The 144,179-nt window shown below is 44.4% G+C and overlaps 1 long non-coding RNA gene across 1 annotated transcript; it reads right to left on the reverse strand.

Moving 5' to 3' along the window:
* Positions 1-29,007: 29,007 nt before the first annotated feature.
* LOC146348577 (uncharacterized) lies at positions 29,008-103,464 on the reverse strand. Its single transcript, XR_014789931.1, has 4 exons — positions 103,234-103,464; positions 53,555-53,666; positions 52,046-52,142; positions 29,008-29,356 (listed from the first exon to the last, which is right to left on the reverse strand). It is a non-coding gene; the product is annotated as an uncharacterized LOC146348577 (long non-coding RNA).
* Between the last annotated feature and the right edge of the window lie 40,715 nt (positions 103,465-144,179).

The following is a 144,179-nucleotide window of genomic DNA, read 5'->3' on the forward strand; positions in this document are numbered from 1 at the left end:
TAGCTGTCTGTTATCTGCTTCTTGCTCCTGATTGCTTTCAACTGTAAGTCAGTTGCCCCATTACTCTGCCTGGTTAGAACAGGACACATTTATTGATGTGTCTCTGTGTATGTCATGACATGGAACCCTTGATGCTCTATGTTAGATTTCACAGTGAGCAAGGGTATCTTATGTTGCCTTGCCACATCTATCTGTTGCATCCATTTGTTCCTTTGTAATAACGTATGATTGTCTATTTTATTTATTTATTTATTTATTTATTAAATTTATTAATCGCCCATCTGACTGGTCACCCAGCCACTCTGGGCGATGTACAACCCACCATAAAACAATTTAAAACAATAAAATTTTACCATATTTTTTTTTTAAATACCCTAACCCACCCCAAATGCCTGCCTGAACAACCACGTTTTTAATGCACGACGGAAGCTCATTAAAGAGGGGGCATGACGGAGTTCCCTAGGGAGGGAGTTCCACAGAGTGGGGGCCACCACAGAGAAGGCCCTCTCCCTCGTCCCCACCAGTCTAGCTGTCCTGGCTGATGGGACAGAGAGAAGGCCATCTGAGGCTGATCTTGTTAAGCGGCCTGTCTGGTGCTGCTGGAGGCGCTCCTTAAGATAGGCTGGGCCGGAACCATATAGGGTTTTAAAGGTCAAAACCAACATCTTGAATTTGGCCCAGAAAACAACTGGTAACCAGTGCAACTCCTTCAGCACTGGAGTGATGTGATCTTGCCGGCGGCTGCCTTTAATCAGGCGAGCCGCCGCGTTCTGTACCAGCTGCAGCTTCCGAACTGTCTTCAAGGGTAACCCCACGTAGAGCGCATTACAGTAGTCTAAACGAGAGGAGACCAGGGCATGTACTACCGATGGGAGCAGATGGTCGGGAAGGAAGGGGCGCAGCCGCCGTATCAGATGGAGTTGATACAGCGCTGTCCGGCTCACAGCTGACACCTGAGCCTCCATGGACAGCTGGGAGTCCAAAATGACCCCCAGGCTGCGGACCTGGTCTTTCAAGGGTAGCCGTACCCCATTCAACACCAGGTCAACATCCCCCAGCCTCCTCTTGTCTCCCACCAAAAGTATCTCGGTCTTGTCAGGGTTCAGCTTCAGCTTATTCCTCCCCATCCAGCCACTCACCATCTCCAGACATTTGGACAGGGATTCTACGGCCAACTTTGGTGAAGATTTGAATGAGAGGTAGAGCTGCGTGTCATCCGCATATTGATGACACTGCACCCCAAACCTCCTGATGATAGCCCCCAGTGGCTTCACATAGATGTTAAATAGCATCGGGGAGAGGATGGAACCCTGTGACACCCCACAAGTAAGTGGCCACGGGTCCGAAACCTCCTCTCCCAGTGCTACCCTCTGGTACCTGCCGGAGAGGAAGGACCGGAACCACCGCAATACAGTGTCTCCAATGCCCAACCCCTCCAGGCGGTCCAGGAGGATACCGTGGTCAACGGTATCAAAAGCCGCTGAGAGGTCGAGGAGAACAAGGAAGGAGCATTCACCCCTATCCAGAGCCCTCCTCATATCATCCACCAAGGCGACCAAGGCCGTTTCTGTCCCATGCCCAGGCCTGAAGCCCGACTGAAATGGGTCTAGATAATCAGTTTCTTCCAAGTGTGCCTTCAACTGCACCACCACCACCCGCTCAATCACCTTGCCCCAAAATGGCAGATTTGAGACTGGGCGAAAGTTGTTCAGAACTTGAGGATCCAAGGAGGGCTTCTTTAAGAGCGGTCTTATCACTGCCTCCTTGAGGGCTGATGGCATCACTCCCTCCTCAAGGGAGGCGTTCACCAGTGATAAGGTAGTATGTCTAGTGATAAGGTAGTATGATCAGAATGACAGATACTGCAATAAAGAGGAGAGGATGCTATGTAAAACATGACAACCTTTCCTGCCAGAACTCCATTTACTTCAGCATGTAATTATTGACTTAAAGGTCCTGGACTATCACTATAAAGAAATTATATGTGGCCCTTAACTTTCATCACTCCAGTGATGGGAACTCCCATATTTGCTCTTCCAAGTGACAGTAACTCTTGATAGCCGTTTCTCAAAGCAGAAACAAACAGCTCTATAGCAATGTTCTTTCCACAAGGGATGAGCTGCCAGGCACATGAGATGACAAATTCAAAACTGATTTACAACAATCCTACAAGTTCCTCTTGGAGTCATCCTTCAGTATGATGTCTTAGAAAGCCTTGATTACCACAGACTGAATTCTGTAGTCTTTGAATCTTGCACATGTATAGTTGGCGGAATCTACACATAGCAGTTATACCATTATCATACCATTATCATAACTATTGGTGCCATTGGTGTCATGTGTACCAATAGTTATGATAATGGTATGATAATGGTATAACTGCTGTGTGTAGATTCAGCCATCTTCTCTTATGAATTTCTGGGACAAATTTCATATTCTGTAAAGGCAATACATGCAGCAAGGTGATGATCAGGTGGTTGGCACATTTTATGGAAGTTTATATCATAATATTGACTCCTAGATACCCTGTGTTGATCTGATTTCACAATACACAAAACGATGTTATATGTACTTTGGATTTCCTTCTATATATGATCCATACAATTTAAAACCATGTCTGATTTTCAGGTTCATGCTTCTGTTTGTGCAGTTTTTCATTGTGTTGATTACATCCTATATTCTGGGCTTTTTGCTCATTCCTGTACTTCACACCTGTTGTCTGCATGAACTGAGTTACCCTGTGGCTGGCAACTGGACTATTCCTAAGTAGCCTGGTTGTTGCTGGTCTTGAGGCACATGCTTCACCTCTGAGTCATGGCCTGTGCCTCCATCTTCTGGCACTGGTGTGCTCTAGGGCCAGGGAGATGCTCAACCTACTCCTCTGACTATGGGGAAGGTAAGGTCCTCAGAGGCTCTATCTAGGGTTTCGTCAGAGTCCACCATTGTTGGAGGACTCAGTGTAGCTTCTCCACTGATGCTAGAAGTACCTGGTCTTTAGACACCATGGTATCAGAGTCTTCACCTGAAGAGTCATCCTGGCCTGGCTCTGGGTCAAGCATGACACAAGATGGTATTGTGTTCCCAGTAACCAGCCCCAGTGAACAGTCTGGCTACAGCATTCTTAACCAGCTGAAGTTTCCAAACACCTTTTCAAAGGCATCCCCACATCCAAGCAGGATGTAAGCAAGGCATGCATGACCATGACCAGATCAGACATTGCTATAAATGGGAGCAGTTTGCACACTAACCTCAGCTGATAGATGTACCCCTGGCCACCGCCAAAACCTGGGCATCCAGGTTCAGGCCTGAATCCAGGAGTACACTTAAACTGAGAAACTGAGTCTTTGGGGGGAGTGTACCCCCATCTAGTACAGGATGAATCTCTATTCTGTGATGTGCCTTGACTAAACAGGAAGCACCTCTGCCTTGTCTGGGTTAAGCTTCAATTTGTTCACTCTCATCCAGTCTATTACCAGCAACATATACCAATTCAGAACTAGAACAGCTTCCTTGGATCTAGATGAAAAGGAGAGAGAGAGAGAGAGAGAGAGAGAGAGTTGGTTGGCATCAGCATACTGGTGGCACCAAACCCCAAAACTCTAGACAACCTCTCCCAATGGTTTCATGTATATGATAAATAGCATTGGTGACAAGATGGGACTCTGAGGAATATCACAGGCCAATGACCATTGTATCAAACAGCAATCCCTCAACACCACCTTCTGAGATCACCCCTCCAAAAGAACTGGAGCCACTGTAAAACAATGCATCCCATCCCAGACAGATGCCTCAGAAGGATACTATGCTGATGGTATCAAATGCCACCAAGAGGTAGGAATGGCAGATATATCTGCAACAGATTCTAATGAGTTTAGATTTCTATTAATGTGACTTGAGTACTGGCAGTCGCATACGTACTACAGACTTGTGGACTGTTTTTTACCCTGGGGGGGGGATTTGCATGAGAAATTTATGAGAATTTTGTTCCTGTTTGCACTAGCACAAATGCACATTTGTGCACATGCACAATTGCACAAGTGCAAACAGGAACAAAATTCTCATACATCCCTAAAAAAAAAAAAGTCTGAATTAATGATTCCATTAATGAGCAGAATGAAAGATGCCTGACAACCCACAAAACACAGATGGAATGGATTTAACAAAATCTGTACAACCCTATTAAGAGGTGCAGCAGAACAAACAAGGACACACTTCCTCTGTCCAGTTTCCAGCATTAATCATACACCAAGGAAGGATGTCTCTCGCAGTGAAATCCAACCCTTTGGGGGCTTGACAGACTCGTGATTAGCACCTGAGTCAGCTCACACTTGTGGGCCAAGCTGTGCAGCTTTTTCTGAAATCTGGGAACTTCTCCGCTTTTTTAAAAAAATGGATAAAAAGAAATTTGCACAAATTGGAGCTGCAATTTGCACAAATTTATTTTTATGCAAATAATATACAATGGAAAATCCACAAACTGACCTGACTCAATGCAGATCGAGTGGGGTCAGCTCATGGGGAAATGAGCGAAAGTCTGGGGGGCCCAGTTGATGAAAGCTTAGCGAGCTCCACCCGCTGGATGGATTCCTTCAACATCCCTACCACCAAGGTGACAGCCTCTATCATAAAGAGTCCTGAAGCCAGGTTTAAAAGGATGTAGATAATTCACCTAATCTAGAAACGACTGGAACTGAATAGTCACCACATGATCCAGCACCTTGCCCAAGAATGGAATATTGGAGACTGGCAGAAATTATCCAATACAATGGGATTCAGGGAGGGTTTTTTGAGGAAAGATTTACCACCACATTCTTTAGACAAACAGAATCACATCCTGCTGTAAAGAGGCATTCACCACTCCCCCCCCCCCGATGCTTTTATACGCCAGGAAAGGCAAGGGTCCAGCACACACACGGTAGGGGTCACTTCTCTAAGAATCCTGTCCACATCCTTAGGCTGTACAAAACTGAAAAATATCCATTGTTACTGGACAACCAGAGGCCAAAGCTACATACATCAGATCTGTATCAACTATGGCATCCAAGTCAAGACAGATACAATTAATTTTATCTGTAAAGTATTGTACAAATTAGTCACAACAGGCCACCAAGTGCTCCACATTATCTTCTTGTTGTGAGCCAGAATGTAGTAGACCTTTATCCTCCCAAACAAGCTCCATGAGGTGACTCTGTATATATACAGTGGTGGCAGAGAACAATTTGTTTGCCACCCTCACTGCCCTGGAGAAGGCTTTCAAGTGAGCTATATACCCCATGTTCCATTCAAATTTTCCACCAACATTGCTCTAGTCACCATCCCACTCATTTCATTGCCCCCAGACTAGTTCCCTGAAAAAACAGGGAGCTCAAAGATGTTCAAGAGTGATTATGTCATCCACCCATGCTCCCTAGCTTCTCATTGGCTGAAAGCCCCTATTTTAATTACCCAAGATCCCCAGAGTGAGGGCAGGAAGCACTGCCCACTCTCTGATTGGCTTCAGGATGCTGCTGCATCATATTCCCCAACAACTCAGGCTGTGAATGTTTTATAAAGACAGAAAGCATAAAGGAAAGAATAGAAGGCTATTTTTTTTTCTAACAACACTGAGTGGCTAATATTGCAGTTAATAATAATATTCAATGAAGTGCATAACGCTTATGTTTATATTACCATTAAATTAGCTTCTTTTAAATTAGCATTCTTCTGGTGTTCTGGAGGATGTGGCAGAGTAAGGAACAGACTAAGGAACATATATTACATTCAAAGCACACTAACTGTATAAGCACTCCAAGGCCTGATGCTTCTAAGAGGTAAGGCCTCCTAAGGTCTTCAAGACAAGGTATGGTGATGCTTATTGGAAATGGATTTTAGATTTGTAGTCCAGTTCTGATTCACCATCACCAGCAGCACCTTTCTGATTAAGAATCTGGTCTTTCCCATACTGCAAATCTTACTGTAACTACTTTGTCCTAATATAATCACCCATTTTTCAAGTGTTTACCTATAAATCTGTCATGTTTAAATGTCAGTTCTACATTTCAGCTTCTGTAGGTAGAGAGTGCTGAGAAGAGAGGACTTTTCAAGAGAAGAGTCTTTTGTCATGCCCAATTACTATGGCAAAAAATAAAACAAATAGTGCACTTTTAGGGAAAGGTTGGGTGTGGTAGTTTACTTTCCAAATATCTAACACCGAATACCATTGCCACCTCATGGCTCATTCTCTGCAAGTTAGCTCAATGTGAAGAATGTCTAACTTGGCATGATTTCCACAGAGGTAAGAACTGAGAGCACTCTTTTTGACCCTGGCCCTTTGTAGAGTAGATATAGAAGGAATACTGACTAGGCCATGGGCAGGTGTAAGGCTTTGTTATTGGTGTATAAAGCCCTAAATAACAAGGATCTCTGAGAGAGCTCCTTCTCCTTTACCAACCTGCCCAGTCACTGAGGCCATCTAATGAGATAGTCCTGGTGGTTCTACATGGACCTGGGGCCTGTTTGGAGTCCACTCAGAGAAGAGCCTCCAGTGTATTGGCTCCTTCTCTGTGGAGTTCCTTGGCTTCTGATGTGAAGCAAGCATCTACATTTTTTTGCTTTCAGTGCCCATTGAAAACATTTTCATTTAAACAAGCCTTTCCTGACTGTCCAGCCATGGTTTTATTGGCATAATTTTATTTTAAATATTTTTATTCTATATATTCATTCTTTTTTCCCATTTGTATTATTCACCACTCAGGAACCTTGTTAAATATAGAGCCATATATAAATTCTGTAAAATAAATAAATAACATTTAAAAATGGGCAGCAGTCTATGATGAGTCAGGAGCCACGGACAAAGCCAGTCGTTAGGATAAAATAAATAGTGTTTTGACAAAGCCAGTCGTTAGGATAAAACAAACAGGACCAAAGAGCAAGTCAGGACCGAAGAGCAAACTAGGAGGTAGGACTATGAAGCGAGTCTGGTGTCAGGGCCAAAGGATATAGGAATGCACCAGAGCTCAGGAATTTTATTATGATTCATTATTATTGTAAGCCACCTTGAGAGCCATTTTTCTTGATAGAAAGGTGGGGTGCACATCAAATATTTATTTGTTATATTTTTAATCTGCCCAATAACTAATGTTCTCTGAGCAGATTACAAACAGTTAAAAGACTAAAATGCCACACAAACAGATTAAAATACAGAATACAATACAACACGAGCACAGAAATCAATACAATGTTTGTTTATTATATTAGTAATAAAATAGTGCTTGATTAACAAGGAAGGCTTTGTTGCTCAAGCAACAACTGGAACAGGAAGCCTTCTTATGCTCCTTCGTGTCCAGGAGGATCCAGTCAGGGCTGGCCAACCCATGAAGCAGGGTGAAGTGCCTGCATGAGGTGGCAGAGAGGCAAATTGCACTGCTCCCCTGCCCCTGTCCCCAACCAGAGCCCCAGCCTGGACAGCCCACCACCACCACCACTGGGTGCTCTAGAGAGCCCCGCCAGCCACTTTCTTGCTGTGGCATTTGCTGCAGGAAGAAAGCAGCCAGCGGGGCTGCCTGGAGAAACTGACGGCCCTCCGTTGCTGTGGGGCTCCAGGGCTCTTATGAGATCTTAGCACTGGCTGACACCTCCCAAGATCTTGGCTGTATCCTGTGACATCTTGTGAGATTTTGGCCATGTGCCAAGATCTTTCAAGAGCTTCAGAACCACCATGGTCTTGCAAGAGTCCCTGCCTGGCAGCAAAAGAAAGGTGGTGGGCTCTCTGGGCTGAGTCTGGTGGCTGGCAGTGGCAGCTGGTGGAAGCAGGGAGGGAGGGAGGCAGGGACGGTTGTGCAGCGGCAGTGGTGTGAGTTCTGCTTCTGCTTTAGGTGGCAGGAGAGCTCATGCCGGGCCTGATTCCAGTGGCCAGCCTGGATGGGCAGAGACAGTGTAGGGCCTAAGAAGGTGACACCATTTGGTGGTTCACCACATGGACCTGGTGTATACAAATCCCAGCAGTTCTTGGGAGGGAGAGGTAGCATGGTGAACTTTTCTTGTTATCTACTTTCACCCTTTTTACAAAAATTAGCAATAAATGCTATAAAATAAATAGCATTTGGCCTGTAGGCATGCTATATTCAGGTTTATGATCATGCCAATTGTCAAATTAATGATGATAATAAAAAAGAGGGCCAGCAGCACTTGTATCTAATCTGAGGTGCCTAAGGGGTGGACAGCTCACCTATGATGTTACACATTAATCTAAATAAATGTGATATTCAGGCTTAAGAATGGTAGTCAAATGAAGATGGATCTGACTGAGATCATTTCCCAGTTTAGTTGGGAACAGCTAGACGTTGAATAAGAATGAAGTGGATTAAAATAGCTTTGTTCAGACAATATGTAATTATTATTATTATTTTGCCCCAAAGTTTGTTCCTTTTGATTTGTTCAGTAAGACTAATGAAGCATAGATGAAGGAGCAAATTTGTTTTCTGTTGCTCTAGAAGGTAGAGCTGAAACCAATGGGTTCAAATTACAAGGAAAAGGATTTAGACTAAATATAAGAAGAACTTCCTGATGGTACAAGTTGTTTGACAGTGGCACAGACTGCCTCGGAAGATGATGGACTCTCCTTCATTAGAGGTTTTTAAGCAGAGGTTAGTTAGATGGCTGTCTTTTGAAGGCATTGTAGTAGTGGATTGCCTGTATCAGCAGGAGCTTAGATTAGATGACCTTTTATGTCCCTTCCAACTCTATTATACTAAGTAGATTTTTTTTAAGTGAGTTTATAAAGAAACTAATTCTTCATGATAAAGAAACAAAACTTCCATTCATTAGATTCCTACAACTCCTCACTATTTCTTGCTACTCACAAGAACCAACCTATTCTCAACTACAATAAAACCTGAATTGTAATAATTTTGAATTCTATTTAAACAAAATATGAATTCCTCTTATTTTAAAGTCCCATGAAAACAGTTCTTTATTATGTACATGGAAATACCATAACTTTTCCTTGTAAGAAATGTTTTCAGACTATCCTAAGCCCTGTAAAATCCAAGATACTCAACTGGCACTTGATAGCAATGTTGGCTCAAGTCCATGCTGTGCTGTGCCCTAATTTTGACTTTCAAATGACCTGATTCTCACTGCATTGAGAATCTTTGTCTTTGTAGACTTGCATTGACTTTGCTTTGTCTTTGCTCATATCAAAAGTCTTCTTTTGACATAGCCAAGACATCTCAGTGATGTCATGTCACTGCTGCCATATTGCTTGGTTTATAATGTCAACACAGTCTATCGAAATAAATGACTTCATTATTCTAACAGTTGCTGCTACAAACTATTTAAATTAAACCCAGCAGAAACCAGACTTAAAAAACAAAGACACTTTACTTAAACACCGAGTAACTCTTACATAAAAGTAATAATGGCTGCTGCTCTGGACTTTATATTCTTGTAAAATGTCCCCCCAACCTGCTTCCCTCTCAGCAACATGGACTGAACATTTTGGTTCCTATTAGAAATGATAACTATAACTAACCAGGCTAGGAAACTGGTTCAGTACATACACACTCACTGCTTGTCATCATTTTCCCTATAAATCTCCACAGAAGTACAGTACCTCCATAGATGTATAACAAGTGTGAAGGTCATTTCCAGTCAGGGAACGAACCTGGTTTTCCCCTCACTGGGCCAAGACTGATTTCTATTCTTACCAAGGGCAGGTGGCGTAGGCTGATGATACCCCTGGCACTGAAGCTTTAAAGAAGAGAGGAACCAGCTGACCCCCACCCGCCCTCCATGGGCCAAATGACACTAAATGGCCACTCATTCGGTCCCCAGCTGACATGCCGGGTGGATGATCCATCCAGCACATTAGCCAGAAGCTGGCTTCACTGCATGTGGGCTGCCCCCTTTGGAGAAGGCCTGAGCACACTGAGGCCACCCTCCCTAATTTGGGTAGTAAGCTGCACATGAAGGGAAAGGACTCAGCCGATGCTTTCATGAGCTCCTGCAAGCACTGGCCAAGTGCTCAGCCCAGCTTCACTTGTTCTTCACCTTCCTCACAGAAGAAACATTCAAAGAAAGTCCCGGTTCACATATTTACACATACAAGTTAATAACTTGACAACTGCAACATTAAGTGATCACTGGAATAAGTTAATTAGTCATCCCAGATCTAACATTACTGTCAGAATGCTCATGCCACCTCAAACACAATACTTTTCAATAGAGCCACTATAGACATTCCACTACTATGTGATGAGAAATCAAGTGATGTACATGCTTGTATGAACCACCCAAAGAGAAATGCTGAAAGCATGATGATGATGATGATGATGATAGACAAGGAGAATGGAAAAGTATCTAGGGGTGCTTCAGACATGCACAATCATCTCCCAGTGTTTCCGAAAAGGGTTATTTCTCTTGCTTCCTTTCCTCCCTCTTGCAGCAGGAACAGGATTTCCCCAACATATTTCAAATAGAAATCCTTCTTCAGGGACTGTCCTAGGCACAACCAGCTTAAGCCTTTGGTCTCCAGCTCTGTTGCAAAAAGAAGGATTTCTATTCAAAATATGCTTTGCTTCTGAAAATTTCCTGCCTCATTTCCCTGTGTTTTGTGCCTTCCTGTTTTTCTTTTTCTGTTTAAGAACATGCTTTGCAACAATTCTTCTGTTTTTCCTGTCCTTTTCTGGGGTTGTATATCAGATATTCAAGATGGAGCAGTTTTTCATGGCTGTGTCTTTATGTGAGAAGAATCCAATGGCCTTAGGAATAGGTCCTGCTGCTGTGAGAAGCATTTCACCTATATATCTATGCCTATGTATATAAAAATTACACACATGACTTCAGCAAGGAATTTGCCATTCTTAATGCCATTTTCCAAATGTCAGACAGACAGTGTGGTAGTGAGGTCAACAGAGGGCACAGGAAAAGAAAACAGCCTGATACCATTTCATTAAAGACACTGTCTTGCTTTTCTCATGTGAGTGGCTGCTTCTTCACCTCAGGAAGGTGCAGAATTTCTAACCGACAGCAGTGTAATGGCACTAATACCTCAGAGGCTCCGGCAAGCAGACTAGGCAGTTACAATATACTGTCCTAAAGAGATATCCTATTGAGGGCAACAGAAGTTTAATCTCATCCACAGATAGGTTTAATTGGTTATCACGGAACATCTAGAATTCTCTTGACCTTGGTCCGAATCATGGGAAGGACTGCAAGGCTGACACTTTACAAAGGCAGGATGGATTGGTTTGTTACCAGTCCCAGTTGTTATCTCTATGTCTGTTGCCACAAAGACTTAGTTTATTCCCTCTTCTGTTCTTTGCACAACCTTTGTCAGGGGAGTAAAATAGGCTGCCAGTCATCAGGACTGGGGGACGTGATACAAAGCAATCTCCAGACAGAAACATCATTTATCCAAGGGAGAAAAACTAGCCTGGATACCAGCTGCTATCGTCCCTGGCCAACCAATTTTATTCCATTGGGGAGCGGGGGGGCAGTGAGAGAAAGGGACTGCACTTCATCGGATGCTTCAAAGAGATAAGAAGTCCATTTAAGCCTAGCTCTTGCATGGAGGAAAAAGGTCCCTCCATTTCAGGGCTTAGTTTTCTCACCAGGGTGTATCAGAGGTCAGCCCCAGAACCTGGGCAAAATTCTCTTTACATGTAATTGGATCAGCTTGGGAGCAGCCCCAAAGGTAGAACCATTTGCACAACTGTGTATGTAAAGGGAGGGAGGGTCTTAAACTGCAACTTCAGTAATGGTTTCAGGCAAGAAAAAGATGCTTTGGAGGTTATGTAGGAATATCTTTCCCTTCCCTTTTGGAGAAAAGACTAAATTGTTCTCATAAGATTTTTTGTTTTGTTTTGTCCCCAGTATCCAGTACATTCTGAGAATAAGCTGTCAGCAAGTGACATTTCCAGAGCCCATCTTGTAATTCTTTGTACATTTTCTGCTGACATGTAGGACATCTAAAATCTCCTCTTGTCAAGGGATGTAACTTCAAAAGTCCACAACTCCTCATAGATTTGGAGTGGGGGAGGGGGGAGATAATCCCGCACTACAATATCACTTAAATGTGTAGGAGGGAGACACATATGGCAATTATAATTGGAAGGAAGGGGCCTGGTGATTTGGGGCTCTTTCGTCACAATATCGATTCTGGCCTGCTTTGGACATAACCATGGTTTGTTTAGCTTAACTCTGATTTGTTTGTATATCCAAACTTGCCCAGACTAATTAAGCATGATTTGCTTAGGGCCAACAATAGGGCTGTAAACCATAGTTTGAAGTCTGTTTGTGAATCTCAGATTGCACTAACTGTGATCTGATGTTATGTCAGTATCCTGGTTTAAACCTAGTTTGCGGCAGTGCTCCACCCACACTGTTCACCTGGCTGCAGAGACACCAGGGAAGAACAGCTAAAAATGCAAGCCGCTCAAGGGGCCAAAAGACTCCTGCTGGCATTTTCTTAGACCTCCCCATCCCTCCTCACTCTGTCTGGCAATAGTTTCTTTCCACATCCACCTTCTTTCTAATAAGGTCTCCCCCTCCAGTGTGGCTGTCCAGCTCACAGCAGCCTTGTTGGATGGGTGAGGAGATTTAACGAGACCACAGACACTTTTACCCATGTCTGTAGTAATGGCTCAGCACATGCAGTTGCACAGTTTGATCCAAAAGCCCACCTCCCCTCACTTCCCACTAAATTTTGTTTCTGCAACAACCTGTCCACCCTCTTTTATATCTTAAAGCCCTAAGTTATTGCTAACACCTGTTCTTTTAGTAATCCGGGGGAAAAAATCATGTGCCTTTGAGCTTTTCTATACACGGCATTTATTGTGCACTTGTCACTCCTTACTCATGGTTGTTTATGTGTTCTTTAGATGACATTGTGACCTTCCACTTTCATTTCTTAGATGGGGAAAATGGAGCATTATTTCTGAAAGCAAAAGAAAATGTATTTTCCTACCTGTGCAATTACATTATTCCGCTATAGCACAGTGCCACCTAGAGGTTATATAGTGGAAAAAGAGGAAAGGAAAAGCTGTGTGCATAGAGCTCGGATCTCAATTCTGCAACAAAACTGAAAGTAGATACAGCAGATTAACAGCCTCATGTAGAAAAGCTCAGAATGGCTACAGGTGGAGATAGAAGGTACTGGGTGTGGACAAAGTCTGGGGTTGGGTGCTGACTTCAGTTCTGTTCAGGTGTGCTGGAAGAAGTTGATGTCTGTGAGGAAGAGATCACATGGAATGTCATGTGGGGAGAGGGTTCATTTTGCATGCCTCTTATTTGGGAAATTGGGTGGTCATTTGCAGCTCAAAGGTGGCTTCCTGTGACAGTTAGAAGTGAAGAGGCATTTGGGATGTAGCGTGATCTGTTGGGAATACATGGGCAAGCTCCCCTTGTGTGCTTTAGGGGAGAGCTGGATCACTGAAGCTGGAGATCTTTTTGAGCTGGTGCTGGAAAGTAGTGTGCAGCCGCAAAGTTTCAGTTAGCCTTTCACTGTTGATCAGTCAAGGTTTGTGCTAGCAAAAAGCTACTTTGGGTTGCAGCCTGCAAGCAAATTGCATAAAAAGCCTGGGGGTGTGCAGTAAGAAGGACTTTTGTTGGAATGAAAAGTTAACAAAAAGACTGGCAAGCCTTCATGGGGAGCAGGTAGGAATGGAGGAAGGGAGGGAGGCTCAGGGACACACCAAGAACTGCTGAAGATCTCCAAACAGAAGAGCATTCATACTCCTCATGCACTTTCTGCAGCCAGCCAATGATAAGACAGCTGGTGATATGGTGATATCTTCCCAGTCCTTGGGCACCACAGTATAGCAGCTGGGTATTATTTGCAGAGGAGGGGAAGACACCACAAGCCAACAGTAGGTGAAACAAGTAATAATCAGTTGTTTGAACATCTGTGAGCTGAATCCTGACTTATTCAACAAACTATGGCTTAGCATCACATATGAATCAAACCGAAGTCATTAAAAGCCATAGAAAAGACAGTTCACATTTATGTGCTATATTTCCAATCTGTATATCGGGAAGTATGTCTTAAGTTTTCAGCCATGGAATCTGAAATATCATTTGTTCAATAGCATTTAAACCAGGCCAAGGTAGACAATGCATATTCCATTGGCCATATCTGACTTGCCAAGATGGCTGTCTCCAAGTGGTGAACTGTGGCAAGCCATTTCTGTGCAGTGGCTTGACACTGGAATTGAAGTATTTTCTTTACATCAGCCTTAACATTTCTAAGCATTGCACTAGCATGCAGAACTGCTTCACATAAATGGCTTGCTCTGTGGAGGGAATGATGTGGCCTGGCTACCACTTGGTAGCCGTTTTGATTGTTTGTGTAGACTGGCTCATAGTCTGCAACCTTGAACTCGCTGCTTTCAGACAATCTGAATATAGCTGCTGAAGGATCCCCTGTGGAGCATCCTCTTCTAAAATAATACATATGAATCTCTCCCTCCTTATAAACCTATCCCTGCAAGACCTTTCTCCCTTTATGCAGGGCTGGCCCCACCATTAGGTAGCGTGAGGAAGTCAGCTCAGGCAGCAGATTTTGGGTGTCACAAAAGGGCAGCAAATGGTTAGTTATTTATTTTGTTATTATTGTCCTTTTACTGCCAGGGATTGGGAGAGGCGCTTGTGGGATTTTCTGCCTCACATGCCAAAATAACTTGACAGGCTTTGGATACTGTGGCCTTTGGCTTGGGTGCATGGGTGGGAGCAGCCATTGCTGTTCTACCTCAGGCAGTAAAATGTCTTGGGCCTGCTCTGCTTTTGTGTGTTAAATTAGTTTAATTTTCCTTTCATGTAGTTTTCTGCTGGACTGGCTAGCACTGCCATTGGATGTAGCTGCCTAGTGTTGTGTGTTGGCCTTCGAAAGAATCCTGTGTCTCAAAACAGCTGAGTCTCCTCCTACAATAAATTGAGTTTGGGTGGGGAGTGTCCTCACCCTCCTCATACAGTTGCATTCTTGTATCTGCACCTTATCCTGGTGCTCTGCTTTTCTCAGAGAGAAGGAAGGAAACTCGTGGAAGTTCTAAACTTACTATCCTTAGTTTGTTCTCTCTCTCTCTCTCCCCCCCCCCTCGTGTGTCCCATGACCCTTGCAGTTCTGAGACAAAGTGTGTGTGTGTGTGTTCTGTGATTTTATTTCATAGAAAGGAGAAGGCAAAACTTTCTCAGGAACATGAAAGCAAACTAATGCAATGAAAATCCCACGGGGCTTTCTGGCTGTAAAACAAGGCCTCTCTAAAGGACCAGGTCTGTGTCTGCTGGCTTTTGCAGAGCATGGCCTACCTTGATAGGATACTGTAGGCATAATAGGATGGCCATCCTGGGACTTGCCCTCATTAATTATATTATTAGTGCTTGTTTGAGACAAATGAAGCCAGAAACATATTGGCAGGGCATGTATTGAACGTTAAAATTTGTGTATGTTTTCCTCTTTTAAGTTGCTAGTTACACTCTTCTACAGCATCTCGACTTGATTTTTTTTTTCTCTTTTAAAAAATTTCTTCCTCATCTCCTTCTTTGCTAGTCCTCGGCTGATCAATTATTTAGCACATTTATCCTGGTTTGGAGCTCTTGAAAATGAGTTGTTTTAAATTAAATACATTTCTCTTTGAATCAAACTCAAATCCCTGGGAGCTTTTATTTATTTATTTATTTATTCATTCATTCATTCATTTCATACCTCTGCAATGAGCTTATGTTTGAAATGTTCACAGCATACCTGTAACTCCTGCATGTGTGGGGGTGAGTTTTTTGTCTCCCCTTTTGCTTTGCATATTTCAAGGCTTGTTCAAGCTGCTTTGTTTAGGGTTCCGCCTTTCCTCCTGCAGTGCAGCAGTGCCCTCTGCAACAACTTATCTGAATAATTGCAAAGAGAATGTATTATACAGACCAACATGACATTTCCTAAGAGAATTGATGTGGGTTAACTGCCTGTGCCATATCACACTGGCTTGTTTGGAAGCTTTTTGACAACCTTATATTACAGTTATAAGGCTGAATGATGGCCACACTTAGATGGAAACAAAAAAATAAGAAAAGCAGTTTATATGAAAGGCTGAGCTGGGGATTTTAATGCAGAGTTGGCTGAGAGTTGTGTAGCCAGCCGAGACAGAAAAATGTATTTCTCTTTAAACAGCATTTGTATTATTTCATGCTGACCACAACATCTCCCCAAAATGCATTTTCCAGGAGTAAAAGAACATATGTACATCATGGAGATGAGTTGGCTTTCTAATATGTTACAGTTTGATTCATCTTTTTGTACACAGAAAGGGATGAGGGGAGGGGAGATGCAAATATAATCCTGGGGCAGAATAGCCCTCAGGGAATTATCTGTGTTTGTTTGTTTGTTTTTTTTCGGGGATGGAGGGTGGAAACTGGATGGCATTCAGCTGGATGTTAATGATTCTCTGGGTCCCTAGATGTAAATATCACAGGGGTAATGCCCTAACGAATAAACACACCAGTCCTGGTACACTGGGATGTGTGACTGTTTGAGTGTGTACATGCTGGGTGATGTGCACGAGCATTGCTCCTCTTTGCCGAAAAGGGCTGGAGGCTCCACCATGATGTGTTCAGGGCAGGATTTTGGTGCAGAAGTCTGGGGCCCATTCTGCCTCCAAAGGCAGGAAGGCATTTGAAGTAAGTGAAGTAATTCTAGGGATGTATGTGAATCTCATTCCTGTTCACAAATCATGCAAACAGGTCCCATTCGCAACCCTGAACACAAACGTGATCAGGAATGTAATTTTGGGGGAATTTTTGCAATTTCCCAAACTTTCATCGTGTTCAAAAGTGCACACTTGCACAAATGTGCATTTCTCCCACATTTTCACACTTTAGCCCTATGGGGGGAAAGTGTGTATTTTGGGTACACACATTTTAAAATGCACATTTTTCCATATTGAAAATGCACATTTTTTTCTGATCAAAAAGAAAAAAAGACACTTGCATGTCTGATCAAAAAATGACACTTGCATGACACTTGCAGGATGCGAACGAGGTGAACTGAGCTTTGAGGAGGAATTTGGAGAGCCTCAACAAGCCTGAATATCACATGTTCACCCATAATACACATCACTATTTAAAGACTGCCCCCCCCACTGCAAAAGCAAGGAGGAGGAGCGGTGAGGGCTTTTGGTGGTACCATGCCCAAGGCCACTCAGAACTGTGGCACCATGCCTGAGGACAGAGTCTAAAATTACCTAACTGCACCACTGAAGTTCCAGAGTATTCCCTTCCCCTTATCTCACATGGAAGTACGGTTGCTATCAACCCTCCAGATGCAGGGTTGTGGGGAGGGAACTTGCCTAGGTGGATTTGTTTGTTTTTGGGTTTTTTTTGCTTGGGGACTAGTTGCTGGAAAACCAAGGAACAAATTCATTCTCTCATTATGGATAGACTCAAATGAGCTCTCTCCTTGGTAGTCACACGAAATTCAGAGTCCTTTTGGCCACAATAAACACCAGTTGGCTCTTACTTACATCAGAACTCATCTGCCATTTTGTTGCCTGTTCAACTTGTTTGGAGATCCAGGTGCACACCTCCAGACTTCACTGTATTCTCCACATGGTCACGCTCAGTGCATTAAGTGTGAAGCAGCCCTCAGTGTGACAGGAAAAAACAAAAGTGGACTGAATGAGTGGGTAGGAGAGGAATTTGACTGGTCATCTCCTGAGGCCAAACTAGATATGATGGTGGCAGGGCCATGAGATGCAGAGCCATCAACACAGAACTGTTCTAATCATGTAGAAAGAGGGAAGGTGTGTGGTGTGTGGGCAAAGCCGGCAGAATCCTTACCTTCCCACAGCTTCTTTCCCTAACCACTGTTCTCCTCAACTGGGTTCTGAGACTGAAAGTGACCTTGGCTGAACAAAAAGTCCTTACGGAGAGAAACTGTGAGGAGGTAAGCAATGGGTGCAGGAGGGTTCAATGCCTCTCATATGTGTGTGTTTAAAAAAAAAACAAAAAACCAAGAAGCCCCACTCTTCCCCTTTTCTACATGATTAGAGCATCCTGCCTGTAAATGTAGAACTGCTGCAACCACATCCAGTTGGACCCATGGCCATATTAATATTTTTTTTAAAAAAGTCAACCTATACTTAATTTCATATCCCAGTTAAATCAAAGTAGTTGGATTTAAATTAATTACTTATTGGTTACATTTACATCCTGCCTTTCCTGCAAGGTGGCATATATGGTTCCTTCCCCAACTTTATCCTCACAACAACCCTGCAATGTAGGTTAGGTGGAGAAATGGTAACTATCACAAGGCCACTCAGTGAGCTTTATGGCCAAATGGGGATTTCAGCCTACATAAGAAGAGCCATGCTGGATCAAACCAAAGGTCTATCTAGTCCAGCATTCTGTTTCCACAGTGGCCAACCAGATGCCTATGAGAAGCCCATGAGAAAGATATGGTTGAAATAGCACTCTCTTACTCATGTTCCACCCAATATACTGCCCCTGATCCTGGAGGTGGTATATGCCCATCATATTGAGTAGCCATTGATAGCCTTATTCTCCATGCATTTGACTAACCACCTCTTACAGCCATCCTAGTTGGTGGCCATTACTATGGCTTGTTGTTTCCCCAGTCCTTGTCCAACATTCTACCTCTGCTACTCAGACAGCTTTGGCTAGTGGGCATTTTAAAAGTAAATAAATAAATAAAACCTCTTCACTATGTTTAGTAGAAATGCCCCACTGTGTTGCTAAATGCTGGTGCTGTCCTAAATCAATGGAAATAAATGTAAAATGCAAGGTCTCCCTGAATACTAGGTTTTGTGGATAAACAGCAGGGGAGTGCCACTGCATTCATGCCCTTCTTTCTTGTTAGCTTCTCAGAGGCTTTTAGGCACTTGTTGGAAATGGGATCGGATGGATCCTTGGCCTGACCTAGCAGGGCTCTTCTTATGAAACTAACTTGCAAATCAATATATTTGGTACCAGGAAGCTAGCCTCATTTGCTGTTCTTTGCCTTGATGGGTATGTGCGTTGGGCTGTATATCTAGCAACAGCTTGTGCAATGAATATATTTCACGTTGCTATGAACCCTAGGTCAGGTCAGGGCATATTAGTTTCAGTCCCCTCTGCTTTGTGTAGCTGCACATGGAATGATTAAAGGCAGCCGCCGGCGAGATCACATCACTCCAGTGCTGAAGGAGTTGCATTGGTTACCAGTTGTTTTCCGGGCCAAATTCAAGGTGTTGGTTTTGACCTTTAAAACCCTATATGGTTCCGGCCCAGCCTATCTTAAGGAGCGCCTGCAGCAGCACCAGACAGGCCGCTTAACAAGATCAGCCTCGGATGGCCTTCTCTCTGTCCCATCAGCCAGGACAGCTAGACTGGTGGGGACGAGGGAGAGGGCCTTTTCTGTGGTGGCCCCCACTCTGTGGAACGCCCTCCCTAAGGAACTCTGTCATCCCCCCTCTTTAATGAGCTTCCGTCATGCATTAAAAACATGGTTGTTCAGGCAGGCATTTGGGGTGGGTTGGATATTTTAGAAAATGTTTTTATTGTAGAAGTTTATTGTTTTAAACTGTTTTATTGTATGCTGTACATCGCCCAGAGTGGCTGGGTGACCAGCCAGATGGGCGATTAATAAATTTAACAATAAATAAATAAATAAGAGAGATGTGATTTTATTAGCTATTTGACTGCCACTAATAGAAACTGTAAAGTATAATGGACATAAATAAGTTCAATAAAATGATGTAATGGATAAATTACTATGCAATCTCATTAAAAGTAAATTTTACTGAGTTTTACCATTCAAGTCATGAATATTCCCTCCATGGCCTGACAGAAAAGATATTTTTTTTACAATGGAAAAGAAGAGAAATGAGCCTAAATTCAAGGTGATTAAACACATGCAGTGCAGATCAGTTGATTGGAGATGTGTCACCAACTTTCATACTGTAGAAGACATGAGTACTAAATTCCCCATTTTACTACCTGACTTCTACCAATTTGCTGCCACAAGATTTGGTAATGATGTCTAATGGCTTAGATAGTTTTAACAGGGGATTGCTGGAACAGTGGCAACCCCTCTCCCCCCCCCCCCCGCTGGTGCTGCAGCAGTGGGGAAGCAAGGGGGGATTGGCCCCCAGATCCCCAGAAACTGCCTACCTCTGATGTAGATGAAAGGATGGGATTATGCCGATAAAAGCAGGCTGTGTTGTTAGTGGCGGCCATTGAGTTCTATAGGACAAAATACACAAGCTTTTATGACACAATTGGGAGGGGATTGACCCACTCTAGACAGTTTGGTCATCAGGGGAAGAAAGTAGGTTTAGCCTCCACTACAGTGATGTCCCAAAGTACATACCTGTATTTTCTTCCAAACACTGCAACATCTCAGTATTCTTCAACTGAAACACCACTGCATCATCACTATGGCAGGGCCAGCCTCCCAAACATGCACTGGCATCCCCTGGTCTGCTACAGAGAAGATGGCCACACTAGCTTCTATTTTCCTGCATAGGGTTTATGGATGACAGCAATTCAGGGTCCAGGCAAGGGTTTGGGTCCAGGAGGCAGAGGGTATGAGACAGTCTCTGAGTGCAATGACTGGGGCAAAGAGGAGGCAGCGTATGGCTGGGCAATTTACATGCCAATTCTGAATTCTCCCTGCCAGGGATAGGGCAGGAGGTGGCTGGAAATAACAGTGAGAGCTGATTCACATTGTAAGGAAATAATAGCACCCCAACTTGGTGTGTACCCAGGAATTGGCCCCCAAACACTAAGCCAACGTGATTTTAAGATCCCTTACAACTGAATATAAAAATGCAGAGGCAGGAATGGAATCCTGTTCCTCACATCCAGCTATTAAGAAAATAATAATCTCCACAGTTATGTAAACAATCTTTCCAGCCCAGACAAAATGGGAGTTTGGCAAACCAGTCCTGTGCATCAACCTCCACTGAAAACACACACACAGTTCATTGCAAGCATGACATTGTTTTGATCTCATGGCAGGTTGATGTGTGTACCTTGTCAGTCATATCCATATTCAATCTGTGCAGGAAAAACATCTTCACAGGTTGAAAAATAAGCCCTTACAGGGCTTGCCATTTGGTCTGTTCTGTTCACATTGAATTTGGGAAGTCATTAAATTGGTTCAACCATGAGGCTTCTTCAGTAGCATGGCCCAGGGCAATTACTGTCATAAGGCAGATGCCAGGATAATGCTTCTTTAGCATTAGGAAGAAGTACCTTCTTAACCGGATAGTTTGCAATCCCAGAGAACTAGAGTGTGTCCAGAGGTCATGACCTGTCTTCAAAGTACAATGTGGCCCTTTCAAAAAAAAAAAAAAGGTTCTTCAAAAGACAAGGTTAAAAAAAAATGATAGCATTTATCATTTAATTATCATAACATTAACATGATGCTATTGAAACAAGATATTGTAATTTATCTCCAGATCCTGCTGCTTTATAATGCTAATGCACAGGGCTTCAAAAACTTGCAGGCTCTTGGGCACTTTCTATCTTTTGATCCAAATTTGATTGCATTATATTTTCACCCAAGGTATTGCTGCATCCCTGGCCTTTTAAAATCCTTCTCATATTTCTATCAAACGTGCATTTCTACTAAACAAAACAAAAGCCAGCATTAAACAGATGACAATTGTCTAGAGCTTTCAGGAAGAATGTAGAAAATGGACTCTTAAAAGAGGTGCAGCAAACATACTTGGAAAACTAGTCCAGGATAATTTTGAAAATCCTAGCTGTAGATGAGATGACTATTAGCTATCCCTCTGACACTCTGTAAGGCTAATTCACACATGCATATTTCATCACTAGATACTAGTCATTATTCAATGGCTTCCAGTTCAATTTGTGAACTGGCTCCATTAAGTATTGCACTGCCCTCACTTAAGCACCATATTATGGGAGATACATGGCTGCTACCAACCCACATCTTTCCCACCTCTTCACAGTAATGTTTAGTTAAACAAGATGGGTGGTATGACATGCATTCAGCATTTTCCTGCCACTGCTCTGCTTCATGGCTGCCTTTTGCTGATGGGGCAGGTGGAATGCTGTGTGTGATGATGACATCATATACTATGTCTTCTTTATCTAACTATTACCTGGGAAACAATGGAGAGTTTCGTAGTGGAGGAGAAGGGCATGTATGCCTTAAAATGTCTACCTATGTTCAGCTGGTCCATGTTTGAGAATAATGTGTTTTGTTTGTTTCATCAATGCAAAGTTTTGTTATTCACTAATACTGTTTGAGCAATACATATATATTTTGTGGTACTACTTTGTGGTATCTGGCTTGAGGGGTGTGTATAGAACCTGGGTCTTGCGACGGGGCCCTGTACACTAGGGCAAACCCACCCCCATCCCCAAATGTGGAAGATAACCCCTCACCATTCGGTAATCCCTCCCTTCACTTAATGGCTACCACCATTAAACTACAGCTCTTTTTAAACATACACCTCCTTTCCCCCTAGAGTATCTGGTCACTAGGCATGAGGCAAAACAGATCAGAGGTGCCAGAAAAGTAAACAAAGATATATAGTATTTTATTAAAAAGAAAACAAGAAAGCTTATTATTTTAAGAATATTGTCCCTACTTTTAAACAGGGTTTCTTTCTATACAGTTACTTTTACCACCAATCAGGTGTTGGAAACCCCAGTTCCTATTCCTAACCAAACCTTCAAATAGCAGTCTTCTCTCTGGTCAAGGCTTAAATAGCAGGCTTCTCTCTGGTCAGCTTTGACTTCTACCTGGAACCTTCAACTCTGTTCCCCAGGCTTCTCCTGAAGTCTTCAGTTGGATCCAGCAGCTGCTCAGTTTTCAGACTACTGCCACCAACTATTACTCAAGCTTCAGCTCTTTCCGCCGGAGGCTGCTCCAGGAATTTTCCTCTCCCCTCTTGGAGGCCTTCTTTAGCTTCTGTGTCACATGCTCTGATGCTCAGCCTCCTGGCTGATGTCTTCTTCAGGCTCCTTGGGCTCTAATGAAGACACCTCCTTAGGCAACTCTCCAGTCCGACTCCTCCTGACAGACACAGACTCAGATTCCCCCTTGCCAGACTCTCTACAGCTCCTTATATTCATTCTAGTCAGAACCCTCCAGCCAATCAGGTTTGGGGTAGCCACCATTCCATCATCTCTCTGTAAACTTCCAACCAATGGGCATCTTTAGAATGTTCAGTTTATTCCCCAGTCAGATGATACCCATTTCAGTCCTACCATTCCTTCTAAATAGAGAGAAACTGGCTTCATTTTCACCTCCTAGTGCTAACAGTAACTGCCAATTTGCCAGCACACCATATTTACAATTTAAATATTGTAACATTTAATTAGGCACAAGCTTCAAGCACAAACCATGCATTTTTCTTTTACTGTTAACCAATCCAGACCGAAGTGGTTGAAACAAAACACAGCACTTAAACTTTTACCTCAGTTTTACCTCAGTTTCTTCACAGGGTGCTTGAGGGACCACAATCCATACATTCATTCTTGAAGTGCAGAACACTCAGCTGGGATTTATAAATTTGTTGCTGAATGGGTTCTACCCATACAGCCTTTGTTTTCTCCATTGGTCAGGTAAATCACAGACACACCTCTTCAGGTAAGAGAAACATGCTAGTCAGATGGAGCAGGAATACAGTGGAGGCTGGTGGCTCTGATATCAGTGAGGCTATGAATCTGCTCCAGGTTTCAGTCAGAACCAGTCAGAACTCTAAAGGAGTTATCCAAGGTGTGTCATACCTTGGATAGTTCCTCTAGAGTTCTGACTGGTTCTGACTGAAACCTGGAATGGATTCACTGCCCTATTGACACTAGAGCCAGCAGCCTCCCCTGTGGGAATGTTTTACCCATCTCAGTTCTCTATAAATGATATATAAATACTCAGATTACTATTACTAATAGAACTACTGCTAGAGACTTAGTGCAGGGGAAGATAACAGGCATATTTGAATTGGTCAGGGTTGGAGAAGCTCTCAGTGGCTGCATCCCAGTGGTGGGTGGGGCCAAAGGCAAAAGGGGTGGTGCCAAAATACCCCAAATGCCAGCATATTTTAGCTTAAAGATCTTAGTGCCAGGAACTAAGCCTTAGGAGAGGCATCTCAACTGTTTAGAATGGGGAACATACCATGCAAAATCCAGGAAACCACCAAATGACAGGTGGTCCACAGAAAGGGTGTGTGGCCAGGAAAAGGGGGCACAGCCATCTGGGAAACTCTGGAGGGCCAGGTTTGGCCCATGTGCCTGAGGTTTCCCAGACCTGGCATAAGAGCTTTAGGGCCAAACTACATTTGACATTGGAGCTCCATATTTGGAGCCCCTGCTGTAATTTTCTTTTTTATATAAATTAGAGCTATGCACAGATGGCCTCTCAAAATTCTCCACCTTATACACATACATAAATTTGGGAGATAATTTCACGGAATTTCTTCAGGGGAAGGAGAAATCCTCAACGGTTTCTCACAGGTAGGGCTCCCCATTGGCAGGGCTTTTAGCATAGCTTCTTTCATTTTTAGTAAAGGGCTTTTGGATTATTCGTGCTGCAACAGCATCAACTGTGTTGGTAGCCTGGCCCCTATTTTGCATCTGCTGCAATGCAGGGGTGTGTGGGTGCAGGGGAGGGTAGTGTTGTGTCAAGTTCCAGGGATGAGGTGGAGTTAGTGCTTTGCCAAAATCTACCCTCCAATTTCCAGAAAGTTTTCTTCCCCTCATGAAAGGGGCTTCCATTATTCTGCCTCATTCTCAGGACAGTCTATAATTTATGCTGAATTTCTTTTGGTGGTATTTTTGCGCTTACCTAATCACAGCTAGCCACCCAGGCTGCCTGCAGTTCCTGATCTGAAAAAGCCCTAAGGGGGGAATTAGCTCATGATGCCTTCCACTAGGCTTCAGTTGAAGTGTAGGGAGCTGAGGAGACTACAGGCTGCCACAGAGAGGACTGTACAATGAAGAACAGGACACTTGTGCTCATTCCTCAGCCACCTCCTAAGTAAGGTAAGACCAAGAAACCCAAACCCAGCCCATGAGAATTTCTCCAAAATTTCTTCAGTATTGAATTTATTTTAGAAAGCAACTTCTCATCTATCAAATTGAATAAGAATGGTAGAAAAAAATGTGGGAGAAATTTTTGGCACAGCACTAGTATAAATGGCTCATTTTGGTCAGTGCTGTAGTATGGGGCTCTTTTCCTACCCACAGTGGTCTTGATATAGTTCTCCCCACCCCTGATGTAGGGATGTGCGAACTCATCCCTGTCTGGGTTCTCCAGATACCTGCCCAGCCCCTGCCCCTGCTCACCAGTCCCTGGACCATGCTTGAGCCCCTCCCATTCTTGCTGAGCAGCCAGCACTCACCCCAGTAGCCTCGTTGAGCTCTGCGGTCACCTTTTTTCTTTTTCTTTTTAAATGGCAATTGCAAAAATGCAAATGTTTTTGTATTCACGAAAATGCATGTTTTTGTGAATGTGCATATTCGCTTGCATGAAAGTGCGCCTTTTGCATATGTGCATATTTGTGTGTACAAAATGCACATTTTTACACAAACATGCATTTTAGTGCACATGCAAATAGGCACATTTGCAAAATGCACATTTTTGCATAAGCGAATGTGCGCATTTGCAAAACTTGCATTTCGTGCATGCACAAATATGTGTATTTTTGTGAGCAACATTTTATTTTTTTAAAAAATGGTGACCGCAGAGCTTGACAAGGCCATTGGAGTGAGTGCAGGCTATTCGCTGAGTGCAGGCAGGGGGCGGGCAGGGGCAAGGGCCTGGTGGGTGGGGCGTGGGGTTGCAGGCAGGGCGGTTCTGCAGATTCCCAGACTGAATTGGGCACCCACACCACTCCTACCCTGATGCTACTACTAGCCATAAAAGGGAAAGCCATCCAAATGTAAGCCTATAGGTTTTCTACACCATGGCTATTGCTAAGCCTGGGCAGTGAACTAAGTCTGGGCAGGGGGTGAGGATGACCTGTATTGTGCCAAAGTTGTCCTCATTCTTTTGCACAGTTCATTGACTGTACTCATAGTTGTGTGTCTGTATTTTAAAGAGATTCTCTTTGAAACGACTGCGACTTCTTGTATAAATCCTCTCCACTTGTGTCAAATTAACAGGACTGTTAAAAGATTTTTTTGGGAATTGCAAGTTTTCGCACTCTTGCAGAAGCTGACAGCCATCAGCACCAGCACAGAGAACTAATTAACAGGTGCTGCTATCCAACTATGAAAGTGATCTTTTACAGAACAAACTTTTTCTCTCACTTGGGGGACCCTAAATTAATTTCTAAACCAAAGCATTTGGCCAGTGTTTATTTCAGCACTTGTTAACCATGCATGATCAAAGTGATAATTTAAATGTCATAAAATAAAAACTTTTGGTTTTCTTCCTGTTGTTTTTTCAAATTTCAGATCATCTACAAAGACTGAAAATGTTTTCATCTTGAAATGAACGTTGAGGTTTATACCAATGTAAACCGGTGATTTCTGGGGTGGGTGGGGCAGGGCGGGAGAAGGCTCCAAATATTGTGAGCATAGGAGGGGGGAAACATGCATCGGCAGTGAATTTTCAAAGACCTGAAGTAGGGAGGAATTCATGTATATACGGAACTATCATACCCAAGGCTATCTCACCAACATTGCACTAAATGACAAAGGTAGTTCTGTTGTTTAGCAAGAGACTTACCCAGTTTTGCTCCAATGACTTAGGGTGGCAATGTATAGAGGACAAATCCTCTATTTGAAGTTGTCCTCTACTTGAAGTGCTGTCTAGCCCAGGTCTAGTTTCAACATAAAGAACCATAAGAACAGAGAGCACGGCCTTGAACTTACCCATCAACATTAGCACTTGGACAGCTGACTTAGTAGGCATACAGGTCACCTGGTCACAGTCTTCCTCACTAAGCAGATATGTATTGCATTTCTATTTATATTACAGTAATTATTTCTAAATGTGTATCTATACCTATAAGTTAGCATATGCAAATTTTACAAATCTGTGCCCTCTTATGTACTCTGTTTTGGTAATGCCTTTTCTCTGTGTTGATGATGCATATGTGGGCACCTTAGAATGACTAAGGCCACCTAGATGCCTTTCACATGTGCAATCCCTTGGACATTCAGAGATGGAGCAGAATCAATGAAGAATACTCTGTTGTGAAAAGGGGGGTCATTAGGGCCTGGCAGTGATCCTTGGGATAAATCCACATCTTGCTGTAGTCATGCCACATTCCTTCAATGCCACACAAAAGAAATGCTGAGATCTTGTCAGATTTTTCTCCATGTGACATTCTGAGCCTGCTGTTAATATTGGTTCCTGATGAGAATCCATGGGAAAGCAAGCTGAGGGAATAAGAGCAGCAGCATGGAGGAAGGAGCAGAGGGAGATGCCATCAGCTTCCAGGGAGGAGAAATAAAGTGAGTATAATTCCCCTTCCCTCTCAGCTAAGGCTACCTTAGGGAGTGCCTTCTCCCCTACATCCCAGTCGGCCACCTAAGGTCCTCTGAGGGCTATCTGCTGTGGCTGCCTAATGCGAGATTGGCAGCCACATGCAAGAGGACCTTTTCCTTTGCCACCACTCAGTTGTGGAATGACCTGCTGGTTGAAATGCGCCTGCTGTAGGGATGTCAGAGAATTTCTCCACGAATCTCCGGGAGGCCGAATGCCAACGCATTCGCCCCCCCGAAATTGGTGGAGAAACGGTCCGCCCCCCCGCCCCCCGGGATGGGACTTACCTTGAGCGAATATCCCTGGCGGCGGCGGCTCCCAGTGGCGGTTCGGCGGTGGTTTGGCGGCGGCCGGTCTTCCGACTAGCTGCCGCCATCGCCATTTCCAAGTTAAAAAAACAAAAAAAACCCAAACGTGATAGGCTACATAAAGATTTACGTAGCCTATCACGGCTAGATTTTCAAAAAACACCATGATAGGCTACGTAAATGTTTACGTAGCCTATCACGGCTGACTTTGGGTAAAAAAAAGCGCGTACGCAAATGGCGGCGCCCATGGGTGCTGCCATTTGCGTATGTGCTTTTTTTTTTTCCAAAGTCAGCCATGATAGGCTACGTAAACATTTATGTAGCCTATCACGGCTGACTGCAGGCCAGGGACACAAACGGCGGCGGCTACGGCCGCCGCCGTTTGCGTCCCAGCAGGAGAAGGGGTTTCGCGGTCGGAGAGATGGGGCGCTCCCCCCCGGCCAGAATTTCGGCGGGGAGGGATGGGGCACCTTCCCCCCGGCCAGAATTTCGGCGGGGAGGGACGGGGCGCCTCCCCCCCCCAGAATTTCAGGGGGAGGGACAGAGCGCCTCCCCCACACTGCGAAGCAAGCTTCGGGATCAGGTAAGTGACTTTCGTCCATCCCTAGCCTGCTGACCACGTTAAAGGCTTTTAAGCAGGCATTAAAGATGCTGTTATTCCGGCAGGCTTTCCCTTTTTAGAACTTTTGTTGCTTTTGCTGACTTTTGTAAATTATTTTTAAGCAGTGTTATTTTAAGCTGTGTTTATTGTTGGATTTTTTAAACAAATTGTTTTTAGTTCAAAGTTGTTTTTAGTTATATGTTGTTTGTCTGTATATTTTATGTACATGTTTTTTTAAACTTTGTATATTGTATTTTAATGTTTTAACTTTTGTAAACCACCCAGAGAGCTTCAGCTATGGGGTGGTATAGAAATATAATAAATAATAAAAGCAATAATAATGGGCCTAATCCCCACATTTGTGGGAGGTTTTTTTCTGTATTCATTGGGTTTCTGTGCTGAGCTGCATGTGGAAAAGACGGATTCTTGGATCAAACCTTTTATTCATAAAAAGCAGGATCATGGGGTGTATGTGCTTGTGGAAAGCTGTTCAGCTTGCTCACACCACATATAGTAGATCTCTCTGTGTGTGCACATGTGTGTGTAGGCTGTATACTCCAGATGGTTAGCTTTCAATGCCATATTTTATGCTTTCTCTGTAATACTTCCCTTCCACATAACCCCCCCCCCCCAACAATCCCAGAATAAAACACTGAGAGTAGCTAGAATTATATTATATATATATGTTTGATTAACAGGAACCACCTACTTCTGGCCATTGTATGAGAGAGTCTCCCGTGTTTAATATTTCTTTTATGCATGTATTTCCTTCTCTCCTACTTCCACTGCTGCAGAAATGTGACAAAGCCTCTTAAATTCAGAAATGTTATTTGAACAAAGCCAAGTAGTTCTGCTGTCTAAACAGCAAATTCTGATAATGAGCTGGGAAATGAACTGGCTTAAAATGAACAACTCTCAAATTATCCTGTTGCAGAGAAATGAGCCTTTTAGAAGTTTGCTGTTGTAAAGGTCAGCATTGCTTCTGAGAATGTATTTCCCTGAGATGCTGGAGTCCTGCAAAACATAAAAACAGATGTAATTTTTAGGCCTTTGTTTTGATATCAGTAAATGCTCCTCACCCTTTATCCATTGGTTAATACAAAGAGGAGCAACAGCAGTTCATGTTGTACTGCTTATTAGACTGGATGTTTTTAAAGCATTCATTGAGACTTACACTTTACTATGGACCTATAAACTGGTCATGTCTAGAAGAAAATTGTCCAGATTTTTACTGTCACTGAATTCCATGGAAAACACACACAGTGCTATTTTTCGTGCTGAAATAATAATTGTCCTGGTCAGGAATTATCATGAAGTATTGGTGGCGTCATACCATTATAGATCTATCTATCTATCTATCTTTTTTAGTTTCGGTAGTAGTTTTTGGTACTAAATATTTCAGTTGACTCTTCTTTAAAATGCTGTGTGCCCTTGTTTTCAATAAATTCATTCAATCTGTGGTTTTATTTAAATTACTTCAGGCCAAAGGTTGCAATTGTTTCCCTTTTTTGCTATTATTAGGTGCTATTATTTCCAGCATGAGTTTGTTTTTTTATTTTTAAGTGGGATAGTACTTTCTGTTCTCACTCTGAATGGAACAATGATGCAGCCAATCAGATTTGACTATGTGAAAATATCCCAAAACTAATTTAGAGGGAGGGTGCTGCTTCCTGCCCTCACACTGAATGGGCAGACACGTTTGCCCTATTTCTGTCCTTGCGGGGTGAGGGCACTTTTTGCAACTAACAAAGTCTTAGACAAAACATGCCCTCTTTCAAATTGGTACTAGTCCAATATTGAATAGGTAAATCATTCCCAGTGCCACTTTTCATGCTCCTCTATATCTTTGAACCGCCAGTTTCCTTGCCACAACTCCATATATTGATGCTGTGCACCCACTTTTATGCTGTTAGGATATCACATTGCCTCCCCCTCAATTTGTGAGTATTATGAAAACTCTTTTATATAATGTTTTCATGTGAACAAACATCTTGTGGCCCATTTGCAGGTTATTGCCTCCAGCCCCCTGATGTGTGATAGATGATGAGAAAAGTGCTCTCTGTCCAAGAATTTCAATGTGAGCTTCTCCAACCGAGCCTGCTCAGTGTAGCCGCACACCACAGTTTAGTGGGAATAATGAAAAGAGATGCTCAGTTTTATTACTCTAATATGTGAATTCTCTGCAGCCCATTGCAGGCTTATTGCTGTGTCTTTTAAGGACTCTGGAGGCAGCTGACAGTTTATAAAGTGTATAAGCTTAAATTTTGCCAATGTAGTTGCATTCTGTATGTACTCAATCACATAGGGCAGCATTTCCCAACCTGGTAACCCCCAGACATTTTGGATCACAACCCCTAGCATTCCTGATCATTGGCGAAGTTGGCTGTGGCTGATGGGAGTTGAAGTTCAAAACACCAGGAGAGCACCAGGTTGGGAAAAGCTATCATTTGTTGTTGTTCAGTTGTTCAGTTGTGTCTGACTCTTCGTGACCCCATGGACCATAGCACGCCAGGCCTTCCTCTCCTGCGCTCTTTCCCGGAGTGTGCTCAAGTCCATATTCATTGCATCGGTGATGCTATCTAGCCATCTCATCCTCTGCCGTCCCCTTCTCCTTTTGCCTTCAATCTTTCCCAGCATCAGGGTCTTTTCCAGGGAGTTTTCTCTTCGCATTAGGTGGCCAAAATTTTTGAGCTTCAGCTTCAGTATCTGTCCTTCCAATAAGCAGTCAGGGTTGATTTCCTTTAGGATGGACTGATTGGACCTCCTTGCAGTCCAGGGGACTCGTAAGAGTCTTCTCCAGCACCACAGTTTGAAAGCATCGATTCTTCGGTGCTCAGCCTTCCTTATAGTCCAGCTCTCACAGCCATACGTTGCTACTGGGAAAACCATAGCTTTGATTATACGGACCTTGGTCGGCAAGGTGATATCTCTGCTTCTTACTATGCTGTCTAGATTTGCCATAGCTTTCCTCCCAAGGAGCAAGTGTCTTTTAATTTCATGGCTACATTTGCCATCCAGTGCAGACTGGTGGCACCGATTTTGGTTGGACTGTAAATCCATTCTGAGTTTTAGTTAAAACCAGTCAGAATGCTAAAGGAGCTATCTAAGGTGCAGAATCCTATCCCCAAAAATAGGTTCAGCACCTTGGTTAACTGGTTACGAAAGGATCTGGCTGGTTCTGAATGGATGCACAGCCTCACCAAAATTGGTGCCACCAGCCTCCACTGTAGGCACCTATAGTCTCATATCTGGGCCTTTGGTCATGCATGCCTATAATATCTTCTCTGGTTGCTGCTTCCCTCAATTCCCTTAGGTCTCTTCTCCGGGCCAATGTCTTTAAGAATACCTTTTCTGGACTGTCTCTACACTTACTTTACCTTACCTACTGTCCAGCTGCTATTTGATTATCCACCCTAACACAATCCTTTGACCTCTCCTACTATCCCTGTCTTAGCCAACAAACCTGGATTATAAGGTCCTCTGCATAGGGACCACATTACTTCTAATTTTTGCATTGACCGCACAGCCGGTGCAGTGTAACTAAACCAGGGCTTAGTGTACTGCGTAATGAAACCACCAGCCAGAAAAAAATTATTCATAGAATTAACTCAAATTGTGCACCAAACAGTGAATTCTATGTCTCTATATACTACCAAATGTTTGCTTATTTGTCGTTATTTATTCTGCTACTCTAGGTGAGGCAAAGAGCTATGTAGGACACTGAAATACTACCCTCTGCCACTGCAAATCCTCCTCAGCCCTCAGCCCATCTCAGAGGTTTGAGTCTCAAAGATTTCCCTACTTTGAAGGGAAAAGATCTAGAAATGTGTATGTGTGTGTGTTTTAAATAAAAACACAGCTTCTTCAGCTGCTCAGTTTTGCACCCAATATCAAATTCTGTGCTTCCATGGCTTGCAGAATTCACAAATCCCGTGTTTAATGGATAATGAGGTACGTTAGCCGTTGCAGTAGCTGCAACAGGTAATGTGAGATGGTGGTGAGGGAAATGCCCTCTTGTTTATTATTTTGCCTGTGTGCAGTTGCCTGGTCTCACCACACTTTATTGCTGTCCACCTCCCTAACAGCAGACTCCCAAGGAGCTAGCCATCTTATTTATTTATTTGCCAGTCACTCATGAATGCAGGAAATGCCTTTGAAGCTCTCTTATTTATCAGTGTGGCTGATGAAGGAATATTGCACGTCTTTGTACTTTATTCTGTTTGATCTTACTACAGTGACGCCGACTCTCCCTGCCAAGCTACTTGCTTAGGTCTCCATCTTTGATGTGCGTTAACAATACTTTCCTAGGATCCCTTTTGATGCTTCCTGTAAGATTTCTCTTACATTTTTCGTCATGGCAGAGCAAATGCTTTCTGATGCAGAAGCTAGGCTGGCTGATCTGCCACTAACAATATCTGTGCTGGCGACTTCACACAAAGCTCACCGTCTCCTCTTTTATTGATGTTCAATTACTGACCCCAGTTAGAGATTCCATTAGTGCAAACTGAAGCGGTTAATGTTATCATCGAATTACTTATTTTTACACACATCAGAATGACACTGATAAAGGGAGAGAGCATGGAATGAATCGCATTATGACTGGGAGGTTACAAATTTGGTAGGAAAACCAGAATTGAATCCAGTGCATCTGACCAAGGCTGATTACACTAGAAGTGGCTTGTAGGAAGCACTCATCTCCAAAATGTTGGCTTGAGCAAACATCTCTCATTTTACAAACACAAGGCTGACAGCCCTCTCCTCCCGCACTTGAAGATTGACAGTTATTCATGTTCTTACTCTAGCAGAATGCGGTAGAGTTTCTACCCCTCTAGAACAGCCCAGGGAATGCTCAGGAATTAAAAATTAGTCTTTAGGATATTACTGTGGCAACCAACTTGGAAAACACATCATCAAAAATTCTCTTAATGAATATTAACAGTGGTGACTCAGAGGAATCTACATATCTGTTTCTGGTTAGCTCCCATAAGACCTGTTATAGCAGTTCTTGTACAGCATAATCTGGTACTCATGTCTGCATTTCCTTACTATCTACTAAAGCTAAACTTTCTAACCTAGGAATTTTAGGGCTCATAACGATGACATTATGCATTATATTCCACTCAGTGACAGCTGGTGGAGTGAAGGGCAGTAGGCAGAGGCAGAGGTAGGTGGAGTCAGGGATAATGAGCAAAGCCCAGGGTAATTACAGGCAGAGCTAATGGTAGGAGGAGCCAACTGATTCTCCTTTTGTCCTCCTTGCAGGACAGTTAGCCAATGCAGTAAAATTACCTGGTATCTAACTGAATTGAAGAATAGTATCCTACTTTAGTTCAGAGAAGTTACATACTGTCAAACATGGCTCTGTGCTGGGGGAAAAGATGTGTGTCCAGCAATCAAAATCCTTTAGTTAGGGCACCCTTGGACAAGAAGTTTGGCTCCAGCCCTTTGAAACATAGCTTGTCGGCAAAACTCAGCTTTGAAAAATTTGGTATCTGGTAGGGCTATGCACCGCTTTGGCCTGAGCCCTGAGTCTAAGCGGGTTGCTTTGGGTCACTTTGAGCCCCTTCTGAGGCGAAGTGGAGGGGCATGAAGTGACCCGGAGTGGGTCAACGGCTCCCCAAAGCAATTGGTGTGCTTTGGAGCTTCGGCATCCCTGGTCCAGCTGCTCCAGGTCCTTACCTTACCTGATCCTCCGCCACCGCCTCCGTCGCCGCCATTGCCATCCTCACCACCATTGCCATCCTTGCTGTCACCCTCGCTGCCGTCCTCGGCCGCCGTCCTCACCGTCTTCTCTGCCGCCGTCCTCGCCGCCGCCAACTCCTGAGGCCTGAATGCGCGCGCCAACTCTTATTGCAGGGACTCGGTGAAGACAGCAGCGATGATGGTGGCGACAATGGCGACAGCAGTGATGGCGATGACGGCAGCAGCAGCAATGGTGATGACTGCAGCAGAGAAGGTGGTGGCGGCGGCAAGGTAAGGGGTTTTGCATAGGGATGTATGAAACACTTACCTGGCTCTGTGCTGGGGCATCTGTGGTCGGGGGGAGGTGCTCCGTACCTTTCCCCGGAATCCTCCCTGGCCAGCTCTGCTCCGCAGTGGCTCTGCAGAGCTGCTGGCCAGGGCCAGTTACAGCCAGAGTTCCGGCCGCAGCTGGACTGCTGTGGCCACAAATGACAGCCGTCGTAGCGGCCGCCATTTGCGTCCTTGCAGGCCATTGTGATAGTCTATGTAAGTATTTACATAGCCTATCACGGCAAAGAGCAGGGACGCAAATGGCGGCCGCTATGCCATTTGCGTGGCTGCTTTTACCGTTTGCGTCCCTGCTGTTTGCCGTGATAGGCTACGTAAATACTTACATAGCCTATCACAGCGGCCTGCAAGGATGCAAATGGCGGCTGCTACGACGGCCACCATTTGCGGCCACAGCAGCCCAGCAGCGGCCAGCTAGGAGACCAGCCGGAGCCACTGCTGCTGCCGGAGCCACCACCGGAGCCACCACCGCCGCATCTACCCCAGGTAAGCTCCGTCCCGGGGGGATTCCGCAGGGTGGCGGGGGGCAGGAAGCCATTCTGCCACGGATTCCGGGGAGCCGGATTCTTTAGAATCCGGCCTCACTGGAGTCTGTGGCAGAATTCTCTGCCATCCCTAGTTTTGCATGGGGGGTGGTGGTCAGGAGGGACCCAAAGCAGAGTTCGACATCTGAAGACTGCTTTGGGTTCAGGGCCGAGTCGGGTTGCCCCCCCCCCGAATCAGCCTGAGCCAAATTGGGCCCACCTCCGAAGCCATGAAGTGGCTTCCGAATCGGATCGGGGGGTCTCTGCAGTCTGCACAGCCCTAGTACTTGGAGCAGTTCCTCCTCTTTTCATGTTCTGAATAGAAAGCTAGTCTGATGCTTTTTCTGTCTTTCAAAGAGTTCAGTTGTCCTGTTATTGAAATTTCCTTAATCATCTCTTTCTCCATGGGCAGCATTTCCAAGATTCTGAGCCTGTTTTCTGAGATGGTGTTCTGCAAGGAAGTATTTATCCTCTTCAGAGCTGAGAAGGTCCACTCTGCTTCTGCTATTATCATTGAAGTGATGATCAGGATTCCTAGCAATGTCACTGTTTGCTCCAAAGTTGCCTCCAGATTGTTCTTCAAAAAGATGTGCAGGAGTGCTGAAATATCCCACAAGTAGAATGATTCCCTCTTGTACAAGATGGAAAGCTCGGTCTTCAGTCTATCCTTCTGCAGTATTGGATAGGTCTCTATAGCTTATCAAGTACTTGGTGTAGGAATCTTCGATGATGTGCTGGAACCAAACTCCCCTGTAGCACTGTTTCACTTGCTAGATGATGTGTAAATGCAAAACTTTATTTTGCATATGCAATGATGATGTTGCAGACTTCTGTTGCAATGCGATCCAGGGTCTCCTTCATTTTGCACTGGCCAGCTAAGATTGCTAAGGTAACTCAGAAAACAAGCTTCCAGTGGAATCTTTTATTGAATAGATGGTGTTCATAACGTCTGTGGTAGCTTTCCAGACTGCTACAGAATCAGTGGCTGTTCTCTGAATTTGATGCTAGTGCTGTGCCGAAAATTTCTCCCACATTTTTTTTTACCATGCTCATTCCATTTGATAAAAAAGAAATTGCTTTCAAAAAGAAATTGAGTGGTGAAGAAATTTCAGAGAAATTCTCATGGGTTAGGTTTGAGGTTCTGGTGCCTACCTTACTTAGGAGGTAGCCAAGGAATTTGTGTGAATGCCCTCATCTCCCTGGTAGCATGTAGTCTCCTCAGCTTCCTACACTTCAATTAAAGCCCAGGGGAAGAGATCCTGAAGAAATTCTTCCCATAGAATCTTTTTAGCTCTGGAAGTGCAGGCAGCCTGAGAGGTTAGCAATGATTAGGTAAGCTCAAAAATGAATTATAAATCACCCTGAGAATGAGGTAGAACAATGGAAGCCTCTTTCATGGGGGAAGAAAACTTTAAGGAGCTAGACACAACACTGCCCCCGTCACACCTGTATTGTGGAGGATGCAAAATGGGAGCCAGCGTACCAACACAATTGATGTTGTTTCACCAACAAACAAACAAACAAACAAACAACCCTGTTACAGAAAAAGAAAGAAACTGTGCAACAACCCCTGTCAATTGTGAGCCCTGCCTGTGAGGAACTGTGGAGAATTTCTTCTCCCCCGGAGAAACTTCATGAATTTGTTTCCTCAGTTTCTCTAACCACAAATAGGGTGGAGAATTTTGACAGGCCACTTCTGCACAGCTCTAATATATACATGGGGGGAATCAGATACAGGAACCTACCATCTTTGTCCAGCATTTGAGGGAATGCCCTGGCCTCATGGACTGTGCTGTTATGAAATATCTGATATTATTTGAGGAGCCTTTTTCTCACAACTGCTTCCTTCAGCGTTCATCTAGAACTTTCATCTAGAGACCATTTTTTAAAGTTGTTTTATTCTTTCTCAAGGTTATGTGCATGGGGGTGGGGGTGAGCTATAGAACCATGGTAAGCAAGTGAGTATGAGGAGAGACTACTTAAGTTGTGTACTGGTTCAGGGAATGGGAGAGAGACAGTTACAGATGCTGGGGATACTGGATTGGGCGGGGGGGGGCTCTGGTTGGTGGGAGTGTGCTTTCTTCCCACCCTTGCTAACAATCCTCCCCTGATTCAACTTAAGAACTATAACAATATTATCCACACAGGATAAACAGGTTCTGAAGCTGAGCCCTGACTAAAATTAAGGATTGGAAAATCTGTTCACCCATTTTGTGAGAAAAGATTTTGAATCCCTTTTCATAGTGACTGAAGGTGTTGTGATGATCTGCAACTTTTCACATTGTAGTATTTTATTATGGAAACTAAATCCACCAACAATATTGTGCATCCCTTTGAGAACTGTGACATCTTCCATTGATTAGGCTGACACCATTCCCTGCCTTTTATGCCATAGCGGCCAGCCCATTCCAATAATCTGCTTCTTCCACTGCCCTTTCATTTGTTTTGCAGGTCCCATGGAAGAACAATTCTTTACTGCTGTTTCCTTCCAGCAGGCCTGCCAAATGGCAATTCCTGCTAGCTGGAGACCAATAAATGAGCTTGCCCTAAAAGTATATAATAGGCTTCAGAATTTTGAACCCTGCCCCCTGTTGTTGATTAAAAACTTGTAGGCTGTAGGCATCAGGTTTTTCAGAGTCCTACTTTCTCTCAGGAATTCAGATGCAGCCAGCTTCCTTCATCTGAGCACTTCCTATAGGCCTGTGTCCTATTCGCAATGGCCAAGGCTGGCTCGACACTGCTGTGCTTTTCATATGTAGATGGCAATTTATCACTTGAATATCACATTTCATGTTGGCTATCACTGGTCATGCCTTGTAACCATGTCCAAGTAATGCCCAATGGTTTGGAGAGGCACTTTACACATGGGCTGATGAACTTTGTATAAATCCTTCCTTAGACAGGGGCCCCATCTACATGAGCCTTTTACTCCAGGGTGGCTGTGAGTCAAGGTCCCTGCGAGACTGTGAGACAATGTAGTCACCACTTTGCAGCCATCTGTGGTTTTCTCCAGGAAAATGCAGATTTGCAAGAAGGTGTTTTGCTGCGATGTTTTTCGTTTGCTATGGGTTTCCCTGTACTTGTGAGCCATCTGTCCCTTCCCCAAACTGACTTTGCATTTTGCAGTGGGCATATTATAAGTGTTCATAGTGCTTGCGTCAGTCTGTGATACCCCTTCCACCGTCCCTTCGCAGCTGTGCAGTTACAGAGGCACAGAGAGGCATTTTCATTTATTTAATCACCCTTAAGCACATTTTTGCAGCTTCATATTTTCGCAATGGTTGCCTTTGGACTCAGTGCCGAAGGGCTGGGGGGAGGTGTCTTGGGGGAGGACCAACTTTGCTCCAGCCATCATTTGGGAGTGATGGCTAGGCATGTACCACTCACACTTGTGAGTGTGAACCATCGCGAGAGTCTCAGGCTGGGGAACTGACAAATAAATGGCATGGAAATGACAAGCACACCCACTTTTTACCTAAGAAGGGACAGAAAGACACAACAGAACCCCTAAAATACAAAACAGCCACTGAAATGTTGCACCCCCACACTCGCGGGACTGCACAGCTGCGCATTAAAGTATAATGGCAAAAAAAGAGGGCATGGCAGAGTCTGTTAAGGAAGCCCGCAGTAAATTGCGAGTGTATCCCAGCAGAAGCTAATTCTAAGCTGAAATGCTGTGCAGTTGTGACAGAGTGAAGGGTGAAAGCAGTGCAATGTAGATGGGGCCAGGGCTATCTTCAGGATAGGAATAGTATATTCATACATTGAATTGTGAGATGTTGATCTGTCAAACTCCTGGATAGTTCGTGTGCCTTCTCACCTCCCTCAAGTGTCTTAAGGCTGGACTATAGCTAATAACAATAACAGCAGCAGCAGCAGCAACAGCAATCCTAAAATTTATGGAGAAAGAGGAGATTTAACCACAGTTCAGCTGAATGCAAGATGTGGGGAAGTCTGGCAGGCCTCCCTGGAAACTCTGTTCCAAAGGGTGAGTACCACAGCAGAAAATGCTCTTCTGCATGAACTAGCAGATTTTACTTTACTTAAACAGAGCTCATCAAGAACGACTTCAATTCATCTCAAAGAACAGGGATGCACATAGAAGAGGAGACGTTCATTAAAGTGTTTGAACTCAGGCTATTTAGGCTTTATAAGTAATAACCAGCACTTTGATCTGAACCTAGAAATGAATTGGCAGCCAGTGCAGTGGGGCTGTGTCAGAAGAGGAGAAAGGTGCTTTCTCTGAGATCCATCCAAATTAACTGAAGGGCAGCAGTGTTCTGCACTAGCTGAAGCTTCCAAGGCAGCCCCGAGTAATCCAACTAGTAGTTATCAAAGCCCCCTTCATGGATCACTGCCTTGTTGTGGCGAAGGGGCTTGCGTAACTCAGTGAAGCCATAAGCTATGCCGTGCAGGGCCACCCAAGACAGACAGGTCATGGCAGAGAGTTCTGACAAAATGTGGTCCACTGGAGAAGGAAATGGCAACCCACTCCAGTATTCTTGCCAAGAAAACACCATGGAACGTATCACAAGGCTAAAAGAGATGACACCGGAAGATGAGCCCCTCAGGTCGGAAGGTGTCCAATATGCTACTGGGGAAGAGCAGAGGGAATTTCCAAGTAGCGCCAGAAAGAGTGAAGCGGCTAGGCCAAACCCGAAAGGACACTCAGCTGTGGATGTGTCTGGCGGTGAAAAGAAAATCCGATGCTGTAAAGAACAATATTGTTTAGGAACCTGGAATGTCAGATCAATGAATCAAGGTAAGCTGGAGGTGGTCAAACATAAGATGGCAAGATTGAACATCGACATCTTGGGAATCAGCGAACTAAAATGGACAGGCATGGGCGAATTTAATTCAGGTGACCATCATATCTACTATTGTGGGCAAGAATCCCTTAGAAGAAATGGAGTAGCACTCATAGTCAACAAAAGGGTGGGAAAAGCAGTACTGGGGTACAATCTTAAAAATGATAGAATGATCTCAGTACGAATCCAAGGCAAACCATTCAACATCACAGTAATTCAAGTCTATGCCCCAACCACTGAGGCCGAAGAAGCTGAGGTGGATCGGTTCTATGAAGACCTACAACACCTTCTAGAACTAACACCAAAAAAAGATGTCCTCTTCATCATAGGGGATTGGAATGCTAAAGTAGGAAGTCAAGAAATCACCGGGATAACAGGCAGGCATGGCCTTGGTGTACAAAATGAAGCAGGACAAAAGCTAATAGAGTTTTGCCAAGAGAACATGCTGATCATAGCAAACACTCTTTTCCAACAGCACAAGAGGCGACTCTACACATGGACGTCACCAGATGGTCAATATCGAAATCAGATTGATTATGTCCTTTGCAGCCAAAGATGGAGAAGCTCCATACAGTCAGTAAAAACAAGACCTGGAGCTGACTGTGGCTCAGATCATGAGCTGCTTCTTGCAAAATTTCGGCTTAAATTGAAGAACGTTCAGTCGTTAAGTCGTGTCCGACTCTTCGTGACCCCATGGACCATAGCACGCCAGGCCTTCCTGTCCTCCGCTGTCTCCCGGGGTGTGCTCAAGTTCATATTCATTGCATCTGTGATGCTATCTAGCCATCTCATCCTCTGCCGTCCCCTTCTCCTTTTGCCTTCAATCTTTCCCAGCATCAGGGTCTTTTCCAGGGAGTTTTCTCTTCGCATTAGGTGGCCAAAATATCTGAGCTTCAGCTTCAGTATCTGTCCTTCCAATGAGCACTCAGGGTTGATTTCCTTTAGGATGGACTGATTTGACCTCCTTGCAGTCCAGGGGACTCGTAAGAGTCTTCTCCAGCACCACAGTTCGAAAGCATCAATTCTTCGGCGCTCAGCCTTCCTTATAGTCCAGCTCTCACAGCCACATGTTACTAGAATCCCACCTGGGACGAAGCTTACCTGGGGCATATGTTCCGGCAGCGGTGGCTCCGGTGGTGGCTGGTCTTTTGACTGGCTGCCGCGGCCGCCATTGTCATCCTGCTCTTTGCCGTGATAGGCTACGTAAGTATTTACGTAGCCTATCACAGCAAGCAAGCAAGCAACAACAAAAAAACTGTACGCAAATGGTGGCGGCTATAGTGGCCGCCATTTGCATTCCCTATTTTTCGCCGTTTAATCCTACGTAAATATTTACATAGACTATTACGGCAAAAAAAAAGGGGAACACAAAGAGCGTTGTGGGCGCTATTTGCGTTCCCCTTTTTTTCCCACCATAATAGCCTACGTAAATGTTTACGTAAGATAAAACGGTGAAAAATAGGGAATGCAAAAGGTGGCCCCTGTAGCCGCCGCCATTTGCGTATGCTGGTTTTTTTGTTTTTTTTTTGCTTGCTGTGATAGGCTACGTAAATACTTACGTAGCCTATCACGGCAGCCTGGCTGGATGCAAATGGCGGCCGCTATGGCGGCCGCCATTTGTGTCCACAGCAGCCCGTCTGCGGCTGGAACTCCGGCTGAGGACGGCCCTGGCCAGCTGCTCCGTGGAGCTGGCTGGGCAGGATTCCGGGGGGGAGGACCAGATCGCCTCCCCCCATCGAGGATTCCAGGGGGAGGGACGGCGCGCCTCCCCCCCACATGAATCACATCCACAAAGAGTTAAGTGACTTTCATACATCCCTAATCAAAACTACTTCAAAGCAATGTCACCAATGTCCTCCAGAAAGGATTTGGTGATCCATCATATCAAATGCTGCTGGTATGTCAAAATGTACCAGCAGGTTCACACTCTCCTGTCTGGTCTTTACGTGGGCTCTAGACTGTCTACTAGGACCACATTCCAAACCCTGATCTAAACCTTGATTGGTATTGATGTAAACTGGTGCCATCCAATAATGCTTGGAACTGCCTAAGCACCACACACTCAATTACCTTGCCCAAGAATGATATATGGGAGATGGGCCTATAATTCTCCAAATCCATAAGAGCCAGGAATGTCTTTGTCAGAATAGGATGAATGATAGTCTTCATCAATATGGGAGGCATAAGAGTCTTTGCTGCATGCATTAACTAGCTCTTTTCAATAACACATGCAAAACTAGATCTTATGCAAATGTCAGTGCAAATATGTGACTACCAATGTTCATGGTACATACTGTTCAACATGTCTTGAAGAGGTTCATGAAACCTATAAACACGTTAAGAAAATAGGTGCAGTCAAGGTATGAAATTCACTGGACCAGAATGGCCAGTCAGCCATTTTTGCATAAATATGTGGATCTTTGATTACAAAGTAATTCGACTTTTTCTTTGGAGGAACTTGCTTCCTAAATACAAATGGCTGCTCATAAAACAGATGCATTTTGGGGAGTTGTGGCCACTTACTCCATGGGAAAATTTGGCCCAGGACAATTTCTCCTGGTTTACCTGAGACTAGAAATACAGCTCTCTTCCCTTCCACATCCATGAATCAGGTTGACATCAGCTGGTTCTACTCTCAGTCTCAGTAATTATTAGTGCCCTGTCCTTGATAACTCATGGGCCATGAGATGAATAACAAAACTGTGGCAGTGTTTCAGGGGCCTGCAAAAGAGCAAGTCAGCAAACACTAATCCTGCCTTGTGAAACACTTTCTTATCCTTCCATGTGTCCCATGACTCTTGCAGTTCTGAGACAAAGTGTGTGTGTGTGTAATGTGCCCTCCTGAAAACAAGGAGCCTACAATCATATTATCTTTGACCTCAGCTGTGTTTGAACGTCATCGTCTTGAGAGCATAAGCTAGAAGTATGTATTATTAACTATATGATAGTTAATGGCAAGCTAATTTTCTCACCCTTTCTGTGCAATACAATGCAGTCCCAAACATGTCTGTGCAGAAGTAAGCTCCAGTGAACTAAACTAAATGGGGTTACTCCTCAGATAGCAACTTTAGGATTTCAGCTGTAAATACCTATGGTAGCTGTGAATGACTGCCCCCCCGCCCCAGGTGTGCATCCTCATGAGCATCTACTTGTCTGAATTTTTCACCTGCCTATGCAAATTATTTATTTGTATATTTTAAAACATTTCTATCCTGCCTTACCTCCCAGAGTTCTAGGCAGTTCACAACAAGTAAATAATTTAACAATTAAAATTAAATTAAAAGCTTGCCTTGCTTAATTCATTTCCCACAATTCCTTAAAGACAAAAATCTAGGTTCCACTTCTCTTGTGAGAAGAATTCTCATTTTGGTTCAATTTTTGTTACCGTTCAGATTTTGCACCCAAAACTTAGTATTTTTAGCACAATATAAGGGTGCCATATCAGGTTTTAGGGGCAAGTGGCAGGTGAGGAAAGGTATTTAACCTTTTCTCACTAGGCCATTCTTGTGATCAACCTTTTCCCTTCTTGCTACTTTCTCACAACAGAAAAGATGCACATATTACTCCCCTGTGGATGGGAAAGCAGCTGGAGGAGTTGATTGATTTGGGAAGGGGCCATAGCTCAGTGTTAGATCACATGTTTTGCATGCAGAAGGTCTCAGGTTAAATTCCCAGCATCTACAGATATAGTGGGAAAGATTCCTGTCTGAAACCCTGGAGAGCTGCCACCAGTCAGTGTAGACAATGCCAAGCTAGATGGACCAATGCTCTGATGTCTGAACATCGGAAGATGTATGATAAGACATCTTCCTATGTCCCTATCACAAGCATTGTCCATTATGAAATAGCTAAGCACCCCTCTCCCCATGCTACTCCTCCAATCAAATTCACAGCTCCCCACAGCTCCATTTTAGTAATATACAGAGGGACTAATCCCTGGTCTCTGATATCATGTGTAAAGTTTGGCAGATTAGATTCCTCTTCATATAATGTCTTGCATTTTTGATTTTGCGTTACGGTATAATATGTTTTGAGCACGCTCCGGGAGAGGGTGCGGGACAGGAAGGCCTGGCGTGCTATGGTCCATGGGGTCACAAAGAGTCGGACACGACTGAATGACTGAAAAACAACAAATAATATGTTTCACATGTATTCTTCCATAATGGAAAAAACATTATGCGGGAAGGAATCAGCCCATTGTGAGACCAACATTTTGCCTATTCATATCCTGTCAAGTGCTTTAAGTGATAGCAGACAGGACTCTATTAAAGGTAGGGTAGTACTTAAAATCTCCTTCATGGATCACTGCCTTGTTGTGGCGAAGGGGCTTGCGTAACTCAGTGAAGCCATAAGCTATGCCGTGAAGGGCCACCCAAGATGGACAGGTCATGGCAGAGAGTTCTGACAAAATGTGGTCCACTGGAGAAGGAAATGGCAACCCACTCCAGTATTCTTGCCAAGAAAACCCCATGGAACATATCACAAGGCTAAACGATATGACGCCGGAAGATGAGCCCCTCAGGTTGGAAGGTGTCCAATATACTACTGGGGAAGAGCAGAGGGAATTTCCAAGTAGCACCAGAAAGAGTGAAGCAGCTGGGCCAAAGCCGAAAGGACATTCAGCTGTGGATGTGTCTGGTGGTGAAAAGAAAGTCCGATGCTGTAAAGAACAATATTGTTTAGGAACCTGGAATGTAAGATCAATGAATCAAGGTAAGCTGGAGGTGGTCAAACATGAGATGGCAAGATTGAACACCGACATCTTCGGAATCAGTGAACTAAAATGGACAGGCATGGGTGAATTTAATTCAGGTGCCCATTATATCTACTACTGTGGGCAAGAATCCCTTAGAAGAAATGGAATAGCACTCATAGTCAACGGAAGGGTGGGAAAAGCAGTACTGGGGTACAATCTCAAAAACGATAGAATGATCTCAGTATGAATCCAAGGCAAACCATTCAACATCACAGTAATTCAAGTCTATGCCCCAACCACTAAGGCTGAAGAAGCTGAGGTTGATCAGTTCTATGAAGACTTACAACACCTTCTAGAACTAACACCAAAAAAAGATGTCCTTTTCATCATAGGGGATTGGAATGCTAAAATAGGAAGTCAAGAAATCACTGGGATAACAGGCAAGCATGGCCTTGGTGTGCAAAATGAAGCAGGACAAAGGCTAATAGAGTTTTGCGAAGAAAACACGCTGATCATAGCAAACACTCTTTTCCAACAGCACAAGAGGCGACTCTACACATGGCCATCACCAGATGGTCAATATCGAAATCAGATTGATTATGTCCTTTGCAGCCAAAGATGGAGAAGCTCTATACAGTCAGTCAAAACAAGACCTGGAGCTGACTGTGGCTCAGATCATGAGCTTCTTGTTGCAAAATTTCGGCTTACATTGAAGAACGTAGGGAAAACTGCTAAACCATTCAGGTATGACCTAAATCATATCCCTTATGAATATACAGTAGAGGTGACAAATAGATTTAAGGGATTAAACCTGATAGACAGAGTGCCTGAGGAACTATGGATGGAGGTCCGTAACATTGTTCAGGAGGCAGCAACTCAATCCATCCCAAAGAAAAAGAAATGCAAGTAAGCCAAGTGGCTGTCTGATGAGGCTTTACAAGTAGCTGAGGAAAGAAGGGAAGCGAAAAGCAAGGGAGAAAGGGGAAGATATATGCAACTGAATGCAGAGTTCCAGAGAATAGCAAGGAGAGATAAGAAGGCCTTCTTAAATGAACAATACAAAGAAATTGAGGAAAACAATAGAATGGGAAAGATTAGAGATCTTTTCAAGAAAATTGGAGATCTCAAGGGAACGTTTTGTGCAAAGATGGGCATGATAAAGGACAAAGAATTAGGAATGGCGGAGAATTCCGCCATGGATTCCAGTGAGGCCGGATTCTAAAGATACTTTAGAATCCAGCCCGCCGGAATCCATGGCAGAACAGCCTCCTGCCCCTCCCCACGGAATCCCCCCGGGACAGCACTTACCTGGGGTGGATTCGGTGGCGGCGGGTTTGGCGGCGGCGGCTGCTCCGGCAGTAGGGATGTACAAAAGTCACTTACCTGTTCGCAGATTATGTTGATGGTGGAGGGGAGGCGTTCTGTCCCCCCCTGGAATCCTGGCCGGCCGGCTCCGCTCCGCAGGGATTCTGCGGAGCCGCCGGCCAACTCCGCCAGCAGCCGGACATCTGGCCGCTGGCTAGCAGGGACGCAAATGGTGACGGCCGTAGCCGCCGCCGTTTGCATCCCTGCAGTCAGCCATGATAGGCTACGTAAATGTTTACATAGCCTATCACGTCTGACTTAAAAAAAACAACAACGTGCATACGCAAATGGCGGCGGCTATGGCCGCCGCCATTTGCATTCCTTATTTTGACATGTCTTAGTCTACATGAAGATTTACGTAGACTAAGACGGCGAAAATAAGGGGAACGCAAATAGCGTAGCTATTTGCGTTCCCCTTATTTTCGCCGTCTTAGTCTACGTAAATCTTGATGTAGACTAAGACGTGCCAAAATAAGGAATGCAAATGGCGGCGGCCATGGCCGCCGCCATTTGCGTATGCGCGTTGTTGTTGTTTTTTTAAAGTCAGACGTGATAGGCTATGTAAACATTTACGTAGCCTATCACGTTTTTTTTAAAAAAAACCTAGTCATGATAGGCTACGTAAATCTTTACGTAGCCTATCACGTCTTTTTTTTTTTTTAAACTGGAAATGGCGGCAGCGGCGGAATTCTCTGACATCCCTATCCGCCGGCGGCTCCGGCGGCAGTGGCTGGTCTCCTGGCTAGCTGCAGCAGGGCTGCTGCCGCTGCCATTGCCATCCTTGGATTGTGATAGGCTACGTAAGAATTTACGTAGCCTATCACGGCTAACGTCAAACCCCCACAAACAGATGCAGCATACGCAAATGGCGGCGGCTACTGCGGCTGCCATTTGCATTCCCTATTTTTCGCTGACTTATCTTACGTAAATATTTACGTAAGATAAAACGGCGAAAAAAAAGGGGAACGCAAATAGCGTCATGGACACTATTTGCATTCCTTTATTTTTCGCCGTTTTAGCCTACGTAAATATTTACGTAGGCCAGAATGGCAAAAAATAAAGGATAAAATTAATAAAATTAAGATAAGTCGGCAAAAAATAGGGAACGCAAATGGCGGCTGCCGTAGCCACCGCCATTTGCGTATGCTGCGTTGTTTGGTGTTCTTTTTTGATATTAGCCATCATACGCTACGTAAATTCTTACGTAGCCTATCATGGCTGTCTACCTGGACGCAAATGGCGGCTGCTACGGCGGCCACCATTTGCTTCTGCACCAGGCCGTCTGCGGCCGGAAATCCAGCTGCGGCCAGCCCTGGCTGGCTGCTCCGTGGCCTGGCCACAGAGCAGAGCCAGCCGTCGAGGATTCCGGGGGGGAGGACCGGATTGCCTCCCCCCATCGAGGATTCCACGGGGAGGGACGGAGCAAAGGTAAGTGAGTTTCATACATCCCTACAAAGACGGCAAGGACCAAATGGGAAAGACTAGAGATCTCTTCAAGAAAATCAGAGATTTCAAGGGAACGTTTTGTGCAAAGATGGGCATGATAAAGGACAAAGAAGGCAGGGACCTAACCGAAGCAGATGAGATTAAGAAAAGGTGGAAAGAATATGCAGAAGAACTATACAGGAAAGATCTTAATGTCCCTGATAGCCATGATAGTGCGGTCACTGAACTTGAGCTGGACATCCTCGAGAGTGAAGTCAAGCGGGCCTTAGGAAGCATTACTAACAACAAAGCTAGCGGAGATGACAGTCTTCCAGCTGAGCTATTTAAAATCCTAAAAGATGATGCTGTTAAAGTGCTGCACTCAATATGCCAACAAATTTGGAACACTCAACAGTGGCCACAAGACTGGAAAAGGTCAGTTTACATTCCAATTCCAAAGAAGGGCAATGCCAAAGAGTGTTCAAACTACTATACAATTGCGCTCATTTCACATGCCAGCAAGGTTATGCTCAAAATCCTACAAGCTAGGCTTCAGCAGTATGTGAACTGAGAACTACCGGAAGTACAAGCCGGGTTTCGAAGAGGCAGAGGAACTAGAGATCAAATCGCCAACTTTCGCTGGATCATGGTGAAAGCAAGAGAATTCCAGAAAAACGTCTATTTCTGCTTCATTGACTACGCTAAAGCCTTTGATTGTGTGGATCATAACAAACTGTGGCAAATTCTTAAAGAGATGGGAGTACCAGACCACCTTACCTGTCTTCTGAGAAACCTGTACGAGGGTTAAGAAGCTACAGTAAGAACCAGACATGGAACCGATTGGTTCAAAATTGGGAAAGGAGTATGACAAGGCTGTATATTGTCGCCCTGCTTATTTAACTTATATGCAGAGTACATCATGAGAAACGCCGGGTTGGATGAATCACAGGTCGGAATTAAGATTGCCAGGAGAATTATCAATTATGAATCAATTGATAATCAATTATCAGATAGGCAGACGATACCACCCTAATGGCAGAAAGCAAAGAGGATCTAAAGAGCCTCTTGTTGAGGGTGAAAGTGGAGAGTGCAAAAGCTGGTTTGAAACTAAAAAAACTAAGCTCATGGCATCTGGCCCCATCACTTCCTGGCATATAGAAGGGGAAGAAATGGAAGCGGTGACAGATTTTATTTTCTTGGGCTCCAAGATCACCGCAGACAATGACAGTAGCCATGAAATTAAAAGATGCTTGCTCCTTGGGAGGAAAGCTATGGCAAACCTAGACAGCATAGTAAGAAGCAGAGACATAACTTTGCCGACAAAGGTTCGTATAATCAAAGCCATGGTTTTCCCAGTAGTAATGTATGGCTGTGAGAGCTGGACTATAAGGAAGGCTGAGCGCTGAAGAATGGATGCTTTCGAACTGTGGTGCTGGAGAAGACTCTTATGAGTCCCCTGGACTGCAAGGAGTTCCAATCAGTCCATCCTAAAGGAAATCAACCCTGACTGCTCATTGGAAGGACAGATACTGAAGCTGAAGCTCAAATATTTTGGCCACCTAATGCGAAGAGAAAACTCCCTGGAAAAGACCCTGATGCTGGGAAAGATTGAAGGCAAAAGGAGAAGGGGATGGCAGAGGATGAGATGGCTAGATAGCATCACCGATGTGATGAATATGAACTTGAGGCCTTGAGCCCACTCCGGGAGAGGGTGGAGGACAGGAAGGCCAGGCGTGCTATGGTCCATGGGGTCACGAAGAGTCGGACACAACTGAACGACTGAGCAACAACAACAAGCATATACCAAAATGAAAGGCCTTAAGAAACACTAAAGATACTGTCTGAGACTTGAGAGACACATTTCTGCATTATGGGGTTTTGATGAAGTTAAGAGAAAGCACATCTGCTTGTTTAAAAAGTACTTATATCAGATTCTTCAACATATAGTGCCTGAGAACTACAAAGGATATGGCAGATTGTATTATCTACCAGCTGTATTTCCAAGAGGTGAATCAATCTGCTAAGTGATATTTTAAATGTAGTTATTATCTTTTGGTTCTTTCAGTGTCCTTTTCCTGCTGCTGTCTTGCTGTCTATTTTAATCGAATCACCTTTCTATAGTGGCAATAAACCATTATCTTGCACAAATGAGCCAAAAGCCTTCTGTAAGCTATTAGCATTGGTATTTCCTTTTCCTCTTAGAATCTGCTGTTTGTCAATTGCCACCTGTTCCTGTGGCATAGCTCTGTGAACAAGAATATATCTGAGGATGAAGGGTTATGTTTCCAAAATGCATCTATCAGGTGACTCAAATCTGGAGGGAAGCTTTTCAAATGCACTAAACTGCAACCCCAAATGGAAAACCAGGTAGGCAAACAAAAGAGTAAGAAACAAGGAATGTATTTATGGAGAAGCGAAATTACAGAAGTGTTTGCAGAGTGAAAGGCAGCCAGGAGGCCAGCCTGAAGCTGGGTGTTGCATACACATAGCTGGGAATAGGGAGACAGGTTGTGACTCATTTATGCTATATTGGTTTGCTCTAAATGAGCCTAGAAAAGGTGTTGTTAGGCCTTTTCTTGGTGAGTCTCCTAGGTCACCACAAAACAAAACCCTGTTCAAGGGTGCAATCCTATGTATGTTTAGACAGAAATAAGTACGACAACTCCCAGCATCCCCTAGCCAACCAGGCTGTCTGGGGCATGCTGGGAGTTATAGGTTTTCTTTTTCTCTAAAGATGCATAAATTGTGCCCCAAGTCTCCATGTTGAACACATAGGACTGTGTGTGATGTCTGTGAAACTTTGTTGATTGAATAAGGTTCCACACAGGTGTTGGCAACTTAGGCTGCAGTTCTATGTACACTTTTCTAGGGCTAAGCCCCACAGTAATCAATGATACTTACCTCTGAGTAGACATGCCTAGGACTGCCCTGTTAACCGATTTACTACAAGGTTATATACATCTCCTTGCCAAGCATGACATATTACATGCTAAATATGGCACTAGCAAACAAACCATATATTAAGTATGTCCTGTGAGTGAGGGCCAACCATTTTTTGTCAAGACTGCATTCCACAGGCAAGAAGGATGTAACTGCCACTGTCTAATCGGAACTTTTGTTCTGGGCTAATAAATGGTGGGGGTGGATTTTTAGCAGGACCATGTCAGTGGGAGGAAAGTCCTCCCTGTGTGCTATGGTCATGAAAATCAGGACTGCCCACACTTGCTATCAATTTTTAAGGAAAAAGCATAGATGTGGTTGCTAATAACATATTGAGCACCACATCTAGTTTGGACCTTGGTCAAAGGGGAAGACAGGGAGAAGGGGTATTCTGCAGGTTGGGTTATCCTTAAGGGCATCTATTCACTAAAAAAAATCAGATTTTTTTAAAAAATCTGTTATTTAAATACCAGAACTTTCAGAAAATGCAGGTGGCAACCACTACCTGGAAGGAAACAGTAACTCAGTGATAAAGCACATGCTTTGCATACCAAAGGTCCCAGATGCAATCCTTGGCATCTTCAGTTGAAGAAAGATCAAACAGGCGATGTGAAAGACTTCTGCCTGAGATGCTGAAGAGCCACCAGACTAGATGGACAAAACAGCATGACCTGCTATAAGGCAGCTTCCTAAAAGAGGTGTCCCCCTTCTCTCACACACAAGAGTAAATATTGTCTCTTGCAATTATGTCTGCTACAGCACAGATGTGCATCATCTAATGACTGAATAAGTAGGGCTGTGCACCACTTTGGTCTGAAGCCCAAATAACATGTCAAAGTGGGCTGCTTTGGAGGTGCCTCCGCATGATATGAGGCTGAGCAGAATAGCAACGAAGTGCCCCAAAGTGAAGTGGCTTGTACACAAAGCACCTCATCCAACTCTCTGATTCGTGAGCAACCCAGACAGTCTGGAGCCAAAAGTATCAACTTGAGAAATTTCAGCGAAGGGTTGAGAAGGAGGGAGGGAGGGAGGGAGCTTTGGCGAATGAAAACTCCAGTTGCCAAATCGGGGCTGAACGTAACCCAGCAATCGCCAATCAGTGACAGTGGAGGAGGAGGTGGTAAGACTGAATAACTGGAGAAAAACAGCTGCATTTCAGAGACTGAGATCATTCTGGTGGTGTTACATAGTGATGTGAGAACCCACCCCTGTCTGGGTTCTCTGGATGCCCCCTCCAGCCCCTGCTCCACTTGCCAGTCCCTCCGCCTCCACCACAATCACCATGATTTTAAAAAACATGGCAATTGGAAGTCTATGTGCACATAGACTTGTACACAAAAAGTGCTGTGAATCTTAAGTATATGGGTGATTCACAGCACTTTTTGCATATAAATCTATGTGCACACATAGACTTATATGCAAAAAGTGCTGTGAATCATACAGGCAGGAGGAGGAGATGCAGCGCATGTCCCCGCTGCTCACTAGCTGTATCCCCCTCATGAGCAGGAGATGGCTAGTGGTGGTGGTGGGGGGGTGCGACACACCTCCTCCTTCTCCCTGGTCAGCTGCCAAGGACAGCCAACCAGCAGGATGGTGCATGCCCCCGCCACATGCTAGCTGCCTCCTCCTTGCGAGCAGGAGACAGCTAGCAGCGGGGGATGTGCTCCACACACCTCCTACTTCTACTACCTGGTCAGTTGTCAAGGACAGATTATAGGACTGGGTAAAACAAGGATCCATAAAATCAAAAAGGGATCCTCATGATTTCATATGATTTTTAAATAGGGATGTCAGAGAATTCCGCCACGGATCTCAGTGAGGCCGAATGCCAGTGCATTCAGCCCCCTGAACTCCGTGGCTTAATGGCCTGCCCCCCCTGCCCCCCCCCACGGATCCCCCCTTGGATGAGACTTACCTGGGGTGGATCTTCCGGGTGGCGGCGTGTCTGGTGGCAGCTGCGGCGGCAGCGGCTGCTGGTCTTCCGATCGGCTGCCACCGCCGCCATTTGCAGTCTTGTAAAAAAAACAACAACACACACGACGTGATAGGCTACGTAAAGATTTACGTAGCCTATCATGGCTGGGTTAAAAAACAACAACGACATGATAGGCTACGTAAAGATTTACATAGCCTATCATGGCTGGGTGGGTTTAAAAAACGGATCCGCCACTTGTGGGTGCAGCCACAGTGCGAAAACAGGGATCAGAGGCAGGGATCCTGAGGGATCCTCGTGATTTTTACAAGAAACATACCCTAAACCACCATCATATCACTGAGCACATCTGCCTCCATGGACTGAACCAGAAAAATCACGTATCTGCCACTTGTGGGCACAACCACGACACAAAAATAGGGATCCAAGGGAGGGATCCTGTTGATTTCATATGATTTTTACAGAGCAAATCCCCCAAATTACCTTCATATCACAGAGCACATCTGCCGCCACAGACTGAACCAGAAAAATCATGGTTCCGCCACTCGTGGGTGCAGCCATGGTGGAAAAACTTGGATTCAAGGCAGGGATCCTCAGGGGTCCTCATGATTTTTACAAGAAAGATATCCCAAAACACTATCGTCTCACAGAGCACTTTTGCCTCCCTGGACTGAGCCAGAAAAATTGCAGATCTGCCACTGGAGGGCATAGGCATGGCACAAAAACATGGATCAGAATTTTATGTGGGATCCACATGAAACCATGGTCAAATCATAGATCACATGGATGCCCACACACTGAACCAAAGCCATGTTTTTATGCCATGGTGGTTCCATGAAACATGGGAGTGTCATTGTTATGGATTCATGTTTTTACATCACACTTGCATCATGAAATACAGTATCAATAATCTTAACACTTTTCTTTGTGGCCATGGATGTAATCTGTGATGTAATGGTGCATTTGTGGGGACACTATATTAAAATCCAGAAGACCCATAAGGAACTGCATTTTGAATCCATTTTTTTTCTTGCCATCCTGGATCTGATAAATATAGGATCCATGTCACTGGCACGGACTTGCTTTGAGATTCAGCTATGATTTTTGATGCACTATAAATCCAAATGATCTATCGGGATCCATGATGCCTCTCATGAATGGTTCACACCATTTGAGGTGAAGCAGAAGATCTGGGATCTGCTGGGATTCTTAGTGTGCATACTTGGACAAAGATGAGTTCTGTGCTTTGATGGGGGTGGTTGGGCAGGGTAAAAATTCAGAGGATGCATATTGAATCGGCCATCTTATCCATGGCTTTATAACATGACGCTGCTATGAAGCCCCAAATCTGTTTTTTGTAGGGATGTCAGAGAATTCCGCCACGGATCTCAGTGAAGCCAAATGCCAGTGCATTTGGCCCCCCGAAATCTGTGGCGGAACGGCCTGCCACCCCCCCGGCCCCCCACGGATCCCCCCCGGGATGAGACTTACCTGGGGCGGATCTTCCAGGCAGCGGCGGCTCTGGTGGTGGCGGCGGCTCCGGCGGTGGTTCCGGTGGCGGGCGGTCTTCCGACCAGCTGCCGCCGCCGCCATTTCCAGGCTTCTGAAAAAAAAAAAAAGACGTGATAGGCTACGTAAAGATTTACATAGCCTATCATGGCTAGGTTTAAAAAAAAAGAAAAAAAGACGTGATAGGCTACGTAAATCTTTATGTAGCCTATCATGGTTGGGGGTGGGTTTAAAAAAAAAACGCATATGCAAATGGCGGCGGCTACGGCTGCCACCATTTGCATTCCCTCTTTTTACCGTCTTAATCTACGTAAATATTTACGTAGACTATGACGGCGAAAATCAAGGGGAACGCAAATAGCGTAGCGGGCGCTATTTGCGTCCTCTTTTGTTTCACCGCTTTAGCCTACGTAAAGATTTACGTAGGCTAAAACGGTGGATGAAAAAGGGACGCAAATAGTGCCCGCTACGCTATTTGCGTTTCCCTTGATTTTCGCCGTCATAGTCTACGTAAATATTTACGTAGATTAAGGTGGCCAAAAAGAAAGAACACAAATGGCGGCGGCCATAGCCGCCACCATTTGCGTACGCGGTTGTTGTTTTTGTTGTTGTTTTACCCAGAGCCCTCCGCGGCCAGAAATCCGGCTGCGGACGGCTCTGGCCTGGCCTGGCCGGCTGCTCCGCAGAACTGCCGCGGAGCACAGCCAGCCGTTTGAGGATTTCGGGGGGAGGAACGGAGCGCCTCCCCGCCCGGCCAGGATTCCGGGGGGAGGGACGGAATGCCTCCCCCCCCCCATCAACATAATCTGCGAAAGGTAAGTCACTTTCGTACATCCCTAGTTTTTTGTCACTCAATCCATGGGTATAGATGTGCTCTGTGATATGACAGTGTTTGCGGGTATCTTTCTTGTAAAAATAATGAGGATCCCTGCCTCAGATCCCTGTTTTTGCACCGTGGCTGCACCCATGAGTGGCAGATCCGTAATTTTTCTGGTTTAGTCCTAATAGTCCCTGGAGGCAGATGTGCTTTGTGTCATGATGGTGTTTAGGGGTATGTTTCTTGTAAAAATCATGAGGATCCCTGGAGATCCCTGCCTCAGATCCCTGCCTTGAATCCCTGCTTTTGCACTTTTGCAGCCATGAGTGGCACATCTGTGATTTTTCTGGTTTAGTCCATGGAGGCAGATGTGCTCTGTGATTGGATGGTGGTTTGGGGGGTCTCCCCTTCCAGCAGTGCGGCACATGCCCCCACCACTTGCTAGCTGTCTCCTGCTCATGAGCAGGAGATGGCTAGCAGTCCTTGATGGCTGAGCAGGCAGGACAAGGAGGCGCGCGGGGCTGAGAATTATAGCTTTTTGCTTTGAGAGTTTTTGTGGAAAACAATCAAATTCAGCTGCACCTAGCACAAAAAGTACTGGGCTAAACTGTCTGAAATTTGGCAGGTGGTTTCCCCTCTGCTTCAGCAGAGAGGCCTCTAAGTTTCATGAATTTATCATGAAAACTTAAAAAGTTATGGCCGTATGTGTTTCCCATGCAAGTCAATGGGAAAATGCCCAAACCAAGTGATCTGGATATCCAAATCTCGCTTCGGATCCAGAACCGGGTCAAAGCAGAGGGGGCCCAAATGGGTCCAAGTCTAAGTGGGGCTGAATCAGAGCATCCAAAGCAGCATCCAAAGCAAAGAGGGGGGTCCGTGCACAGCCCTATGAAAAAGCATATTTTTGCTGATTTTACTCATATGAAAATGAACACCATTTGATTGAGACTGCAATCCTGTACATGCTTACCTGAGAGTAAGCCCTACTGAACCTAGTGGAACATGCATACTGTAAAACTCATGCAACATTTAGGCTTGTCCCTGATTGGTTCTGGCTCAGTCTATATGTGGAATTGTAGCATGCTCTTACTTGTGACTAGGCTGGCATTTTATGCTGAAACGTTTCATATTTAAAAAATTGGTTTATAATTTTAAAAAATCTATAAATTTATAAACTGGATGTGCTATCATTGGTCATTTGTTTTCTTTTGGAGTGCTGTGTCATGTGCATCACATCGCCTACATATTGGTTTACAACGATTTGACTAAGATTCCTTTGATCAGGTGATAACCCTACATATTACTGCTTAGAACAGCCCAAACCTACCTTTAGCAGTGTACAATTTGAAGGCCTGAAGTTACTCACATATCAAGGTCAAGTGGTTTGATATTCCTTCTGCCATGAATGCTTAGCAAAAACAATGTTCTATGGTCATTTGGATTATTTGCTTTTATGCATCACTTGTCCATGTGTATTTCAACACCTGTTTTATGCTTTCCTGGGACTCATGGGGTGGAACATTTTGTCAGGTCCAACCCTGGCCCTAAGGGCAAGTTCTCCCATAAATCCCCCCCTTCCCCTCCCCTCCCCTTCCAGTCCATCTATCATCACCATTCTACTGTCTAAACAACAGTAATGAGCACAGTGTTCAAATTATGAGGAGAAACATGGGGCATATCCTAATGAAATCCACAGGCCCACCCTCTGACTCCCCCCAAATGTTAGCCAAATTATGCCCCCATTGCCTTCTAAAACCAGAAGCTATGAAAGCCAGAACAAAAAGTAAGGGGGCTGAGCCTCCTCTCTCCTCACTTGGTAATTTGTGAACTGGATGACTATCTCCAGCAGACATCTTTTCACATCAGACTAAAGGTATACAAAACTACAACACCGATGATGCAATATGGATGGTAGTCCGTTAGGACTCCAGACACAAAGACCGTTTAAGTAATGCCTTTCCAACAGTGTCACAAGCCAGCATGCTAAGGATTTCGGAGGTTAGTATGCATTAGAAAGATTGATTCTGATTTAAGGGCCGCAAAGCTAGGTGGAGACCAGCGATCAACAGTAATTGACTGACAGAAAAAAGTTGGTCATGGTTGAACAAACATCGTCTTAGAAACTGTCCCCATATTCTACATCAGCTGCAAGAGCAGGATTCACCATCTCATGTTCATCCTGTGATGAGATGAAGAGCAAACTCTGAGCTTAGCCTGTCGGCCTTCTGAGGATGTGATAGCTGCAGTTTTCAGTCAACCTGTTCTGACATCCAGCCACACTACACGTTGCATACTGACAGCAGCACACATTGACATCAACATGGGCTTCCTCAAAGAATATGAGAATAGGCCCTCGGAGTTGATTTGCTATGGAATGGGCATAATGGCACAATGTTTTAAAAATCCCTCTGCTGGAGTCCTGTAATGAACCCACCATTTTAACTGACCTGGAGTGCTGCTCCGAACACTTAATAATTTTTACGAGATGTTTTCTGTCTGCACATTGGGAGATTTCTGGTGATTTAGGTGATGGGACCCCAAGGAGGAGGCTTGTTAAAAGAGAGAGAGAGAGAGAGAGAGAGAAGCCACACATGCTGTGTTTTATTTGCAACATTATGTTAATAGCCTGTGGCCTTATTTTGTTGCTCTATAAATTACCTATTCATAAGTAAAACACTTAATCCTGTAAGAATGCACTGTGCTTAATTAGTACTGACAAATCAGGCTGCAGCTGGGTAGCGTTAGAGGCTGAGAAAACCCATGAAGGCTTCCTGGCAAAGAGCCAGGATACACTTAGAGGTTTTTATTTCTTTCACTGTAGAAAACAGCAGAATACTTCCAGATAAACATAGGCCCAGAACAATAGGCAATGCTATGCTACAGTACCACAGAATGCTACATCCCACCCACCAAGGCACAGTGTTAATGAACAGGTCACTGTTAAAACAAACCTAGATTTTAGAATATGCTAGTCAGCACCATACATGTATGCATGTATTTTAAGAATGTATAAACCACACCTTCACTCCCAAAATGGATTTCACAGCAGTATACATAACAATTTGAAATCAATACAATACGATAAAACATTAACAAGAATAGAATAAAATTGAGACAGATTCCAGAAAACTAGATTCCAACACTTTTACAGACGAAAACAGGGACACTCCTGTCCCTGAGTACCTGGTTTGCACTATGGGCATAGCCAAGAGGTCAGTGGTGGTGGGGAGGGAGGACTGGGGGTGGGGTGAGGCAGCCCATACACACACAGGCATAAGAGACAGGAAACATTCACTCATCTGTCACTTGGACAGCCGATTTGATGGGGTAGATAAAGAACATTATGGGGTAACTATTCCACATTAGGGCACAATCCTATTGCAATGACACACCTCTGAACTTGGAGGCTTACAGTCATCGTATGCAGGGCGGGAGGAGCCATGGAGGCGGTCTTCACATCCCCGTCCTCCTGCCCTGTATTTTTGCTAGACAAGCTTTTTTGCTCGTCTAGCAAAAGTGTCTCGGGGGTGGGGAAGGAGGCTGGAGAGGCCTCAGGACAGCTTGTATCCTGGCCTCTCCAGTCTCCTCCCCTCCTTGCCCACTAAAACACCCCCTTTTCCTCCTCTCCAAGGTTGTGTTCCCAACCTCAGAGAGGCAGCCAGCATGGTTCTTTCCACGTCAGCTGTCAAAGGAAAGGGGGGGGGGTCAGAGCGCCACTTCCCACCTCAGAGCCTGGAGCACTGTCTCTGACCTTGGATTTGGGAATCTGAACTATCCTGTGGCCCCTCAGACAGTGTCTAGGGGCCATAGCATAGGATGGTTCTCTCCATGATCTTGAATAGATAGCCTGTGTGAAACTGCACCTGTGTTCCAGATTACCTCATATTCCTGTTCATTAAATCTCAGCCTTGCAGGATGACTGGTAATGAGGAGAAAATCACTGTAAAGATTGCAAAATACATTGTGTATCATTACAGCATGTTTTGTTTGTGTCACAAATTCCGAGCGATGAAAAATTCCTGAGCTCCACACTGATTCTGAGCTATGCAAAATTCCTCACTGCTTGAAGCAGATCCTGATGAACAGGTCTGTGAGAAGTCTGCCGGCTGCTGCATTTATAAAAGTTGGTCCAGTGAAAAGTGGCCCCCTATATTCTGTTTAAAAACTATGGGGAAAAACTTCCTATGTTCACCAATAAGAAATAAAATAAACATGTGCTCAGTAAGTGTGCAAAAAAACAATAATCCTCGGCTGTTAAAAAAACCAAAAACCAAACACCTCGGCTGTTAAGTTCCACAAATACAAACATTTTGCTATACTGAACATTAAACACAAGTGATTTCATAATACAGAAAGATTACTGCTGCATATTATACTGTTTCACATAGATATTTTTAGTGGCTAGCTAGGATAGATCTAGGATTGTGGGGGAAAGACTGAAATTGTTCTACATACATGCCTAAAACTAGATTAGATTCTAGGCAATGAAACTAAAAGCGTGTGCGCGCGTGTGTGTGTGTGCATGTGTGCGTGCGTGGGCAGATGGATAGTAGAGGTGTACTGACCACAAGATTCAACTCAGACCCTGATTCAGTGCATCAGAAAATGGCCTGATTCTGCTTGAATGATTTGGAAATTGTCCACTTTAACTCAGGTTCCAAAGCCAAGCTGAAATTCGGAAATCTGAGGTTTCATGCCTCCCACTGCCTACTACAGGAAGTTAAAAAATGGCTTTATTTTGTGTCTGTTGGTCAGAAGTGGATGAAATATGCAGGCATAGTAGCCCCTATGGGGACAATTATGCCTGACAAATATTTTTTTTTAAAGGGATGGTACTTTTTGGTGCTACACACCCTTATATTGTGATTTTTTTTAAAGGAACTGCTTATCCCCCTATGTTATTTGTGGACCATTCTTCTGAAAATGACAAACAGCCTAAAGGTGCCCCTAAGAAAGAAACCTGCATAATTTCAGAAGTTCAGTGGCTCATGTGGAAGGAGAGTCCTCAAATTTGGAGGTGGAGGGAGTAGTGATTTACTTCCCTTTTTCTCTCCCTGCAGTTTTTTGGACAATTCGTATGAAAATGGCACACATCATAGAGGTGTCTCTATGTTTCAGAAGGCTATGTGCAGAGGTTAGGGAGTTATGGTGGCTGAGCATTGGTTTAAGGCTTTTTTCATAGTGAAGCATGGTGGTGTTGGAAGAATGGCCATCTCATGGTCCCACATTTGCCCTTCCCCAAAGCACAGTGAGTGAAGATCCCCTGGTAAACCGTGCCCTGTGATTAGAAAGTAGATCTTTCAATCACTCCACCCCTTTCCCCCCCATCAGTGTTAGAGAAACAAAAAGCCAAACACACTATTTTTGGAGACACACCTATTATGTGTGTCTACCTATTATGGGATGTTAGCTTCAGTGAATGCATCAGTCTTTTTGTTCCATGTTAGCTGAATTGATATGGATCTGTTTAATGTTCCTTGTTTCTTCTTTCTTACCTTATGCTCTTTTACATACTTTTCAGATAATAATAAGATCTATTCAACTTTCAACATTTCCTCACATTAAATAACCTGGCATATATCCCTGAAGATGCATAATATACCATCAGTTTTTTTAAAATGTTATTTAAACTCCAATTGGCTCACTGGCATTCTACAGCTTGTTTATGTGATTGATTATCCTAAAGTAGTTAATTGCCCTTTAATGCATTTTAAATGTCTGACCTGTTTATGAGATGAAGTTGTTAATGATTAAATTAGTTGGGAACCTATGTTTCCCCTGGATAATTAGGTTCCCTCGTCTCGCCTCTCAGGATAACGGTCAATTCAATCTTTCTGGAACCGATGTGAACATATATTACTAGTTTTACTCTTATCCAAACTCTTTTGCCTTTACTAAAAGCGTCTCAGGTTTTTCACCTGAACAGGAGCCTCTACATTTGCTTGGTCTGACTCACTTGCTCCAAGTCAATCATGTGGCGGTGAGTTGGCATGCCTGTACCTTATATGATGCTGCGCATAGAGAGGAGCAGAGGAACTGCTTCAGTCATATGAAGAAAGATGTGGAAGAAGGTGGGCAGCCAGCAAGAGGCGGGGGGGGGGGAGTCACACTGGCTGTCTGGTAGGCTTGCTCCACTCACATGCTCAAGTTCGACACTTCTACCAGCACTATCCGAGGTGACCTCACCAGCTGCCAGCCCAAGCATGACTGCCTGGTGTCCCCTTGTGGATGAGCAGTGGCGAGCAGCAGTGGAGGAATGCTGCTTCGACTCAGCAGAAAGGCAAGCAAGTGGAGCAGTGGCAGGAGACACGTTTGGGGGAGGGGAGCAGCCAAGGATCACTGGCTTCAGTCTGTGTTATCTAAGTTTCATTGGGGGGGGGGTGTCTACACATGTGACTGTGTGATAAGAGACTGAGTGAAATAACACATTTGTGTTTCCTATATGCTTCACTCCTTGACCATATAATTCACATGTCTGACCGAAGTCTGTGACTTGGCTCCCTATGTGCTCCCCATGTATTTTGGGTCCTCTGCCAGAGATTCTCTGTCTTAGCCTCAATGTTCCCTGCTGTAAAATGGAAACATTTCTACCTGATTAATTTTTTGACCACGTATTGGTTAAGGACCAGGTGATCCGTAGTCCATAGCTTTGCTCATTTGAGTTACCTGATTTTCTGCATGTAGGTTATTTCCAGCTTTGCTATTGTGGCACAGTTGCATTCTAGTTGGTGCTGTGATATTTGGGGACCAGATATGTGTGGCTGGTGTTGCTTGGTGACAGGGGATTTGTAAGCACACGCAATAACTGTTCACCTTCAATCGTCAGAACATTCTCTGTGTCTCCACACCCTAGGGTCACATGGTTCTGCCCCCCTCCCCCAGCCTGAGCTAAACCAGATGCTAGATTGTTTTAGTTTGAGGATTGACAACACTAGGATTCAGAGTAGTTGCAACCAGATATTGATGATAATTATACAACTATTGAAAAAACTGGTAACTCTGCAAATATATATACATTCTCCTACAAAGCCTTGTAGATCGTTTTCCGGTGTAAGGAGGGGAAAATGAAGTATTTGGAATAAAATCGGGGCCACATTTATTGAAATTCTTTGATCTGTGAAGGGGGAACTAAGCGGGCACCTTCTCAAAGCCAGCGTAGCCTGGCGTAGTATTGGGCAATTTTGGGTTGGGAGGCCTTCCCCTGTCACCTCCCCTTGAGCCACTCATACTGGATGAGAGGAGTTGGCCTCAAAGGTAATCCCTATTTCCCAACTGGGGCCACAAAACCCTTAGCTGGAAGCCTCAGGCCTTACCAGTCACCTGAAATGGTGCCTCCGAATGCTCACCAACCCTAAAACCCACCAAGGTGCCCACACATACCTGCCACAGGAAGGCGGCAAGCGTCTGCTTAGCCATTCTCCCCTCACCTGTGCTGAAGCCATTCAAGCAAACCACTTCACAGATCAGCCAAAAACAAATCATTGCCCTCGTCAGATAAGTGGGCTCCATCTTGCCTATATAGCTCCCTCCATGTGTAAGAAATATCGGGATGCCTAACTATCCCATCCCCTTGACTGAATAAAGCATAGGGATGTCAGAGAATTCCGCCATGGATCTCAATGAGGCCGAATGCCAGTGCATTCGACCCCCCAAAATCCATGGCAGAACGAAGCCCCCCGCCCCACCACCCCGCGAAAGCTGCGTGAAATGGAGCACTTACCTGGTGCCGTTTGCGCTGCTTTGCGAATGGCGGCCACGTCCGCGGCCGCCATTCGCTTCCCAATTTAGGCCATGATAGCAAAAAAAAAGGGAACGCAAATGGCAGCCGCCATAGCCGCCGCCATTTGCGTTCCTGTTTTTTTGCTGTGATAGGCTTAGGGGTGGACGAAAGTCACTTACCTGTCGTTGAAGGACGTTCGCGGTGGGGGGGAGGCGCTTCGCTGCTCCCCCCGCGAAGTTCAGGCCGGGGGGGGAGGCTTCCCGCCTCGCCCTAGCCAAAATTCAGGCCGGGGGGGAGGCTTCCCGCCTCGCCCCGGCCGAAATTCAGGCCGGGGAGGAGGCTTCCCGCCTCGCCCGGCCGCGAACGTGAAAGTTTTTTTTAAAAAAAAAAAACGCCCCCTGATAGGCTACGTGACGATTCACGTAGCCTATCATGGCTAGATCTGCAAAGGCAGCCGTGATAGGCTATGTCAATCGTCACGTAGCCTATCACGGGTGACTTTAAAAAAAAAAAAAGCGCGTACGGATAATGGCGGCCCCCATAGGGAGCCGCCATTCGCGTTCCTTATTTAGTCGCTGTAGTCTACGTAAATGTTTACGCAGACTACGGAGAAAATAAGGGCAACGCAAATAGCGTTGCCCTTATTTTTGCCGTAGTCTACGTAAATCTTTACGTAGACTACAGCGACCAAATAAGGAACGCGAATGGCGGCTCCCTATGGGGGCCGCCATTATCCGTACGCGCTTTTTTTTTTTTAAGTCACCCGTGATAGGCTACGTGACGATTGACGTAGCCTATGATGGCTGACTTTGCAAATCTAGCCGTGATAGGCTACGTTAATCGTCACGTAGCCTATCAGGGGGCGTTGTTTTTTCTTTTTCTTTTATTGCAATGGCGGCGGCGGCAGCCGGTCAAAAGCCCGGCTGCCGCTCCCGCCCCGCTCGAACACCCGCCGAACCGCTGGCCGGACTCGCCGCCGGGAGGGACATTCGGCGAAGGTAAGTCCCGTCCCGGGGGGGGGGTGCGGGGGGGGTTTGGAGGATTTCTCCCCAAAACTTGTTCGGGGGGCCGAACACGTTGGCGCTCGGCCCCCCGAAGTTTCGGGGAGAAATTCTCCGCCATCCCTAGATAGGCTATGTAAATATTTATGTAGCCTATCAAGGTAAAAAAACGGGCACAAATGGAGTAGCAGCCGCCATTTGCACCCCTGTCTTTCACCATGATAGGCTACGTAAATATTTACATAGTCTATCATGGCAAAAAACATGAACGCAAATGGCGGCCGCCGTAGCCGCCATTTATATCCTCAGGCTCCACATGCCTGTGAATGCACCCAGCTGGCGGCTCCGCAAAGTTGCTGTGGAGTGGAGCCAGCCGGGTTAGGATTTCGGGGGGAGGTGCAAAGTGCCTCCCCCCCACCGAGAATCACCCCTGCAGTCAGGGTGGAGACTGAGCTCATAGAGCCCCAGAGCAGTTCTGATTCTGAGGAAGAACAGCAATCCGTGGGAGAGGAGCTCGCTCATCTTTCACAAGCACAGCAACTGGCAGAGATTCCTCCTGCCAGCATTCCTGGGATAGATAATGTCCCTGGCAGTGAGAGAGCATTGGAGGGAGGCTTGCTGGATGCTTGGCGCAGACGCAGGGAGCGACAACAGATGGAGGGCGCTGAAAGGAGGCGCTCTGCTCGTTTGCCACGCAAACAACGGTCGCGTCCTGAGGACCCAAGGGAAAGAGGGAGGTAAGTAACTTTCATACATCCCTAATAAGGCATTACCTATCCCCCTATTCACCTTCCTGCGGGCCTTATCCAGGACCCGAGGATCCAAATTGTCATGCCATTCCAGTCTGGGCAATAAACATGACCACAGAATGGAAACTCCCAGCCAACGATGCCGGATAACTTGAAAGTCGGCCAAAGCCTGCAAAATGAGGGCCTTGCCTTCCAGCAAGCCTAAATTGTTCCCCCCGAGGTGTAACAGCACAACCTGCGGGGAAACACAAATCAGACCGTGCTGGAACAATGTAGGCAGGAGGCACTCCCAACGCATGCCACGTCCGCCCAACCACTGAGTGTTGGCATACTGGCTGAGTCTGAGCTGGGATCCACAGCTTGACCGGGAGGCCCACCGTCTGGCCTAGAAGACCATGCTATGCCCACAAATAAGCACACGCACTGGCCTTTGAGCATTCCAGCGATCTAGGAAACAAAAGTGAACATGTGAGAACAACAACAAAGAACTAGAGCCCAGGTAGTGGCCTCACATAGGCTCTATAGGGCTTGGATTGCCACCTACCCACCGACTGCACCCTGTCCATTGTGAAGCCAATCACTGCAGCAGTTGAAGCAGCCCCAATATGGAAAGCATGTGAATGGAAAAAACGGAATGCACCTAAACCAAGACCCTTCAAGGCCAGCTTCATGACAGTCCAGAATTGGTATTTGGTCAAGGGGGCAGAGTCGCTATGACTGAAAAGGGGGCTGTGCCAGTCTCCTTGAACATTGAGGAATGCCCCTAGAGCCTCCGCTGGGCCTAAGTCTTCCTGAGCGGCAGGGAAAAGCGACACCTGCACTGCTCTCCCACACTGATCAGTCTTAGACCTCCGCAAACGGACGCACACAACTGATCGTGAAAATTGAATATCCTTAAATTGTAACGCTCGCCTGGACGGATTGCCCTTGGCTAGGGATGTCAGAGTATTTTGCCACGAATCTCGGGGAGGCCGAATGCCAGCGCATTCAGCCCCCCGAAATCGGTGGTGGAACGGTCTGCCCCCCCCGGGATGGGACTCACCTTCGGCGAATCTTCCTGGTAGCGGCGGCTCTGGCAGCAGTTTGGCGGCGGTTCGGCAGCGGCGGCTGTGGCGGCTGGTCTTCCGACCGGCTGCCGCCACCACCATTTCCAGTTTAAAAACAACAACAAAAGTGATAGGCTACGTAAAGATTTATGTAGCCTATCATGGCTAGATTTTTAAAAAACACCGTGATAGGCTACGTAAAAGTTTACGTAGCCTATCACGGCTGATTTAAAAGAAAAGAAAAAACTGCGCTTATGCAAATGGCGGTGCCCATGGGCGCCGCCATTTGCGTTCCTTATTTTGGCACGTCTTAGTCTACGTAAACATTTATGTAGACTAAGATGGCGAAAATAAGGGGAACGCAAATAGCGTAGCGTCTACGCTATTTACGTTCCCCTTGTTTTCGCCGTCTTAGTCTACGTAAATGTTTACGTAGACTAAGACGTGCCAAAATAAGGAATGCAAATGGCGGCGCCCATGGGCGCCGCCATTTGCGTACGCGCGTTTTTCTTTTCTTTTAAATCAGCCATGATAGGCTACGTAAACATTTATGTAGCCTATCACAGCTGACTGCAGGGACGCAAACGGCGGTGGCTATGGCCGCCGCCATTTGCGGAGCCGGCCGGCCAGGATTGGGGGGGGGAGGGACGGAGTGCCTCCCCCCCACCGCAAATGTCACCCTTCGAAAAGGTAAGTGACTTTCGTACATCCCTACCCTTGGCAGCCACAACCAATTCTGAAATCCGAAATGCTCCGAAAAATGCCGTCAAAGCTGCAGCACGGAAACGGGTAGCCTCGTATGGAGAGTGACATGAAGATGTCCACTGTCCCTTCAGTCCCAGCAATATATCCGGCATCAAAGGAAGCCGAGTGTCAGGTATCGCAGGAGACGTCCGTGCCTAACCCTGAAGATCTCACCTCACCCTAAAGTCAACAGTGTTATTGGGCACCCCTTTCAGCTTGGACCAAAAGGCAAGAGCAGAAAGTTTTCCAATGGCCCAAGCCAAAAGGCCTCTGTACCGGGCGTGAACACAGGGTTGCAACAGGTGCTCTAGCGGAATGGGTGAAACCTGCAGCAACTGCAAGGAATCCCTGAAAACAAAGAACTCCCTACTTGCCTTGAAGTAAGAAGCCCTCGTGCTAGGTGCTATAGACTGCAGTATGGCCCGCTTGGCCTCATCCCGCCAATCTCCCAAAGCTCGGCTGGCATGGTCTCCGGCAGTTCCTGCACCCAGGGAGCAAGCTCCCCAAACCTCTGCACCTGGTAACATGATAAAGCATCAGCATTATCCAAGCCAGGGATATGTCAGGCCCGGAACAAGATAGTAAACTGGAGGCATTGCAAAGTAAATCCCCTAACCAAAACCATTACTCTAGGATGGCAGGGAATTAATCACCTGAACCGTGGCCTGGTTGTCGCACCAAAAGTGCACAGCAGAGTTGGACAGTTGCTCGGCCCACAGGTGTGAAGCCACAAAAATGGGAAAGAATGCTAAAAAGGTGAGATGCCTACCTACACCAGCAGCTAACCAGTCCTCTAGCCATTGCCCAGCACACCATCGATCCTGGAAAATGACTCCGAAACCAAAGGCACCCAACGCATCAGAGTGTATCTGAAGTTCGGCTTCCAATAAAAGCTCTCTCCTCCAGAAAGAAATGCCGTTAAATTCATCCAGGAAGTGCAGCCATACCTGCAGGTCTGTCTTCATAGCAGCAGACACTCTGACATGGTGGTGAGGAAACCATAGACCCTGCATAGCACCACACAGGCGCCGCAGGAACGCCCTACCAGGTGCTACCACCCAGCAAGCGAAATTTAGATGTCCAACAACTTCCTGTAAGGTATGAAGTGTCACCTTCTTAGCTCTCAACACCGCAAAGATCCTTTCTCACAAGGCCGAAAGCTTATTGTTGGGGAGCCTACAAGATTGAGCTGCGGAATATAACTCATTCCCAAGAAACATAATGACAGCTAAGGGGCCCTCAGTTTTCTCTGTAGCCAAAGGAATGCCCAGTTCCTCTGCCAAGGCAGAAAGCTCCTGCATTAAATAGGCACACTGGGTAGAATCCCAGGGGCCGGCAAATAAAAAATCATCGAGGTAATGTACCGTATTTTGCAATCCCATTCTATCTCTAAGGGCCCATTCCAAAAATGAACTGAATTTCTCAAACATAGCACAGGAAATAGAGCATCCCATAGGGAGAGCTCTATCAACGTAAAACTGGCCTTGAAAACAGAACCCTAAAATATCAAAATCATCTGCAGTCCGTAGCTTTGCTCATTTGATTGAGTTACCTGATTTTCTGCATGTAGGTTATTTCCAGCTTTGCTATTGTGGCAAAGTTGCATTCTAGTTGGTGCTGTGATATTTGGGGACCAGATATGTGTGGCCGGTGTTGCTTGGTGACAGGGGATTTGTAAGCACACGCAATAACTGTTCACCTTCAATCGTCAGAACATTCTCTGTGTCTCCACACCCTAGGGTCACATGGTTCTGCCCCCCTAAGCCTGAGCTAAACCAGATGCTAGATTGTTTCAGTTCGAGGATTGACACTAGGATTCAGAGTAGTTGCAACCAGATAATGATGGTGATTATACAACTATTGGAAAAATTGGTAACTCTGCAAAGATATACACAGTCTCCTATGAAGCCTTGTAGATTATTAATCCAGCAAATTCTCTGATCATTCAAATGCACAATAGAAAAAAAACCTTAACGTAAACCTTCCACAATCAGCACATCCATTATAGGTTAAAAGCAGTTTTTCATTGTCTTGCCATTGATATATGTATAACTATCGCATAGTATTGGCTTTGCCTGCTGTTTTCTTACTGGGCAATTGGAGCACCATCCCAACCCGCCAGGGAAGATCAAGCTGTCCTTGAATGGATTTAAAAGCTTCTTAAAAACTCACGTCTTCATTTGAGCAGGGTGAAATTCATCTTCCTCCACTTTCTTCTCCCTTGACTTCATTGCCCTTAGGTGCCTAACCTTTCTATAATAAGCATAAGGCTAGAGCCGGCCTCATGATGCTGATTTACATACAGTTCCTAGTAACTGTAGGTGCCTTAGAAATAACAAATATATTTGATTAGTTTAGACTTTACCACAAACATCTCCCAAGGTCTTGAACAAACACAACTTGGATTAGAACTATTGCCTCCCCACATAATATGTCAATACATTTGTAATCCTTTCCCTTTTTTTACCAGCAGTCAAATAACTTAGAACTCTTCCATTCAGGGAGAGCACATCCATGGCTTCCAGGATTAACAAACTGCATGAATATTCTGCTAGGAAGAACCCACCCACATCCATTCTCTAGCTTTGCATTTTGGCTTCTCTTACTGCCTTCTCTCAGAAAAATGGAAGTTGCGTTTGTCATCCCCATCTCTTTACTCTCTCCCTGTACCTGAAAACTAGCAATTCTGAGCTTGCCTCACATACTGAAAGCTTGTCTTGTTAACCTGCATCCACAAGTCCCACTGGCAGTCAACCTGAGTCTTGGCCTCCTCATCAGCTGGCTCTCTGCTCAAGAAAGGTGTTAACAGAGACCTGCTGACCCAAGTGGCCAAGGGAGCAAAAGCCGATGACTGTTCATTAGGAAATGCTTCACAGATTCTCTTCTACAGATATGCTGCTGGCACTGCAAAATGACAGCTGAGACTCTGTTATTCCCACACAACCTGCTCCAGTCAGGAGCTTCTCCATACTACAAATATTTCCACATGCCCCAATCCCACTCCGATGGCCACTACCCTTTTAGCAGCATGGACTTTATTTTATTTTTAATTTATATCCCACTTCTCCTTCACAAGATAACTTAATGTAGTTGCTTTTAAAAATGTATTTCCATTTTTTTTTTTTAAATTACCATGGCTATCCTTCTCATTCCTTCAGGGCCATTTGTTATGTCATGGCAGCCAGTGGCATTTCCTATTGTGCATGTGTGGATGGTGTCATATCATTTAATTGCTAGGTGGCACTTGACATAGTTGTACCTGGGTGGAGTCATGCATTTCCTGTTACTGTCCTGTTCTTGTTGAGAGACAATAAAGTTCTTATCTAGCTTCCTGACTGGTGTGTTCACTACGTCTTCCATGACAGTGCATCTCCAAATCCACTTCCTATTTTATGAAGACTTAGAGCTTTTCTACACAAAGCGTTTATTGTGCACTTGCCATTCCCCACTCACAATTGTTTATGGCTTCTTTAGATGATGTTGTGACCCTCCAGTTTTGCTTCTGTTTTTAAAGAGCGGTTTTGCTGAGTTTTTTTCAGAACAGGGAAAATGCAGTATTATTTATGAAAGTGAAAGAAAACACTTTTTCCACCTGTGTACTTACATTATTCTGCTACACCACAGTGCTACCTAGAGGTTATTAGCAGAAAAGCAGGAAAGGAATGTCCTTCGGGTCATACTTGGATCTCAATTCTGCTACAAAACTGAAAGTAGATACAGATGATCTTTGTGTAGAAAAGTCTTTATACATCAAAATTGGCCTTTAGCAAATATACTGTGCTAAATTTTGAGCATGGGTTTAATTTGAATTGAATGTATCCCTTTAATGCAAAGAGCAGGTGGTTATAATGGGCTCCCGAGAAGGTACTGCTCTAAGGTTGCCCTGGGACTGGAGGGCAAAAGGGAAGCACACTCTTAGGGCAGCCACCTATGCATCTCCATAAAAAAGGAAATTCATCACCCCTCAAGAGGACACAGATGTGCATAAAATTTGCTATAGTGATTTATATGTATAGCTGCACATTTAGAAATAATTACTATAATTTAAATAGAAATATAATACATCTAACTATAATGGAAAAGACTGTGACCAGGTGACCTGGGTGCCTGCTCAGTCTGCTGTCTGGGTGGTAACTACTGATGGGCAAAAAGAGGTCTGTAAAATAGGAGACATGGGCATTCTACACACTCTGGCTTCTGCCATCTCCCAGGGGACCAAGAGCCATCAGGAGCCTTCATCCCTGCCTCCAGGAATAACATCAAGAAAAGGGGGAGGAAAACCTGGCCCCATCACTGGCCAAGAAGGAGGGCTGCTCAGGTCCAACTGCATGTTGCCCTGGAACTCCAGAAGCACAGGGAAAAAGCATGATGGCACCATCCATCGGCCAAAGGAACAACAGCCACTGAATGCTATTTAAGCAAGAAAAAAGCAGTAAAAGACGATCAGACCAAAGGAGATATAAATGACCATTTATAGCTCACCACTTTGTTCTGGCCTTGAACAACCTCCCTCCTCTACCTTTTCCCTCCACTCCCCTTCACTTGTGTGTCTTGTCTTTTTCCAGTTTGTCAGCGTGATGATCACTTTTTCTTAGTGATACAAACCAATAACTGTCTATAAAGCAGGATAACAATACATCTATGGGGGTCTCACCTACCTTTGTTTGCTTGTTTGTTTTTAAGAACGTTTGTATCCTGCCTTTCTGTCACAAGAAACAAACCCCAGGGTGGCTAACAATCAAAATATTTAAAAAACAAACACCATGACATTATACAAAAAAAAAAAAAAACCCTATTAGGAAATATAAAAGAAGCACAGGAGTAGTAGAAAGAGCAGGCAAAGGAAACCAGCTTATTCTGCTCATGCCAAGAGCACAAGGAAATCTCTGTAAGAAAAATCATCTTGTCCCCAGCCTTTTACACTTTGAAAATGATTGTGTGGGCTCCTTAATATGTTCATTTGTTATGATTACAACGTTTTATCCCAATGTGTATGCCATAGATCCACTTGGCAATTTAAACCCAAATAAAGAAGCATGGATGTACTGCATTAACAGATTTTGCCAATGTGTATTTGCCCTGTATTGAAACAATTCAGCACTCAGTGCAACAAAAGTGGGACTACAGATTTTGCAGAGAAAACAGAGCAAAAGTAATTCACAGCTACAGCCAGAGGCTTTTACATGGCTGTTTATCACACTATTAGCTCTAGCTGACTAAAGTTAGATTAAAAATTCAGCATGGCCTAAAACGTGAACAAGTGTGTATGCACCTGAACAGAAACGATGCTTTACCAGTGCTTTAGTAAGATTTTGGACAGAATGAAGTAACAATTTTAGGAGGGAAAAAAAGCTAGCTGCACTAATAGGTTTTGAGAGTTCTCCGATGATCCTTAGCTAATGTCAGCAGCTGTATAATCCACCAAGACCATATGCCCCACTGAAATGAATGGGAGTTTTGCAATTTCCCACAACGCCCATTTCGTTCAATGAAGTTTGCATGAGTGTAGTTCCCACTGCAGTGTGTCTAATATTTCTAGTGCTTCAGCATTTTTATGCTCTATCATTAATTCGACATAACTAAGATTATCTGGTACACAAAGGTACAAGACAGAAATCTATACTGGGTTAACACAAGTGTCCTTTTGGACCTCATAGGCACATTCACATGGTGATTCTAATTTTGGGATTCTCCTGAAATTGCGTGATAGGAATGGTGCTGCTGGGGACATGTATGCCATCATTCCAGGGAAATGAAATTACCTGAAATCACTGATGCTTTTCCAGAAGCAATCAGCTATCAAAGAGGTAGAAGTGTGATGGCAGGGACAGGAGGAGGAGGGGAAGAAAGGAGTGAGCATCTGTCCACCCTTAAACCTTGGTAGCTAACAACTTATTGCACCATGCATGTTAGAAAATAGCTGTTCATCTTTTAATTTCAAATGATGGTTCAGTGCTTAAGATACAGGCAAGTGTGAAAAGCATTGGGAGCGAATAGTATACTTAAGTTTTCTCTGGGGCACCTCTGGATTAATGTATGTTTCCACCAAGAGACCTGAAACATCTGGGGTCGGTCAAGCCTCAAATTTTAATTTGCAAGATCAAGAACACAAAAATGGGAGTCTTGAAGCAATGCTGTAACACAGAATATTGCCATTGTATTATTATGAGGTACTGCCTGGGAGCCTTAGAAATAACAAGCAGTAAGGTTTGGTATTTAAGTGTCCAGTGCTGACCAGAGAATTCACTGTCTCAACTCACACACACATGCACGCGCGCGCGCGCACACACACACACACACACAATCTGAACCACTCTAATTCTTCTCCCCAGGTTCAAGGTGCCCTCTTTTTCAGTCTAGTATAAAACCTAGCATGGGCTAGCATGCAATTACTGAAATGTACTGCCCAGAATCAGGGAATGGATATATCTTAAACCCTACATTCCTCCTCTTGGAAGAAATGATTCCTGTTCCTCTTGATAACTTTGTAGAAGAGGATGTTTTGGAAGATTCAGCTTGATGTGCATAGGTGGGGAAAGCTGCACCTGCTGAAATTTTTATGTATGTATGCATTTATTTATTTATTAGATTTGTACACCGCCCAACTGGCAAATGCCCTTGAGCAGTTTACAATAATCAAACCAAACCAAATCAAACCCAGCTGTAAAATTAATTATCAGGGCAACATATTAAAGATTAAATGCCTGCCAGAAGTGGAAAGTCTTAGCCTGACATCTCAGTGTATCTATTGAAGATGCCCAGCAGATCCCCCTGGGAATGGCATTCCACAGATGTGGGGAGAAGGTTCTTTCCATGGTAGCCATCCATTGCATCATTATGGGCAGTGGCACCCAGAAAAAGTCTCCAAAGACAATCTTAGGAATTGGGCAGGAACATGTGGGAGAAGGTGCTCCTTCAGGTAAATGGGTCCTAAGCCACCCCCCCCCATCTACACTGTTATTAAAGGTAAAGGAGCCCTGTCATCCTTTGCATCTGGCTACACTAGCTGCTCTTTCTCCAAAACATGAAAACACAAACAAAAAGTCATGAACTTTTAAGCACTACAGTTATTGTGACTATCATTTACATAACATTTTAATATGCATCATGCTTCACTGTCATTCATATATGAGCCATCACAGAATCTCTCTAGGCTAGGTCTGTGTGAGCCCCAGTTTAAAGATGAGATGCCAGACTTGAGACATAATGACGAGACGGTGAGGCCATGGCTCAGATGAGGTTACAGCTCTGGTCTCTTAGGTCACTTAATGAAACAATTTTACGTGGCTTTTCTAGCAGCCCTACCTAAAGATATTTTGTCCACAGTTTCACGCTTACTGAAAAGCAAATGTTGTTATTCTATTCATTTTTACCATTAAAAGCCCCTTTATTCATTATTCATTTGCTAACATATCCATTCCATTATTGTTAAAATTACTTCATGGCAAGCAACTCTAACAAGAAAAGGAGTCCAAGATGGGTGGGAGCTTTTAAAAAAGGAAATTCTCAAGGCACAATTACAAACAATTCCAACAAGAAGAAAAGGTGGAAGACAACAGAAGAAGCCAATGTGGCTTCACAAAAAGCTTAGAGATGACCTGAAAACAAAAAAAAGGACACATATAGGAAGTGAAAAGAAGGCCAAGCAACAAAGGAAGAGTACAGGCAGGTAGCACAGAATTGCAGGGATGGAGTCAGGAAGACTAAAGCTGAGAATGAGCTGAGGTTAGTGAGGGATGCTAAAAGCAACAAAAAGGCTTTCTTCAGCTATGTGCATAGTAAAAGACAGAGAAAAGAAATGGTGGTTCAGCTATTAAATAAGGATGGCAAAATGATAACAGATGACAAAGAAAAGGCAGAGGTGCTCAATTCCTACTTTGACTCAGTCTTCTCCCGAAAGAGGGTCTATGACTCCACTGGCAAAGGCAAAGTACAGGCTGAAGGGGCATGATTGCAGCTTGAGATCGATAGGCATATGCTCAAGGAACACCTAATTACTTTGAATGAGTTCAAATCTCCAGGGCCAGATGAACTGCATCCTAGAGTAATAAAGGAACTGGCAGAAGAACTCTCAGAACCACTGTCTATTCTCTTTGAGAAATTATGGAGGACAGGTAAAGTGCCAGATGACTGGAGGAGGGCTAAAGTTGTCCCTATCTTCAAAAAGGGTAAAAAGGAGGAACCTGGGAACTACAGACCAGTCAGTCTGACATCAATCCCTGGGAAAATTCTGGAGCAGATGATAAAGCAATCCCTCTGGAAGCACCTTGAAAACAATGCAGTGATGACTCGAAGCCAACATGGATTTGTCAAGAACAAATCCTGCCGGACGAATCTGATCTCATTTTTTGATCAAGTAACCTCCCTTGTGGAGTGTGGGAATGCTGTAGACATCATATACCTCAACCTCAGCAAAGCTTTCGACAAAGTGCCCCATGATATCCTGATGAGCAAACTAGCTCAAAGTGGGCTAGATGAAGCAACGATCCAGTGGATCCACAGTTGGCTACAGATTCGGACTCAAAGAGTGCTTATCAATGGGACCTTCTCAAACTGGGGAGAGGTAACGAGTGGGGTACCTCAGGACTCAGTCCTGGGTCCAGTGCTCTTCAACATTTGTATTAATGATTTGGAGGAGGAGATGCAGGGAATGCTGATCAAATTTGCAGATGATACAAAATTGGGTGGGATAGCTAATACTTTGGAAGACAGAAACAAAATTCAAAGTGATCTTGATAGACTGGAGCGCTGGGCAGAAAATGACAGAATGACATTTAATAGGGATAAATGCCAAGTTCTGCACCTAGGAAAAAGAAACTAAATGCACAGTTACATGGCTCAACCATACTACAAGCGAGAAGGATCTTGGAATTGTTGTCGATCGCAAGCTGAAAATGAGCCAACCATGTGATGTGGCTGCAAAAAAGGCAAATGCTCTTTTGGGCTGCATTAATAGGAGCATAGCTTCCAAAACCTGTGAAGTACTAGTTCCCCTCTACTCAGCACTGGTTAGGCCTCATCTGGAGTACTGTATCCACTTCTGGGCACCGCACTTGAAGAAGGATGCAGACAAGCTGGAGAGGGTTCAGAGGAGGGCAGCAAAGATGATCAGGGGACTGGAAACAAAGATTTTCCGGTTAGCTGCAGTAGGGTCTAGTCCCCTTCTTCAATTTCCCCAGTTGCAGGTCTGACCCTACACAGGGTAGACAGTCTCCCGGTGTGCCCACAGTAAGGTCTAGCCTGAGTCTTCTTGCTGCTTTTTTAGAACGATTTTTAAAGGATCTTCAGGATTCCTGTTTACGGTCCACTTCCCCCCCCCTTGCTCTCTTGACTCGTGTCCAATGTATCCAAGGTTTAACTCCAGCTACTTTTACAGCTGTAGGGGTGGAAAGTATAACAGTTTTTGACCCGCTCCATCTGGGAGTCAAAGGGTCATTTTTCCACTCTTTGACCCACACTTCGTCTCCCGGTTGGAAAGGATGAATTTCTGTGATGGGAATTGGGGGCTTATTTTCTAAGACAAACCGACGCTGGGCTTGAAGAACTTTGCCCAGCGCCTGGACCTCTTGCCTTATGCTGACATTTGCTAGCTCTTGCAGGTCTCCCCTTAATCCAACTAGGATTTGAGGAGGCCTACCATACATCAATTCGAACGGGGACAAACCAGTAGTTTTGTGGGGAGTACATCGAATTCTGAACAGAGCTAAGGGCAACGTTTCTGTCCAATTTTGCTTGGTTTCTTGACACAGCTTGGCTAAATGGGTTTTGAGAGTTCGGTTCATCCTTTCTACCTGTCCTGAACTCTGTGGACGATAGGCACAATGGAGTTTCCACTGGATGCCTAATAGACGGTTAACTTCTTGCAACACTTTATCAATAAAGGCGGGGCCATTATCAGATCCAATAAACAAAGGCAGTCCATGTCTCGGAATAATGTCTTTCATTAGGGCTTTTATAACTTCTCTTGCTTCAGGAAGAGAAGTTTCCACATTGTTATTCTTGTTAAACTATAGTAGCTCAGCAAGAATATGAGACCACTTAGTCTGACCCCCCGATATGGCTGCTACAGAGGGACCAATCATCTCACTCAGTATAAGGCAGCTTCCTATGTTCACAAACCCACCATAGCTGCCAAATTTCAGGCACATTCTTGCCACAGAGGAGGAGGAGCCAACTGGATCAGAAAGGCCAGCAGCACCAGCTGTGGAGGTGCTCAAGCCAGGTCCAAGACCGGACACTGAGCCTGAGCTCTTAGCCTTTGAGTCAGAGATGCCCAAACTGAAGCCTCCAGAGATCTCCCTCTGGGGCACATTCCTCTGAGGGACCAACCCACAGAAAACTCTCTCTTTAAATCTCTCCATTCTTCAGGAATGGGCAGAACCTAGTAGGCCTAAGGGTGTTATAAGGTTCAGTTGAGCTGTAGACCTTGCCACTACCAGCCATTTGCATGGTCTACACAGGACACCTCAAACCAAGGAGAAAGAATTTAGCTAGGTAATGAATGAGGCATTGTCTCCCTTTATTCCCATTGCTCCCACCCCTTGCAACTCTGATTGGAAGGTTCTAGGCAGGAAGAAGGCTTTTGCTAAAATGTGTTTGAGCAGGTGATTGGACAGCATCCCTTTCCACAACTTCCCTGTCCCTGCTCTCTCTTTGCAACCCTCTCTTCACTTGACCCATGTGCTGTTTTCCTCCCCTTCAGGTACATCTCTATATTATTGGCTCTAGAAGAATATAAAAGAGAAATGAATGCATTCCAAAAATAATATAACAAAGGAATAGATCACATTCTGAATGCATTTGTGAGTAGGGATGTCGGGAGGTGGAGTTTGATGAGTTTTCCTAGGCTTGACCGCCTCCCCCCCCCCCCGGACTTTCTTTCAGTTCCTGCTGTGGTGCCTGACTCAATCTGCAGTGAGTCGGACCAGTTCATGAGTTATCTGGGAATTTTTTGCATTTTTGTTTTTGAAAGGTTCAGCAATTTGCACAAATTTTGGAGCTATTTGCTCAAATTATGGCCAGAGTTGTACAAAATACAGCTGAATTTGCATAATTTGCACACATTTGGCTGTAAAGTAAGTTGTACACGCTGGGGAATTCCATCGAGCCAAACAAGAACTGGATTTCGCAGCAATGAACATCCCTGTTTGTGAGTCTGGCATTAATATCTTCACTCATAACAAATGAAACAGCTGGGCCTCCTCTATTTCAATTGTTCATTTGTTGCAAGATGAATGCAAACCTCTAATGCCAAAATGTGGAAGCTGTATTTATTTAAATACAGACAGTGGACTCATTAACATCTCCCCAAAACACACCTCCAAACTGAACACTTCTGGAGCACTGACTCATATAGAAAACAGAGTAATCCCTTAACAATGGAATATTTCATGTCATGTCCCTATTTGGATTTGCATTTCACCAGTTCCATTGGCTCACAGTTGGATTATTTGCCTCAATCTCACTCAACCAATAAGAGGCACAATAATATAGAGACATGCCCAAAGGGGAGGAAAACAGCACATGGTATTTTCCTTGATGCCTTTTCAGAAAACTACTTCCTTCCACTGGGGAGAGAATGTGCAGAAGAGGAGGGGGGTATAAGTTATCAGAGAAGCCTGCTTTGAAGAAAGTGTGAGTTTATCCTCCAGAGGTTTGGGCAGCATATTACATTAGAACCTGATTAACACCCAGGCGCCTTGCGAATGCATTTGGAAATGGCTTTGAACTTTTGCACAGAGCATGATCAGCATACATTGCTGCACAATGTGGAGAAGCGCAAGAGTCTGCGGCTTTTGCTGGCTGGAGAGGAGAGAGCAATGCAATTCCTACAAAGTGCAGATCAAGGCTCATCTGAGAGACAAGGGGTTTGGAGATAGGGTTCTGCTGATGAAATGGCAGCAGGCCTGTGAGAGGGCATCGTTCATAACAAAGCTGAACTGAATGCGGCAGGCAGCTGCATGCAGAGATTTTGTCACCATTAAGGAAGGATTTATCCAGTTTCCCCACCCCCTGTATGTACAAGCTATATGTATGTTCGCAGGGCCAGTGTCAAGAGTAGGCATAACTGGGCACCTGCCAAAGGCTCATACACCCCAGCAGGGTCCCACTGACAAAGCCCCCTGGAGTTTCTCCTCCTCTTCACCATGGCAAACTGCTTGTTCTCCTGCCTCTTGCTCTGGCCTCAGCAGTGGTGGTGGCGAGGCGAAGAAGCAGTAGATGACACTGCCTACTTGCACATCGGTTCTCTGAGTGCCAGGTAAGTGAGTGGCAGCAACAATGAGAAATAGGATGAGGAGCAATAACAGCTGATGGCAATGGCAGTGAGAAGGTAGAAATGGGACCATTGAGGATGTCTTGCCGAAGGGCCTTCAAAAACCTGGAGCTGGCACGACATGTGCATCAGAATATATGTGGAGCCCTTTCCCATGCCAGCCAAACACATGGATGCTGGAGAAATGTTTCCACAGTAGGAATCAGTGGCAAGGTGTGTGGCCCCCTTCCCTGTTCTTTCAGTGTATATGTGTGCATGTGGGGGTGGGGTGGGGGGGTGTCATATAAACTTGCTTACAGTGGTCTGCTGCCGAAAGAGGGAGAGCTGTGTTCCAGTGGAAAGTGTTCTTGTTCATTACTTTTCTCATTAATTGTTCATTAATTTGCCTAAGATAGTATGAGCAGTTTTTTAAAAAAAAGTTGAAAAGAATCAGTGTGCACTATAATTATCTGGGAAGGAAGATACTGCAGCAGGAGGGGAAGGGTTAAACGATTCCTCCCCACCTGCTGCAAATCCATTGTTCAAGCCCTACTCCACCCCCACCATGGTTGCTCTTTACATTTAAAAATGTGCCTGTTGATTGCATACATGGAATTTGTTATGTTAATTGTGTTAAATCAGTTAATCGAGAGGCATGAGGAATCAGAACTATTACTTATTAATGTAAGTAGTGTCACTGATCATGGGGCAAGTTATATGTTGATCCTGAATATAGTAATGTGTACCGATCTGCTGCTCTCAACAAGATTGCTCTTTTTGGTGAGTGTTCCCCATAACAATTAACCATTAGCACACAAAGGACACAGACACCTTTACAAAATTTGCTGGGCTTCTATGGTTATGTCTACTGTTTCCAGTGGGCTTCCCTGGCAAAGCTCTGCAGTTGAGAACCCTGAATCAATATCAGGCTGGAAGAGCTGACATTTGAGGCTTGATAAGGTACCTTTAATTGGCTCAGAAGTGGCTGTTCTGTCTCTCTCTGCTTCACTTGTAATCTTAGGGATGGTCAGGAGGGGGCGGGGGAGAAAGGACGTTATGGAACTGGTGTGTCAGTAGAAGATGTGTATGTTGCTCAAGCTGTCCCGAACAACACACAGATGCTTCATAGTGTCTGATGTATCCAATTCATCTGGTTAGGAACATTGTTGCTGTCAGGGTAGGACTTTGGGGCAGAATTCCAGGGCCTCACTCAGTACAATGAGCAGGAGGGCCTCCTAAATGTAGTAGGCCTGGCCAGTGGAGGCTGGTGGCTCCAATGTCAGTGGGATGAAGAATCCACTCCACATTTCAGTCAGAACCAGTCAGACTTCTAAAGGAGCTATCCAAGATGAGAGAACTTTGGTTAGCTCCTTTAGAATTCTGACTGAAACCAGCAGCAGATTCACTGCCCCACTGACATCAGAGCCACCAGCCCCCACTGGGGCTGACTTACCACATTTTGAAGTAAGTGAAATAATACACACTACCATCTAAGGAACAGGGGGAATAAGACCATTAAAGGTGCACTCCTATTCATGTTTACACAGAAAAAGTCCTACAACTCCCAGCATTCCCCAGCCAGCATTGCTTCTGGGGAATGCTGGGAGTTGTGGGACTTCTTTCTATCTAGAATCATAGAATAGTAGGGTTGGAAGGGGCCTACAAGGCCATCGAGTCCAACCCCCTGCTCAATGCAGGAATCCAGGTCAGAGCATCCCTGACAGACAGCTGTCCAGCCTTGTCTTGAATGCCTCCAGTGTGAGAGAGCCCACTACCTCCCTAGGGAATTGGTTCATTGTTGTATTGCTCTAGATGTGCAGTAGGATTGCACTCTAAGGCTAGGGTCTAAAATTACCTAACTGCACCACTGGTTAGGAATCAGCCATTTTGAAATAATAAAACAATTTTAGTATATTCATTTCAGTGCATTTGTGGCATGGGGACTGTTACTGACTAGAGAGACAAAATGATTTAATGAACTGAATTGTTTCCTAATTGTTATACTGCCGCCAGCACCAAAACAGCTACAGTGGAGATAAACGTCACATCTGACATGCTGAAACTGCCAATACAAATCATTCTTTAATATCACATTGACCAAATTCCTAGCCATGGAAGGCAATCTGAGGTATGTTAAGTCTGCCTTGGGTTTGGTGTGTTTGGTGGGGCTTCCTCCAAGGTAAGCATGCAGAGGATCACACCCTTTACCAAGGATTTTATTTGTAAATGCAATTATTTACTTTCTTGCCCATCCCTCCGAAAATCATCTATGTGTTGGGGAAGCTGGGCAAAGATACCAAAGTTAGAAGGGGGTGATATCTTCAAAACCTGTAACAACAACAATTAGAAAACTGAGACGAACAACATCCAGTTCAATCCTATACATGTTAATTTCAGAAGTAAAACCCGTTTTATTCAGTGGGGCTTACTTCTAGGTAAATGTACTTAGGTTTGCAGTCAGACACCCACCGGCTCTGCCTACATATTGGCTGTAAATAGATTTTACCTTTTTATGGTTTTGAAGTCATGTTAATTGTGTAAGTGGTTGTTTGCTGCCAGTATTAATGGCTTGAACCCTATTTTTATTTTAATGTACAAAGAGCAAACAAATAGTCAATATTTGCTTCAGTAGCCAGTAATACAAGTCCAAGCACAATTGTGTAAGCTAATAATGGTAACATTAACAATGTGATAAAACTGTGTATTCGCACCAAAGTCTATATTGGCTTAATCACAGCCTTGCTATGTTTGTTGTCATTTCAATAGTACTTTTCAATGTGAAACGATGTGTTTAACAGCCACGTGAAGCAGCATTCCATTGTTCCCATTTTATAGACAGGGAACAGAGTTCCCTGCAGCTACTCAGTCAATAAATGGCTGAGGTGAGCCTTGAACCCATAACTTGCAAGTCCAACATGCTGAACACTGGGCTCACAATAAATTGCTTCAGATAATTCTAAATGCCTCCATTATGCCACTGAGGGAGGCCATTATGTTGTACCACTTTGGCTGGCACACATGGTTCCTCCGCAAATGAAAAGCTCCATTAGGGTGGTAGATCATATGAAATTAGCAGCATGAGCCTCTGTCAGCCTGGGCAGACATAGTTTATCACACAGAAGTGACAGATTGTTGCCTTAACAGGTCAGATGGTAACTGTAAATCTCTGCTGGAGAGCCAGCTTTCAGCATGAGGTGATGAAGCGCACAGAGAGGACTTGCTTAAAATGGCCTCTCAGGCTGAGAGAATTAAGCCACCCGTAAAAGTCCGTTTAGAGGCAATTGAAGCTCATCTGCTGGAAATCTCTCCTTACTGACGATGTGGACCATACAAACCCATTTTTGTTTCTTTCATATTGTACTCATCATAAAGATACGAGGTCCCTAAGATCTTTTTTGGCAGTGGTGGCAGCAACCAAAATGTTCGATACACTGCCCCCCTCCCGCCAGGTGCTGGTGCCGCACCAACTGTATTTACCTGTCTACAGGATGTGCAACTTTAAACCCCGGCTGAATCTACACATAGCAGTTACGCTGTTATCATACCGTTATCATAACTATTGGTACACATGACACCAATGGGCACCAATAGTTATGATAACGGTATGATAACGGTATAACTGCTGTGCGTAGATTCAGCCCCCATTAAAATTAGTGAAGGTTGAACCCTGCTTCTCTCTCTCTCTCTCTCTCTCTCCTCTCCCTCCTAAAATGAAGCTTATTTTGGTGTGTGTGTGTGTGTGTGTGTGTGTGTGCATGCGTGATAGGCCTAATTTCAATGGGGCAAACTGAAGATATAGGTGATGTGAGGCTTGGGATGGTTCAGGCAGCAAAGGCTGTAAGTTGGATAGTGAAGAGGGAAAGAAGCAGGAAGAAAAGAAATCAGAGTGCCTATATATTACCTCTCCTAGGGCAAAGGGAGTGGGATGAGGAGTTGAAGCCCATGGAGCCCTGCAGGTCACATTATTCTGTTGCAGCAGCACAAGCCTCTAGAGTGAAGGCCCACAGAACGGGGACACAAGCACTGCTAACCTGTGCGTTCCCTTGCAACCTTAATTGCACCAAAAACAAAATAACAAATATGGCTACAGGGAAAGAAAACTGGAGAAGACGAGCAAGTTAAGCTAATTTGGTGGAGGGGGGCAGGATGGATTTAGGAATGTATGGATTTTGGTGAATCTGTTTCCTCTGTGTTCTGCAGCTTGTCAGGCGTATTACATTCCATCATCTACTCACTGACAGAATCAGATTTTATGGATGTACAAGAATTCTGTTTGAGTCGTGTAAGTGCGCGTTAGCGCTAATACACATCAGCGCAAGCATGCATTAGTGTTAATGTGCATTAGCACAACTGTAAATTTGCATACCTCCCCCCCCCCCGAAAATAGTCCAGACGTCCACAGAATCTGCGCAACTCAGAAAAAGCCACCCTGCTACGGAATCTACAGGTTGGATTCATCAAAATCTGAACTCATTTGAATCCATTGCAAATTTCTCTGACGTCCCTAGGTGGATTCAGATGCACTGGAACAACCTGACCAGGTGCACTGACCTAGACAGAACTCTGATTATTCCAGACTGTACACTGAGTTTCAAAAGGAGATAACTTGGACAGAGTCTTGGCTGCAACAGGAGCTCCCTGTGCAAACCCTGAGTGGAGGTTCAGGTTCCTAACTTCAATGACTGCTAATGTATTTACCAGTAGTGGCTGTACTTCAGTTATCCCTGGCAGGGGTTTGGATTAAACAATTCTGGAGGTACCCTGGGCAGCTTGATTAGGTTAATGAGAGAGCTTCGGCTATTGGGCGGTATAGAAATGAAATAAATAAATAAAAAAAAAAAATAATGAATAGGTGATCAAAGAGGCATGTTCTGCATGTTCTAGAGGTCTCACACTGCTATATATACCTGGTGAGACTCCCACCTATTAATTAATGGGGTAACTGGTCAGATGATGTCAGTGGGTGTGCCACACTCACTGACATCATCACCCCAGCCCCTGTCCATTTTCAATGTCTGTGCTAAGGATAGGCACAGATTTCTGTGCCTCTCTCAGTACAGAAAAAGGGACTCAGCCAGCCCTTGCTGTCCCAATGGGGATGGCCAGTGGCATGTGAACTGACTCAGCTGCCTGTCAGGTATCTCCTCCACATGCCTCTCAGCATTCTCCACATGGGCAGTAAGAGGCTCACAAAAGAAGACTTGTCCAGCACCTACATCTCCACTCTCCTATGTCTTAGATCAAAGATAACAGCCAGGAATCCTCCGGGGGTGGGGCTTGGTGATCCATCCCTACCCACTGGAGTAACCCAAGGAGGCTCTGCGGGCTGGACTGGGGAGTCTGGTGGGCTGGATTAGGTCCACAAACTGGGGGTTCTGCACCCCTCCTTTATATAATTGGAATACTATTGTGTCAAGTGAATTATTGCTGGGCAAATAGCATTGGTGTTTTTTGATGGCTCGTGGCAGTTAGTAGCAATTGGGGGCTGAGAGTTACAGTTCAGAGATTGGAATGTAATCACAAAATGTATCTGGCTGGCAATTTCTTAGGGGGAATCTGGCAATTTCTTAGGGGAAACTGATGCTGTTTTACTCATTAGCACTTGCTGGTTGCTTGCCTGTTTCCCTGAGCTCAACATGTTGTATGGGAAAATCACACCGGAAGACCATTGTATATTGAGGATTGTGGTTGGAGTACAACCATTGGCCTTCTATGCCTAAATCCCCACCTAAGAGCCTGGCTCCTTTGAACTGCCTCACGTTATTCTTCTGTATTTTTGTTGGTGATCTGTTCCAGCTGGTACTAATTAGGGAGTGAAGGATGACCACCAGAGTTATCTATGTTGACCAGTGGCGACCCACTCAGGCTTATCTTGTGACCTTGCAGGAAGGAATACAGAGACGTAAGTAAGAGCATGGGAGTTAACCATAATACCAAGTGTGATGAAGGTTGATAGTGTGGTTAAGCTACGTACTCTTCAGCACATACGTCTTCGAGATTCTACCCAAGTTGAACTTCAACACAGACCTGAACAATACACAAGCAGTAGTGCTGTCATTGGCTGCTGGCCGGGGTCTCTCCATTGGCATTGCAGTGGTTCCTGACAACTGGAAGGGGAAGTAAGCCTTTGTAATCTCGTTCTGCATGTCTTTATGTCTGTACTCTTGTATGTATTCTCTTGCATTATGTTCCTTTGTTAATCTTCTGGTCCTCTTACATAAACTAAATAAACCTTACCCATTAAGTGTTCATCATTTCTGAATCCCCTGAGGGAAATGAACCCTTGCCTCCAGGTGGGACAAATGGCACAGCAAACAGACTTGCACAGATGTTTTGGCAGGGTTTGGCAAGACACATGTATACATATAAATAAACAGATATTACAGATGCATCATAAACCTCCAATGAGCATTCTTCATAATGGAACTGATCCTGTAAAAGGTTGCCCTTGGAAGTCCTTACAACTCAGGGAAGTGGAGAACATGAAACATTGAGCACTTTTTGAGTGTGTTCACATATATTATCACATAAATTCTTCCACTACTTTGCTTAAAAGGGTTGAGTTGAAAGAGGCTTGTCCTCTGGGATAAAGCAGGGAACAGAATGCAAGTCTCGAGCAAGTTAAAGCAGCCGAAGCAGTATTTACTGTTTAGCATCACTGGTTGGTTAAAAGAAAGCATGTCTATCATCTCTTTAATCAATGTTTGTGATGGGGAAATACAATGGGTAATATAATTCTAGACAACTGCTGTAAGAAAGTGATGCATTTGGACTTCATTTTGAAACAGTTCTGCTTGTACCAATGATTCTGAGTGAGGTTTGGGGTTGTTGTTTTGTTTATTTACAGGTCATGTAAGAACGAGTAAGAAAGATCAGCCTGCAGATTAAGGAACCCCAAGATAAGAAAGGTTTCCATTTGTCACTTTCAGCATTAAAAGCAGTGTGGGATTTCCCCCCATAAATATGGCCTGATGTTATTCATTTTAATTTGCTACCTCCTTGAAGGTGAATTTAATACCATTCATACATTTTCATTTACAAATTTGTCAGTAATAAGAGAGCTGGCACATGGGAGAAAGTAGCTGCATAATTGCAACTTACACGCTTGTCTTACTGAAAAACTGCTAGCTCAGGAATTGCCCGCTCCTGTGCTCCATGCATGAAATTGCAAATAGAATTTAATTTGCCCTTGTATCCTGTAGGATCAGCTTAAAATGATTAATGCAGGAAAGAACGTTGTCAAGATTTTATTCATTACAGTCTCAGAGGACTGCAGTGCAAAACCACCATGTATAACATGGTAATGTATTATATGCAACTCTTTTCTGAACTGCTTTCTTACCACAAACAATCATATTTCTGCTATTTAATTCCATACCTGAAGCGTGCAGAAATGCATTCATTGTGTGTTACTGTGATCTCCCGGACAGTTGGAAATGTAATTTGTTAGAATTTAGAACATTTAAAATGGGCTGTTTCTAGAATAGCACTTGAGAATGTAATATTCCAAAAGCTCCCAGCATGCAACAATGCTGTGACAGCTCAAAGACTTGCAGGTTTAAGCCCCGTATTAACACCTTGTTGACTGTTAAGCAGAGTAGACAACTCATTGTTTCAGGAGAATGAATCTTGCATATTTGGCAGATTGATTTTATTTTAGCAAGAAATATGAACATCTAGAGAACTGTCTTTGATCGTACTCATCCCTCATTACCCTTGTTTCTCCCATCCCCTCTCTCGTTCTGGTCTCTCAGCACAGTCAGACTGTAGATTGTAAAGGCAAATTGGGGACAAGGACCTTTTTTTTCTTATACTGTAAAGAGGCATGTACATTGATTATGCTCATATTAATCATCGTCAACATCATAGCTACTTAGCTATAACTTGAAATTCGGGGGGTATCTGTGGATGGACGTCTAGTTCATCTTACCAGCTTTCTTTTCCAGTTCAGCTTCACAGGAAATCATCAGTGTACATTCTGCTACAAGCTCAAACGGCTGTGAAATTGTGAATAGTAAATTATTTCAGTGAACCATATAAATGTGCCTAGGATTACAGTGCAGGCTTATTTGGTTGCTCATGATTGTGTAGAAACTGTGATTTCTATCAAACAGGCAAAATTTGCATACACATAATTCCTTGGTGAAGAATTTTCTAGGAACTTGGTTGAGGGTTACAGTGAAACATTTGGCCCATCTCCATGTGGAGAAGAAAGCAGCTGAGCCTAACACTTAACTGGAAATAAGCTCTATTGAATCAGAGGGACTTCCATGTGAAGCTGAACATGTTTAAGCAGGGCCAACCTTAGGAATAGGGGAGCTGAGTAGTCCCCTGGGGTGCCAAGCCGAGCTGGGGGAGGGAGCCAAGCCGAGCTGGGGGAGGGAGCCAAGCCGGGCTGAGGGAGGGAGCCAAGCTGAGCTGAAGGAGGGAGCCAAGCTGAGCCCAGTGGCTGTGTTTTTTGAAAGTCTGCAATGAACTAGGGTGGCAAAAAGCAAGTGTCTATAACCATTTTTTCCCCTGAGGTTCTACAGGTCATTTGCATACTGTTGTTGTTCAGTCTGTCAAGGGCTCCTTGGAAGCCTCTCTCAGTCTAATCCAGTAGCCAAGTCCAGACACAGACAAAGGGATTCTTTTCAAAGCTTTATTCCTCTTTACAACTTAAGAACTCTACTGTTAGCAACTAGATATGAGCAGCAGAGTACTTATGCCCTACGTTGGAACAGTTGGTCCCCGTTTGAAAGGGAATTACTGGCAGACCCCTGAACTTAAGGACTAGGGAGAGTCCCTCCCCGTTTCCCTTGGATCCTCTGGGCGCAGCCGTTGTTTGTGCGCCAACCGGGCACTACGCCTCCTTTCTGCGCCCTCCATTTGGCGCCGCTCTCTGCGTCGACGTCACACGTCCATCAAGTCTGCTTCCCGCGCTCCGTCACTCCCAGGACTGCTATCTAAGCTAGGAATGCTGGTGGGAGGAATCTCCGTCAGCTGTTGGCCCTGGGAAAGAGGAGCGTGCTCCTCTCCCAGGAGCGACTCCTCTTCCTCAGTATCAGAACTACTATGGGATTCTATGGGTTCAGTGTCCACCCTGACACAGTCGTTCAGTCGTGTCCGACTCTTCGTGACCCCGTGGACCATAGCACGCCAGGCCTTCCTGTCCTGCGCTCTCTCCCGGAGTGTGCTCAAGTCCATATTCATTGCATCGGTGATGCTATCTAGCCATCTCATCCTCTGCCGTCCCCTTCTTTTGCCTTCAGTCTTGCCCAGCATCAGGGTCTTTTCCAGGGAGTTTTCTCTTTGCATTAGGTGGCCAAAATATTTGAGCTTCAGCTTCAGTATCTGTCCTTCCAATGAGCAGTCAGGGTTGATTTCCTTTAGGATGGACTGATTTGAGTCCTCCTTGCAGTTAGGGGTGGACGAAAGTCCCTTACCTGTCCTCGAAGGACGTTCGTGGTGGGGGGGAGGCGCTTCGCTGGTCCCCCCGCGAAGTTCCGGCTGGCGGGGGGAGGCTTCCCGCCTCGGCCCGGCCGAAATTCAGGCCGGGGAGGAGGCTTCCCGCCTCGCCCGGCCACGAACGCGAAAGTTAAAAAAAAACAAAAAAACGCCCCCTGATAGGCTACGTGACGATTCACGTAGCCTATCACGGCTAGATCTGCAAAGTCAGCCGTGATAGGCTACGTCAATCGTCACGTAGCCTATCATGGGTGACTTAAAAAAAAAAAAGCGCATACACTAATGGCGGCCCCCATAGGGAGCCGCCATTCGCGTTCCTTATTTAGTCGCTGTAGTCTACGTAAATGTTTACATAGACTACGGCGAAAATAAGGGCAACGCAAATAGCGTTGCTCTTATTTTCGTCGTAGTCTACGTAAACATTTACGTAGACTACAGCGACCAAATAAGGAATAGGAATGGCGGCTCCCTATGAGGGCCGCCATTATCCGTACACACTTTTTTTCTTTTTCTTTTTAAAGTCACCCGTGATAGGCTACGTGACGACTGACGTAGCCTATCACGGCTGACTTTGCAATCTAGCCGTGATAGGCTACGTTAATCGTCACGTAGCCTATCAGGGGGCGTTTTTTTTTTTTCTTTTATTGCAACGGCGGTGGCGGCAGCCGGTCCCGCCCCGCTCGAGCACCTGCCGAACCGCTGGCCGGACCCGCCGCCGGGAGGGACATTCGGCGAAGGTAAGTCCCGTCCCGGGGGGGGGGGGGTGCGGGGGGCGGGGGGGGGGTTTGGAGGATTTCTCCCCGAAACTTGTTCGGGGGGCCGAACATGTTGGCGCTCGGCCCCCCGAAGTTTCGGGGAGAAATTCTCCGCCAACCCTACTTGCAGTCCAGGGGACTCGTAAGAGTCTTCTCCAGCACCACAGTTCGAAAGCAATGATTCTTCGGCGCTCAGCCTTCCTTATAGTCCAGCTCTCACAGCCATATGTTGCTACTGGGAAAACCATAGCTTTGATTATATGAACCTTTGTCGGCAAGGTGATGTCTCTGCTTCTTACTATGCTGTCTAGGTTTGCCATAGCTTTCCTCCCAAGGAGCAAGCATCTTTTAATTTCATGGCTACAGTCACCGTCTGCGGTGATCTTGGAGCCCAAGAAATTAAAATCTGTCACTGCTTCCATTTCTTCCCCTTCTGTATGCCAGGAAGTGATGGGGCCAAATGCCATGATCTTAGTTTTTTTAATGTTGAGTTTCAAACCAGCTTTTGCACTCTCCACTTTCACCCTCAATAAGAGGCTCTTTAGATCCTCTTCGTTTTCTGCCATTAGGGCGGTATCGTCTGCGTATCTGAGGTTATTGATAATTCTCCTGGCAATCTTAATTCCGACCTGTCATTCATCCAACCTGGCGTTTCTCATGATGTACTCTGCATATCAATCAATCTGATAATCAATCTGATTTCGATATTGACCATCTGGTGATGTCCATGTGTAGAGTCACCTCTTGTGCTGTTGGAAAAGAGTGTTTGCTATGATCAGCGTGTTCTCTTGGCAAAACTTTATTAGCCTTGGTCCTGCTTCATTTTGTACATCAAGGCCACGCTTGCCTGTTATCCCGGTGATTTCTTGACTACCTACTTTAGCATTCCAATCCCCTATGATGAAGAGGACATCTTTTTTTGGTGTTAGTTCTAGAAGGTGTTGTAGGTCTTCATAGAACCGATCCACCTCAGCTTCTTCGGCCTCAGTGGTTGGGGCATAGACTTGAATTACTGTGATGTTGAATGGTTTGCCTTGGATTCGTACTGAGATCATTCTGTTGTTTTTGAGAGTGTACCCCAGTATTGCTTTTCCCACCCTTTTGTTGACTATGAGTGTTACTCCATTTCTTCTGAGGGATTCTTGCCCACAGTAGTAGATATAATGGTCACCTGAATTAAATTCACCCATGCCTGTCCATTTTAGTTCGCTGATTCCTAAGATGTCGATGTTCAATCTTGCCATCTCATGTTTGACCACCTCCAGCTTACCTTGATTCATTGATCTTACATTCCAGGTTCCTAAACAATATTGTTCTTTACAGCATCGGACTTTCTTTTCACCACCAGACACATCCACAGCTGAGTGTCCTTTTGGCTTTGGCCCAGCCGCTTCACTCTTTCTGGCGCTACTTGGAAATTCCCTCTGCTCTTCCCCAGTAGTATATTGGACACCTTCCGACCTGAGGGGCTCATCTTCCGGCGTCATCTCTTTTAGCCTTGTGATACGTTCCATGGGGTTTTCTTGGCAAGAATACTGGAGTGATCCATGAAGGGGCATTTGCATACTACTTTTTTTTAAAAAAACTTCCTTCAATGAGTTTTAAAGCACATTTGTTTTTCAGTTTCCACATTGATGTCATTTGTGCTAGGTAAAAATCAGTGGAACACAGCTTTACTCTGAGACAATATTACCAAGCACGTAGCACTTCAAATACTGTAAACATTATAAGCACTATAAATACTAATAAAATAAAGCCGTAAGCTGTAAGAGGTCAGCTGGATACCTTTTTAATTTATAACTTAATTAATTAATTAATAACTCTTAATTATTTTTAAAGATAAAAATAAGGGATATTCTAAAATAGAGAATGCTTACCAAAAGAAAGGAACTACTTCAAAACAAAACAAAATATTAAAAGTAAAACCTGTAATAGTTCTGCTGTGCTGCATAGTACACCGCCACTGCTCAGAATGTGGCTTTTAGTAGGGCTGTGCACTGCCTTGGTACGAAGCCCAAATAACAAGGCGAAGCAGGCTTATTTGGAGGTGCCTCATCATGATACGTAGCGGATCAGACCAGCACCAAGGTGCCCCAAAGCAAAGCGGCTCCTCCACAAAGCACCTCATCTGCCTCGTGTATTTGGAGATTTCTTCTGCCTTCTGAGCAGCCTAGACAGGCTGTCTCCAAAATGTATCAACTTCTGAAAGGTCATGTGGAGGGGCAGGAGGAAGAGGAGGGGGGGGAAGGCAAGAAGATGCGGAGGCGCCAAATGAGATCCAGCCACCAGGAGAGGTGAGGAAGGGGAGAGGACAGGGAGGAGGAGGAGGAAGTAAGCTTTGCTGTGAGTCAGCCTCCATTTGCTCATTCTGAGAGAGGTGGCGTTACTGGAGAAGAGAGGACTGTGTGAATGTTATTTGGCTAGAGCAGTGGTGTCTGGGGAGGTGCAAGACAATCTATTGAGGTGTATGAGCCACCTAATAATTGAGCAGCCCCCTGGTGCCCTGACAATCTGCCATTGTGTGCAATGACAGTGGTGGTGGCGGCAGCAGCAGCAGCAGGATGGGACAGGAGCTGAGAGGGAAGCTCCATGGCATTTCTCTCTCCGCTGCAGTCCTAGCCCCTGGGAGCAACTGCTCCAGTCTCTGCCAGGCATGGCAGAAGAAGCCTTAACTCTTCCCACTTTCCTTTGGCAGAACAAAGCCAAGAAGAAAGTGCATGCTATTGGGACTGGGTAAAACAAGGATCCATAAAATCAAAAAGGGATCCTCATGATTTCATATCATTTTTAAAGGGGAGATCCACAAAACCACCATACAGTCACAGAGCACATTTGCCTCTGTGGACCGAACCAGAAAAATCACTGATCCGCCACTCGTGGGCACAGCCACAGTGCAAAAACATGGATCCTTGGCAGGGATCCTCTTGATTTCATATGATTTTTGTAGGGATGTACGAATTGTGCACCTTCCGTGCTGCTTGACTTCCACAGTTTGCGGCCAGTGCTCCGTACCATCATTCACAAGCCCTGGAATTCTCTTTTTTTTCTGCATCGAAAATTACCAAGATAAATCCGTACCGACAACCGTAATTCCGGTGCCCAGCCATCTCTGTGAGTCTGCGTAACTTCCGTAAGAAAGGCTATTTCTTGTAGATATTTATGTATTTTTTCCCCTGCCCTGAGACATGCAGTAACCCCACCACCACCACCATTCACCCAAGGGTCTTCTGAGATAACTAACAGGAGGTTTGATAATGAGCTGGATGTGGAAATACAAAGCTGAGCTAGGGGCAAGTGGGGTGCTGACATGTGTAGGAGTAAGTCGCATTGAACTCAATAAGACTTACTTCTGAGTAGACATGCACAGAGTTGGGTCTCCTCTCCATTTTAGCCTCAGAACGTCAACAATGCTGAATGTGGAAATATAAAGCTTAGCAGGGAGAATAATACCTCGTGCAGGGCTCTAGACCGGCATGGTCATTTTAAAAGGTTTTTTCTTTCTTTAAAACAGCGTTGCTTTAAATAAAGAGGGCATCGCTCAGGCACCCCTAGGACAGCCTTCTTTTGGGAAGCCCTAGGAGGAGGAAGTGTTTTGACTGAAAGTAAACAGAGACGGAGGATTTCAATTGAAAAAGAATACCCACAAACAAGGCAGTGAGCACAATTCATTTTTTTTTTTTAAACTTACGAATTTATTATCAGAATATACTACCTTGCGTTTTTATTTACGAAAATTTCGTGACTCCGTGCGGATGACAAAAAAAAAGCCGCAGGACTGCTGGCTCTGCAGGATCTCATGGTGCCGTTCCTCAGGGGATTCCGTGGCATGGACTGAAGGGAATTCAATCCCATTTCAGTCTGTGGCGGAATTCTCTGACATCCCTAGATTTTTGCAGAGCAAATCCCCCAAACCACCAACATATCACAGAGCACATCTGCCTCCACAGACTGAACCAGAGCAATCATGGATCTGCCAATCGTAGGCACAGCCATGGTGCAAAAACAGGGGAAAATGGCTCCCCCATTCCCTGGAACAAGGTGGCTCTTGGCGCACATCCAGAGGGCCTAGGAGCTGGTGGCGACAGCAGCCCACCCTGTCAGGAGTCAGCCTTCAACCGGGCGCCCTCCCCTCCTTCCTGCCTCTGAGACCTGACTCAAGCATTCATAGGCTCCTTGCAAGCAAGGAACCCATGAAGGCTTGAGCAGAGGCAGGAGTCGTCCTCCAACCGGGCACCCTCCTCCTTCCAAGGAAAGGGGAGAGCACAGTTGGAGTGCAACTCCTGCCCTCGTGCCTGTGGCGGTTGGAGGGCTGCATTTTCGTGGGCAGTGCCTTCCCCAGCAGCAGCTTTTCCTGCGGCAGCAGTGGCGGCTCCCCTGGAACAAGGGCCCAGGCAATATGCTGGTGGCTGGGCAGCATGTTGGGGCGGGGGAGCGGGATTCGGATGTCCAAATCCTGCTTCAGCTTCATAGGCCGAGGCGGGTTGGGGAAGGGTGAATTAGCCCGAGTTGGGCCTACCTCAGAAGGCCCGATTCAGGTTCCAAGTTGGATCAGGGGGTCCATGCACAGCCCTAGCTTTTAGAGCTTTGGCTTCTGCAAACTGTAGCACAGTGGCTGAGAGATCAAGGTTTTGAGCAATGTTGTTCTCAGTGGATAGGATAGCAGGTCTTCCTGCCAGAAGACCTGTGAGACTGAGCTCAGGAAACTGAAAGACGCTCTGCCAGAAAGGGTTTGGAATTTGGTGGAGGTACTCAGGAGAAGCACAACTCAATTTCTTTCCCCATATTCCCAGGAAAGAAAAAATGAAGCATACCTATCATTCTGCTTGATCCCAGGGCAAGGAGGAGCTGCAGATGAGAATTCTCAGATGTAGTCTGTGCAAGCAATAATTCTCTCATGTTTTCCCCAGCTTTGTACACATATGCACAAGTCCTTGTAAGGGGCAGCAGCAGGGCCCCCAACATCACACCTGTGCCAGGCCCCATAAACCCTCTGGGTAGCCCTGCAAGGCTGACCATGGGGTGAGAGGGGCACCAAAGGCACGCCTCACACAAGGCACTTTTTATCCTAGGGCCAGCCCTGTGTTTAAGACTGGCATGTCAGAATGGAAACAAGCACTGGTATATTGTAATTAAGTTTAACTGAAAAAAGAAAACCCATGAGGCCAGTATATACATCAAGGTGAAGATTTGTTTTCTTATTATTTCAGTGGGCTCAACTGGTCCCATGGTAGTTGGGAATGAAAATTCCCATTACTGTGAATAGCATATTTCAATTAAGGAAAGGAGAATAATATGTCAGCAGCATGACAAGGTTGTTTCCGCTTGTATCATACAGAACTAGGTCTGTCTGACTGGTGTTTAGAAAGATTAATGCTGCAATCCTATACACACTTGTCAGGGTGTTAGATATCCCACTGGTACCATTGAAGCTGTAATCCTATTCAAACTCAATTGGAAGTCAGTCCCAGTGAGCCCAGAGACACTTACTTCAGAGTAGACATGCACTGTAAAGCATCAAAGTTACGCCCCACCTATGAAGAGAATACATTCACACATAACATGGAACAGTAAGACAGTTTAGTGAAATTAAGCCATTCCTGTTTCTTCCTAACTGTACTAAAATCGTTATAAAGATCTGGAATATGATTTCTTGAATGGATCCTTAAACACCTTTTAAAAATGGATGTCTTTGAAAAGGATTTCTTGACTGGATCCTTAAGAGTGCAATCCTGGCTGGGGAATGGTGGGAGTTGTGGGACTTTTTTCTGTCTAAACATGCATAGGATTGTGCTGTAAAAACTGAACTGTTTCACGCGTGGTCCCAGCATGTATTTTGTACCCATGGTGGGAACTATGATAACTGTCCATCATCACTAGGGCATTTTGTGAATATGCGAGCATACAATTGCCATCAGGTAGGACCTGCTCATGTAGGTGGAATGGTCATGTACCTCACACTGTCCACACACTGGGGAAAAGTCTGAAGGGAGGGAAGCCTGCTGAGGCTGTGCACACACATGCCGTCCCGGTGAGCTAGAACCCTGAGTGCATAGGGCATTATATTTTTCATCTTCTGGGGACAGCCTATGCACATTTGGAAAGCTTGACTGGGGAATGCTGGGAGTTTCATAGAATCATAGGGATGGAAGGGGCCTACAAAACCATTGAGTCCAACCCCCTGCTCAATGCAGGAAGCTTGATTCCCAAGCAGTCTCCCACCCAAGTACTAACCACGGCTGACCCTGCTTAGCTTCCGAGATCGGGCGCATCCAGCCCTTTGCTCTGTTGTAGGACTTGTGTTGGGAGTTGAATGCTGGGAGTTTTAGGAATCCAGCCCCCCCAAAGGGGCTGGATTGGTCATATGGTTGTGATCTACTGGCATATAAATGTACTCATGAATGCTCTGGTTCATAGTAAATGCCCCACGCATGGAGGGTATGTGTGTCTCAAAAGACACAATATGCAAAATGTGCACAATGGGGCCATGTAAGAGGCAACCAATACAACGTGCCATTACAGTAATTACCTCCATATATGTCTTCCTGTTCTGTGACTTGAAGTGGTTTCATACAGTCACATTTATCATTTGGCTGCGGGGGGAAAAATCCTTTAAGAGTAATGAGAGCGAGAGCGAGAGAGAACGCAACAACCCTACTTTGCTACCTTGAGGTTTCAGCAGTTATCACTGATGAAGTCCCAGGGAGCCAGAATGCCTTTCTGCTCTGCTGCTACTGGGCTAATTGGCTTAACATGGAGAGTAATTATTGAATTGTTCTCTTTTCAGAAATCATTTTAGCAATGGGTTCTTTGAGGAGGTGATGATTTAGAAACAATTCTAATAAGGGTGGTAATTGAGGAATGAAATATGGGTCCATGATTACAGTTATTGAAATTGATTGCCTGGTAATTATATTAATACAACAGAATCATTGGAAATTTGACATAAAGTGCTGTCAAGAGTATTGTCCATCTCAGAGGAATACTCCCTCCTGCTTCAAATGAATCATTTAATTATTCAAACATTTGTGGAGATTTGTTTTGCCAGTCATCAAAGCAAGCATCCCAAATATTTTTCCCTTGTATTTCCCCCCTTAAGCTCCAAGAAAATGTGAACTTGGAGCTAAAACCTGGATCTACTCACTCATAGTAGTAGTAGAGCCTTGTGAGCAGATGTATTGTACTGGGACCGTGTGGGGATTTTTATTGTACTGACGAATAAAACTGAGTTGTATCTTTTCCCTAACATGGTCCCTTATTCCTGTTCCCAGTTACATAGTCTTCTTAACGCTTGAGCTGACATCATTGCTTACACTGGAATCTTGTTGAAACCCCTAGTCCAAGCAATGCCCTTGTATATAACCTAAATATGGCTTTATGCAGGCATTATATTTTCCGTACAATTTACACTGCATGGAGAGACGGAGTGGGACCATCACATCCTGTGGAAGGTCTGAGGGAGAAAGCTTTCCAAATGTGCATAGGCTGTCCCTGGGCATTATACTGCCCTATGCACTCAGGGTTCCAGCTCCCTGGGACAGCATATGCCTGTTCAGCAGGCTTCCCTCCCTTCAGACCTTCCCCCAATGTGTGGACCGTGTAGGGGTAGTGACAGCACAGGATGTGATCCCAGGGCATGGTCTGAAAGCACATGAGGCCGCCACCTTGCTGAAGCTAAGCAGGTCTGGGTCTGGTCAGTGCTCAGAGGGGAGAACACCTGGGAACCACATGTAGCCACCTTGAGTTCCATGATGGAAGAAAGGTGGGATATAAATGTAATAAATAAATAAAATAAATAAATGTGATGGTAGGGGTGGGGCTAGTGCATGCAGCCCTGCTCTCTCACCATACAATGTAAATTTCACAGAGAATATAACTCTTGCATAGGGGTTATGCGTTCAACAAATCTGTGAGTAATAGGGGACCCAATGTCAACACAGCTGATGATCAGTATAGGACAGGCATGTTGAACCTCAGGCCTGTGGGCCAAAACTGGCCTGCCTAGGAGCCAAATCTGGCCCTCTGTGGTTGCCCAGATGGCCATGCCCCTTTCTGCTGGCCTCACCCCTTTCCCCCATGGCCAATCATTTGGTGGTTTCCCACCTTTTATACCACTTAGTTACTAGCAATAAGAGCTTTAAGCTAAAATATGCAGGTATTTGTGGCCCCACCTCCTTTGCCTTTGGCTCCACCCCCATTTTTCCTTTGGTCCCACCCACAACTGGAATAAGATCCCCAAAAGCTTCTCCAAAATTGAATTCAGCTCTCAGGCTGAAAGAGGTTCGACACCCCTGGTATATGACCTAGAACAAGTTTATGGAGGTGGGGAAACAATACCAAGTTTTCTTAACAGCAGACGTTGATGTAAAATATGTGGTTTGTAAGCTATTAAATGTACGATGGTAGAATTGCAGTAGGAATGCAGAACCCTTTCTATTACAGTGAGTAACATTTGGATCTCTAAATTTCTTCCTTCCCACCTACCCACCTACTTACCAATCCTTTTCTCTGAGATACAGGCAATACCAAGAAGCAGTTTTATGATCCTAAAATGTAAACCTAGTGTCATAACAGTCCATCAAGTGTTTTATTGCTTATCAGAATTAGAACCCCAGCTATGTTCTATTGACAAGAAAACCTGGAGTTAGAGTTTTCTTGGTATGAGTTTTCTTCTTTTTAGTTCTGGATGGAATATATAAGCTTTTTTCACAATTGTTCATTGTTCCAGAACATACAAATAGACATTTACATACACAAATATAAGTTTTTTTCTATACTTGCCTAGTTATTTATTGTGGCTTTGTTTTGACTGGATACTTTCCAGCAACTGAATGCTTAACTGTTTTTCCATCCACCAATACCCCACTCCAAGTCATCCCTTCCACTATCTCCCCTGCCAACATACACACTCACGTGTGCACACACACCCCTTGCTGGGTTTCAAATGTGTGTTTGCCCTCAAACATGTTTCCAACGTATCTGGAACCCTGTGAATGGAAAAACAGGTTTGGGGAGGGGGGATAATGTTGAGTGGTGGGTGGGAAAGGGCTAGGCACCCCGTCCCTCCCTCCCACCACTTACCATTCCAAATCACCCTCTCCCAAAGCAGCTTCTCAAACAAAAAACCCATCTTTACATATGTTTGCATGTAATATGTACTTCAACCCAAAACAAGGAATATTAGTATTGGGTATAAATGAGTATGCCTACAGTGGTATATGAGCTGCTCATCTACAAAGTGTTGTTTCTTCTCCATTTCATAAAGGCTTATGCACTAAAGTGCACAAGGAGGTATTCACATATTCATTTTCAAAATATAGTATTCTCTTGTCGATAGGGATGTGCAAATCAGTAAAATTCGAGCTCACTGAAATTCTCTGAATTCCATCTTGAAGCTCATTTTGACTCGACTCCATATCAAGTTGCAAGCTTTCTTTTTTCTTTTCACATGAAAATCCGTGCATATTTTCCCATATGTACACATCAATTGTGTGTATCTTTGAAATGTGTACACATTCTTTTCCTACTGATTAAAGCATATTTGTGCACATTTTTCAAAAGTACACATTTTTCATGAGCAGTTTTCAAACGTATGCATGCTATTGAATACAATTTGTTTTGTCCCCGAATCATGTTGCAAGCTTGGAAATGTACAGACTTGAACTGCAGATTGCATCTGAGTCCTTGTTCGATCTGGAAGGTGTGAGCTGGTTATATCCCGATAAAAAAGGAACTGAAATAAATTTCTCAGACTTCCCTAGCTGTCAACTTTGAATTGGTATGTACTGAGGCAGAGGGGAGGTTAGTATACTTATCACTGTGTTTCATTCTCAAATTTTAATCAAAACTGTAATTTGAAATGAAGTCCCACCGTAAGGCATGGCTCTGCAAGTTTGGGGAGCAGAGCTGCCAGAAGGTCAAGACCCTGTAACTTCTGTTGAAATGGATGGCATGAGAGATGATAGGCATATTTCTGAAAATGAAAATCATGTAGAAATGCAAATCTTCAGCTGGCTAGTTATCTCTGGCAAGAGAAATGTTTAAATGAGCAGTGGAGGTTTTTGGTTAGCATCCTGAAAATCCAAGCTTTAATTTGCACAGTATTTGCTTTGGGAGAAAAAAATCAAGTGTGATTTATTTTCTGAGGGTCTGCCTGTGTGGTAGGGCCTCATTATTCACATTACCCAGAGGCTCCACAAGACTTTGAGACACAGTACAGCTGTTGAATTTAACAATGTGCTTTGGGAAACTAATGTAAGCAGTTTTTGTCATGGTTTTGTATTAGGCTGCAGTGTGATTCACTTTGGACCACGTCAGACATTATTTCTCTGCCTAAATGGCTGATTGCTTGAAGCAGCAACAGCATACCTGTCCTCCCCCCACCCCCAGCATCTCTCTCCCACCTCCAGTGTTCCTGCACATCCATGCAGGACAAATACAGCCATTACATGTCAAATCCAATGTGCATCAATTGCCGATTGATATTATTAATTTTGTGGGCTAAAAGCTCTATACAGTTTGCTACCTCCATACCTGAAGGAACACCTCTTCCCATATATACCTAACTGTGTATAAAGGTTATCCACAAAAGCCCTTCTTCAAGTCCCCCATTGTTCTGAGGCTCAGAGGGTAGCAACAACAGAGAGAGCTTTTCCAGTGATGGCCCCCACCCCAGATCTGGAATGTTCTCTCAAGGAAAGCTTGTCTGTAGCCTACACTGCTATATTTTGGATGCCAGGATAAGACATTCAGGTTCTCCCAGGCTATAGTACTTCTAGTGTTTAAGATCTACTATTTTAGTCCCTGCTGTGGGGTATTAACTCCTGGATCAGATGTGGTTTTGATTTTTGCATCCCTGTTATATTTTATGCTGTGTCGGTATGTCTGTTGGTTTTATGCTGTGTTATTGTTTTAATTGCAATGTGATTATTGTGTTTTAAATTATGTTGTACGATGCCTAGAGAAATCTATTTTATGAGATGTTTAATTAATTAAGTTTTGGATGACGCGTGTTGGATTTTACACATGTAGGCTGTATTTGAATATTATACTCCCACTTGGATGTGTAACAGGAATATTAGAGGCTGGGCAGACACACTTTCCCCTTCATGCAATGGCTGAGACTGGTGGAGAAACATTCTCCAACAGCCCTTTGACCCACTTAAATGCAAAGTGTGAAAGCACTTTTATGGAGATCTGCTTTACTGAGTCCGGCTATTATTCTATCTAGTCCATGAGTAGAAGAGTTTTATAAATGTGTACAAGCACCCACTAGGGAAGTTTCTTCTTTGCACGCTTTCTCATTAGCTCTTCATGGCTTCCTGTAGAGTCCTGCTAGCTGAACCCAAAACATGGCAGTTAAGCCTGTTGTGTATGAGCACGGGAGGTGTTTAAATGGGGGTTAGGAGTTAGTAAAACAGTATTTCTTTAAGAAAGATATTAATTATACGTCCATTAAAGTTTAGGAATGTTAGGCTGTAATCCAATGGTCCCTGGAAGGGCATCCCAAGGGTCATACATGATAATGGATCCCCCTCTCCACCTGTGAAGTGGTCCATGAGCAGAGCAGGAGGTCCAAGGGAACAATTCTCAGCTATGTTTTGACTGCATAAAGAAAGCCTCTCCTCATAAGGCACTTTATCATAACAGGTTAGAGGTATTACAGAAAACATTGTTTGTGTTCTGAGGGCTGTGGCATTTTTATAGAAATGTAAAAGGAATGGCTTAAAAGGGGGCAGATTGTGGGGGGATTTGGATCTGCCTACCTACTTGCCTGCCTTTATGTATTTAAAATATTTCTAAGCCACTTTCCAGGGCAGGAATCCTCCCAAGGCAGCATACAACAATAAAATCCTACATAATTAAAATCGATAAAGTAATAAAACAGCAAAAATTCATTAAAACATCAAACACCAGCAATAAAAAGTTTGGCCTAGACAGTACTAAAAATCTACAATACAATTTCAGCTGCAAGCCAGAACAGTCTAATAAAACCTAATCAGGGAAGGCCAGAGAAAACAACGAAGTCTTCAGGGCCTTCCTAAATGTCTGCAGTGATGGGGCCTGATGGATCCCTGATGACAATGCATTCCAGAGATGTGGGCCCACTGTGGAAAAGGCCCTCTCTTGTGTATTTGCCCACCTAACTGCCCTCAATGGTGGACAAGTGAGAAGGGCCTCTGTTGCTGGTCTTAAAGTGAAGGCAGGCTGCTATGGGTGAAGGTGGTCCTTCAAGTAATGTGGTCCCATTTATGGCTTTAAAGGTGCAATCCTATACACATTTAGACAGAAAAAAGTCCTACAATTCTCGGCATTCCCCAGCCAGCATGGAAGTTGTAGGACATTTTTCTGTCCAAACATGCATAGGATTGAGTCCTAAGGCCACAACCAGCACTTTAAATTGGCCTCAGAAATGCACAGGTAGCATTTACAAATATAAGTGAAAGAGAATGTCTAAATAAGATGCCCAAGGTGGAAGCAGCATAAAAGAAAAATGCTGTATCTTGTGAGGAACAGAAAACAACTTGATTTTACATACATTTTCTGTCATGTGTGTTTAATATTTAATTATTAATTTCTCCCAGAGGTATTGCCAGCTGAAGGGACTGACTCATGTACCCCTATAGGACTGTTTTCCAAGCCAGGTTGATAGAAGGAAAATCAACCTACTTTCAAAATCACTGCACATAAAATGCTGGGGCTCACCAGGGCTGACACTGCTTGCTGCAGTGTCCCTTCTTGCATATATAGATATAGATATAGTCCGGGTGTGTGTGTGTGCTTTTTCCCAAGTAAATGACTTTACATCAGGGCAGCAGAAGAAAACTCTATTTTATTCCTGTAGTCATGATGGTGCTATGATTTAAATGAGTTTAAAATGTGAAACTGTGCAAGCTCAGTGTATTACTCTTTTTAAAAAAAAAAAAAATCAGGGTTGGCAAGCTTTTTTTCCTCTAATGTGTGAGGAATTTAGAAGCTGTTATAAAACAGAAAATGATGGGAGATGGGGAGAAGATAAACGTTAGTTGTGTGCTTCATACAGTAACTGAAATAATACACATGTTCATCTAAAGCTCACCCCCACATAAGACCATTAATGCCAGAGTCAGAAATTACCTGGCTGCACCACTGTAGTTGTTTACAAACCTGTGGCTCTCTCTGCCTGTCTGTTGGAAGGTAAGAGACTGCCAATGCCAATTAGAACACTGAAAATGATCTGGCAAAACAGCTTGGATTTGTTCCTTTATTTACATGGCAGCCGTGATGCCCATCAAGTATTGTTAACTACACCTGTGTCCTAATCTGAGCAAGGAATCAGCCCCGGAGGGCATCAAACAGGTGCAGAACATTTTATTTATTACATTTCTATACCATCCAATAGCCAAAGCTCTCTGGGCGGTTCACAACCCTTTACTTCACTACTGGCAGCTCTCACATGTCTGGGATCAAAGAGAAGGATGTAGTACCCAATCATCAGTCCACCTGAAGAGTCCGAACCAGGGATTGGAGAACCAATGAACTCATTGAGGTGTTCCATTTTCCTTCTTGAATCTCATTTTGCCTCATTCCCATTCTCAAACACAAGCAACTTTTTCTTTTCTGTTCTGAATGGGAAAAGTGTTCATTTTTCTGAAAAGCATGCACCCAAAGGTGCACCTCCTCTCCATTGACTAAAGCATGAAAAGGCATATTTTCTGAAAATGCACATTTTACAATGTGTACATCTTTTAAGAAGGATTGACTTTTTAAAATGTAATTGCAAGCTCAAGAATGTGCAAGCTTTTTTTTTTTTAGAAACATGCTCCCATTTGCATTCAGGGTTGCAAATGGGGCACGTTCTGACGATTTGTGAACAGAAACAAAATTCTTGTACATCTCGCGTCTGAACCAGGTATCAACCATTTTATGAAAGGAGCCCTGTGGTTCCCAAGAGTAGAACATAAGAGAGAGAATATGCTAAGACTAGCTGTCTGGAAACAGTAAGTTTGGTTTACATAACATACATAAATGGCTGCCATAACATACTAATAGCAAAATTACCTAAACTAAAAACTTTTTAGAAATCTTTAAGTTGAATATGGTTAGTAAATTGCTATTGCTGGGGCAAGATCCCTTGGTTCTCCCAAGCCTCAGCCAATGAAAGACATAAATATAGATGTATTTATTACATTTCTATACCATCCATTAGCCAAAGCTACAGATGCCATAAGAATATCATCAGAGAGTCCCTGTGCCTAGCCAGGGAGGAAAATGTCTAGATGACTCATCACAATATTATAGTTTTGCAATAAATCTCAATAAATGACCTTCATTACTAAACGGCTTGAACTGTGTTTGCAGTAGGTAATTACTTCTGTCCTTCACCCCACCATTTGGTAACAGAGCGGAGGGCAAGATTTCAAAGCAGTCCTCAGCACAGGAATCCCTCATTTAAGAAATTAAGCAGCAGCACAAGCCTGGGGCATTTGCTCCCTGGGACAGTAAAAAATCTTTGTTTTGTGGAGAACCCTATGCAACTATCATCACATGTGATGTAGATGCTCCATCTGGATCACTGAGTTGCATGATTCATCCTCCTCCCCAAACCCCCAGAGAAGTCCACGGGCACTGAAAATTGCCCTCCGTGCCCCTGTTCACAGACATACGTTGATACTTTACCTACTATTGTGGGTAGACTTTGTATATAAATAAGTGCATTTAATCACCAGTTAAGCATGATGTACCAACAAATGGCTGCTTAAGAATCTTTGCAACTCATCTGCTCAGTGAAATTCTGCAGTTTTAGGTGCTGGGATTAATGCAAGAATGTACTTACTAATGCTGCACACTGAGCAAGGAACACTGAATACAAGTTGTGGTTTCATGGGGTGGCCAGGGATGCAGCACAGTCTGTGGCTGTCTGTCTCTGCTTGTCACTGTTTTTGTTGGACTGAGAGCACAGCAACATTTTTCAGTCTTTCATATTATATTGTGCTTGTGTGATGGTAAAGCTAGCATTGTGCAGAATTTTTCAATCTATTTATTTTCAACCATTTGTTGTGGGGAGGGTAAAAGGAAATTGCGCCTGAAAATTGGGGGGAAGGGTGAGAGTTTCAAAGAAATGTCTCAAGTGTGCAGGGCTTCAGTGCTTACCTTACTTTATTTTTACCCCGTTGTGTCCTTGCAGCCTCTCTGGTTGCTTGAGCTTTCTGAAAAGCTCCATAAAGGACTTAACCAGGACTTCCTCCCTTGGGCCTTCCTGCGCTGCTGTTTGCTGAGTGCCTGAAAGCTGAGTAAGTAGTAGTAGTAGTTCTTTTTCTTGTTAAAAGATCTTTTAACAACAACAAAACAAAAACTGCCTTGCTGAAGGTTCTGAAAAGCTGCAATTAAAACTAGCAATTTTTCAGTTTCTGGGGTGGGGGACAGAACAGATCTATAAACAGTTTTAGCAGTTAACCATGACATCATTAGATAATGAAAATAACAGGTGTGCGTGTCCAGAACACACACAGAATATTTCCATCTAAACTTGTCTAGACAGTTTCCCTACTTTCTACCATTTCTTTCAGCTCATCCTAATCATTTAGCAGTGCAGCTTCCAGCCTTCTTGCTTTCAGCTCAGCTTCTTTTGTCACTGGAGTCTGGGTCTTACATAAAGGCGATGCAAGCAGAATAAGAGATGCAAAAAAGTATTTTGAAGAGCATATCGCTAACAACATCAAGGCCAACTATAAAGAATTCTTTAAATATATCAGAAGCAGAAAACCAGCTAGAGAGGCAGTTGGACCACTGGATGACAATGGAGTTAAAGGAATACTGAAGGAAGACAAGGAGACTGCAGAGAAGCTGAATGAATTATTTTCATCCGTCTTCACTGCAGAAGATATAGGACAGATACCTGCGCCTGAACTGATGTTTTCAGAAAGGGAGTCTGAGGAACTGAGGGGAATAGTGGTGGTAAAAGTTGAAGTTCTCAACCTTATTGATAAATTGAAAGCAAATAAATCACCGGGCCCAGATGATATCCATCCTAGAGTTCTCAAAGAACTCAGATATGAAATTGCTGATCTTCTAACCAAAATATGCAACATGTCCCTAAGATCAGCCTCTATACTAGAGGACTGGAAGATGGCCAATGTAACACCAGTTCTCAAACAGGGATTGTGGGGGAAATTACAGGCCCGTTAGCTTAAAGTCTGTTCCAGGTAAATTGGTTGAAGGCATTATTAAAGATAAAATTAGTAAGCATGTAGAAGGACAAGCCTGCTGAAAAAGAATCAACATGGCTTCCACAAAGGTAAGTTCTGTCTCACTAACCTTTTAGAGTTCTTTGAGAGTGTCAGTAAACATGTAGACAGGGGTGATCTGGTAGACATTGTTTACTTCGACTTCCAAAAGGCTTTTGACAAAGTCCCTCACCAAAGACTTCTGAGAAGAGGTCCTCTTGTGGATCAGTAACTGGTTAAAGAACAGAAAGCAGAGAGTAGGAATAAATTGTAAATTCTCCCAATGGAGGGAAGTCAATAGTGGGGTCCAACAGGGATCTGTATTAGGACCAATGTGGTTCAATGTAAGCAAGTGTAACATTGGGGCAAAAAATCCCAACTTCAAGTATGGGGCACGTTGGGGCAAAAAATCCCAACTTCAAGTATAGCCTGATGGGAATGGGATCTGAGCTAGCAGGGACCAACCAGGAAAGAGATCTTGGGCTTGTGATGGACAGCTCAATGAAGATGTCAACCCAGTATGCAGCCACTGTAAAAAAGGCAAACTCCATGTTAGGCATAATTAGGAAAGGAATTGAGAATAAAACTGCCAATATCATACGACCCTTATAGAAATCTATGGTGCGACCACACTTGGAATACTGTGTCCAGTTCTGGTCACCACGCCTAAAAAAAGAGCTGGAAAAAGTGCAGAAAAGGGCAACTAAAATGATCAAGGGGTGGAGCATCTCCCCTATGAGAGAAGGTTACAACAGCTGGGATTGTTTAGCTTGGAAAAAAGGAGGGTAAGGGGAGACATGATAGAGGTCTACAAAATTATGCATGGTGTGGCGAATATGGATAGGGAGACAATTTTTTTTCTCTCTCAAAATGCTAGAACCTGGGGTCATCCTATGAAGCTCATTGGTGGGAGATTCAGGACAGATAAAAGGAAGTACTTCTTCACATGGCACATAGTTAAACTACAGAATTTGCTGCTACAGGATGTAATGATGGCCACCAATTTGGACGGCTTTAAAAGAGGGTTGAACAAATTTATGGAGAAGAAGGCTATTGATGGCTATTAGTCCTGATAACTATGTGCTACTTCCAGTACCAGAGGCAGTGAGCCTATGTACACCAGTTGCTGGGGAACATGGGTGGGAGGGTGCTGTTGCACTTATGCCCTGCTTGTGGGTTCCTTGGCTTGATGGCCACTATGTGAACAGAATGCTGGAGTGGACTAGATGGACCCTGGGTCTGTTCCAGCATGGCTCTTCTTATATTCTTATATTCCTCTGCAGTGCTCTCCGTCCTAGCTTCTTTCTTCTGATTTCTATGTCATGATCTCTCTGCTTTCCATCTTCACTTAAACACACTATTCCAACAACTCCGCCTTCTAACTGCTTACCATAACCAAGAACAAACACAAATGGCTGAACAGCATTATTCCAGAGAGAGAGAGAGACGTATGGTTCCTTGGGGACATAACATGGGAAGGATTCTGAGCTTAGATCAACACTACTGCTTTATTATGATATTGAAGTGCACTGATAACTGTTGGGACACATTACACATTCTATATTCCGTTATTGTGGTGTTATTATTTCCTGCTTTTTATTCCACATTATCCAATATACCGCAACAAATTCATAGTGTGTCCTATGTGCAAGAGGGAAATAGCATTACCATGATGAAATCGTAATAATATGACACAAGGTGTAGATCTAGCCCTGGTCTGTCAGCTCTCTGGACTGGGTGACATGAGAATGTGAAATATGTTTGGAAGATGGATTAAAGAAGAGTTAAGGATAAATTTGAAAGGTTCTAGATACAACACAGAGATAGAAGACTATACAAACAATAGAATAAGATTATATTTTTACCTTATCTTTTGCACTATCTGAAACCTAAAGGTTAGCATTAGGTATATTTGTTTGATAATCACATAAATAAACATCTGATTTTGAGAAATAGGGACTGGAGGTATTTGTCCAAGGTCATAGGGAGAGTCTATGAAAGTCAAGGAAGCCAAGTCTGGGTCTCCAGAGTAACAGATAGTTTAACAATCCTTCCTAACCTTCCCCTCACCAGTCTCAAGATACCAAAGCTCTTCTACATTTTGCCAGTTTCATTTGCTGTATGCACTCAGCCAGCTCACATCCCCAGGAGGAACTTGTAAGCCATTGCACATAGAATGCCTACCTTGACGTGCATTTCAATTTGATGGCTCCCATTTTTCTCATTACTTCCAAGAACTACCAGTAGTTGAAATTCTGTCTTAATCTCTTCTACAAACCTCATGCCAGATTTTGTAATTAATTATTAGCAAAGAGAAATGCATCAGGTTTGGAGAGACCAGTTGGACCTCCCACTATGAGCACATTGACTAATACCTTATTGGTTTAGCTGCCAGTTACAATGAAATAAATCAATGTTAATTTCATTGTATTACAGCATTATTGATTTTCTATTAAACAGCAGACAAAGCAGGTTATGGCTTTAGGAAAGCTGTTAGGAGTTAAAAACCGAAGGGCATTTCTGTTGAAATAAAGGGACTAGAGAGAGGCAGAAGTCCTAATATGAACAGAAGCAGAAATTCACTAGAAGAAATGACACATTTGAATGGCCAGAAAGTGTGTTCTGGAGTTTTGCTTAAAATTGTGGTTATAATGATTGTGACATTCTTAACTAGAAACTGTACTAAATAATTTAATGATGTCAGTATAATGCTTTGGGGCTTTCTGGGCTTTTGATCCTGTATAAAGCATCATAGTTTATTACTTATAAAAGCATCTGAAGTATACTAGGTGCTGTACATCATTAAAATATACAGGACCTTATCTTGAAGCATATATTTGGCACATGTATAAATGCTAGATCCACATTAAGAGCCACTTGTGGAAATCCAACTATACATAAATACAAGTATTCACAATGGACATATGTATATCATTCCTTGAAAATTTATCACAGGTGTGAATTCTTCCCAAACAGCCTTCCTATTTCCCTACCATTCTTCACCCTCAATTTTTGCATGAATCTCGAAAATAAGGAAATGAAATGGGCAAAAACTATGAACATTTGCGGCTAAAATAGTACAAATAAAGCAAAATTTTTGAGATGTCAGTGCCAAATGTCTTGTCTCTTCTCCCTGTGATCTTGTAAAAAGCACACCAGTCCTCCTAGCCACAAATATAGGTAAGCTTATTTAACTGGCAGCTAACCAAAAATGGTTAAGACGCTGAACTGCAGACTGGAAGGTCGGCAGGTCAGCAGTTCGAGACCCGAGTGCTGCGTGACGGAGTGAGCTCCCGTCTTCAGTCCCAGCTCCTGCCAACCTAGCAGTTCGAAAGCAAGAAATTGCAAGTAGATAAATAGGTACTGCCTTGGCGGGAAAGGTAACAGCGTTCTGTGCACCTCGGTGTTCAGTCATGCCGGCCACATGACCACGGAAGCGTCTTGGGACAGCGCTGGCTCTTCGGCTTAGAAACGGGGATGAGCACCGCACCCTAGAGTCGGACACGACTGGTTGGGGACACCTTTACCTTTTTTAACCAATAAAGTACTATGTCAGTGTACATTAACTATATAAGATACTATATGCATATCAAACTAAGAACATCTTTCTGCATGGAGAAGGTGTCCTCATAAAATATCCTGTACACTGGATAATTTAAATAGATTCAGGCCTGGTTTTGGGACAGAATTTAGGGCTGTGTACAGACCTCCCCCCCCTTTCGCTTTGGATGCCGTCTCGGATTTTCTGAAGCAGCCCCACTTCGCTTGAGACTGATTCAGATCCCATCTGCTTCACTTTGGATTCAGATTCGAAGCGAGATTTGGATATCCGCATCATTGTGATATGACGTTTTCCCATTGACTTGCACTGGAAAATAGAAATGGCCATAACTTTTCCGTTTTCATTATTTGTTGTTCAGTCATTCATGGGGTCATGAAGTGTCCGACTCTTCATGACCCCATGGACCATAGCACGCCAGGCCTTCCTGTCCTGCGCTCTGTCCTGGAGTGTGCTCAAGTCCATATTCATTGCATCGGTGATGCTATCTAGCCATCTCATCCTCTGCCGTCCCCTTCTCCTTTTGCCTTCAATCTTTCCCAGCATCAGGGTCTTTTCCAGTGACTTTCATTATATATACATGAAATATATATTTTCATTATATATACATGAAATTTGGGGAACTGTCAACCCCCATCGAGGGGATTCCCCATGCCAAAGTTCAGACAGTTTGGCCAAGTAGTTTTTGTGCTAGGCAGAGTTAAAATTCAATTTTTTCAACAAAAACTCTCAAAGCAAAGAGCTTTCACTGTTTCTAGAGAAGTGCATGAAATTTGGGGACCTCTCACCCCACCCGCCCATGGGGGGGATTTCACCTGCTGAAGTTCAGATAGTTTGGCCCAATAGTTTTTATGCTAAGCACAGATAAATTGTGCTGTTCTGAGGAACTCAAACCAAAGGTCACAAGGGATAATCAGAGAAGTTGGGTGTTTTAAGTGGTGATTAGGAGGAGGTTGCTATCCCTAATCTCTGCTGTAAGTTTCTTTGAAGTACAAATAACCCCTCTTCCTCATACTCCTAAATTTAGTAATCTGGGGCCAGATAAAGTTGGCATACAGGCTGTGAACTTCCAATTTGCCATCTTGGACTTAGCAGATGATTGATTCATGCAACTGCCCTGTGGTAAAAATTTGCTGGATTCCTAAAGTCTGGTCAACCTAATGTGCCTAGCTCCATCTTTTCTAAATCCATATAACTTCCTTCTCACTCTCTCTCTCTTTGAGGTTTGCTCCTCAGATAGTACTGTGGTTCTTTTCATAAGAGGAGGTGTTATCTGGAGGTCTGATGAACATCCATAGTACTAGCAGCCTACCAGAGGTTTTTATACATTTTAAAGAAAAACTCAGTGTATCCCACTGAGAGTCCATCACACTCTCAAATCTCTCCACAACCTATGATGTAATACTGCAGTTGTCCTTACCAATAAGCTTTACAAAACAAACATTTAAAGAGTAGTCCTATATATCAATTATGCCTCATACTGGGCTTGCTCACTTTGCCACACAGTGTAGTATTAAGTAAATAATAGATGTTGTGTGTAGTGCTTTGCCCACTGTATTTTGAAATGTGGATGTGTGTAGTGCTTTGTTTGACCACAACACAAACACACACACAGAGGGAGGGAGGGAAGCAAAAGAAAACCAAATATAGAACTACCTACAAGCAAAGAAAATGTTTTTTAATTTGTTTTGTTTTAGGGAAAATATATATAGTTCAAAAATGGGAAAGGAAGGAAAAGAGGAATTGAGAGGGGCAGGGTGGGAGGAGAGCCAAGAACAAGGAAAGGAAGGAAAGTATATGTATAGAGAGAGACAGAGAGACAGAGAGTTTTAAAGAATCTAGCAAGAAAGACAGGGAGAACTATACAGATGTTTTTGGTTTTTAAATAACTACTCTAGATAAGAAAGCAAGGGAATAGTTGAATTGAGAAGGCCTGGGTTGGAAAGAGTCCTACACACACACACACACACACACACACACACCACATATCTAGCCAAATAACTTCAGAGCTCTCTCCAGTAACACCACCAGATCTCTCTCTCACACAATGAACAAATGCATGCTTTTTTTCTCCAATATATTGGAGAATATTTTCTCCAGTATTCTCCCCGCCCCTTGCTCCTCCAATAATGTCACTGATTGGAGACTACTGGGTTATGTTCAGCCCTAATTTGGCAACTAGAGATGCCATTTGCAAAAGCTCACTCCCTCCTCCTCTCCCCTTCCCCCTCCTCCTCCCTCCTCCACCTCTCCCCCTCCCTGATCTTTCACAAGTTGATACATTTTGGAGACAGATGGTCTGGGCTTCAGAAAGTATCAGAAGAGCTCCGAATCTCCGAGGTGGACCGAGGTGCTTTGTCAGTCACCCGCTTTGTTTTGAAGCACCTTGGCGCTGGTCTGATTTGCTTTGGATCGCACTGAGACACTCCAGAAGCACCTTGATTCACTTCAGGATTCTGATTCTGCATTGAAGCAATGCACAGCCCTCATAGAATTTACCTTCGTTGCCCTGATGATGACCTTTGTCTGGAGAGGGACAGGGGAAGTACAACCCTATTGCTTCTCCTTGATCTCTCAGCAGCTTTTGATACCACCGATCATGGTATTCTCCTGGACCAGCTCCATGAGGTTAGATTAGGTAGCACTTTATAGCAGTGATTCTGTTCCTACCTCCAGGGTCAGTTCCAGAGTGGCATTGGGTGATTGTATATCAGCCACCTGTCACTTGTGATGTGGGGTGCCACAGGGCACAATCCTGTCACCAATGCTTTTTAACATCTACATGAATCTGCTGGGTTTGGGAGGAAAAGTGTCATCAATATGTGGATGACACCCAGCTCTATTTCTCTGTTACATTTGTGCACAACCTGGACTGGTGTTTGGATTCAGTGGTAGCCTGGATAAGGGCCAATGGGGCAGACCAATAATCCCTCAGCACCACCTTCTGGAATCAGCCATCCAGTAGGAGTGGAACCACTGCTATACAGTGTCCCCGCATCCAAACTCAGCCTATGCAGAAGAAGTAGACATGTATTGAATTACAAAGTAGGTGATACTATGGTACATAATACAGGCTAGGTTGGAAAAGGGAAGGATCTTTGACATCTGTCTTTCCAAAACACTAATATAGAGATGCTACAAGCCAGAAGCTGAAGTTACACTGAGGCTCAAACTACATGTTTTCTGATGGGAGAATGCATATGACACATTCCTTCTGCATCTGTACCACTTAAAATTGCCATTTACTTTACATAAGGCTACCCTTGAAGGTCATCTGGAAGCTTCAGTTAGTGCAAAATGTGGCAGCTAGGCTGCTAACCAGTGCACATTATTGTCAAGGGCTTTTTGGAGGGCTCTCTCAGTCTCATCTAGTAGCTAAGTCCAGACACAGACAAAGGGATTCTTTTCAAAGCTTTATTTTTTTTTTATAACTTAATAACTCTACAGGTAGCAACTAGATCTGAGCAGCAGAGTACCTATGCCCTAATTTGGAACAGTTGGTCTCTGTTTAAAAAGGAATTACTGGCAGACCCCTGAACTTAAGGACTAGGGAGAGTCCCTCCCCTTTTCTCTTGGATCCTCTGGGCGCAGCCGTTGTTTGAGCGCCAACCAGGCACTACGCTTCCTTTCCGCGCCCTCTATTTGGCGCCGCTCTCTGCGTCGCGCGTCCAGCAAGACTGCTTCCCGCGCTTGATCACTCCCTGGACTGCTTTCTAATCTAGGAATGCTGGTGGGAGGAATCTCCGTCAGCTGCGGGCCCTGGGAAAGAGGAGCGCGCTCCTCTCCCAGGAGCGACTGCTCTTCCTCAGAATCAGAACTACTCTGGGATTCTATGGGCTGAGTGTCCACCCTGACAATTATCATGATCACATCACTTTAATACTGAAAGATCTGCACTGGTTGCCCATTGTTTTCCAGGCTCAATTCAAAGTGTTGCTTTTTACCTCTAAATGACTTAAGGGCAGGCTATCTGAGGGACTACCTACCTCAGTGTGAACCTGCTCAGTTACGAAGATCAGCAGGAGAGGCCCTTTTCAAGATACCCTTACTTACAGCGGCCCACTTGTCAGGCACATGGGAAAGGGCTTTCTCCTGTGTTGCTCTCAGTCTCTGGAATACACTCCCTGGAGTTACAACCCACTTTGCTGCATTCAGTGAGGGAGTCAAGACACATCTTTTTAATTTGGCTGTTTAAATTGTTGTTATATTTTTTAAGATTGTTTTTCACGTTTTACTATGTCTTTATTTCTTTATGATTTTGTTTTCTGAATTTTTGCTTGGTTCCAGAAAGGCAGTATAGAAATGCAAGTAATAATGATAAAGATAATGATAACAATTATAATAAATGCAGATGGTAATTTCATGCCCCTTATATGAAAAACTCCTTGTCCAAAAAAACTAATATATCAAAAAGAAGGGTTCTGATCTAGCCTTCTCTTAGACATGCTAGTTTGTGAGCAGGATATTTAAAAACAACAACATCGCCTATCATTCAAACAAATGATCCCACTGCTAGATTCGGTATAGTCCCCGCAGGGCTGTACTTCAAGCTTTTTTTCCAAATGGGTAGTCTTGCTCTGAGAATCACCATGTTGAATTCAACAGGATATGACTGAGGGCCAGAGATGAGGCACTTCCCGCTTACTAGCAGCTGGGCATCAAAATAGTAGTATAACTCTAGGGAACTAGAACACTACTTTGATATACAGGACTTTGATAGTAGGCTATACAAATATAAATGAATAGAGTAAAAGAAAGCTATACTTCTTCTGTGCCTTACCATCAGTGTCAAAGCAGTGCAGTACCAAAGTTAGTTGTCTTTCTCTGCATGAAGCCTTCCTTCTGAGCCCTGCAGGTTATCACTTCAAGTCACAGTGGGGTTTATTAGCTTCCTGTCAGTGCCTCTGATGTCCTCTTGATGTGGAATATACACCCAGGTATGTAAGCTTGTTTTAAATCAAATGACTGGCACCAACACTACAAACATTTGGCTGAAAAGCCCCACAAACAAGCAAACATGTTTAAAGCTTCATCCTAGATACCTTGAGCAGAAATGCCTTACTAGATGATGCTGACAGACCGTGTTCTGCTAGGGATGGATTTGCCTCCACCTATCAGTGACTGGATAAACAACTATCAGAGAGGTTTATCAGGGAGGAAGAAAAGCAACGTGCTGTCATAAGAAACCAATGCTGCAGACCTAACAGAAGGAGAAATTAATTAAAGGTGCTTGGACACTGTTCAAATGAGGGACGGGATCAGGAAGTAACAGTAATGACAGAAAGAAACATAAACATCATGCAAAGTGTGAACGGTTTGGAATCTTATACCACTATGTATATCTTTATCAAAGTGAACAGTTAGTTGTGTGTCCCATACTTGTAGGGATGTATGAAAGTCACTTACCTTTTCGAAGGGCGACATTCGCAGTGGGGGGGAGGCGCTCCGTCCCTCCCCCCGAAATTCTCTCCGGCCAGCTCCACTCTGCGGCGATTCTGTGGAGCCACCGGCCGGGGCCGCCCACAGCCAGACATCCAGCTGCTGGGCAGCCTGCACGGACACAAATGGCGGCCGCCGTAGCCGCCGCCATTTGCGTCCCTGTATTTTGCCGTGATAGGCTATGTAAATATTTACTTAGCCTATCATGGCAAAAAAATAACAACAGCAAACACAAATGGCGGCTACGGTGGCCGCCATTTGCATTCCCTTTTTTTTTTTGGCCATGATAGGCTACGTAAGTATTTACGTAGGCTATCACGGCCCCCCAAAAAAGGGAATGCAAATGGCGGCAGCTCTAGCCGCCGCCATTTGTGTTCCCTTTTTTTTTGCTGTGATAGCCTACATAAATACTTAGGCAGCCTATCACGGCTTCCACAGGGACGCAAATGGCGTCCCTGCGTTAGCCATGATAGGCTACGTAAGTATTTACATAGCCTATCACAGCTATAGTGAAGAAGCAAAAGGCGACCGCGGCCACAATTTGCAAAGCAGCTTGAACGGCAGCAGGTAGATGTCCTGTTTCGTGTGCCTTTCATGGGGTGGGGGGGCGGGGGGCTTCGTTCCGCCACAGATTTCAGGGGGCCAAATGCACTGGCATTCGGCCTCACCGAGATCCGTGGTAGAATTCTCTGACATCCCTACATACTTACTGTTTAAAAGCATGCACACATTCTGACAGCAAAGCAAGGCTAGCCCTACTGTTAGGCAAAGTGGGGTGACCACCCCAGGCAGCTGATTTGGGTGTCCTGAACAGGCAGAAAGTTGTTAGAGATGTACAGATTTTGTTAAGTCCGTCCTGTCTGTGTTTTGCAGATTGTCAGGAGTCTTTTGTTCTGTCATCTTCTCATTGATGGAAACTGCTTTCTTAACCAGAATTTCACTCTACTTTTGCTAATTTACATTAGTGCTAATACACACTTGTACAAATGGACTCATCTGAATTAGTTAATGCGCATTATGGGCAAATCCTCCCATAAATGAAATTGCAAGCAGAGATAGGTTAAAGAAGGCGCAGCCAACAAAGTTTGGGTTGAAAATTAGGCCACATTTATTGATAATGTAGCAGAAATCAAAGTCAGAGAGACCACGGAGTGAAGGAAAATGAGAACTTCTTTATTTAACGCGCGGGCTTGAGGCTGGAATCTTTTCCAAAGAGCCAAAAGCCCTGAACTATGGTTACACATTTCTTTTATAGTAATGATGACATACATGCGACCCTTTCTCCCGTCCCCTCTTTCGTGGTTTTGCAGTTAGCACAGTTGTTTACAGTACAGGAAGTGGGCCACAGGATGTTCTATCTTAAGACATGGTTACAGCCTGCAGTAAGCAAAAAGTTAAAGGCATGACTAGGTTGTGCAATCCAGCTTGCTGACAAGGGCAGTTTCTACATTGCTGATCTTTTGCTAAACTATACTAACGTTGCAGAAATATAAGACCACTCAGTCTGGCCTTAAATATGGCTACTACAATAATATCTGAAAGGGGTACCTAGGATGGGCAGCTGACTGTGCCAGTGACTAGCAGGTACTTCTTGGGCGAAAACACACCCAGTCTGAGGGGTGGCATCGATCTCGTCACCCCTCCAGACTGCCCCTTGTGGGGGAGGTAGACCTTCCCCCGACACCCCCAACCCGGTACCACACAACACCTGGGTGAGTGAGGAGGGTTGGTCTCTCAGGCAACCCTTATCCCTGCATCGAGCTGCACAACCCGTTCGGGGGGCCTCAGGCATCCCCTGTCACCATAAGGTGCCTCTGCATGCACACCATCCCTAATCTCTTTATGCTTTTGCCCGTCCTAGCCGCCAACTAAAATGTGACCTATGAGATTGGACCTAATTCACCTACAGGACACATTCTACCCCAATAACAGTGTGAAGTAGGCAAAAAGACTCACAGTAACCGGCCAATTAAACTGTGAGCCAAAAATTCCTACATGGCTCCCAAAGGGGCAACCGGTAAGAAAACCCACACTGCTTAAGGGAGGGTGGGAGGGAGCTGCGTGAGCGAGAGAGCTGAGTATGGGAGGGGGCCAGAGCTTAAAGCAACTCTGCCAGCCCCTCCTTGTGTGGTGGTGCCACTGGGGGTGCACCAATGCCTGGCAGCCATGTCCTCTCACCCCACCCACCCACAATGCCCCCCTCCCGTCAGCCAGACAAGCTGGCACTGGGGTTAGGGCATTTGCAAGTGGAGATGGGCTAAAGAAGACGCAGAGAACAAAGTTTGGGTTGAAAATTGGGCCACATTTATTGATAATATCTGCAAAGGGGTATCTAGGACGGGCAGCTGACTGTGCCAGCGACTAGCAGGCACTTCTTGGGCAAAAAGACACCCAGCCTGAGGGGTGGCATCGATCTTACCAGCCCTCCGGACTGCCACTTGTGGCGGAGGTAGACCTTCCCCTGTCACCCCCAACCCGGTGCCACACAACACCTGGGTGAGTGAGGAGGGTTGGTCTCCCAGGCAACCCTTATCCCACCGCCGAGCCACACAACCTGTTCGGGGGGCCTCAGGCATCACCTGTCGCCACAAGGTGTCTCTGCATGCACACCATCCCTAATCTCTTTCTTGCACGTCCTAGCCGCCACAGGAGTCACAAGCCTAGAGCTTGTGAAACTCCCCCCACCTGTGCAGAAGAACTTCCCGCAGGCCCCTTTGCAGATCAGACAAAATTGTATGTTATTCCCTACATGAGACAGGAGGATGCTGTCCTGCCTGTAACGCTCCCTCCTTGTACACAGAATTTTCTTGATGGGTGGTGCATCCATCACCCCATTCGCATAGGCCGTAAGCCATTTCTCCATTCACTTTCCGATGTGCTCTGCTGATGGCAACGTCATTCCAAGCCTTCCAATTGATCCGTGGGAGCAGTGAGGGCTGCAATAAGGCAGCTTCTGGCCAGGCATGCCGGACCACCTGCACCTCGACCAAGGCCTGTTGATCAGGTCCTTGCCTGGCTTACAGCCAAAGTCATTCCTCACAACGTGCAGCACCTAGACCTGCGGGGAAGACTGACAAAACTTTGGTGGGCAGGGTGTGGAGGGGGGACTCCCACCGTATGCCACCTTTTTTGATGCCACTGGATCATAATGTGTCTAGGGATGTACGAAAGTCACTTACCTTTTCGAAGGGTGACATTCGCGGTGGGGGGGAGGCGCTCCGTCCCTCCCCCCGAAATTCTCCCCGGCCGGCTCTGCTCTGCAGCGACTCTGCGGAGCCGCTGGCCGGGGCCGCCCACAGCCAGACATCTGGCTGCTGGGCTGCACAGGGACGCAAATGGCAGCCGCTGTAGCCGCTGCCATTTGCGTTTCTGTAAGTATCATGGCCATAATGAAAATTATTAAGTGTCCCGTTTTCCGCACCTTTCACGGGGTAGGGGGGCAGGGGGCTTTGTTCCACCATGGATTTTGGGGGGGCTGAATGCACTGGCATTCGACCTCACCGAGATCCGTGGCGGAATTCTCTGACATCCCTAAACGTGTCGGGTGTAGGGATGGACGAAAGTCCCTTACCTGTCCTCGAAGCTTGCTTCGCGGTGGGGGGGAGGCGCTTTCCTTCTCCCCCCGAAGTTCAGGCGAGGGGGGGGAGGCGACCTGCCTCACCCGGCCAAAATTCAAGCCGGGGGGGAGGCGCCCCATCCCTCGCCGGCGAAATTCAGGCCGGGTAGAAGCGCCCCGTCTACCCGGCCACGAAAAAAAAGTAAAAAACAAACACCCCCGTGATAGGCTACGTAACGATTTACGTAGCCTATCACGGCTAGATTTCCAAAGTCAGCCGTGATAGGCTACGTAAATCGTCATGTAGCCTATCACGGGTGACTTTGAAAAAAAAAAAAAAAAAGCACCTACGCAAATGGCGGACCCCATAGGGCGCCACCATTTGCGTTCCTTATTTGGTCCCTGTAGTCTACGTAAAGATTTACGTAGACTACAGCAAAAATAAGGGCAACGCTATTAATCAAAATAATCAAAAATAATCCCTTCTAAAGCCACTCTCCATACCACTTCCCTTGCCTCTCAGTCCTGCCACAATTCTCAATCACCAGGTGCTCCAAAATCTTGCTCAAACATCCCCCAGACTCCTCTTGGCTCGCTACATTTGCAAGTGACCTTTCTTCCATTTTCCATCATTGGACACCTCCTTCTTCTCCCTGTTGCTAGACTTCTTTCTCCTCCTTCCCCATGCTAGTAGTCAGCTACAGCACACCATTGCTTTTAATCTATATGCCTTAACACTTAAAACTTAAAAAGTTTTTCCAAATGAATTTTTAACCCTATAAATGCCTCTTGTTGGTTAGTGCCTTAATCTGCCTTAAATTGAGCTTTAAAAAAATCTTTAAAAATTATTTTCACTAAATTAATGCTTGATTAAAAAAAACATGTCCTTAATCTCCAAATCTTTTCAACCTTTAAGGGAGTGTTCAAGGTTAAAAGATTCCTACTTATGTCAGAGTTTCATGTCTGAAAGTGCACATTGAGGCAAAACTGCACATTCAGTAATTAACAAGTATTACATTTGAATGTGACCAACGTATTCCTTCCTAAAAATTCCCTTCAATCTCTCTTTTCATTTTCCACTGTAAGTCTGTGCATTCTAACATTTATCTTCAGTTCATATTGATCATTGGCTGCAGTGTCACCTTTGCTAAAATTGCCCAGGAATTTCATTAAGAGGCCAAAACAGCTTCCGACTTCATGGAAGTGGAGAGACAAGCTGATGGGCAGAAAACCAACTGATGTATTTATGCAAAGGGTTAAGTCAGGCAGTTTCAGAGAGCCCAGGATTAAGATAAATAATTATGAGCTGAATCAATACTGATAAAGCAACCAAAGTGGAGCTATTGGTTTATTGATTCTTTGAGTGTCACTTTTAATAGGTTTTTACAAAGTGAATTGCATGTAGTCTTTCACCCACTGTGAGAGTTTAGCAGAGTCCCTGAATATATGTTTAGATACTAGAACTATACGTTGCCTTTGAGAGAAATAATATGTAATATTATAATTCTAGATAGTATTTTTTTATTTTAATTGCTGGTGATAAACTAGTAACCAGCTCTGATGCTATAAAGTGAACAGGGAACTAAATCTATAATAAGGTCCCAAATCAATTTTACTCACAGCTGAATCATAGGGCATACCTTTGAAATGATCATCTTCACCATTAATATAATTGCCTCTGCATCCAGAAATGGGCAGAGAAATGGGAGAATCATACAATCCAGAGATGTGGACTGGAATTTGGTTCTTGACCACCTTCACATCTTCCTTTTGCAGCAGCAGAAAATTAACATTTAACATATTTGCGTGGAGGAATTTATTATCAACAAACCTACAGTGTATTTTCAGCCAATACCCAAGCTAGGAGCATTGAACCTCCTTCAACCGGAGGGCCAAAATTCAATTTCAGAGAAGCTCTTGGGGGCCACATTCTAGCGGTGAGTGGGGCTGAAGGCAAAGTGGGGTGGGACCAAAGGCAAGCAGGCCAGGGCTAAAATACCAAAAATAGCAGCATATTTTAGCTTACATCTCTTAGAGTGCAATCCTATGCATGTTTAGACAGAAAAAGGCCTACAACTGCCCCATGCTGGCTGGGGCATGCTGGGAGTTGTAGGCCTTTTTTTGTCCAAACATGCATAGGATTGTGCCTTAAAGGGGGGTGGCGGGATCTGCACAAAAAGCCAGAAAACCACCAAACGATTGGCTGGATTGAAAACCCAGGTTTTGACCTGAGGTTCTGCACCCCTGCCCTAAGCATTGCTGGAAAAGATGTGGAGGTTCATACTTTCACAATTGATGGGCTTCCCCTAAAATTCAACAGTACTGGAAAAGAATACTAGACTACATTAAGGGTAGGAGGAAGAAGTATCAGGATATCCAATCCCCTTTGAAACAATAACTGTTCTACTGATCTGTCTTAGGACATTTTTCCTCCAATTAGGCAAGATGTCATAACCCTGTGCAGCAGCCACACTTCAACTATTTTATATTGGAAAAAATAGGAGATGCTCCTCAGTTATAGAATAGGCTAGACAGATTCTTGGAATTGTTGTAGATCACAAGCTGAATATGAGCCAACAACGTGATGTGGCTGCAAAAAAGGCAAATGCTATTTTGGGCTGCATTAATAGAAGCATAGCTTCCAAATCCCAGGAAGTACTAGTTCCCCTCTACTCAGCACTGGTTAGGCCTCATCTGGAGTACTGTGTCCAGTTATGGGCACCACATTTTAAGAAGGATGAAGACAAACTGGAGAGGGTTCAGAGGAGGGCAACAAAGATGATCAGGGGACTGGAAACAAAGCCCTATGAGGAGAGACTGAAAGTGGGGCACTAACCATTCAGGAAGTACAGCCAGTGGCATACACACACACCCATTGTTGGTGACTCATAAGTAATGGAACAAACCAACATTTCAAACTTAAGGATCGCCTTTAATACCTGGATGAAAATCCTTTGCAGTCAATGACTGCCTGAAATCTGGAACCCATGGACATGACCCAATGCTGAAAGTGCACATTGAATCTCCCTCGAGATGCTTGGCCAGGCCTTTACTGCAGCTGCCTTCAGCTGCTGCTTGTTTGTGGGTCTTTCTGCCTTCAGTCTTGTCTTCAATAAGTGAAACACATTCTGTATTGGGTTGAGATCAGGTGACTGACTTGGCAATTGAAAAACATCCCACTTCTTTGCCTTGAGAAACTGTTGGGCAACTGTTTTGCTGTATGTTTTGGGTCGTTATCCATCTGCAGTATGAAGCAGCATCCTATCAGTTTGGCAGCATTCGGCTGAATATGAGCAGAAAGTATAGCCTTATGCACTTCAGAATTCATCCTGCTGCTTTTATCAGCAGTCAGGTCATCAGTAAACTAGGGATGTACGAAAGTCACTTACCTTGAATGAAATTTGATTCGCGGTGGGGGGGAGACACTCCGTCCCTCCCCCCAAAATTCTGGCGGGAGGGAGGCGCTCCATCCCTCCCCCCTGAAATTCTGGCCGGGGGGGGAGGCACTCCGTCCCTCCACCCCCGAATCCTGGCCGGCCGTAGCCGCCGCCGTTTGCGTCCCTGCAGTCACCGTGATAGGCTACATAAATGTTTACGTAGCCTATCACAGCAGAGTAAAACAAAAAACAACTGCGCGTACATAAATGGCGCCGCCGCCATTTGCATTCCTTATTTTGGCACGTCTAGTCTACGTAAACATTTACGTAGACTACGGTGAAAATAAGGGGAACGCACATAGCGTAGACGCTAGGCTATGTGCGTTCCCCTTATTTTCGCCATAGTCTACGTAAATGTTTACGTAGACTAGACATGCCAAAATAAGGAACGCCAATGGTGGCGCCCACGGGCATTTGTGCACGCGCAGTTTGTTTGTTTGTTTGTTTACTCAGTTGTGATAGGCTACGTAAACATTTACGTAGCCTATCACGGTATTTTTTTAAAATCTAGCCGTGATAGGCTACGTAAATCTTTACGTAGCCTATCACGTTTTGTTGTTGTTGTTGTTGTTTTTACTGGAAATGGCGGCGGCGGCAGCCGGTCGGAAGACCGGCCGCCGCCGCACCGCCACTGAAGCCACCGCTGCCAGGAGGATTCGCCCAAGGTAAGTACCATCCCGGTGGGGGGAAGACAGTTTCGCCCCCAATTTCGGGGGGCCGAATGCGCTGGCATTCAGCCTCCCCGAGATTTGTGGCAAAATTATCTGACATCCCTACAATAAATACCAGTGACCCAGTCCCATTGGCAGCCATACATACCCATGCCATAACACTGCCTCCACCATGTTTGACAGATGATGTGGTATGTTTTGGATCATGAGCTGTTCCTTTCCTTCTCCATACTTTTCTCTTCCCACCATTCTGGTACAAGTTAATCTTGGTTTCATCAGTCCAAAGAATCTTATTCCAGAACCGGGCAGGCTTTTTTAGGTGTTTGTTGGCAAAGGCTAATCTGGCTTTTCGGTTCTTGAGCGTTACCAGTGGTTTGCACCTTGTTGTGAAGCCTCTGTATTTACATTCATAAAGCCATCTCTTGACTGTAGATGTTGACAATGACATGCCTACCTCCGCAAGAGTGTTCTTGACCTGGCTAGATGTTGTGAAAGGGTTCCTCTTCACCATGAGTAGCATTCTGTGGTCATCCACTTTAGTTGTCTTCTGTGGTCTTCCAGGCCTTTTGCTGTTGCTGAGCTTGCCAGTTAATTCCTTCTTTTTCAGGATGTTCCAAACTGTTGTATTGGCCACTCCCACTGTTTTTGCTATCTCTCTGATGGGTTTATTTTGTTTCCTCAGCCTAATGATGGCCTCCTTCACTTGCATGGACACCTCTTTGGACCTCATGTTGGGAGTTCCAGTGAACAGCTACCAAATGCAAATGTAACACTCAGAACCACCTCCAGGCCTTTTCTCTGCTTGATTGGTCATAGGGTACCCAGGAAACAGGCCACACCTGGCCATGCAGCTGCTTGTCAGCCATTCTTTCCATTACTTATGAGCCACCAACGATGGGTGTGTGTGCATGCCACTGGCTGTCCTTCCTGAATGGTTAGTGCCCCACTTTTGTCAAACCCTTTGAATTACAGCTGAAAGTCCTGACTTCGCTCCCATCTGGGTGTGTTTCCTTTCAAATTCACTGTGGTGGTGTACAGAGGCCAACTGCCAAAACAGTTATCCTTGCTCCAATATTTCTGGCCCTGACTGTATCTTTGGTCTTGGAATTATGGTTGCAACATATGTATTAGGCCAGGTCTATGCTTGTTTACCTTGCACTATGTCCCAACTTCAGTGGGGCCTTAACATGTCATTTTGGTACTGGAAAAAAGAAATTCCAATTGTGTGGGTGGGGAAGATCTACAGCAAGACTGAAAGACTTGATTTTAGATATATTCAACAATGAATCACCCCAAAATGTGTATTTTCAAAGCATTTGATAAAAGATTGTAATAATAAGTAATATTAAATTACATACAAGAGAATTTACAAATGAGAATGCATTTGTTACATTACAGAATGCAACAAAATGTTGAAATATCTAGTGCTCCGGTTAGTATTCTAGTCAGCCAGAAGGTTGTTGTTTTTTTTTAATGGTGTTACCTTTTTAAAAATCCTTCATAATCAGGAATATAAGTGCCATTAAGGAATAATCACCCATACTCTGATGCACAGATGTGAATTGACCCTTCACCTTCCTAAATGGTGCCCCTAGATTTACTCCTAAGTAAGTGTGGAGAGGAGTACAGCCTAAGCAAAGCATTACAGCGAATGTTCAATTAATGAGGTGCAAGTTTCACACCATAAAGAAGCCTTGAAGAAACAATCATGTGAATACTCCATTGCAGGGTGGTTACATTACTAAAGAAAGTAAATAAATTATTTGACCTTATTGCTCCCTTTTGGCATTAGGACAATCTTGTACAGGTCTGCTCATGTCAGGGTTGTATCTGAGTCCATAGAGTCCCAAGGCAGCTCTGATTCTGAGGAGATACCATTTGTGGGAGAGGAACTCTCTCAGACTTCAGAGACACAGCTGGAGGGGGAGCCCCCCGTCGCTCACATCCCTGGGAACGACAGTGACCCAGGCATGGAAAGGGAGGGACAACTTGAGCTTTTAGACGCGAAGCGCAGGCACGGGCACAAGCAAGAGATTGCAGGAGCTGAGCTTAGGTGCTCAGCCCGACTGGCTCGACATCAACAGCTGCGCCCCAAGGCCCCACAGGAGAGGGGGAGATTTTCCCCTCCCATCCCTTAAGTTCAGAGAGTTGCTGCGTTTTTCCCAAACGGAGATCAACTGACGTCCTAATCCTTAGAAACCTCTAGATGGCTGTTCCTTTGTAGTTCCTCTGAGTCTCAGGCAATTAGCATCTGGATGCTTCATTAGGTTGAATGGAATTAAAGCCTTGGAAAGCAGCTCTTTTGTCTGAGTGTTGATTCTGGCTATTGGAGGATTCAGTAAGCAGCAGGGGCACCCTGACAGCTCAGAAGAAAGTCCCACAAAATTCAATGGGACTTACTTTCTAGGAAATGAGTAAAGAATTGGCAGCCTAAAGATGGTAAAACTGTACAGTTACAACCGGTAGTATGGTCTGCTTGGTTTCAGTGCCTCAAGAGAGAGATACCAAATATTGGATGAAATATTCAAAACAAAAGCTTATCAGCAGGTTGGATCTAATAGTGTCTTCCCACCAGCAGAAGGGAAATCACTAGTAGAACAGCTTCCCCATCCTACCTGCAGCCCCCTTCACAACCTCCAAATTTGCTCCGGGGAATTGGGGAACCCTCTAGAGCAGATTTGAGGTGTGTGCAGGAAGCTGAAGGAGGGAGGAGAGGACTGGGAAGTCCCACTGTATGAACAAACTTCAGCTCATGTAACATTGGATCTGAACCAGCATCTTTTCAAAAAGCAATTCCAGTGCTTATTTTATGTTCAGTTCTGAGGAGCTGTATCTGAAAGGAGGTTGAATATGTTTAGTGTCAGGTATTCCCTACTGATCCTGTTATATCTTGATCTGCAAGACTTTCTAGTAAATGAGTAAAGAATTGGATAATTGCCATTATCCAATGCTTATTCTATATGCAGTGATCAAGTCACTACACTATCTTCACTTTAAGAAAGTCACTTAGGGTGCAATCCTATGCAAGTTTAGACAGAAAAGAGGCCTACAACTCCCAGCATGCTCTGGACAGCTATGCTGGGTGGGGCATGCTGGCAGTTGTAGGCCTTTTTTCTGTCTAAACTTGCATAGGATTGTACCCTATGGGAGCAATCCTATGGCCGCTAGTCAGTGGCTAGACAGCCATAGGATATCTTGTTTTCCAGGAACAAACCTCGTAGCCCGTGCTTCGAGGTCAGTTCCCGGAGAACCAACCTTCCCCACTTCCGTGCTGCCTCGCAGGCAGCGCAGAGAAGCCCCATGCTCTGCGCTTGCAAGAGGAGCGCAGAGCAGCTGAAATGGGGCGTTCTGGAGGGCGTTCCGCGAAATGCCTGTACGACACATCCAATGTGTTGTCTGGCAGCCTCCTCCCCCGCTCCGCCATTGAGAACAGCTGTCTAGCTGAAAATGCAGGGAAGTAGGATTGTGGAGGAAATGATCCCCTCTTGTGCTTCTCCTGCCCTGCATTGGATAGGCCGTCGCCTCAGAGTTCGGAGGCGGCCGCCTATCTGCATAGGATTGCGCCCTAAGAGGAGTGTGTATATTTCAAGATTCTATAGTTGGAGATGAGGCCATTAGTCTATGTGATTTAATGCTGAGGTGGAACAATTTTTTAGTGTGGGTCTTTGGCCAGTAGAATGTCCTCATGTGGTTGGGGAATCACTGAGATAAATATTTAGGGTAGAATTTCCAACATATCATCTGGCTGTAAATGTTGTTAGTGATGACGCCCCACCCCCCATGCGTTATCCTACAACATGGGGCATTTTGTGCTTGAAACATCTTATCATACAGAGTCTCTTGGAAGTTGGCCTTTCTTTTGCTTTCAACTTCCAGTACACTAACAATTTGGCTTCATTACAGGTTGCATTACTTGTATCTTTTGGGGCTGCAATTTAATGGTAATTAATAGTGATGACTGGAGATAAATATTCACATATTTCTTTTTTATAATTATATTTTGTTAATATCCACTTTAATCAATTATTTAAAATAATTTAAGGTCATAATATCAATTAAAGTAGTAGGTAAAAGAAAATAAAGCAGCCATTATATTTTAAATTACATTAAATTATACTTAATACTAAATCTTCCAGAACCAAATCTTCTTTCAGTAATGTTTGAATCCAAATTAGTACAGCATAGCATGCATAGATTTGGAGACTTACAAATATATTCAGTAGTTCTCCATTTTTGGAGCAGTAGAATTGGGCACAGTATCTCAGTGGTATTTACAACTGAAAAAGAATGTACATGAATGAAAACACTTGGGAAAAGCGGCAAAGTATTGTTCTACACTAGATTATTCAGGCAGACCACGCATAGATCTTACTCTGTTTATGCATAACTATAAGTCTATATGTTCGTTTTCCCCTGCTGAGCGAACAGCAGCTTTTTTGAGTGGAGGTCATTTAGAAATTTGAAATTGCTCAGTGGGAAATAAACACCCCTGCCCTCAGCTAAGGTGGTCACACAGACATGACGGGAAAAAGAGGAAATGCATCACTTAAAAAGAGGACAAAAGACACTGATTTGCATATGCAAAAATGTATAGATGCACATTTAGAATAGTTAGTACAATGTAAATAGAAATACAATACCTCTCACCATAGCGAGGAAGACTGTGACCACTGACCAGGTGACCTATGCACCTTCTGAGTCTGCTGTCCAGGTGCTTCACTGTGCATGGGGCACTTCAAGGCCCCTAACCTCCCTTCTCATGGTTTTTTATCTTTCAGCCAGATTTGGACTGGACAGACCTTCAAATACAGAACGTCTTCAGAGGACTGTTCTTTGACAGCCCTTCAAAAATAGGACTGTGTTCTGTAAAATAGGTCACCCACTTCTCCAATCTTCAAAGCAGCTATTTGGAGCTGCTAGTGACTAAATACACAATTACTAATTGTTAAAAAACTCACAAAACTGGAGATCCTCATCTTGGAACTTCTGAGTTGCGTCCAGTCTGACCTTCAGAGAAATTTCTGGGAGCATGCTACTCCCTGTTATTGCTTCATTCTCTTCAGGCCTAAATCAACACCCTCCCTGACACACAAAGTATAATTTACAGAGAACATATTTGCAATAATTAGTATTGTAGAAGTGGTCTGAGACCAGTAAACAAGCAAGTCATTAGGAGCAAAGCCACTCCTATTATCTGCAAATCAATAGCTCATTAGGCTTAGGCGTACTCACCTTGCAGCACCTTATAATGAGAAGATTTTACAGAAGACAAAGCAAGGGCAACAGATTCACAGCAGAGCAGGTATTTTGGAGCTTTGCTCCTGACCTCCCATTAGCACTAATGGATATTATTGACCCTGCCAACTTTGCAATGGACTTTTGTTCACCATCTCCCTGTACAGATAACCCCCAAGGTTTCAGAGCCATCCTTAGACCCTTGTAAAGATGAGCTGGTTTATTCTGCAGCATCTGGTTCAGTGCCTTGTGATTTCAAGAAAACCTTGAGCTTCCAGCCTTCCAGGAAAGCTGGAAGCTCAAGCAATGGTGGACAAAGGATGACCAAATGACTGTGCAGGCAGCTAGAGGGCAAGCTATTTCTTTGACCTTTCCTCCTTCACAGGATCTCAAGCTCATCCCAAAGTGTATGCATTTTTCATGCCCTCATTTCTCATAATCAATGGGATCTTTGCAGACTGTTACTGAAATTTTACAGAAACCTGATTATACCCGCCCACCCATTCCTGCAAATTGAATTCAAAAGTACCTGTAAACTAGATTATCTTAAGTGCATTTCTACAGGAAATTGCCACCATTTTGGTGGAGCAAGAGAAGCACAGCTCCAATCATAGACAATAAATGGGATTTGCCCTAAACAAACAGAGCCGAGAACAAAGAAGTCAGCTTAGCAGGTGAGATGCTGCAGGAGGGAAATGTGAGTGCAGTAATCCCACCCTTGCTTTCTATATAACTTGTGGTACAGCATCTCATGAAATTGGACACAGATGCCCTAGTGCTGTGTAGGGGAAAAGTCGGTAAGCGAGTACAGTTGGTTTCCCTACACCAACACTGGGGCATTACTACAGTTTTACAATGAGTCGCATTATAGCCACTAGTAATAGCCAGTGTGGCGTAGTGGCGAGAGTGTTGGACTAGGAGCTGGGAGATTCAGGTTCTAGTCCCCACTTGGCCATGGAAGCTCACTGGGTGACTTTGGGCCAATCACAGACTCTCAGCCCAACCCACCTCACAGGGTTGTTGTTGTTGTGAGGATAAAATGGAGAGGAGGGGGAGGATAATGTAATCCACCTTGGGTTCCTTGTAAGAGGAAAAAAGGTGGGATATAAATGCAATAAATAAATGTAATATCCATGAGAAATGCATCCTGGCCACAACACAGTGAAGCAGTGTTATATAAGGTATAGCTGTGAATGACCTCACGGTCCAGCTGCATAGCAACCCAAAGGCCAATAGGATTTAAAGCAAAATGCCAACACACTGTTGAGTTGTGTGGGCAGACTCAGCAATGGTAGTTTCCCCACAAGGGTGGGGAAGCTCTTTCAGGGCAAGAGCTGAATTTAATTTCAGACAAGCTCTTGGGGCTAGCATTCGGGGGGTGAGGGCAAAGTCAAAAGACACAAAAAACGCCAGCGTGCTGTAGCTTAAAGCTCTTACTGCCGCTGGTAATTAAGCCTTACGAGAGGCATTTCAAACCTTTAGAATGGGGAGGGAGGAGCTGCACAAAATCTGGGAAACCACCAAACGATTGGTGGGTAGGTCCAGAGGATGGGGGCCAGAGGAAGGGGCCGTGACCATCTGGAGAACCCTGGATGGCCAGATTGGGACTGGGGGGAGGGGGAGCAGACTTGGCCCCTGGATCTAAGGTTCAATTAAGTGACCTAGTTCTGCCCCATAGACTGGGTGCAGCCACTACCATACAGAGCCAGTACTGCACCAGACACCCAAGTAATATTTCCGTAGTTCAAGAAAAGGTTTTCTTCACATGTTCAAATGGTTACATTCTCATTTCAAAGGGACTTTTGCCATTTAATAACATTTTTATTGGTAAATTTGTAAATATTTAGCATGATCCTGCAATATTAATTGACCATCATGTATTAACCTATTATTATTATTACGTTTATATTGCACCTTACTTCCATGATGGAACTCAAGGTGGCATACACAGGATTCCCAGGCAGTCTCTCATCCAAGCACTGACCAGACTCAACCCTGTTTTGCTGCAGCGAGGTGTCTTCAGACCAGATCCTGGGACCTGGCAAATACATGCCTTTTCTTTACTTGCTTTCTGGCTCTGGAGTAGCAGATGTCAAGTAGTACCCCATACAGGCTTTTCAGCAAGTGATCAACTAAGATCCAGTTCTGACAACTGGGACTCTCATCCCTGGAGAAAGTGGGATTGGGATCAAAGTTTGATACCACCAAAACACCACCTCGTTCCATCTCCCAGTCAGTAGAAAAAAGTTGCATAAAGTCACGAGATTCAGCAAGTGAGCATGAGAGACAGGGCCTTTTGTGTGGCAGTACTACTACAACACTGCAATGCTCTCCCAGTTGCAAATCATCAGGCTCTCTCTTTGTGTCTTTTTCGCACAAATTGAAGACACTTTTATTTCAATGGGCTTTTAATGTGTAACACCAAGTTTTATTGCTGCCATTTTTAATGTGCAACTTTTTAATTATTTTTTTACCCATGCTGCTGTTAGGATTTTATTCTTATTTCTAAATGTTGGTTGTATTACATTCTTTGTTACAGCTTTTAGAAATTGGCTGTTGTATTTTAACTTTTTATTGATTATATTATACAGCTTTATGATTATGTTGTATGCTGCTCTTTCTGTGTTGTTGTTAGCTAATTAAAGAATTGCTAGAATCCTTGCCTTGCTATTTCAGATTAAATACTTTGGCTGTGTGTTTTTTTAAGCCTCTTCATTGCCCATATCACCAAAATGGAAGTGAAGTGTCTGTTTCAGTTTTAGCAAAGTAGAAGAAATGCAGCTGAAGTGAATCAAAGATGTCAGTGTGTATTAAATGAAGCTGCTGAAATGAAGTGAATCAGAGCACTATCAACAGAAAGAATTTTTTGCATTTGACAAACTGCTTCTTTTTGTTCTCCCTTTGAGATACCCGGATGATAGAGTGGTCATGTATCCTCTTTTACGGATGACAGTCCTCTTTGGAAGGCATCCTCTATTTGAAGGGCTGTCCTGTCCAATTTTGGTTTAAAGATAAAGAACCATAACAACTGTTGTCCATCAACACTTAGAACCCAAACAGCAGACTCAACAGGCAGGCACACGGGTTACCCAGTCACAGTCTTCCATGCTATTGTGAGATGTATTGTATTTCTATTTAATTTATAATAATTATTTCTAAATTTGCACCTATACATATAAATAAGCATATGCAAATTTTATGCAAATTGGTTTTCTTTTGTCCTCTTTTATGGTTATGCACTTCTTCTTTTTTGGCTATTCATAAGTGGCCACCGTACCAGATGCTGTAATAAAAGGGCACAATTGCTTGAGCTCAAACAATTCTTCCTTCTCAGTAGACATGTATAGGATTGCATTGTGGGGCTGCAAGCCCAGGCATATTTACTTGGAAGCAAGCTCCACTGAAAACAGTAGGAATTGCTTCCAAGTAAACATGCATAGGATAAAGCTGCCAAGCTACCATCTTAAGTACACTTACAAGGAAGTAAGTTCCACTGAACCCAGTTGGACTTCCTTCCATGTAAATGTGATAAAGATTGGCTTGCAAGAAATGAAGCCATGTATGTTGATTTTCACTAAGCTTTAGGACTGTTCTAAGAGTCATTAAACCATATTCCTGTGAAGCTATTAATTTTTTATGCCTTGCTGAGCTTTTTAAAAACATTAGTACGGAAACATATTGTGATCTTTTTGTTTAACATTGTTAGCAGAAAAAGGGGGAAAATCAGTAATCAAGGGTGCCTGCTATGCAATAATGTGCACCTCTGAGGTGTTACCTTATGATTTCAATCCCACAGAATACTCTTTTCAGAGTACTTGATTAAGATGGCCTCCAGGGGGGTTGCTAATGAAGAGGAAAAGTGGAATAATTAATGCATGAGCAAGTCTTCTTGCCTTTCTATAATTTTATAGAATTGTGTACTATGTGAATCTAAGCAAAACCCAAAGAAATAGAGCAAAATGTTGCAATCTGAGTCATATTCCGTCAATGTAAGATTTACCTTTGTTTAAAAGACGGTAAGGTGATAGGTCATAATTTGTTTGTGATGAGAGCCTCCCTTTATGATGTTTCATTTCTTATAAAGAAGAGAAACACAAGACTCTTGGTGTGATAAATAGGAATTCATTAGCAATATATGGCAGAAAACATGAAGCAACCGTATGAGAAAACACTAATATTTCTTTAGTTAGTTGTATTTATATTCTACCCTTTATAAAAAAAAAAAATCCCATGGCACATAATAGCAATATTAAAAAATAACCAACAATAAAAAAGAACAGTCTAATAAAACCAATAGGTAATCAGTAGAGAAAATAAATAATCAACAATAGATCCAGTACTGTTCATTACAACTGCTTATAAATGCTTGGGTAAAGAAAAGGGTCTTAGCTTGGCACCAAAATGATAGTAAAGTTGGTATCAGATGTACCTCTAGGGGGAGATCATTCCAAAGTCAGGGTGCCACCTCGGAGAAGGCCCTATCTTGTGTCACTACTCAATCTATTTCTCCCAGTGGTGGGACAATGAGGCAGGCCTCCCCCACAGATCTAAGAGCACAGGCAGGCTGGTACAGGGAGAGGTATTCAGATAGATGATGATATGAGAGAGAGAGAGAGAGAGAGACTGTGTGTCCTTCAAAGGAGCCCAAACAAAGCTGGGCTCTTCCTGCACGTTTGGAACAGATGTGAGAGGCAACAAGACAGACCAACCTTCTGCTGGTGCTAGGTGCTTGTTGGATCCAAATTAATGTGCTAGCAAGCCTAACAGCATTGTCCTTTGTATATTTACTCAAAGCAAGAAGTTAGTTCAATGGGACTTATTTCCAGTAAGTGTATTTAGGCCTGCTGTCTTTCTCTCTTATTTAAAGCTTTTAAATAAATTTATAATTTATTCTTTTGCCCCTTGGTCTATCACATTGGGAACCAATACATTTATAGTATCTGGTAATGCTATGACAGAATTCCCCTTCATGGATCACTGCCTTGTTGTGGCGAAGGGGCTTGCGTAACTCAGTGAAGCCATAAGCTATGCTGTGCAGGGCCACCCAAGACGGACAGGTCATGGCAGAGAGTTCTGACAAAATGTGGTCCACTGGAGAAGGAAATGGCAACCCACTCCAGTATTCTTGCCAAGAAAACACCATGGAACGTATCACAAGGCTAAAAGAGATGACGCTGGAAGATGAGCCCCTCAGGTTGGAAGGTGTCCAATATACTACTGGGAAAGAGCAGAGGGTATTTCCAAGTAGCGCCAGAAAGAGTGAAGCAGCTGGGCCAAAGCCGAAAGGACACTCAGCTGTGGACGTGTCTGGTGGGGAAAAGAAAATCCGATGCTGTAAAGAACAATATTGTTTAGGAACCTGGAATGTAAGATCAATGAATCAAGGTAAGCTGGAGGTGGTCAAACATGAGATGGCAAGATTGAACATCAACATCTTAGGAATCAGCGAACTAAAATGGACAAGCATGGGCGAATTTAATTCAGGTGACCATTATATCTACTACTGTGGGCAAGACTCCCTTAGAAGAAATGGAGTAGCACTCATAGTCAATAAAAGGGTGTAAAAACAGTACTGGGGTACAATCTCAAAAACGACAGAATGATCTCAGTACGAATCCAAGGCAAACCTAGACTGCATAGTAAGAAGCAGAGACATCACCTTGCCGACAAAGGTTCGTATAATCAAAGCTATGGTTTTCCCAGTAGCAACGTATGGCTGTGAGAGCTGGCCTATAAGGAAGGCTGAGTGCCGAAGAATTGATGCTTTCGAACTGTGGTGCTGGAGAAGACTCTTACGAGTCCCCTGGACTGCAAGGAGGTGAAATCAGTCAATCCTAAAGGAAATCAACCCTGACTGCTCATTGGAAGGACAGATACTGAAGCTGAAGCTCAAATATTTTGGCCACCTAATGCGAAGAGAAAACTCCCTGGAAAAGACCCTGATGCTGGGAAAGATTGAAGGCAAAAGGAGAAGGGGACGGCAGAGGATGAGATGGCTAGATAGCATCACCAATGCAATGAATATGAACTTGAGCACACTCCGGGAGAGAGCGGAGGACAGGAAGGCCTGGCGTGCTATGGTCCATGGGGTCACGAAGAGTCGGACACGACTTAACGACTGAACAACAACAATGACAGAATTACAATTTATTTTCTGATGTATTTGTGATTGTTCCCTTTAATAAATGTCTGCTTGCCATCTGAGTGTATAACTGAGCTTGATTTCATATCTCAGTCAAGTCTGGGTTAAGTCTTTCACCTGGTTCCTGGTCTGCCCACAATTATCACGTCCATCTTGCTTGGATTCAGCTTCATTCTGTTCTCTCATCAGTCCAAAACAGCCCCCGGCATGGATTGAAGATGGCTGCTCTTGGATTGTATGATGAAAACTAGTGCACCAATGACAGCCTGGCAATCTATCCCAGTGGTTTCTCATAGATGTTAAATAGGATTGGGGATCAGGCAGAGCTATGGGAAAAATGTATTTGCATACAATCAGAGGAATAGAATCCAGGGTCTCTGGAGTCTTTTGTATATCATATAAAGATTTAAGAATAAATGAGGAAATATAAAGTCACCCAAAAGCAGAAATTTGCAAGCAGAAATATGCCCTTTTGCAAGTTTGCTCAAATACTGGAAGCAGAAAGAATCCACTGAGAGGCTTTTCTGCTAATTTTCCACAATGGAAACACTTCTGTCATCCTTGGTATTTTTACCCATGCAGCACTAAAGAGATTTCTTCCCTATAAAAGACCGTAAGACTTCAGTAGTTGTTGCAAGGGAGTAGTTTCCTCATTCAGAAATGAACTTTTCACTCAAGCACAATATGGTTGCAAGTATATTAAACTAGATTTCTCTTACAGGGTAAACATCACAGAGGAAATTTATCAGATGGATACAGTAGAATTACCCCCTCCCCAAGAGTTATTTAGTATTACTGTATTACATGCAAGAAGGAGTCCTCTGATAATAATAGAGACATTCATAACAGAGCCATGCCACTGGAATGCACGGATCATTACCTCCAGGCCAAGGTATAATGTTTTGTCTCAATTGCCATCATTTTAAGAGTTATTGGAAGCTATGCTTTCCATGACAGAGAAATGAAGTGATGGGAAAGCTTCAGCTGGATTAATTTCTAACAGTCAGCAGTCACAGCGGCCATGTGTCATACTTTACAGGGGACAGACTTTCCCCTCTCTTTGAAGGGCTGTCCAGTCCAAGACCATTTTAAAGATTAAGAAGGCTAAGAATGGAGAGCGGCAGCCTTGAAGTTGACCATCAACCAGGCCCGGCCCTACCATTAGACAGAGTGAGACAATAGCCTTAGGCAGCAGAGGCAGGGGGGCAGCAACAACAGCCCCCTGGCCATTCACATCTATTAGAGGACAGAGCTGTATGCCACATTGCCTGTCTTCTACCCCTAAATTAGTCTGGTGCCCTCAGGTACAGAAGAGGAAACTGATACCAGTGTGGTAGTAAAATTCAACTGCCAGACCAGTTCATTTCTATATCTGGAACATGGGGTGCCATCTTGTCCATTGCCTCAGGCATCAAAGCGTCTTGGGCTGGCCCTGCCTTCAAGAGTTAGCACATGGACAGTGGCTGCAACTGGCACACAGGTTACCTGGGCCAGATCTGCACCTCGTATCACATCAATATGATCTCATCATGGTGACGCTATATTCCTCTTGCACATTTATACCTTGTAGCACAATCAATGACATCTGTTGTAGTATTTGGGATCATATGGAATAAAAAGTGGGAAATAACACTGGAAAAAATGCTATGCTGAATTCATAATGTGCCCAGCAGTTATCAGTGCACTTCAATACTGGTAAAAGCACTAGTGTAGATCTAGCCTGGACGTAATCGGAATTGGAGCCTCAAGATTGTGCTGTGCCTTGTCAGTTGAGGGGGTAAATCACTGGTGGAAACACCCCCAAGGACTGCTGGCTGTCTCCTGCTCATGAGGAGGAGATAGCTAGTGAACTGAGGGAGCATACGCCATGCTGCTGACCAGGTAGGAGGAAGAGAATCACACACCTCTTGCTGCTAGCCGTCTCCTGCTCGCAAGGAGAAGAAAGCTAGCTAGCATTGGGGGCATGCACCGTGCCTCCTCCTCCTGCTGCCTGGGCAATTCACAGCGCTTTTTGCGTATAAGTCTACGTGCACATAGACTTCCAATCGCCATGTTTTTTTAAAACATGGTAATCATAGCGGAGGGACCAGTGAGCGGAGCAGGGGTGGAGGGGGGCGTCTGAAGAACTTGTACAGGGTGGGTTCTCACATCCCTCAGTAACACCACCAGAATGATCTCTGTCTCTGAAACACAGCTGTTTTTCTCCAATTATTCAGTCTTCCCCCTCCTCCACCGCTGTCACTGATTGGAGATCAGTGACTGATTGGCTGGCATACATTCAGCCCCGATTTGGCAACTAGAGTTTCCATTTGCCAAAGCTGCCTCCCTCCTCAACCTCTTGCTGTACTTTCTCAAGTAGATACTTTTGGCTCCGGGCTGTCTGGGTGGCTCAGAAACAAACACCAAGTCAGGCGAGGCACTTCGTATAATACAAGCCACTTCACTTCAGTGTGCCTCGTTGCTATGCTGCTCTGCCTTGTATCTCGTGGAGGCACCTCTGAAGCAGCCCGCTTCGACTCATTATTTGGGCTTCAGACTGAAGTGGTGCACAGCCCTAATTTAAAGGACAGGAGTCCTGCCAAAAAAGGGGGGGGGGTAAACAAGTTGCTCCAATGCTGTATGAAAGAGAAAGATCCCAATGATAACCATTTTTTCTGAACTCAGTGGGACTTAATTTCTCCAGTGTACATTTTGGATTGCAGCCAAATTGATATAAACACTCCTGTGGACTGACTGGATGTTTACAAGCTGAATCTTTGACCTGTACATTTGTTTTACCTTGATTTTATTGTGGTTGTAAATGGTATGTATGTATGTATGTATTGTATATTGCATGCTTGCCTTGAATATGTTTCAGATGGAAAAGCAGAATATAAATTACATACATACATACATGCCAGCAGCTCCAGATGTTACAGCCTGTGTCTTTTGGTCTTAGTTGAGCTACCAACTGTTTGGGTCTGTTCTTGTATTTTTAAAAACAGTCTGATGTATAGATACATAGCAGGTAAGGCTTTTTCTTGCATGGGAAGAAACTTACTTGTTAAATATGCATAAATCAGCTGGCTGTTAAAGGTATAAGAACAGGCCAAGCAAAACAGTTGGCAATTCTAAGCCGGGGTGTGTGTGTGTTACAGAATGTTAGATGTTCATTTAACCTCATGGCAGAGGTGGTAGTTGTCAGGAGTGCCCTAGCAGCCTCTTGCAGTCCCCACCAATAGTCAACTCAGGACACAGATGATGAGGATTCTTTCTGAGACTTTATTTCTTTATTACTTTATAGAGATGTACAAAAGTGACTTACCTTTCGCAGATTATGTTGATGGTGGGGGGGAGGCATTCCGTCCCTCTCCCCGGAATCCTGGCCGGGGGGGAAGTGCTCCACTCCTCCCCCTGGAATCCTCGAATGGCTGGCTGTGCTCTGCGGCAGCTCTGCGGAGCAGCCGGCCAGGCCCGGCCCGGCCCGGCCAGAACCGTCCGCAGCCGGATTTCCGGCCGCGGAGGGCTATGGGGGGGGGGAAACAACAACCGCATACGCAAATGGCAGCGGCTATGGCCGCCACCATTTGCGTTCCTTCTTTTTGGCCATCTTAATCTACGTAAATATTTACATAGACTATGACGGCAAAAATAAAGGGGAACGCAAATAGCGTAGCAGGCGCTATTTGCATCACTTTTTGATTCCCCATTTTAGCCTACGTAAATCTTTACGTAGGCTAAAACGGTGAATCAAAAGGGGATGCAAATAGCACCTGGTACGCTATTTGCATTCCCCTTTATTTTTGCCGTCATAGTCTACGCAAATATTTACGTAGATTAAGACGGCAAAAAGAAGGAACGCAAATGGCGGTGGCCATAGCCGCCACCATTTGCATACGCGGGTTGTTTTTTTTTACCCACCCAGCCGTGATAGGCTACGTAAAGATTTACGTAGCCTATCGCATCTTTTTTTTAAAAAAAAAACCCTAGCCATGATAGGCTACATAAATCTTTACATAGCCTATCACGTCTTTTTTTTTTTTTTACACAAAGCAAGCCTGGAAATGGTGGTGGTGGCAGCCGGTTGGAAGACCAGCCACTGCCGGAGCCACCACCGCCTGGAAGATCCGCCCCAGGTGAGTCTCATCCCGGGGGGGATCTGCAGGGGGGCGGGGGGGTGGCAGGCCGTTCCGCCATGGAGCTCGGGGGGCCGAATGCACTGGCATTTGGCCTCACCGAGATCCGTGGCGGAATTCTCTGACATCCCTATTACTTTATGGCTCTTTCAGATACTAATCACTAGCGACAAAGCAAGGAACAGCAATGGGGAAAGATAGCAGAGTAGCCTAAGCTCCAGGCAGTTGGTCCCCGTTTGAAGGAGAACCACGGGAAGACCCTGAACTTATGGGCTAAGGAGAGATCCTCCCTCTTTCCCTTGGGTCCTCAGGACACAACCATTGTTTGAGTGCCAAACGAGCGGTACGCCTCCTTTCCGTGCCCTCCATCTGTTGTTGCTCCCTGCGCCTGCACCGAGCGTCCAGTAAGCCCCCCTCCAGCGCTCTCTCACTGCCAGGGTCACTATCTATCCCAGGAATACTGGCAGGAGGAATTTCTGCCAGCTGCTGTGCTTGTGAGAGATGAGCGAGCTCCTCTCCCACAGATTGCTGTTCCTCCTCAGAATCAGAACTGCTCTGGGGCTCTATTGGCTCAGTTTCCACCCTGACAGTAGTGTTCCTTGCATGTCTCTCGATGGCAGGTGTTCTCAACCTTTTTGGATCAGGGGGCACAGTTGGAATTTTGAGAGAGTGCCATGGGTGTTCTCACAAAATGGCTGCCATGGAGACACCTTGCCCATTCATAAAATGGCTACCATAATGGGCATGGCAGAACACTCATTTCCCAGAAGCCAAACTGGTGAGACTGAAAGAAAAGAAAAGAACCTAAGTACAATGCAGAGGTAGGGTCTGAACACCAAAACAAATAAATATTCACTTTGCAATAAGCCAGCGTGACACTTTTAAAATGTTTTAGTTTTTTTTTAAAAATCTTAAGAAATAAAATAAAAATCAGGAAGTGAAGGAAGCAGGCACCCACGGACACCACATCGGAGAGCCTGCTCTATGGGGTGCATGTCAAGAGACCTGAAATGCCTAATGCAACATGTAAGCTGTCTTGCACTCACTTCTGCTGCCAAGTGAACTGGAAAGGCCTCTGTGAACTGGAAAGATTTCAAACTTTAACTGTTAAAAGAGGTTCAACAGAAATTGGTGGTATATTTTGAATTGGTGTAAAATTGAATAAGCTGTCCTGCTAACTGGTACACGGTATTGTGATCGTATCACCTCTGTTTTGAAAGATCTGCACTGATTGACAGTTGCTTTCCAGGCTCAATTCAAGGTGTTGGTCTTAAACTTTAAAGCTTTAAATGGCTTAGGAGCTGTCTATGTGAAAGACCCCGTGTCTTGTTATGAACTTGTCCAGTTATTAAGCTCAGCAGCAGAGGCCCTTCTGGGGACAAAATGGGTTTGTACGACGCACTTGTTTGGCTTATGTGACATCATGACTTTCTTCTGCATCACTCCAAAACTGTAGAATATTCTGTCTTCAGACCTAAGACTGGTCCCTGCTGTCTCAGCTTTTAGATAGGAGTGTTGAAACATCTTTTTAATTTGTCCTTTTAAACTGTAAATAGCACTTCAAGGTTTTAATATGATTCTACTGCTTTTTATGTTATTTTATTTATGACATTACTATACCACCCCATAGCTGAAGCTCTCTGGGCAGTTTACAAAGATTAAAACACACACACATTAAAATATTGTATACGAAGTTTAAAACCATTCCCATAAAACACACAAACAAATAATATACACGGAGACAACATGTATCTAAAAGCAACTTTGAGCAATCAACTATAACCATAAGATAAATCCAGGGCACATTAAAAAGTCATCATATGCAGCCTGAGAAGAAAGAACCTGGTGCCAAAAGGATAACCATGTTGGCACCAGGCAGGTTTTGTCAGGGACATTATTCCATAGTTGGGGGGCTGCCACTGAAAATGCCGTCTCCCTTGTTGTTGTCTTCCGAGCCTCCCTCGGAGAAGGCACCCAGAGGAAGATCTTAGATGCTGAGCATAGAGTACAGGTAGGTGTCCTGCTCTAGATCGAGCCTTGGCTGTTTGCAAGCACATACAGGGAGCGAGGCAATAGAGTAGTCAAGTTGGCAAGCAAATGGTCAAGCACACAGGTTTCAGTCCAAGGAGACTTAAGCTAAGGCAGGAGTGGTCAAAATCCAGGCAGAGGACAGATGGCAGGCGACAAGGATCAGGTGGCAGCAGGAGTAGTCAAGATAACAAGCAAGAGGTTAAACACAGTAAATCAGTCAGGCACACTATGCAGTCCAGAAGCAGGGTCGTTGAGCAGCCCAAAAGGTCAGGAAACAGAGCATCGGTCATGGGGCACGATTGAGGCAAGGTACATGGCAGAGGCTGGATAACCAAGTTGTTCCAATACTGACTGGGTTTCCAGTGAAGGCTTTTGAGCCCAAAGCCAGCCAGCCCCCAGCCAGAGCTCAGCTGCAGCCATCAGAGCTCCCTTTCCAAACCCTACTCCTGAGGAGTCTATCTCCTGAGGAAAGCTTTTCTGGAGGCGAACACTCCTTCACACAGGGGCCCTGCTAGCCTGTTGCTTGAGGCAATGATGGTCCCGGGGATCAGGGGGTGACTCAGCCTCTGCCCCTTTCTCCTGACAAGGATGGCCCTGCAGCCATTTCCCCCGAGGGCTCAGGCCCTGTGGGTCTGGTGGCAGTCCCTGTTCTGGGGCATCCTGGGCTTCTGAGGCCTCTAGCTCCTCCTCTGAGGAGGACTCCTCCAGTCAGGGCATGACAGTAGGTTCATGTCAGGAGAGGCGCTCTGGGGTATTCTGGTCCCAAACCCTGTAGGACTTTATAGGTTAAAATCAGCACCTTGAATCAAGCTCAGGAACATATAGGCAGCCAGCGAAGCAGGCCAGAGTTGGTCTTATATGTTCAGACCTTCTAGTCCCTATTATCAATCTGGCCGCTGCAATTTCCCGAGCTGCAGCTTCTGAACCATCTTCAAAGGCAGACCCACATAGAGTGCATTGCAGTAATCTAACTTGGAGGTTACCAGAGCATAGACGACTGAAGCCAGGTTATCCCTGTCCAGATAATGTTGTCATCTATCATGGTTTTTATTTGAATTGTTGTACACCTTGGTGACTTTTGTGGAAATGCATTATATAAATATTAGAGAGAAAGTAGTTTTTGATGTTCTGTTCTCTGCAACCAGCAAGGTGACTTGTTTTAAATATACACACCATTTATTTGTTTGTTTGTTTGTTTATTTCATTTCTGTACTGCCCAATAGCCGAAGCTCTCTGGGCAGTGCACAAAAATTAAAACCAAAAAATGCAGGATAAAACAATATGAAAGCATTAAAACCACAATATAACAATACAACCAGAATAAAACCTAGCAGCAATGCAGAGATTTAAAATACTGTTTTAAAACACCAAAGCTAAAAGACTAGGAAGCTAAAATGCTAAAATATACTGGGAGAATAAAAAGGTCTTCACCTGGCACTGGAAAGAGTACATCATAGGTATCAGGCAAACCTCTCTAGGGAGCTCATTCCACAGCCAGGGTGCCACAGCAGAAAAGGCCCTCTTTCTGGTAGCCACCTGCCTCACTTCCTTTGGTAGGGGCTCACAGAGGATGATCATCCACAGATCTGAGGATGATCTTAGGGTCTGGGCAGGTTTGTTCTTCCTGTCACACCGCCCATCATTACAGTTCTACATTTCATAGATAAGACGGTTGCATGGACTTTTCACCCATTGATACTCTGGGATTTTCTGGTTGGAGTCCTTGCATTGCTACCATTTCAGCCGGGCATCTAAATCTCAATTTTGAACAAGCTCGGCTATATAGATGTTTATCAGTACATGGGAATATAAATATGGTTTCTGCTCATGCAGTTATATGATCCCATATTACTTCTATAGTGGAGTGGCGCTTTCTAATTTGGGACCAACAGTAAGTGCTTGCTGCCCTGAATTGGGAGATGCCACAGTCAAGGCAAGATTTTCAACAGTAAAAAAGATCCCTGCATGCTATTTTAGGAGGATAGAAAGCAGTCTTCTGGATGATGTCAGCTGCTTTGTGATCCTTCTGAATGGTATGCACAGTATTTGTCATGCTGGTGTTTACCCATCATCAAGTGCTTCGTGTCTAGTTGTGGTGGGTCCTGGACCCATATCTATAATTAATACACAATTGGTAAACAGGCTTCTATTGCTTTCAACCTTCTGACCTCCCTGTCTGCTTGTCTCTCCTTCTGGTGCTTTCTGCTGCACCTGACTGGAAATGTCGACAGTAATAAACGGCTGGCAAAACAATTATGCACATTAAGATAGGGAGGATGGAACTGAGGTCAAAACTATTTTCTTTCTATAATTACATGGGGTATAAATTCATTTTGCCATGAATAAAAGCAACAGAAAAGGTCATCGTGAGTAGAAAGGAATCAGATGGCCAGCCCAGCAATTTAATCAAGGGCTAAATCCAAGACCATTAGCCTCTCTGGGTTGCTTTTACACAGGCTTTTAATTTGTAAATATTGCCTTAACTTTTAGCTCAGGGAATTGAAATGGAAAAGCACTTAAGCCTGTTTTTTCTCCTTGTCATGACATCATCCTACTCAGCCCTATCAGCAGCATCCTTTTGGTACAGGAAGAATGAGTCCTAGTCTGAGAGTGTTGGTGCCTTCGCAGCGCTTGACTAATTGGTTATGTTAGGACACAGCTCTGTAAATCAAGAAGAACATAGGCAGGGACACTGCTGGGGTAGGAATGTGTGAATCAGCAAAACCTGAGCTTGCCAGAATTCTCTAAATTCCACCTTGAAACTTGTTCAAACTCAAGTCTGTATCAGATTGTGAGCTTTGTTTTTTTTAGAAAAATTGAAATCCGTCCATACTTTCATGTGTGTTTTTCCAAATGTTTGCATCAATTGTGCACATCTTTGAAATGTATGCATTCTTCTCCCATTCCTTAAAGTGTCCTTGTGTACATTTTTCAAAAGTAAAAGTTTGGTCTGAGAATGATGTGGCAATCTCGGAAACATGCAAACTTCAACTGCAGATTATGTCTGATTCTGTGTTCGGTCCAAAAGGTGCAATTTGGGTAAAATCCTCTTCAAAAATGAAATAATTGGCATTTTCTAATATTTGTGTTTCTTTACAAATACACAGGCCGAGCATAGGTGGAGGCACAGCTTTGATGCCTCAACAGACACCAAGAGTTCTCTGTGCCCATAGCAGATCTCCAGGGAAGCTGCCAGCATGATAAGATGCTTTCGAGCCCCTAAGAACTCACCTCTCTGCGACCTTTGTCAGTCTGAATCTTGAACTGTCGCTACAGTCCTGCCTTTACACAGACTTCCCTAGCTGTGAGTGGGGAGAGAGATTTGCCACTCTGTGCCTTCTAGCCATTCAAAAGGCCATTTATTGAGAGCAATCAGTGAATCTCTCTAACAAAGAAAACTTTGCCAGGACTGTTACTAACAAGTCCAAGTCTTTGGCCAAGTAAGCAACTTAGGAAGGAAAACTGATTCACAGAAATATGATAGAAAACTCATAAGAATAGAAACAAATGCACTGAGTTTTGCAATGGTCAGTAAACACATATACCTTCAGAATCCATCTCCTTTTGTTTGTGGGTTTGTTTTCTTTTGTTTGTTGGCTTTCATGGCACTCCTTGGCTTCTTGGCTGCATCACCCCATCTGTCCCATTCCTTAAGCATCAACCAGCGCCGAAATAAGGCTGTTGAAGCTGAAATAAGGTTTATTAAACTGTAACAAGGTTTGTTACTCTGCTAATACAGCATATAAAAAGGCATGAAAATCAACGGCTGACTATTATGGCTAACTCTTACTCCTTAACTTAAATAATCGTGGCCATTTTACTGAAGACTTTTGTTCTCAACAGAGATTCACATTAACTAGGACATTTTCTTTACAGAAACCGGAGCTCTACAGTTCTTTTGCTTAACTCTACTTCAGATGTACACAGTGGGGTGCAAGAGTTCTCATGTGGGGACTGTATCTCCTTATGTTTCACACGGGGAGGAGTTCAAATGAAAATGCCCACACATACAAATCACCCCATTTAAACAAACAAACATGTACTATGTCAGAGATAAGTTCTTCTCTTTGAAGTAACTTACAAGTGATTTTCATATGGGGCTGTCCTCAAAGAGATGCCTCTATAAAGCAAACCAGGACCTTGGGAGTAGCAACTAGAAGCCTGACACTTTGTTATACCTAGTGGGTAGCATTGAAAATGGCTGCTTACCTGGACCAATCAGGGCTCATTACACCTGTAGCCACTGACTGAGATCTGTTAGCTGAAATCAGGTGGTGACTTGCTGCTTCCCCCCCTTGTCCCAGCTCAGCTAAATCTTAGCTTTGATCCTGGATCACAGACCAATTTCATCCTTTTGCTTTGGTGCTGATCCTCACATTCTTGTTGCAATTTATTTAATACATTTGTTCGCCTCCTTTCAAGACCAGGGTCTTCCCAAGGTGGCTTCCACGTTAAAAACAATATCCTCCAAATGATAAAATCATATTAAATAGAAGGGATTTTCAATCAAACCAGTTCCAATAAAATACAATTTTAAAATACCCATCAGCAGGAAAACATATATTTGCAAGTTCCAAAAGGCCTGTTCCTGCAAGGACTATATTTGAGGATCCCAAGACTTCCCCATGTGAAATTTGAGGTGGCACAATCCCTGCGTGAAGTCCCTACCACTTTATTATAACCATGAGAACTAGCTGTTTAGAACTAGCTCTCAAGTTTTGCCCTTCTACTTTTGGGCAAATTTAGGTAGAACAAGTAGAGAAGTGGTTGGTACACAACTAGGGCATTATCTGAAGGCACATGAGGCAGCCACCTTCTGAAGCTAAGCAGGTCTGGGTATGATCAGTGCTTGGAGGGGAGACTACCTAGAAACCAAACATAGCCACCGTGAGTTCCATGTTGGAAGAAAGGTGGGATACAAATGAAATAAATAAAATAAAGAAGCACGTCTTGGTGATGCAATACACAGATAGTCAGAAACAAGCCTATAGTTATGTTTCATAGACCAATATGGAAAGTTTTTCTTGATGCTTGTTTCAGATGTAACAAGTAAGATTATTCAAACAAAGACATGCATCTTTGGCACCTACCTGACCATTTTCTACATTCTAACAAAATGTGAGATCCAAAACTGGTCCATCCCTGTTACTAGTTGGTCATAATCAGAATGAATGGTTCAGTAGTTGTAGTGACTCTTAATTTTCTTCTATTATACTTCTTCAGGTGATGTGGGTTTCAATTCCCTGCTTTACTATGGACCACATATTTAGTAATTACTCAGTCAGTTACAATCAAGTGCCAATTCTTGCTGAAAACCTTTTATATGGAATGATTGAATCCTAAAAATACATTTTACTTGTTTAGTTCAGGAGTGGGCAGAAGGAAGATCTCCAGATGTTTTGGACTTCAGCTCCCACAAGTCCCTGCCCCAAAGTCCAATGGTCAAGAATGCTGGGAGTTGAAGTTCAAAACATCTGGAAATTTACTTTCTGCCTGCCCCAATGTCAGTGGGGTGGTGATCTGCTCTGGGTTTCAGTTAGAACCAGTCAGAACTCTAAAGGAGCTCTATCCAAAGTGTGTTATGACTGGTTCTGACTGAAACCTGGAATGGATTCACTGTCCCACTGACATCTTAGCCACCAGCCTCCACCTCCATCCCTGGATTAGTTTTCCAGCTGATCCCTCTGA

The sequence above is a fragment of the Heloderma suspectum genome, chromosome 4 (assembly GCF_057233095.1).
Source record: "Heloderma suspectum isolate Gila_16-S chromosome 4, 16-S_ref, whole genome shotgun sequence".
In the NCBI taxonomy this organism is placed as follows: Eukaryota; Metazoa; Chordata; class Lepidosauria; order Squamata; family Helodermatidae; genus Heloderma; species Heloderma suspectum.